General features: G+C 41.4%; 1 protein-coding gene across 1 annotated transcript; it reads left to right on the plus strand.

Annotated features, from left to right (window-relative positions):
- Window positions 1–1441: 1441 nt before the first annotated feature.
- Window positions 1442–118322, plus strand: MYLK4 (myosin light chain kinase family member 4). Its single transcript, XM_082258762.1, has 14 exons — window positions 1442–2249; window positions 61531–61633; window positions 64862–65483; window positions 72033–72382; window positions 89862–89967; window positions 90107–90200; window positions 92835–92944; window positions 99008–99149; window positions 99707–99777; window positions 104474–104602; window positions 107840–107992; window positions 109993–110083; window positions 111395–111466; window positions 117315–118322. Exons 1-13 carry the CDS (start codon window positions 1566–1568, stop codon window positions 111440–111442), a joined length of 2703 nt encoding a protein of 900 aa, XP_082114888.1. The 5' UTR covers window positions 1442–1565; the 3' UTR covers window positions 111443–111466; window positions 117315–118322.
- The last annotated feature ends 25857 nt before the right edge of the window (window positions 118323–144179 follow it).

The following is a 144179-nucleotide window of genomic DNA, read 5'->3' on the forward strand; positions in this document are numbered from 1 at the left end:
ATAAACAAAAAAAGAGCGTCAATTTTGCAAAAATAGCAATATTTTTCACATTTTTTTATATGAAATTCCCCCCCAAAAAAATGTAAAAATCAAAATTTTTAAAAATTTTCGGCCAATTTGTTTTATGCTACCTATGTTTGGTAAAAAAAATCGCAAAAAGCGTATTTTGATTGGTTTGCGCAAAAGTTATCGCGTTTACTAACAAAGGGAGAGATTTTTGTCATTTTTGTTGTTTTTTTTTTTAACGCGTAATGGCGGCGATCTGCGATTTTTTTGCGGTACTGCGACATTGCGGCGGACAGATCGGACCCTTGACTGACATTTTTGACACTTTTGGGGTTACCAGTGACATTTCTACAGTAATCAGTGCTATACATATGCACTGTTACTGTAAAAATACACTGGTAGTGAAGGGGTTAACTTTATTTGGAAGGGAGGGGCTGTGTGTGTCCCTAGGGGCGTGGTTTCTACTGTGATTGGCTGTGGCTCTAGCTGTAAGGACACTGATCAACGGATCTACATACCAGATCCGTTTTATCAGTGTCTTTGCAGCGAGGAGAATGACAGGCAGTTTGTTTACACAAGCTGCCTGACATTCTTCCTCTCCCCCGCCGATCGCCGAGTGGCCGGCGGACATCGGGTCCGCTGGTCACACGCGCGGGGGGGTCCGTGACCACGCGGGAGCGGGAGCGCGCCTCCGGGGGCGCGCGCTCGCTCCCTAGACCCTCACAAGCAAGCAACGTAGCCCTACGTTAGTTTGCCTGTGAGGGGCTGACCGCCGACGTAGATAGTCGTGCGGCGGTCGGCAAGTGGTTAAAAATGATGGACAATCACCAGGCACTCATTAAAAATGATGGACAGTCTTGAGGCACCCCATTCTAAAATGTAAAACCTATTCCAATAGTTTTACATAATGCAGCAACATCCACACGCAGGATATCCAACGTGATTTATTCTTAGCTTTTAAGCACAAATTTGTTCTGCATATAAAAAAAAAAAACAGGAGCAACCTTTCACTGTCATTAACAGAGTTAATTTATTTGATATATTGGCTCATTATTTTATTATAACCCATTAATCCACATCAATTTTTGAGAGTCTTTAAGGGGCTTTATTCTTTGAGCACTACTATCAAGTTGCGTGAAACAAGCACAAATCTGACATGCAAGAACAGAGCTAGACAGAGCCCGTGTAAAAGGAGACCTCTCAAATGTCTTGCAGGCCTCTAGCTGTCAAGTTACATTGAAGTTAGAATAGACCTGTTCCCTGTACTCAACGTGACGTCACGGAGCGGAGTGGATTTAGGACCTACAGTTGTCAGTCCCCTCACTATTTAAACCTAAACTGTTTATAAAGGGGACCAGTTGTTTTTTTTTATCCGAAACAGTTTTGTCCCTTCTTGTTCATTTTTTTAACAGCCACAATGATGAACAAGAAAAAAACATGCGAGGAAGCTCTGCTTCAAGTTTAGACTGGTCTGTAAACAGCTGTGATTTACACAGAGAGAAAACAGACAGCTTCGTCTTCTCAGCAGAATATAGATTTCCACTGACTAAGCATTGAGTATGAGTGCAGCCGCTAAGATTCCCAAATCATCACTGGTGAACTCTCTGGCCAAAAGGTATGATCCGAAAGCTCTACAGAACCAGGGGCCCTCCAATGCACAAAAGGCATTACAGACTCCCGTAGCCACAAAGCCACCAACAAGCAAAAACATCATGGACACAAAGCTGGACTTCCTGCACAGCAAAATCGACACGCTTCTGGTGGAAAACAATCACGTTTCTGAGAAGATTGAAGATATTTCGCGGGATGTTGCGGACATTGCCAATGAACTTCAAGAGCTTAAAACAGAGGGTGTTAAAACTGAAAATAGCAGCAGTCGTACAGAAGTTAAAGATGTTTTCTTAGACATGAAAGGGCATTTTATGGATATGATAAGCTACCTCTCCCTAATAAGTAAATATTCAGAGCAACAAGCAAAAAGGTTGGAAGGAGTGGAATGCATATTGCTTGGTATGCAAAGTGTGTTTCATTTTGTAATGAAGCAAACCAATATTGCTGCATTGTTTGAGATTCATCAACAGAAACAAAATTCGACAAAGCCAGCGCCAATTATTAAAAAAATGACCAAAGCTGAAGAAATGGATAAAGCTCATCTAAAAAGTAAAGAGAAAAGGAAAAAATGTATAAGTGTGCAGGAGACCAAAAGAAAAAAGCTAGCTTTTCTGATCAAAAAAAAGCACAAGGTGAGATTATCATTATATCATTTTACAGAATTGACTTCTTAGATCACACAATTTTATTTGTCTCATTTATTGATAGAAATACGCCATTTAAAGTCATCGCTACTGGTCAATAATCTGTTTTTTTATTATCAGACTATGCAAATATATCTTAACTGTTAAACTAACATTACAACATTGTTTAGTCTACAATTAGATCTTATGTACATCTTTTTTTAAACACATTTTGTTGAGCCAGGCTGATTGTGTAAAAAAATTGTAAAACCATTGAATACAGAATTTTTTTGGTTGAAAAGCTAATATCATAGGAAACAAAAAGCGTTCAGTATCCCAGAACAGTCACTGAGCAAACATGATGAAAAGTGATTTCTGATTGGTTGCAGTATGTTACACCCATCATGTGTCTTTGCATTATTGGGTTTTAACACACATTGGGGGCACACTAGCATTTTTTTTTTTTTTTAGGCTACCAGAGACTGTTATTAGCATTTTTTTTTAGGATACTAGAGACGGTTATTAGCATTTTTTTAGGATCTTAGAGACTATTATTAGCATTTTTTTTAGGATGCTAGAGACTGTTATTAGCATTTTTTAGGCTACTGTTATTAGCATTTTTTTTAGGCTACTAGAGACTGTTATTAGCATTTTTTTAGGATACTAGAGACTGTTATTAGCATTTTTTAGGCTACTAGAGACTGTTATTAGCATTTTTTGTAGGCTACTAGAGACTGTAATTAGCATTTTTTAGGCTACTAGAGACTGTTATTAGCATTTTTTGTAGGCTACTAGAGAATGTTATTAGCATTTTTTTAGTCTACTAGAGACTGTTATTAGCATTTTTTGTAGGCTACTAGAGACTGTTATTAGCATTTATTTCTGCACCTAGAAGCTATAGTGATATCCAATGTGTTCATGCATACTACTTTAGACAATTAGCATTTTTTCTTTGTCAAATTTGTTTATTGTATTAAACAAAGCAGAGATGAACAAACTTGAGAATACATATATAGTGGTAAATATTGAAAGGGTAAGGGCTCTTTCACACGGGCGTTCCTTTTTTTTTGCCCGATCAGGTCCTTTTTTTTTTTTTGTAACGGACACGGATGACACTTGTGTCATCCGATCCGTATGTCCGTTTTTCATCCCATCCGTTTGCGGATGAAAAACTGACATAATGCATGTCTATGTAAATACGGATGTCTGCGGATGACACCACTGACATCCGTTTTTGCTTCCGTTCCGTTTTTTGAAAGGAAGAAAAAATAGGGTTCTCCTCCGTTCAAAAAAACTGAACTGAACTGAACTGACAAAAAACGGATGTCAGAGGATGATTTCCGATGACATCCGTATTTACATAGAGATACATATGTCTGTTTTTCATCCTCAAACGGATGGGATGAAAAACGGACATACGGAACGCCCGTGTGAAAGAGCCCTTACATAACATGCAAAAGGACACATATAACTCAGATGTAATATTACGAGATATAAAACCAACAAGTAGACCAATTCAATCTGATGATGAAAGTGTCAGGCAGGTTAAAACCAAAAACAAAAATCAGAGGTATAATATAATACTTTTATAAAATGATGGCATTTTAGCATTTTTTGAGCTTCAGCTTCTAGGAGCAGAAAAAAAAATGTTTTTGTAGAGTTTTTTGGAGTGTTTTTCGAGAAGGAAAAAATGTTGAATGCTTCTAAACTCTTCTAACTGATTCTAAATACTACTAAAATTCTTCTAACAGCTTTTTTTTAGCTATTTTTTTGTTTTTGTGTTTCCATATACTACAAAAACACTAATAAAAAGCTACTAAAAGTTGGCACAAAAATGCTATTACTAGCATTTTTCATCCAGCGTTTCTTCCTAGCTATTTTTGAGCTTATGAAAAATGCTAGTGGGCATGGAGCGTGTCAAATCTGGTGCAGCTCTGCATAGAAACCAATCAGCTTCCAGGTTTTATAGTCAAAGCTTAATTGAACAAGCTGAAGTTTGAAGCTGATTGGCTACCTTGCACAGCTGCACCAGATTCTGAGTGCTTCAGTTTTAGTAAATCTCCCTGTTATGCTCAGTATCACAGATGTTTACTTAATATGCAATGAAAAGTAGGTGATGGCCTATATTACGGCCTATTTAACGTTTTGGCCGACCAGCTGCTGCAATTATACGGTGGCAGGTTCCCGCGAATGGCCGTTCCTGTACTGAGGTTCGCATGAGCTATCCTGGTGGCCAGTGGCAAAGCCGCGATTGCCCCTGGGCACCCGCAATCTCTCCATGTGAAGAGAGAACAACGGTCTGCTGTTGTAAACACAGCAGATTGTTTTTCTCTCTGGTATCAATGCAGAGCTCCTGTGTTCCTCCTATTTAGGATCACAGGTCTCTGTATTGATTCCATAAGCCCACCCCCCACAGTTAGAAAACACCCCCTGGGCTCACAAGTAACCCTTTGATCGCCCCTGGATTAACCCCTTCCCTGTCATTATTAAAGTAACAGTGTAAAATCTTCCAGTCCAGAAGTGGTTAAATATGTGCTAAAAGTGAGAATGTGCAATAACGAAATAAGCAAGATTTTTGTGGTTAGATCATGTAAGAAGTGAAAACTGTTTGCTATCAGTTACTGCAGGTTCAGCATATTTAGTGCACATTTGATGTGATTAGCAATTGTACCTAGCTGTATTATACAGTATATGAAATTTGCCTAGAGTGGACAGAGATTTATGGTCCTCTGTAGTGTCCCTAGCTATAAACACTGCAAAGACTTCTGTTCCTGGTTCTCTAAACTACTTTATTTTGGCCGATTGGCCATCGCACATTGCAAGGAATTTTCCGCAAAACTTAGTAAATGCAGTGAAATTTCATTTTGCAAAGAACACCCAATTACATGACATGAGTATGATAGCTCTGGACCGATAGAAGAAAAAAATAGGTTCTGACAGATAAACCATGAGGTGTGTTTTAAGCAGATCCTTAACCACTTGACCTCTGGAAGATTTACCCCCCCCCTCCCCTTCATGACCAGGCCATTTTTTTGCGATATGGCACTGCATTACTTTAACTGACAATTGTGCAGTCATGCAACACTGTACTCAAATGAAATGTATGTCCTTTTTTCCTACAAATAGAGCTTTCTTTTGGTGGTATTTGATCACATCTGCATTTTTCATTTTTTTGTGCTATAAACAAAAAAAGACTGGCGATTTTGAAAAAAGGAAAAACAATTTTTTTTACTTTCGGCTGTAAAACATATCCAATAAAAAATTTAAACAATCAAATTTCTTTATAAATGTAGGCCAATATGTATTCTGCTACATATTTTTGGTAAAAAAAAATCCCAATAAGCATATATTGATTGGTTTGCACAGTTATACCTTCTACGAACTATGGAATATTTTTTATTTATTTATTTGTTTTACTAGTAATGGCAGCGATTAGTGACTTATAGCGGGACTGTGATATTGTGGCGAACATTCTGATACTGACACTTTTTGGGGACCAGTGACACTAATACAGTGATCAGTGCTAAAAATATGCACTGTCACTGTACTAATGACACTGGCTGGAAATGGGTAACATCAGGGGCGATCAAATCCTAGCCAGTGCCTAGCCAGGGTTTTACTATACCGTGTGAGGAATTTATTTTGCAGGTACACAAATTCCATCCTTTCCCTCCTGTCAGAATGGTGATCTACCTTGTTTACATAAGCAGATTGCAGTTCTGTCTCTCTGCCTAACAATCTGCATTTGGTACCCTGCACCCGCCGATCGGCTTCCGTTGGGTGTAATCACAGCGAAAGCGAGCCGCCAGCAGCCATATCTTGGACATTTTTTTCATCACCTTTTGCACTTTAGCACCATTTATTGTATTATAATTGGAATAAGCACCTTTGCACTTTATGCACTTATTCTTTAAGATTTGGTTCTAGCACATGTGCACTTTATGATTACCATTTTATTAATTGATGCTATTATCTCCTAACATTCAGTTTTAGCACGCTTGCACCTTATAGAGATTATTTCTCATTAATTGGTGTTGTTTACACGTATTTCATTTAATTTGGATATTCACACATTGCAAGCGCTGTTTTTGGCATATTTTATATAGACTCAAATGTTTCCTCTTTTTTAGCACGGAATATATTTATTGTTCTTAGCGCTGCACTTTTTTTTCTTATCTTGTGCAGTTCTGCAGACTTCTACTTTTCTTTTCTCCCTCCAGCTGTGCTGCAGGGGGATCGGTTCTAGTATGTGCTCTCCCTGCAGTCTGGGACCCCTTGTGTATCTCTTTCCCCACATGCTGCCAGGTTCGCACAGGTGGGTTATTTTCGGATGGTGAGCGGGGGGCTTACCATCTTGAATGAACACACCATCCTGCATGAACACAGTGAGTGATCAGTACCAATCGCTCCCTGGGGGGATGCAGATGTTGCCCCTGTGCCACTATTCACTTAAATGGGTCTTGTTTGACTTGTTCAGGGCAAAATGTATTCAATTGCTGAAAAGCAAGACATCATGGCCATTGCATTTTAGCAAAAATATCATTTGAAATTTTCAGAGGAGGGGGGCCCTGTCAGGTAGGCTGTACGGGGCCCCGTGATTTCTATCAGCAGCTCTGGGAGGCCCGTTTGCAGGGTTTGAGCTACATTGTAGAGGGGAGATTTAACAATGTTTAAAAAAATGTTTTCAGTGACAGAGAGCACATAGGTAAGTGTAACATACAGATTAAACTTACCTTCTAAAACATTGCTGTTAAGCCCTTTGTGGAGTTCTTCTTTAATTGCAACTCAGTGGTCTAAACTTGCAGAAGAACTACCAATAACCTGGTTTTTGAGTTCTCACTTTTTATGTAGTTATTTTGTGACTGTTCAGTCCATTCTCTGCTTTCGCTTCATGGCAGTTCTGAGTCATCCCCAGTTTGTTTTATTTAAATCTCCTAAGGACAGATGCTTTTTGAATAAAGGAAAAAGGCAGCACATGTTTCTGTGTAGGACATGCCACCTGTTACTGACAGATATGATTCCTCATGGCTGTGTAAACATACTGTGCTGACCTCCCCCCAAAAAGTGTACCAGAATGATCTTTTGTCTTTTTTAAAGTCTTGGGGGTCCATTTTGAGGTTTTGAGAGGTGTCAGAGATACATACATATTAAATACTACATTGTACAGTGGAAAACAACTTCTGTATCCTTCTCTAGGGGGATGTATGTGTGGTTACAAAAATAAAAGATATGTGCTCAAAATAAATTGTAAGGTCTAATTCTAAGGTCAAGGGTAAAGAGGTTAATCTCCTAAAATACTTTCTTTGTTTTCTATATTTTGTCTATATGAAAATCATTAGTAACAGTAATATGTTTATTAGCATAACATTAGAAAATGTTATGATCCATGAATATTAAAGAGGAGTTCCATCCTGGAGAAAAATAAATTAAAAGTCAGCAGCTACAAATACTGTAGCTGCTGACTTTTAACAGAAGGACACTTACCTGTCCGGGGAGTCTGCAAAGTCAGCACCCCAAGCCGATCCGTCCATCGGCTTCGGGTGCAGGCGCCGACATCTTCACTAAGGGAAACAGGCCCATGCGCAGCCTGTTTCCTATTGCCCATGCGCAAGTCGTGCTGCACTCTCTGAATGGTCCCGCTGTCTTCTGAGACCTGTGTGTCTCCCAGAAGGCAGCAGGGGCAAGGAGGAGGGATCGGAAATTACGTAGATCGCTGTACAACCATTGCAGCGATCTTACCCAGAAGTAAGAGCAGGTACCTGGTTTTGACAGGTATCCGCTCTCCCCTCTACCCTGAAAGGTGCCAAATGTGGCAGCGGAGGGGGGGAGGAAGCATACAAGCGGAGCTTTCCCTTTTGGGTGGAGCTTTGCTTTAGCTGCAATGTTGTATATTACAATATACAATCGTTTGGAGCCTGTTTATAACATAAAGATTCAACTTTTGCTCTGATATACTTTACACTGCCCTTTGCATTTTACATCTTATTTATAAAATGTAGAATACAATGTGGAACCTAAAATACAGTGTGTGATATATTCCTTGCATTATGCTGGAGAGAACATTTACAGGTAGAAGGTCTGTTCATGTGACAGGTTTCCACCTAATTTCTGACACTTTTTTTTTTTCTCATTCATTTTCTCCGTTCATTATTTGCTTCAAAGTAATGAATAAACCACATTTATAAAACACACAGCAGTGCTGTATAAATGTGCTGGAGTCTATTTTAATAGAAAAACATTGCTTCTTTATTGGCCCCAGACTTGGCTTCCTGGGAAGTCCTTACAGCCTTTAAATTACTAATATTTTTTTCATCTCCATAATCTGTATCATCGATCATATGAATTCTGAGGACTACGCAAACTGCAAGGATTACAGTTATTAGATAACCATGATGTTAATTAGCTTCAAACTAGGCAAAAGACATGTTCTTTTATTAGGGGAACACACGTTCAGACCAAACGTTGGCTGTTTAGGTGTTCAAACAAACGCCCGAACATTTACCTGTTCGGTGGGAGCCAAATGTTACTTTTGCTATTATACATGACAGCTCTTAATGGTTGTTAAGGACTCCATTGGGACACCATTGAGCCCCTAACAACCAGTGACATCACTGGCCCTATTCACGTACATGGCTGGAAATCCCCGGCCAGGTAAGCAAAGGGGTGAGCATAGTTGAAAAAATAAAAAAAGGTTCCCCCCTATTCCTACGGGGCTCAAAAGATGAAGTAGGAATTTTAAGTGGGACCCTGTGCAAAAAAAAAGAAAAAATAACAAAAAAATGGCATGAGCCCCCCTCCCACAATCTACACCAGACCCTTAGGGTCTGGTACAGATTGTAAGGGGGGGTCCAAGCATACAAGAAAGGGGGGAGATGTGGTTCACACCTCTTGAACCATGCTAGACCACATTTCTTCAACATGGGGAGGGTAACATTGTCCACCTATGTAGAGCCACATTAAGCACGATGTCTAACAACAGAAAAAAAAAAAAAAACACACACAGGCGTTGAGCCTGTCTGGTTTGTTCTCTTGCCTCCCACCAAATGACAGGTCCTGTAAATGACTGGCATTTTTAAGCATTTAAAAAAAATCAATGCTGAATTAGATTTGTAAAAAATGACATGTTTCCTAGGGCCTCCTCCATGCTTTTTTTTGAAAACCCTTTGCCTGTTAGCCCAGAAAATGGGCATTTTTAGGTTGACAGATTAGGCAACTGTTGATTTCAGGTGCAGGTTATTTGAAGTTTGACGAACCTTGCTCTAACTGAACTCAGAGCGGCTCATCCCTATTATTTACCAAAACACCAAAGAGTCTCAGTCTGCATAGGCAAGTAAAGAATAGTGATACATCAAACCCGGAGAATTTGAAATTGACACATTATCACCTGAATATTTGTATGCACGTGTGTCTGATCAGCAGATAGTTATACAATTCAGAAAGCCAAATAGTCATGTTCTATGAATTGTAGATTTCTTTGACGACTAAGCAAATCTGCAAACGTGTTAAGAGAAAGTCATAAAATTTCAGTTTGCTGACTTGTCTTATGTGTGAAATGTCACCACCAGTAAAGAACCTGCCAAAAATGTAGGATTGCATTCATTGTTAAATAATTAGTACCACCCAAACAGCAGATGTTCTATAATGAGCAGTATGGTTAAAATCCTGGCTAGGCTAGGGTAGTCCTTTTTCATGTTACAAGCCACAAGCAGGTTGGAATAGAGAAGAAAGCCATTCTACATGTGCAACAATATGCTAGCAGGGTTTAGTAGTGGCATTCCGTGCTCTTGACCAGTTTAACGTAACATACCTAAAGGCCTTTAATGCTGCACTGTATATATTTATTTTTAAATACTAAGTCTACTTAAAACGAATATTTTAATATTAGGTGAATGCTGCTGTGCTACTAAACAAGCTCCCTAAAGTGAGGGTGATTCAAAGGAATTCATAGAAGTTTGTCCACTTGAACACTTGTTTTTGTGACAACTTTAAATTTAAGATTTCTCCTTAGTGAACCAGGACAAATAGAGAGGTTAAGGAGGTTGTAAACCTCAGAAAAAAAAAAAAAAACCTGTAAGACAAAGGCATAATGAGCTAGTATGCATCGCATACTAGCTCATTATGAAATACTTACTTTAGGACGAAGCCCCTGCAGTGCCGCCCGCTCACTGGTGACACAGCCGACATGTTCAATCGTCTTCACTTACAGCACAGGGCTCTAAAGGAATGGCACGGGCGGCCGTTCCTTCAGAGCGCATGCGCCAGTGATGTCACTGGCTGCATGCAAAGCAAATATCTCCTAAATGGTGCATGTTTAGGAGATTTTTACAGCACCTATAGGTAAGCCTATGATAAGGCTTACCTATAGGTACAAGTTACAAAGGAAGATTTATTTCCTCTTTAATCTCCAGGGCAAAGACACAGACAGCAATAAAAACTTGGAAGACTATTTAAACCTTCCTTGCTCTATCCAAAACTGAAAAAAGTTTACATACACTTTAATGTGAACAAGCAACTTGTGCCTTTCTTGTTGTAGCCTGCTTAGGCATAAACAGATAATTTAGAAGAGGTAGTCTGCTTACTTAATTGAAATTTACAGCTACATAAAATTAAAATAAATTAATGGGACTAAAATAATAACACCTGGAGAGGTTTGAGGTTGCATAGTGCAGCTGCCAGTGTTCTACCAACATCTTCTAAGTGCTAAAGAAATAATTGCTTATCTATTTTAGAACTTTCTGTTAGATGAAGAAAGGAAAATAACACAATTAGTGGCTGTTCTATGGCATAAAATACCTTAAATACTTGCCGTCCGCCCACTGTCAAATGACGGCAGATCGGTGCGGCTCTTGTTCTGGGAGGACATCATATAAGGGTGCCCCAGAACGACCGATCTTGTGTGCCTGGACACGGCTAGGACATGGGGCGTCCCCGATCTTGGTAAAGAGCCAATGGCATGGCTCTTTACCCATGTGATCGGCTGTGTCCAATCACAGTCAGTCAGATGTAAATGCGGAAGTGGCGATTATCGGCGCTCCTCGCCTCACACTGTCAGAGTGTGTGACAAGGAGAGCCGATCAGTGGCTCCTCCATAAAGGGGAGTCCAGGACAAGTAATCAGGGCACTGATTATCATTGCCCTGATTACAGTAAAGCAAACACAGTGCACATTAATGACACCAATCAATGCCCATCAGTGACACCAATCAATACCCATCAGCGACACCAATCAGTGCCCACCAGTGACCTCAATCAGTGCCCATTAGTGATGCCAGTCAGTGCCCATCAGTGCCTGCTCATCTGTGCTGCCCATCAGTGCCGCCCATCAATTCCCATCAGTGCAGCTGTCAGTGCCCATCAGTGCTGCCCATTAGTGCCCATCAGTGTGGCATATTCGTGCCTCCTCATCAGTGCCACCTAATCAGTGTCCTTCAGTGCCACCTCAGCAGTGCCCATTAGTGCCACCTCATCAGCACCCATCAGTGCAGCCTATCAGTGCCCATTAGTGCCGCCTCGTCAGTAACTGCTTGGATTATAGCTGCTTCAGTGCTGCAAAAAAAAAAAAAAAAACAATTACAAATGAATGAAGAGGAATTTCACCCATTTAAAAATAAATAAATAAATCCTGTAGCTGCTGAGTTTTAACCACTTCAATACCGGGCACTTTCACCCCCTTCCTGCCAGGCCAATTTTCCCCTTTTAGCGCTGTTGCATTTTGAATGAAAATTGCGCGGTCATGCAACACTGTACCTAAACCAAATTTATGTCATTTTCCCCCCACAAATAGAGCTTTCTTTTGGTGGTATTTGATCACCTCTGGTTTTTTTCCTTTTTGTTAAACAAATAAAAAAAGACCGAAAAGTTTGAAAAAAAAAGTTTTTTGTTTATGTTATACAATTTTGTAAATAAATAATTTTTTTCCTGCACTGATGAGACTGCACTGACAGGCACTGATGAGGAGGCACTGATGGGGTGGCACTGATAGGCGACACTGATAGGCACTGATATGTGGCACTGATAGGTAGCACTGATATGCAGCATTGGTGGGCACTGATAGGCAGCACTGCTGGGCACTGATAGGCGGCATTGATGGGCACTGACAGGCGGCACTGATGGGCACTGATAGGCGGCACTGGTGGGCACTGATAGGCGGCACTTATCGGCACTGACGGGCGGCACTGATGGGCACTAATGGGCACTGATAGGCAGCACTGGTGGGCAATAATGGGCACTGGTGGGCGACACTGATAGATGGCAATGATGGGTACTGGTGGGCAGTACTGATAGGGAGGGCACTGGTGGGCAGCACTGATGGGGAGGGCAATGGGGGGCTCCCTGAGCCCTGATTGCCATCCCTGGTGGCCATAGCGGGAATCCCTGGGGTCATGGTGGGCATCCCTGGGGTCATGGGTGGGCATCCCTGGTGGTTCTAGTGGCACCCCCCCTCCCCGAGGGTCTGCACTGGTAATCAATGATCTGATCTGTGCCGCTCCTTTACTCGTGCCTGTCAGGCACGAACTAAGGAAAGGCGATCAACGGCTCTTCCTGTTTACTATGTGACCAGCCGTGATTGGACACGGCTGGTCACATGGTAAAGAGCCTACGTCAGTAGGCTCTTTACCGAGATCGGAAATGCAGGGTGTCAGGCTGACACCTCGCATCACCGATCGCCGCTCATATGACGTCATATGACGTCCGGTCAGGATAATACAACCACATTCCCGCCGTCAATCTGCTATAGGGCGGACGGGAAGTGGTTAAAGATAAGGTACCTACCTGTCCATGGAGTCCAGTATTCCATCTTGGATTTGGAAGATGGATATGACTTCCGGAACAATTGCAGCTGGCACTAAGCAGTTCATTTTTAACAATGAAACAAACAAAGATAAAATTCCCAGTTCAATTTGCCAACCAGTCTGCTTACCAACCAAATTGGCCTGTCTAACAGTTTGCGTCAATACAGGGGTTTAGTTAGCACACATTTGCAAACGCATGTGAAAGCTGCAGGGCCACGTCAAGGCTCCCTGTTACCTGCAGTCCTAACTAATGAATTTTAAAGAGTCTCCACAGTGGGAGCACATGCAAGCTAATGGATAGATAGGGGGCAGGTGAGCCTGGAGGTGGCCCATCCCTCCTGAAAGGTAATTGGGGGCATAATGGAAGCCCAGCTGATAGTATTACAGCAAAGGCACCCAGTATGTCCACTCACCAGTACACATATACAACAAAGAAAATGGCCATTTTCTTTGTCATTTTTAACAATGCCCTTGATTGCAATTTTTTTGGCATATGCAGAACTTGTTTTGAGCCATATAAACCCAAAATTTTGATTTGCATTCTCAAAGATTCAACATATTTTTATTGTAATATTTATGATGTATTAATAGGTGATTAAAGACAATAATTTTTGCGTTTTCTGTTACAATAAGGAAAGATCAATGGCGTGAGTGTTCCTGGAGTCTGTCCTTGTATTGAATGTTAGAAATATTGCATATCAGTCTTAGGCTGCTATGTCTAATGGTAAGTTAAATCGTGAATTTGTGTTAGTTATCCTAAAACTTCTAACTATTTCCCTGGGTAATATTTAATTTCTGTCTTAACCTTGACACAAGTTCAAATATCATTTTGTCAGTGTAGTTAATATAATGGCATGCCAGGGGAAATCCATGCAAATTATATTTTCAGTCTCCTGTGTCTGGTTTCCGTATTTTAAGTCTAATATTATTTTTGTGCTATCAGATGTCCAATTTGCTACAGTTATAGTTACTGAGTGTGGGTAAAGAACATTCATACATTTTATTAAACATCAATTAAAATATGGTATCCCATAATAGTCTACGTCTTCATATAAAGGGGAATTCGAATTCATAACATGTTCTTTTTAACAGTAAAAAGTGACAGAATTATTAAGCAGTGAAAATGATATTAACTAAATGAAGATGTTATCAGGCATAAAATGTACTACACTCTAAGATCCTAACTGATGTCCACAGTCTCGTAGTACCAACCATACTCCTTTATAGTAATTTATAACAGGTTTGTGATAAATCAAATTGCAAGTCTAAGAACCCACAATAACCCAACAGTAGCAATTTTCCAGAAATATCCTACACCTCCCCTCACAATCCACAATCAATGTGTCTCTCTTCTCACAGCCTAATGGAGAATGGCAAATGTTTTTTCTCTTGCAGAGTTTTATGGTATAAAAACGGTTACACTGACCTTCTCCTATTTGCTCCCTTTGATCTTTAGTCTCTGCCTAGGCTTACTGTTATCAGTTTCATCTCTCCCAGCTATCTCTGAGAACTACAGAGCACCTATCTATGTTGAAGAGGAGAGGGGGAGGTGTTTTGTTGTCCTGGCCTAGGGTAACAGCGTACTCCTCCACAGATACTGTATAGTGAATGAGCATTGTATCTCTAGTAAAGGAAGTGTACTACTAGCTGGATCACCAGGGGAGAATAAAGGAAATAAAAAATGAATGAAGAAAAGTAGAGCAGCCACCACATTTAGGGACTTGTAAGCTGAAGTATAAAAAATGTATAAAAACTCCTCAAGAACAGAAATTTTAACTTGAAGATCCCTAACTCACTAACTGCCCAGGAGATCGCCAAGCTCTTCAAACATAGGATTGATACAATTTGTGAGATATACGCTGTACAAATACCTTCTCCACTTAACACTCCATGTCCACAGGTGCAATCATTGCTTACTTTGTTCAACACCACCACTATAGGCGAGGTTGCTAAACTTTTCTCTAACGTCTACCTAACCACCTGTCCTCTGGACCCTGTTCTCTCGCAAATGCTACGGTCAATCTCTTTCTCTGTCCTAACTCACATCTTCAATCTCTCCCTCTCTTCTGGCACCTATCCCAACTCTCTAAAGCATGCACTAGTCACCCCCATACTTAAAAAGCCCTCACTAGACTCCACCAATCTTAACAACCTATGCCCCATCTCCTTGCTCCCTTTTTTGTCCAAACTCCTTGAACATCTGGTCTACAACCAACTGAGCAACCACCTCACCGAGAATAACTTTCTTGATTCCCTTCAATATGGATTCCGTCCTCAACAGTCCACAGAAACTGCTCTCCTAAAACTCACAAATGATCTGCTAACTACTAATTCCAATTGACACTATTGCGTACTCCTAATCCTGGACCTCTTTGCTGCCTTTGACACAGTGGACCACCCTCTCCTCTTCAAAAAGCTTCACGCCTTTGGTCTCTGTGACTGTACTCTTCGCTGGTTCTCATTCTACTTATCAAACCGCACCTTTAGAGTTACTTACAATTCTACTTCCTCCTCTCCTCTTCTTTTCTCTGTCGGGGTCCCCAAGGTTCTGTCCTTCGACCTCTCTTATTCCCCATCTAGACCTCCTCCCTGGGTCAGGTAATAGGCTCCCATGGCTTCCAATACCATCTCTACACTGACGACACCCAAATTTATCTCTTTACCCCTCAGCTCACTCTTTCAGTCCCCTCACGTATCACTAATTTACAACCAGACATATCGACCTGGATGTCACACTACTTCCTCAAACTCAATCTATCCAAAACCCAGCTCATAATTTTTCCTTTCCACGTGCCTCTACCCCTGATTTCTCTGTCAAGATCGATAGCACTACTATCAGCCCATCTCTACATGTCAAGGTTCTAGGTGTAATCCTGAACTATCCTTTCGGCCCCACATCCAATCACTGTCCAAATCTTGTCGCCTCAACCCCCCCCCCCCCCCCCCGCAACATCTCCAAAATACGCCCCTTCCTAACTAATGACACCACAAAGTGTCGGTGATCGGTGTGTCCGGGGATCCTCAGGATTGTTAGATCCAAATGCGTCACCTCTTTCTCTCTTATGTTCCATCAAAGCTGCGAGGCAGATGCAAGGATAGTGCGATACAGGACAACCTGATAATATCCCACAGTGCCCCAGAGGATTGGAAAAGTGTATCCACAGTCCCGCAGAGAGAGGAAAGGATAGCCAAGACAAGATAAGAGTGGAGCAACCACACTGGCAATAATTAGGGTTGAGCGGACACCTAGATGTCCGTGTTCGACGGGTTCGGCCGAACTTTAAAAAAAAGTCCGGGTCCGTGTCCCGGACTTTTACCGAACTTTTCCCGGACACCGAACCCCATTGAAGTCAATGGGGACCCGAACTTTAAGGCACTAAAATGGCTCTAAAACACCAAAGGAAAGGGCTAGAGTGCTGCAAATGGCAGCAAAACGTAATTAAGAGCATGGCAAGTGCTCTGCAAACAAATGTGGATAGGGAAATAACTTAAAACAACAAAAAAAAACAGAAAAATAAAACAATGTTCTTCTTCATCTCTGAAGGACGAGGCCCATATGGAGTAGGAGGGAGGTTGAGGTGGTGGTGGATGTGGCGGTGACATAGGCGTGCGCACAGGGTGTGCTGGGTGTGCCTGGGCACACCCTAATCACCTAGGGCACATAGCATTGCCAGTGAGGAGATGGGAAAGATCTCCCTGGGACCTGCTCTGCTCTATTTCTCCTTGCCTACAGGTACATGGCCCCGATACATTACTCTCCCTGCTGGCAAACACATGCATGTGTATTTCAACTTTGGGGTGCACACCTTAATGCAATAGGCTGCGCACACATATGGGCGGTGTAGGTGGAAGCGGCGGTGGAGGAGGACCAGGGCCGGATTAACAGCATCATGGGCTTGGTGCTGAGGATTTTGAAGGGCCTTAAGGGCCGTGCCTTGCCATGCACCCAGAGGAGGAAGGGTGCAGCCATGCATGCCTAATTCAACATGGGATGCTGTCTCTGAAGCCCATAAACACATCCATGCATCGCCAACTGTCCCTCCTTGTCCGGCCTTCACGCTGTGTGGGGAGGTTCTGAGGGTGCTGCCTGGGGAAGCGAGCATAGAAGCCAGACTTCTGTGTTTACAAGTGACAGAAGAGCGGTAACAGTGAATATGGCCAACCCGGGGCCTATATAAAAGGTAGGGGCCTGGAGCTGCAGCTCCAATAGCCCCTACATTAATCTGGCCCTGAGGAGGAGGACGAGGTAGCCAACACTGCTTCTTTTCAAAAATTTTAAATGAGGGTACACCCCAAAAGAGTGAGAAAGAGCAAAAATGGAACAATGGGTGGGTAAGGTCGGTATCCATTGCTATTCTGCATAAGGTACGGAAAAGTCCCGTGGGATCCATGCCTGGTTCATTTTAATGAACGTGAGCTTGTCCACATTGTCTCTGGACAGGCGGCTGCGCTTGTCTGTTATAACGCCCCCAGCCGTGCTAAATACCCGTTCAGATAATACACTGGCTGCAGGGCACGCCAGCACCTCCAAGGCGTAAAGGGCAAGCTCAGGCCATGTGCCCAATTTGGAGACCCAGAAGTTGAAGGGGGCAGACCCGTCATTCACTACATGTAGGCGTGTGCACACATACTGCTCCACCATGTTGGTAAAATGCTGCCTCCTGCTAAGACGTTCCATCTGAGCTGCTGGTGCTGCTGTTTGTTGTGGCGTGCTGACAAAGCTTTTCCACATTTCGGCCATGCTAACCCTGCCTTCTGAGGTGCTGGCGGTGCCCTGGTTGCGTTGGCGACCTCCTCCTCCTCCTCCTCTGCCTTGTGCTTCCACTGTGGCCCCGCTGTCAGATGGGAATGCCAGCAGCATGGCGTCTACCAGCGTGCGCTTGTACTCGCGCATCTTGCGATCGCGCTCCAGTGAGTGAATTAAGGACGGTACGTTGTCCTTGTAACGGGGATCCAGCAGCGTGGCCACCCAGTAATCAGCACAAGTTAGAATGTGGGCAACTCGGCGGTCGTTGTGGAGACACTGCAGCATGTAATCGCTCATGTGTGCCAGGCTGCCCAGAGGCAACGAAAGGCTGTCCTCTGTGGGAGGTGTATCGTCCGTGTCCTCTGTATCCCCCCAGCCACGCACCAGTGATGGCCATGAGCTGGCCTGGGTGCCACCCTGCTGTGAACATGGTTCCATCTCCTCCTCCAGCTCCTCCTCCTCCTCATCCTCCTCATCCTCCAGAACTGTGCCCCTGCTGGACAATTGCGTCCCTGGCGTTTGCGTGTGCAGGAACCCACCCTCGGAGCCCCTTGCGAATGACTGCCCTGAAAGCCTTGGAAATGTTACCTCTTCATCCTCCTCCTCCTCCTCATCCTGTGCCACATCCTCTTCCATCATCGCCCGAATTGTTTTTTCAAGGAGGCATAGAAGTGGGATAGTTAAGCTGAGAACGGCGTCATTGCCACTGGCCATGTTGGTGGAGTACTCAAAACAGCGCAACAAGGCACACAGGTCTCGCATGGAGGCCCAGTTATTGGTGGTGAAGTGGTGCTGTTCCGCAGAGCGACTCACGCGTGCGTGCTGCAGCTGAAACTCCACTATGGCCTGCTGCTGCTCGCACAGTCTTTCCAGCATGTGCAAGGTGGAGTTCCACCTTGTGGGCACGTCACATATGAGGCGGTGAGCGGGAAGGCCGAAGTTACGCTGCAGCGCTGCCAGGCGAGCAGCAGCAGGGTGAGAACGCCGAAAGTGCGCACAAACGGCCCGCACTTTCTGCAGCAGCTCTGACATATCGGGGTAGTTTTTAAGGAACCTCTGCACCACCAAATTCAGCACATGCGCCAGGCAAGGGATGTGCGTCAAACCGGCTAGGCCCAGAGCTGCTATGAGATTTCGCCCGTTATCGCACACCACCAGGCCGGGCTTGAGGCTCACTGGCAGCAACCACTCATTTGTCTGCTGTTCCATGCTCCTCCACAACTCCTGCGCGGTGTGTGGTTTGTCCCCCAAACAGGCAAGTTGTAAAACTGCCTGCTGTCGTTTACCCCTGGCCGTGCTGAAGTTGGTGGTGAAGGTGTTACGCTGTCCGGATGAGGAGGCGGTAGAGGATGAGGAAGCGGAGTAGGAGGAGTTAGGAACAGGAGGCAAACTGAAGCGCCCTGCAATCCTCGGTGGTGGAAGGACATGCGCCAAATTGCTATCCGCCTCAGGCCCATCCGCCACTGCATTTACCCAGTGTGCCGTTAGGGAGATATAACGCCCCTGACCGTGCTTACTGGTCCACGTATCCGTAGTTAGGTGGACCTTGGCACAGATGGCGTTGCGCAGTGCACACCTGATATTTTCCCCCACTTGGTTGTGCAGGGAAGGGATGGCTTGCCTGGAAAAGTAGTGGCGGCTGGGCACGACGTACTGTGGGACAGCCACCGACATAAGGTTTTTAAAACTGTGCGTCTCCACCAGACGGAATGACAGCATTTCAAAGGCCAATAATTTTGAAATGCTGGCATTCAGGGCCAGGGATCGCGGGTGGGTAGGGGGGTACTTCCTCTTCCTCTCAAGTGTTTGGGAGATGGAAAGCTGAACGCTTCCACGGGACATTGTGGAGATGGTTGTTGGTGACCCAGGTGGTGGTGTTGCTGACAGATCGTCTGTTTGCGGGGTGGCAGGTGCCGGTATCACTACAGATGTGGCTGGAGCGGCCGAGACTGCAGCAGAAGAGGAAGCAGGATGAGCCAGAGACGTTTCTTGGTTTTGAAGGTGTGTACTCCACTGCAGCTCGTGCTTTGCACTTAGATGCCTGATCATGCAGGTTGTGCTCAGGTTGAGAAGGTTTATGCCTCGCTTCAAGCTCTGATTGCACAGGGTGCAAACCACTCGTGTCCTGTCATCAGCACATTTTCTAAAGAACTTCCACGCTAGAGAACTCCTTTGAGCTGACTTTGGTGCGCTCGTTCCCTTGCTGCGTTGGGCAGTAGCGGGCGTAGTGTCTAGGGCACGGCCGCTCCGCTTCTGCACCCTGCTCCCTCTTCTGCTGTGCTGGTGGCTCTGTGCGACCACCGCCTCTTCCTCCAAACTACTCAGGTCACCTGCATGACGTTCATTCCATGTGGGGTCGAGGACCTCATCGTCCTCCACATCATCTTCCACCCAGTCTTCACCCCTGCCCTCCTTGTCGGTCTCCACAATGCTGAACGCCGCAGCAGTTGGCACCTGCGTTTCGTCATCATCGGAGACGTGCTGCGATGATCCTTGCATGTACTCATCTTGAGAAATAAGTGGTTGGGCATCGCTGCACTCAATCTCTTCCACTTCTGGGGCAGGGCTAGGTGGATGGCCCTGGGAAACCCTGCTGACAGAGTCCTCAAAAAGAATAAGAGACTGCTGTATGGCTTGGGGCTCAGACTGCTGGCCTGATTTGCAAGGGGGTGAGGTGAAAGACGGTTGGACATTGGCTGCAGGTGCCAACTCTGACCTTTCTGCAGTAGACTGGGTGGGAGACAATGTGAAGGAACTGGAGGCACTGTCAGCAGCAAACCAATCTACTATCGCCTCAACTTGTTCTGGCCTCATCACTTCTAGGGGCGTTTGATGCCCTACCAAATACTGATGCAGGTTCTGTCGCCTACTCACACTTGAGGAAGGTGTTTCACTTGTGCGTGTAGCTGGCACAGATCGACCACGTCCTCTCCTTGCAACAGGAGCTCTACCAGCAGCACCACGACCCAGGCCACGGCCCTTATTTGACGGTCTCCTCATATTTCTGTAATTTAAGATCTTGCCCTAGAAAGGTTTTTATTGAATAGCGGAATAGGAAATATGATCCAAAAAAGTGTATGTATCTCGCACGTACAAAACCACACTAGGCCCCAATTACTATTGTTTCTACCCCTAAAAGGATGGATGAGGAGTAGGAGGAGTATGGAACAGACAGCACCCTCAAATCTTCAGAAGTATGAGATGAACCCCAAAAACTTGGAAAGGTGGATCTCACACGTACCGACACAGACTATCCCGCAATTCAATTGATCCTCAAAGGTTTTTATTGAATAGCGGAATAGGAAATATGATCAAAAAAAGTGTATGTATCTCGCACGTACACAACCACACTAGGCCCCAATTACTATTGTTTGTACCCCTAAAAGGATGGATGAGGAGTAGGAGGAAGAGTATGGAACAGGCAGCACCCTCAAATCTTCAGAAGTATGAGATGAACCCCAAAAACTTGGAAAGGTGGATCTCACACGTACCGACACAGACTATCCCGCAATTCAATTGATCCTCAAAGGTTTTTATTGAATAGCGGAATAGGAAATATGATCAAAAAAAGTGTATGTATCTCGCACGTACACAACCACACTAGGCCCCAATTACTATTGTTTGTACCCCTAAAAGGATGGATGAGGAGTAGGAGGAGGAGTATGGAACAGGCAGCACCCTCAAATCTTCAGAAGTATGAGATGAACCCCAAAAACTTGGAAAGGTGGATCTCACACGTACCGACACAGACTATCCCGCAATTCAATTGATCCTCAAAGGTTTTTATTGAATAGCGGAATAGGAAATATGATCAAAAAAAGTGTATGTATCTCGCACGTACACAACCACACTAGGCCCCAATTACTATTGTTTGTACCCCTAAAAGGATGGTTGAGCAGTAGGAGCAGGAGTATGGAACAGGCAGCACCCTCAAATCTTCAGAAGTATGAGATGAACCCCAACAACTTGGAAAGGTGGATCTCACACGTACCGACACAGACTATCTCGCAATTGAATTGATCCCCAAAGGTTTTAATTGAATAGCGGAATAGAAAATATGATCAAAAAGAAAGTGTATGTATCTCGCACGTACACCACCACACTAGGCCCCAACTACTATTGTTTGTACCCCTAAAAGGATGGTTGAGCAGTAGGAGGAGGAGTATGGAACAGGCAGCACCCTCAAATCTTCAGTAGTATGAGATGAACCCCAAAAACTTGGAAAGGTGGATCTCTCTCACACGTACCAACACAGACTATCCCCCAATTTAACTGATCCCCAAAGGTTTTTGATTAAATAGCGGAATAGAAAATATGATCCAAAAAAAGTGTATGTATATCACACGTACACAACCACACTAGGCCCCAATTACTATTGTTTGTACCCCTAAAAGGCTAGATGAGGAGTAGGGGGAGTATGGAACAGGCAGCACCCTCAAACCTTCAGAAGTATGAGATGAACCCCAACAACTTGGAAAGGTGGATCTCTCTCACACGTACCAACACAGACTATCCCCCAATTTAACTGATCCCCCAAGGTTTTTGATTAAATAGCGGAATAGAAAATATGATCCAAAAAAAGTGTATGTATATCACACGTACACAACCACACTAGGCCCCAATTACTATTGTTTGTACCCCTAAAAGGCTAGATGAGGAGTAGGGGGGGTATGGAACAGGCAGCACCCTCAAACCTTCAGAAGTATGAGATGAACCCCAACAACTTGGAAAGGTGGATCTCTCTCACACGTACCAACACAGACTATCCCCCAATTTAACTGATCCCCAAAGGTTTTTGATTAAATAGCGGAATAGAAAATATGATCCAAAAAAAGTGTATGTATATCACACGTACACAACCACACTAGGCCCCAATTACTATTGTTTGTACCCCTAAAAGGCTAGGAGTAGGGGGAGTATGGAACAGGCAGCACCCTCAAACCTTCAGAAGTATGAGATGAACCCCAACAACTTGGAAAGGTGGATCTCTCTCACACGTACCAACACAGACTATCCCCCAATTTAACTGATCCCCAAAGGTTTTTGATTAAATAGCGGAATAGAAAATATGATCCAAAAAAAGTGTATGTATATCACACGTACACAACCACACTAGGCCCCAATTACTATTGTTTGTACCCCTAAAAGGCTAGGAGTAGGGGGAGTATGGAACAGGCAGCACCCTCAAACCTTCAGAAGTATGAGATGAACCCCAACAACTTGGAAAGGTGGATCTCTCTCACACGTACCAACACAGACTATCCCCCAATTTAACTGATCCCCAAAGGTTTTTGATTAAATAGCGGAATAGAAAATATGATCCAAAAAAAGTGTATGTATATCACACGTACACAACCACACTAGGCCCCAATTACTATTGTTTGTACCCCTAAAAGGCTAGGAGTAGGGGGAGTATGGAACAGGCAGCACCCTCAAACCTTCAGAAGTATGAGATGAACCCCAACAACTTGGAAAGGTGGATCTCTCTCACACGTACCAACACAGACTATCCCCCAATTTAACTGATCCCCAAAGGTTTTTGATTAAATAGCGGAATAGAAAATATGATCCAAAAAAAGTGTATGTATATCACACGTACACAACCACACTAGGCCCCAATTACTATTGTTTGTACCCCTAAAAGGCTAGATGAGGAGTAGGGGGAGTATGGAACAGGCAGCACCCTCAAACCTTCAGAAGTATGAGATGAACCCCAACAACTTGGAAAGGTGGATCTCTCTCACACGTACCAACACAGACTATCCCCCAATTTAACTGATCCCCAAAGGTTTTTGATTAAATAGCGGAATAGAAAATATGATCCAAAAAAAGTGTATGTATATCACACGTACACAACCACACTAGGCCCCAATTACTATTGTTTGTACCCCTAAAAGGCTAGGAGTAGGGGGAGTATGGAACAGGCAGCACCCTCAAACCTTCAGAAGTATGAGATGAACCCCAACAACTTGGAAAGGTGGATCTCTCTCACACGTACCAACACAGACTATCCCCCAATTTAACTGATCCCCAAAGGTTTTTGATTAAATAGTGGAATAGAAAATATGATCCAAAAAAAGTGTATGTATATCACACGTACACAACCACACTAGGCCCCAATTACTATTGTTTGTACCCCTAAAAGGCTAGATGAGGAGTAGGGGGAGTATGGAACAGGCAGCACCCTCAAACCTTCAGAAGTATGAGATGAACCCCAACAACTTGGAAAGGTGGATCTCTCTCACACGTACCAACACAGACTATCCCCCAATTTAACTGATCCCCAAAGGTTTTTGATTAAATAGCGGAATAGAAAATATGATCCAAAAAAAGTGTATGTATATCACACGTACACAACCACACTAGGCCCCAATTACTATTGTTTGTACCCCTAAAAGGCTAGATGAGGAGTAGGGGGGGTATGGAACAGGCAGCACCCTCAAACCTTCAAAAGTATGAGATGAACCCCAACAACTTGGAAAGGTGGATCTCTCTCACACGTACCAACACAGACTATCCCCCAATTTAACTGATCCCCAAAGGTTTTTGATTAAATAGCGGAATAGAAAATATGATCCAAAAAAAGTGTATGTATATCACACGTACACAACCACACTGGGCCCCAATTACTATTGTTTGTACCCCTAAAAGGCTAGATGAGGAGTAAGGGGAGTATGGAACAGGCAGCACCCTCAAACCTTCAGAAGTATGAGATGAACCCCAACAACTTGGAAAGGTGGATCTCTCTCACACGTACCAACACAGACTATCCCCCAATTTAACTGATCCCCAAAGGTTTTTGATTAAATAGCGGAATAGAAAATATGATCCAAAAAAAGTGTATGTATATCACACGTACACAACCACACTAGGCCCCAATTACTATTGTTTGTACCCCTAAAAGGCTAGATGAGGAGTAGGGGGGGTATGGAACAGGCAGCACCCTCAAACCTTCAGAAGTATGAGATGAACCCCAACAACTTGGAAAGGTGGATCTCTCTCACACGTACCAACACAGACTATCCCCCAATTTAACTGATCCCCAAAGGTTTTTGATTAAATAGCGGAATAGAAAATATGATCCAAAAAAAGTGTATGTATATCACACGTACACAACCACACTAGGCCCCAATTACTATTGTTTGTACCCCTAAAAGGCTAGGAGTAGGGGGAGTATGGAACAGGCAGCACCCTCAAACCTTCAGAAGTATGAGATGAACCCCAACAACTTGGAAAGGTGGATCTCTCTCACACGTACCAACACAGACTATCCCCCAATTTAACTGATCCCCAAAGGTTTTTGATTAAATAGCGGAATAGAAAATATGATCCAAATAAAGTGTATGTATATCACACGTACACAACCACACTAGGCCCCAATTACTATTGTTTGTACCCCTAAAAGGCTAGATGAGGAGTAGGGGGGGTATGGAACAGGCAGCACCCTCAAACCTTCAGAAGTATGAGATGAACCCCAACAACTTGGAAAGGTGGATCTCTCTCACACGTACCAACACAGACTATCCCCCAATTTAACTGATCCCCAAAGGTTTTTGATTAAATAGCGGAATAGAAAATATGATCCAAAAAAGTGTATGTATATCACACGTACACAACCACACTAGGCCCCAATTACTATTGTTTGTACCCCTAAAAGGCTAGATGAGGAGTAGGGGGAGTATGGAACAGGCAGCACCCTCAAACCTTCAGAAGTATGAGATGAACCCCAACAACTTGGAAAGGTGGATCTCTCTCACACGTACCAACACAGACTATCCCCCAATTTAACTGATCCCCAAAGGTTTTTGATTAAATAGCGGAATAGAAAATATGATCCAAAAAAAGTGTATGTATATCACACGTACACAACCACACTAGGCCCCAATTACTATTGTTTGTACCCCTAAAAGGCTAGGAGTAGGGGGAGTATGGAACAGGCAGCACCCTCAAACCTTCAGAAGTATGAGATGAACCCCAACAACTTGGAAAGGTGGATCTCTCTCACACGTACCAACACAGACTATCCCCCAATTTAACTGATCCCCAAAGGTTTTTGATTAAATAGCGGAATAGAAAATATGATCCAAAAAAAGTGTATGTATATCACACGTACACAACCACACTAGGCCCCAATTACTATTGTTTGTACCCCTAAAAGGCTAGATGAGGAGTAGGGGGAGTATGGAACAGGCAGCACCCTCAAACCTTCAGAAGTATGAGATGAACCCCAACAACTTGGAAAGGTGGATCTCTCTCACACGTACCAACACAGACTATCCCCCAATTTAACTGATCCCCAAAGGTTTTTGATTAAATAGCGGAATAGAAAATATGATCCAAAAAAAGTGTATGTATATCACACGTACACAACCACACTAGGCCCCAATTACTATTGTTTGTACCCCTAAAAGGCTAGATGAGGAGTAGGGGGGGTATGGAACAGGCAGCACCCTCAAACCTTCAAAAGTATGAGATGAACCCCAACAACTTGGAAAGGTGGATCTCTCTCACACGTACCAACACAGACTATCCCCCAATTTAACTGATCCCCAAAGGTTTTTGATTAAATAGCGGAATAGAAAATATGATCCAAAAAAAGTGTATGTATATCACACGTACACAACCACACTGGGCCCCAATTACTATTGTTTGTACCCCTAAAAGGCTAGATGAGGAGTAGGGGGAGTATGGAACAGGCAGCACCCTCAAACCTTCAGAAGTATGAGATGAACCCCAACAACTTGGAAAGGTGGATCTCTCTCACACGTACCAACACAGACTATCCCCCAATTTAACTGATCCCCAAAGGTTTTTGATTAAATAGCGGAATAGAAAATATGATCCAAAAAAAGTGTATGTATATCACACGTACACAACCACACTAGGCCCCAATTACTATTGTTTGTACCCCTAAAAGGCTAGATGAGGAGTAGGGGGGGTATGGAACAGGCAGCACCCTCAAACCTTCAAAAGTATGAGATGAACCCCAACAACTTGGAAAGGTGGATCTCTCTCACACGTACCAACACAGACTATCCCCCAATTTAACTGATCCCCAAAGGTTTTTGATTAAATAGCGGAATAGAAAATATGATCCAAAAAAAGTGTATGTATATCACACGTACACAACCACACTAGGCCCCAATTACTATTGTTTGTACCCCTAAAAGGCTAGGAGTAGGGGGAGTATGGAACAGGCAGCACCCTCAAACCTTCAGAAGTATGAGATGAACCCCAACAACTTGGAAAGGTGGATCTCTCTCACACGTACCAACACAGACTATCCCCCAATTTAACTGATCCCCAAAGGTTTTTGATTAAATAGCGGAATAGAAAATATGATCCAAAAAAAGTGTATGTATATCACACGTACACAACCACACTAGGCCCCAATTACTATTGTTTGTACCCCTAAAAGGCTAGGAGTAGGGGGAGTATGGAACAGGCAGCACCCTCAAACCTTCAAAAGTATGAGATGAACCCCAACAACTTGGAAAGGTGGATCTCTCTCACACGTACCAACACAGACTATCCCCCAATTTAACTGATCCCCAAAGGTTTTTGATTAAATAGCGGAATAGAAAATATGATCCAAAAAAAGTGTATGTATATCACACGTACACAACCACACTAGGCCCCAATTACTATTGTTTGTACCCCTAAAAGGCTAGATGAGGAGTAGGGGGAGTATGGAACAGGCAGCACCCTCAAACCTTCAGAAGTATGAGATGAACCCCAACAACTTGGAAAGGTGGATCTCTCTCACACGTACCAACACAGACTATCCCCCAATTTAACTGATCCCCAAAGGTTTTTGATTAAATAGCGGAATAGAAAATATGATCCAAAAAAAGTGTATGTATATCACACGTACACAACCACACTAGGCCCCAATTACTATTGTTTGTACCCCTAAAAGGCTAGATGAGGAGTAGGGGGGGTATGGAACAGGCAGCACCCTCAAACCTTCAGAAGTATGAGATGAACCCCAACAACTTGGAAAGGTGGATCTCTCTCACACGTACCAACACAGACTATCCCCCAATTTAACTGATCCCCAAAGGTTTTTGATTAAATAGCGGAATAGAAAATATGATCCAAAAAAAGTGTATGTATATCACACGTACACAACCACACTAGGCCCCAATTACTATTGTTTGTACCCCTAAAAGGCTAGGAGTAGGGGGAGTATGGAACAGGCAGCACCCTCAAACCTTCAGAAGTATGAGATGAACCCCAACAACTTGGAAAGGTGGATCTCTCTCACACGTACCAACACAGACTATCCCCCAATTTAACTGATCCCCAAAGGTTTTTGATTAAATAGCGGAATAGAAAATATGATCCAAAAAAAGTGTATGTATATCACACGTACACAACCACACTGGGCCCCAATTACTATTGTTTGTACCCCTAAAAGGCTAGATGAGGAGTAGGGGGAGTATGGAACAGGCAGCACCCTCAAACCTTCAGAAGTATGAGATGAACCCCAACAACTTGGAAAGGTGGATCTCTCTCACACGTACCAACACAGACTATCCCCCAATTTAACTGATCCCCAAAGGTTTTTGATTAAATAGCGGAATAGAAAATATGATCCAAAAAAAGTGTATGTATATCACACGTACACAACCACACTAGGCCCCAATTACTATTGTTTGTACCCCTAAAAGGCTAGATGAGGAGTAGGGGGGGTATGGAACAGGCAGCACCCTCAAACCTTCAGAAGTATGAGATGAACCCCAACAACTTGGAAAGGTGGATCTCTCTCACACGTACCAACACAGACTATCCCCCAATTTAACTGATCCCCAAAGGTTTTTGATTAAATAGCGGAATAGAAAATATGATCCAAAAAAAGTGTATGTATATCACACGTACACAACCACACTAGGCCCCAATTACTATTGTTTGTACCCCTAAAAGGCTAGATGAGGAGTAGGGGGGGTATGGAACAGGCAGCACCCTCAAACCTTCAGAAGTATGAGATGAACCCCAACAACTTGGAAAGGTGGATCTCTCTCACACGTACCAACACAGACTATCCCCCAATTTAACTGATCCCCAAAGGTTTTTGATTAAATAGCGGAATAGAAAATATGATCCAAAAAAAGTGTATGTATATCACACGTACACAACCACACTAGGCCCCAATTACTATTGTTTGTACCCCTAAAAGGCTAGGAGTAGGGGGAGTATGGAACAGGCAGCACCCTCAAACCTTCAGAAGTATGAGATGAACCCCAACAACTTGGAAAGGTGGATCTCTCTCACACGTACCAACACAGACTATCCCCCAATTTAACTGATCCCCAAAGGTTTTTGATTAAATAGCGGAATAGAAAATATGATCCAAAAAAAGTGTATGTATATCACACGTACACAACCACACTAGGCCCCAATTACTATTGTTTGTACCCCTAAAAGGCTAGGAGTAGGGGGAGTATGGAACAGGCAGCACCCTCAAACCTTCAGAAGTATGAGATGAACCCCAACAACTTGGAAAGGTGGATCTCTCTCACACGTACCAACACAGACTATCCCCCAATTTAACTGATCCCCAAAGGTTTTTGATTAAATAGCGGAATAGAAAATATGATCCAAAAAAAGTGTATGTATATCACACGTACACAACCACACTAGGCCCCAATTACTATTGTTTGTACCCCTAAAAGGCTAGGAGTAGGGGGAGTATGGAACAGGCAGCACCCTCAAACCTTCAGAAGTATGAGATGAACCCCAACAACTTGGAAAGGTGGATCTCTCTCACACGTACCAACACAGACTATCCCCCAATTTAACTGATCCCCAAAGGTTTTTGATTAAATAGCGGAATAGAAAATATGATCCAAAAAAAGTGTATGTATATCACACGTACACAACCACACTGGGCCCCAATTACTATTGTTTGTACCCCTAAAAGGCTAGATGAGGAGTAGGGGGAGTATGGAACAGGCAGCACCCTCAAACCTTCAGAAGTATGAGATGAACCCCAACAACTTGGAAAGGTGGATCTCTCTCACACGTACCAACACAGACTATCCCCCAATTTAACTGATCCCCAAAGGTTTTTGATTAAATAGCGGAATAGAAAATATGATCCAAAAAAAGTGTATGTATATCACACGTACACAACCACACTAGGCCCCAATTACTATTGTTTGTACCCCTAAAAGGCTAGATGAGGAGTAGGGGGGGTATGGAACAGGCAGCACCCTCAAACCTTCAGAAGTATGAGATGAACCCCAACAACTTGGAAAGGTGGATCTCTCTCACACGTACCAACACAGACTATCCCCCAATTTAACTGATCCCCAAAGGTTTTTGATTAAATAGCGGAATAGAAAATATGATCCAAAAAAAGTGTATGTATATCACACGTACACAACCACACTAGGCCCCAATTACTATTGTTTGTACCCCTAAAAGGCTAGATGAGGAGTAGGGGGGGTATGGAACAGGCAGCACCCTCAAACCTTCAGAAGTATGAGATGAACCCCAACAACTTGGAAAGGTGGATCTCTCTCACACGTACCAACACAGACTATCCCCCAATTTAACTGATCCCCAAAGGTTTTTGATTAAATAGCGGAATAGAAAATATGATCCAAAAAAAGTGTATGTATATCACACGTACACAACCACACTAGGCCCCAATTACTATTGTTTGTACCCCTAAAAGGCTAGGAGTAGGGGGAGTATGGAACAGGCAGCACCCTCAAACCTTCAGAAGTATGAGATGAACCCCAACAACTTGGAAAGGTGGATCTCTCTCACACGTACCAACACAGACTATCCCCCAATTTAACTGATCCCCAAAGGTTTTTGATTAAATAGCGGAATAGAAAATATGATCCAAAAAAAGTGTATGTATATCACACGTACACAACCACACTAGGCCCCAATTACTATTGTTTGTACCCCTAAAAGGCTAGGAGTAGGGGGAGTATGGAACAGGCAGCACCCTCAAACCTTCAGAAGTATGAGATGAACCCCAACAACTTGGAAAGGTGGATCTCTCTCACACGTACCAACACAGACTATCCCCCAATTTAACTGATCCCCAAAGGTTTTTGATTAAATAGCGGAATAGAAAATATGATCCAAAAAAAGTGTATGTATATCACACGTACACAACCACACTAGGCCCCAATTACTATTGTTTGTACCCCTAAAAGGCTAGGAGTAGGGGGAGTATGGAACAGGCAGCACCCTCAAACCTTCAGAAGTATGAGATGAACCCCAACAACTTGGAAAGGTGGATCTCTCTCACACGTACCAACACAGACTATCCCCCAATTTAACTGATCCCCAAAGGTTTTTGATTAAATAGCGGAATAGAAAATATGATCCAAAAAAAGTGTATGTATATCACACGTACACAACCACACTAGGCCCCAATTACTATTGTTTGTACCCCTAAAAGGCTAGGAGTAGGGGGAGTATGGAACAGGCAGCACCCTCAAACCTTCAGAAGTATGAGATGAACCCCCAACAACTTGGAAAGGTGGATCTCTCTCACACGTACCAACACAGACTATCCCCGAATTTAACTGATCCCCAAAGGTTTTTGATTAAATAGCGGAATAGAAAATATGATCCAAAAAAAGTGTATGTATATCACACGTACACAACCACACTAGGCCCCAATTACTATTGTTTGTACCCCTAAAAGGCTAGATGAGGAGTAGGGGGAGTATGGAACAGGCAGCACCCTCAAACCTTCAGAAGTATGAGATGAACCCCAACAACTTGGAAAGGTGGATCTCTCTCACACGTACCAACACAGACTATCCCCCAATTTAACTGATCCCCAAAGGTTTTTGATTAAATAGCGGAATAGAAAATATGATCCAAATAAAGTGTATGTATATCACACGTACACAACCACACTAGGCCCCAATTACTATTGTTTGTACCCCTAAAAGGCTAGATGAGGAGTAGGGGGGGTATGGAACAGGCAGCACCCTCAAACCTTCAGAAGTATGAGATGAACCCCAACAACTTGGAAAGGTGGATCTCTCTCACACGTACCAACACAGACTATCCCCCAATTTAACTGATCCCCAAAGGTTTTTGATTAAATAGCGGAATAGAAAATATGATCCAAAAAAAGTGTATGTATATCACACGTACACAACCACACTGGGCCCCAATTACTATTGTTTGTACCCCTAAAAGGCTAGATGAGGAGTAGGGGGAGTATGGAACAGGCAGCACCCTCAAACCTTCAGAAGTATGAGATGAACCCCAACAACTTGGAAAGGTGGATCTCTCTCACACGTACCAACACAGACTATCCCCCAATTTAACTGATCCCCAAAGGTTTTTGATTAAATAGCGGAATAGAAAATATGATCCAAAAAAAGTGTATGTATATCACACGTACACAACCACACTAGGCCCCAATTACTATTGTTTGTACCCCTAAAAGGCTAGATGAGGAGTAGGGGGGGTATGGAACAGGCAGCACCCTCAAACCTTCAGAAGTATGAGATGAACCCCAACAACTTGGAAAGGTGGATCTCTCTCACACGTACCAACACAGACTATCCCCCAATTTAACTGATCCCCAAAGGTTTTTGATTAAATAGCGGAATAGAAAATATGATCCAAAAAAAGTGTATGTATATCACACGTACACAACCACACTAGGCCCCAATTACTATTGTTTGTACCCCTAAAAGGCTAGGAGTAGGGGGAGTATGGAACAGGCAGCACCCTCAAACCTTCAGAAGTATGAGATGAACCCCAACAACTTGGAAAGGTGGATCTCTCTCACACGTACCAACACAGACTATCCCCCAATTTAACTGATCCCCAAAGGTTTTTGATTAAATAGCGGAATAGAAAATATGATCCAAAAAAAGTGTATGTATATCACACGTACACAACCACACTAGGCCCCAATTACTATTGTTTGTACCCCTAAAAGGCTAGGAGTAGGGGGAGTATGGAACAGGCAGCACCCTCAAACCTTCAGAAGTATGAGATGAACCCCAACAACTTGGAAAGGTGGATCTCTCTCACACGTACCAACACAGACTATCCCCCAATTTAACTGATCCCCAAAGGTTTTTGATTAAATAGCGGAATAGAAAATATGATCCAAAAAAAGTGTATGTATATCACACGTACACAACCACACTAGGCCCCAATTACTATTGTTTGTACCCCTAAAAGGCTAGGAGTAGGGGGAGTATGGAACAGGCAGCACCCTCAAACCTTCAGAAGTATGAGATGAACCCCAACAACTTGGAAAGGTGGATCTCTCTCACACGTACCAACACAGACTATCCCCCAATTTAACTGATCCCCAAAGGTTTTTGATTAAATAGCGGAATAGAAAATATGATCCAAAAAAAGTGTATGTATATCACACGTACACAACCACACTAGGCCCCAATTACTATTGTTTGTACCCCTAAAAGGCTAGATGAGGAGTAGGGGGGGTATGGAACAGGCAGCACCCTCAAACCTTCAGAAGTATGAGATGAACCCCAACAACTTGGAAAGGTGGATCTCTCTCACACGTACCAACACAGACTATCCCCCAATTTAACTGATCCCCAAAGGTTTTTGATTAAATAGCGGAATAGAAAATATGATCCAAAAAAAGTGTATGTATATCACACGTACACAACCACACTGGGCCCCAATTACTATTGTTTGTACCCCTAAAAGGCTAGATGAGGAGTAGGGGGAGTATGGAACAGGCAGCACCCTCAAACCTTCAGAAGTATGAGATGAACCCCAACAACTTGGAAAGGTGGATCTCTCTCACACGTACCAACACAGACTATCCCCCAATTTAACTGATCCCCAAAGGTTTTTGATTAAATAGCGGAATAGAAAATATGATCCAAAAAAAGTGTATGTATATCACACGTACACAACCACACTAGGCCCCAATTACTATTGTTTGTACCCCTAAAAGGCTAGGAGTAGGGGGAGTATGGAACAGGCAGCACCCTCAAACCTTCAGAAGTATGAGATGAACCCCAACAACTTGGAAAGGTGGATCTCTCTCACACGTACCAACACAGACTATCCCCCAATTTAACTGATCCCCAAAGGTTTTTGATTAAATAGCGGAATAGAAAATATGATCCAAAAAAAGTGTATGTATATCACACGTACACAACCACACTAGGCCCCAATTACTATTGTTTGTACCCCTAAAAGGCTAGGAGTAGGGGGAGTATGGAACAGGCAGCACCCTCAAACCTTCAGAAGTATGAGATGAACCCCAACAACTTGGAAAGGTGGATCTCTCTCACACGTACCAACACAGACTATCCCCCAATTTAACTGATCCCCAAAGGTTTTTGATTAAATAGCGGAATAGAAAATATGATCCAAAAAAAGTGTATGTATATCACACGTACACAACCACACTAGGCCCCAATTACTATTGTTTGTACCCCTAAAAGGCTAGATGAGGAGTAGGGGGGGTATGGAACAGGCAGCACCCTCAAACCTTCAGAAGTATGAGATGAACCCCAACAACTTGGAAAGGTGGATCTCTCTCACACGTACCAACACAGACTATCCCCCAATTTAACTGATCCCCAAAGGTTTTTGATTAAATAGCGGAATAGAAAATATGATCCAAAAAAAGTGTATGTATATCACACGTACACAACCACACTAGGCCCCAATTACTATTGTTTGTACCCCTAAAAGGCTAGATGAGGAGTAGGGGGGGTATGGAACAGGCAGCACCCTCAAACCTTCAGAAGTATGAGATGAACCCCAACAACTTGGAAAGGTGGATCTCTCTCACACGTACCAACACAGACTATCCCCCAATTTAACTGATCCCCAAAGGTTTTTGATTAAATAGCGGAATAGAAAATATGATCCAAAAAAAGTGTATGTATATCACACGTACACAACCACACTAGGCCCCAATTACTATTGTTTGTACCCCTAAAAGGCTAGGAGTAGGGGGAGTATGGAACAGGCAGCACCCTCAAACCTTCAGAAGTATGAGATGAACCCCAACAACTTGGAAAGGTGGATCTCTCTCACACGTACCAACACAGACTATCCCCCAATTTAACTGATCCCCAAAGGTTTTTGATTAAATAGCGGAATAGAAAATATGATCCAAAAAAAGTGTATGTATATCACACGTACACAACCACACTAGGCCCCAATTACTATTGTTTGTACCCCTAAAAGGCTAGATGAGGAGTAGGGGGAGTATGGAACAGGCAGCACCCTCAAATCTTCAGAAGTATGAGATTGTGTTCACTGTACCCCACAAAGATTGAGTTCACTGCACCCCACAATGATTGTGTTCACTGCACCCCACAAAGATTGTGTTCACTGCACCTCACAAAGATTGTGTTCACTGTACCCCCCAAAGATTGTGTTCACTGCACCCCACAAAGATTCTGTTCACTGTACCCCACAAAGATTGTGTTCACTGCACCCTAAAAGGATGTTGTTCACTGCACCCCACAAAGATTGTGTTCACTGCACCCTAAAAGGATGTTGTTCACTGCACCCCAAAAAGATTGTGTTCACTGTACCCCCCCAAAGATTGTGTTCACTGCACCCCACAAAGATTGTGTTCACTGCACCCCAAAAAGATTGTGTTCACTGTACCCCCCAAAGATTGTGTTCACTGCACCCCAAAAAGATTGTGTTCACTGTACCCCCCAAAGATTGTGTTCACTGCACCCCACAAAGATTCTGTTCACTGTACCCCACAAAGATTGTGTTCACTGCACCCCAAAAAGATTGTGTTCACTGTACCCCCCCAAAGATTGTGTTCACTGCACCCCACAAAGATTCTGTTCACTGCACCCCACAAAGGATTTTGTTCACTGCACCCCAAAAAGATTGTGTTCACTGCACCCCAAAAAGGATTTTGATCACTGCACCCCAAAAAGGGTGTTGTTCACTGCACCCCAAAAATGATTTTGTTCACTCCACCCCAAAAAGATTGTGTTCACTGCACCCCACAAAGATTGTGTTCACTGCACCCCAAAAAGATTGTGTTCACTGTACCCCCCAAAGATTGTGTTCACTGCACCCCACAAAGATTCTGTTCACTGTACCCCACAAAGATTGTGTTCACTGCACCCCAAAAAGATTGTGTTCACTGCACTCCAAAAAGGATGTTGTTCACTGCACCCCAAAAAGGATGTTGTTCACTCCACCCCAAAAAGATTGTGTTCACTGCACCCCACAAAGATTGTGTTCACTGCACCCCAAAAAGATTGTGTTCACTGCACCCCAAAAATGATTTTGTTCACTGCACCCCAAAAAGGATTTTGTTCACTGCACCCCAAAAAGGATGTTGTTCACTCCACCCCAAAAAGATTGTGTTCACTGCACCCCAAAAAGATTGTGTTCACTGCACCCCACAAAGGATTTTGTTCACTGCACCCCAAAAAGATTGTGTTCACTGCACCCCAAAAAGGATGTTGTTCACTGCACCCCAAAAAGGATTTTGTTCACTGCACCCCAAAAAGATTGTGTTCACTGCACCCCACAAAGGATTTTGTTCACTGCACCCCACAAAGATTGTGTTCACTGCACACCAAAAAGGATTGTGTTCACTGCACCCCAAAAAGATTTTGTTCACTGCACCCCAAAAAGATTGTGTTCACTGCAGCCCAAAAAGATTGTGTTCACTGCAGCCCAAAAAGATTGTGTTCACTGCAGCCCAAAAAGATTGTGTTCACTGCAGCCCAAAAAGATTGTGTTCACTGCAGCTCACACACAGAAAAATGGATGTGGATCACTGACACCTGCCTATCTCCAATCCCACACCACACAGCAATATCGATTGTAGTTTGTAGAACACAGTTTCCCTAAAATTCAGCAGACTCTGTCCCTAACAGGATTGAGAAGAGATCGTAGATCAGGATTGAGTGCAGATTCACCCCACCCCCCACACAGCAATATCGATTGTAGTTTGTAGAAGACACTGACCCTATAATTCAGCAGACTCTATCCCTAAAATGCCTACAACTCGCCCTGCCTAAACACTCCGACCTGTCCCTCAATTCTATCCGGACACAAATGGTTTTTTCCTGCCTATCTTTCCCTAATCAGCAGCCAGCACATTGATGTGTGCTCTGTCCCTTAGCTAAGCAGCAGAATGACGCTGCTGCGGCGGCTGCCTCGAACTTATAAAGACTTGGTCACATGCTTCAGACGGCCAATCACAGCTACTAAGACATTTGCAGGCATGGCTGGGATGGCTTAAGGCACACCAGTTAAACGATTGTTGATTGGCTGTTGAAAGCCCGCCATGAAAAGAGCGCCAAAGCATGCAAAACCCGGAAATAAAACGACCGAACACGGATTTTTACCCGAACATACAGTAAAGTGTCCGTGTCCGTGTTCGGGTAAAAAAAATCCAATTATTCGGTACGAACACGAATAATACAGTCCGTGTTCGCTCAACACTAGCAATAATACCAAAGCGCATTTTTTGCAGCAATAAGGTGAGAAGTTTGCACACCTACAAGTGGCTTAAACTGAAGAGCACCAGCACTCACGTACTAGAGAGATGTATTAGAGGATACTGGATTTGACTGGCACTTTGTAAAATCGATTTGTCTTAAATAAGAAGAATATACGGACTATAGTTCACCTTATAATAAATAACACTGTTTAATTTATTTATTGATCAGCACTAGCACTCTAAATAATTTATGCACTATTAATTTATTGATCGGCATTAGTGCACAGCACCATTTATGCACTTTATATTAATTTATTTAAATTCCTTGAAGTTTTGCATTATTGCACAGTACATCATTGATTAATTTAATGCACTACTAATTTATGCACTTTATATTCATTTATTAACCCCTTGGAAGTTTTGCATCATTGCACAGTACCACTATTTATGACTACTACATGCACCTTATATTTAATATCTACTTGTTATTGCACTGAAGTCACAGTACACCTTGTTTGTATATATTGAATTATTAATTTCCGGCATTATTTATTGATTTATGCATATACTGAAGGCTCATTTTTACACAGAGTGGCACTGAAGATTTATTTGATAGAATTAATTTATGTATTTATCTATTTATCTTTTGTCTACACATTCTTAATAGTACATTTATTTAATTATATTGAATATACATAATATCCTTGAAGCGCAGTATTCCCCTCATTATTTAATGACACCGCAAAGCTCCTAGTTCACTCCCTGGTCATCTCTCGCCTTAACTACTGTAACTCTCTCCTCACAGGAATTATTTTACAAAGGCTATTCCCCCTTAAATCCGTCATGCTGCCAGACTCATCCACCTTACCAACTACACAGTGTCTGCTACTCCTCTCTGTCAATCCCTCCACTGGCTTCCACTCACCCAACTAATTAAATTTAAAATACTAACAACAACTTACAAAACCATCCTTAACTCAGCCCCAAGCTACATCCCTAAACTAGTCTCAAAATTTCAATCTAATCGTTTTCTTTGTTCTTTCCAAGAACACCTGTTCTCTAGCTCCCTCATCACCTACTCCCATGCTCGCCTCCAGGACTTTTCCTGAGCCTCTCCTATCCTATGAAACTCCTTACCCCAATCTGTCTGACTATCTCCTACTCTGTTTGCTTTTAGACGATCCCTGAAAACCCTCCTCTTCAGGAAGCCTATTTTGCCCCTAACTAACAACTGTACTTTTATTTTCTCCATCAGATCATCCCTCACAGTTATTACTTTTTATATCACTTTACCCTCCCTCTTAGATTGTAAGCTCTAACAAGCAGAGCCCTCTAGTTCCTTCTGTATTTATTGTATTATAACTGTACTGTCTGCCCTCATGTTGTAAAGAGCTATGCAAACTACTTCTCTACTGCAAAGACTTCCAGTACATACCCTCTGTACTTTACTTCTACATGTACTCCTGCACATACTACATGCTAAAACATTTCTTCCGCATTTTATGTAATATTAGCCAACTTGCCCATTCTGGAATGGGTAGTATTGATAAAATGCTGGAAGATCTTGCCAACACAACCTGCAAGTGAAGATTTTACATTTAAAAAGAAAATTTGCAGTGCATCTGAGGTGCAGTGAATGTGTGGAAACATGAAATAGTGAGCAAGAGTTGCCCTCTACAAGTAGTAAATATACAGAAAAGGGTTTAGTGTGGTGGCTATAGCATTGGGAATATGGAAGATTAGCTTAGTGCTTCTGAGATTTAGGTTTCCTATCGAATAATATGAAATTGTGACTGGCAACAAATGTGGCTTGACTTGTCGATTGTGCTTTATAACTGCATAGAACAATGTCAAAGGACGCGAGGGCTGATTATCCAGTGAATGTGAAGTGTTTTAAATATGGAACGGTGCAGTGTATCATATTCTGCTTTTAATTTTTTAGGTTACCTGCTTGGTTGCTATATATATCTTAGCACACTGTACCATGTTATGACATAAGTTCCAATGAGTCTGCCTTTAATAACCTCTATTGTATTTGTGATCCAGCCAAGAAATGACCACAAAAGCCAAACACAAGAACCACATAATTTTTTCAGTGTGGCTGACTTTCTCATGGATTGTTATTTTTTAGTTTTCAGAAGCCCTGTTACATAACACATGAAAATTGAATCCCTTTGGAACAGAGAGAAACTATCTAAAGCACTCTGAAGGTTTATATTAATGTGTAGGCAGCACATTCCCTTAGCACAGCATGAGAGAACATGATAGGCTACTTAGTAAATTGACGTCGATTCAGGCATGCTTTGTCCTCTGGAAGGCGTGCTGTTGCACTCATCACCTCTTAAAATTGAAGAATCAAACTTGAGAATGATCCAGGAATGTTTCTCAGGTCAGACAAAAAAAGGAACAGACTTCTATTGTTCTTGCTTGATGCATATGAATCTAAATGTGGTCCTGGGTCAGAATTATTCTGGGGCTGCAACTGCATTGTCAAACCCTATTATGTATATAAAACAACTTCTATAACTTAATCGGAGATCAACATGTATAGATACAATGTATTCAATGTGTTTTATTCTACTAAAGCTTTGTGTAAGTAAGATAGAATTACAGTATATGTCTAGATACTTAGACATACAGAGATTGTCCTATTCAGTTCTGCCTATTGCACAGCGCTGGGTCCCAGACATTCAGTGCCGATCACTCTGGCTACAACTATTAAAAGACATTACAGGAGGCTAATTGCCTTTAGTTCAGTTGAAGGAAATGAGTGGCCACACAATGGATGGGGTAAAGCTGGAAACATCTAGGAGCATGTATGAGGAACTATCACAGTTATTGATGGCCACTCAGTTCCAAAGTAAATTCTAGATTGGAGGAGAAGCGGTTTAACCTGCAAAGGGGGTTTTTCACTGTCAGGGTAATAAGAATGTGGAACTCGCTTCCACAATTGGGGGTGTCATCGGGAAGTATTGATAGTTTTAGAAGACTCTTGGATGTACATCTTAGTGAACATAATATACAGGGATATGGGAAATGATTATTGACATGAACACACACACACCCACGCAGGTTGAACTGGATGGACTAGTGTCTTTTTTCAACTTTACCAACTATGTATCTATGTAAAATAATGCATTGGGTCTATGAGCAAGTATTACTATTAATTTATTTGGCAGTACATATACCCGTGATATACACAAGTTGCATCATTTGCTGTATTCCAGCAGAGTTTTACATTCATGGACTTGGTTTTAGGAGACTTGTATTTACCGCTGCACATTTTAAAGCCCAACTCTAGTCAAAAATTGTATTTATTTATTTGTTTTAATTTTGATTGAATGTGGGGAGTTTAGACTCTTTGAGATTTTATTTCAGTCTGTGACACCAGAGAGGGGATCTCCCCTCATTTCCTTTCCCTGTGACACCAAGACATTAAAGTACAACTTCGTTTCATCTCCCAGGTGGCTCTCCCCCCTTGGGTGGCGTCATTATGTTGCATGCGCTGATAAGCTGCCCACAGGCTCTGACTGGCCCTCGAGTCCTGGCAGAGCCCATTAGCACATCTGCGCATGTAAAGAAAAAGAAGAGAAAGCACCTTCTAAGTGCAGCATGTATATAAAATTTATTGGGTTAAAGGTATAAAAACACTTAGAGGAGGTAAGATCAATGCATGCTCATCAAAAGTAAGCCTGTTTAGGTCATCCGGTTAATGTGCAGACCCCATGTGCAGGTGATTTTCCATAGCTCCCAACTGTCCCTGATTTTGAGGGACTGTCCCTGATTTGGAACAAATCCCTCTGTCCCTCTTTTCTCCTCATTTGTCCCTTATTTTGGTCTGATCTATATAGTTGTGTATAAAATGCACTTTTTATCTTTTAGAAGGTGTTTCCTAGTGCTAAACCTTTTATCCTATTTCTAAATTGTTGCATTTGTAAATTTCAAAAGTAGACATAAAGGAATAGTAGTGATCTCCTTTTAACCGGTTGCCGACTGCGCACAGTATATTTACTGCGGCAGTCAGCCCCGGCCAGGCAGAGTGACGTAGATCTACGTCACTCGCCTGGCACTGAGATTGGAGCCAATAGCGTGCGAGCGCGCGCCCGCTGAGGCGCGCGCCCGCTGAGGCTTGTTCAGGGAGGAGTGCGGGCGTGTGACCAGCTGGTCCGCCGGTCACTCGCTGATCGTCGGTACAGCGGGAGGAAGGCATGTAAACAAGCCGCCTGTCATTCTCCCCTGTGTAAAAATGAAGATCAGAGGGTTCTACTATGTAGGACCATTGATCTTTGTTTTTACACCAATAGCCATGTCCCAATACAGTTAGAATCACGCCCCTAGGACACACTTAACCCCTCCCTGTCCAATATAGTTAACCCCTTCCCTGCCAGTGTTATTTTTGCAGTAACAGTGCATATATATAGCACTGATTACTGCAGTAATGTCACTGGTACCCCCAAAAGTGTCAAAAATGTCAGTCAAGGGTCCGATCTGTCCGCCGCAATGTCGCAGTACCGCAAAAAAATCGCAGATCGCTGCCATTTATACGTTAAAAAAAAAGCACCAAAAATGACAAAAATCTTTCCCTTTGTTAGTAAACGCGATAACTTTTGCGCAAACTAATCAAAATACGCTTTTGCGATTTTTTTTACCAGACATATGTAACATAAAACAATTTGGCCGAAAATGTTAAAAAATTTAGATTTTTACATTTTTTGGGGGGGAATTTCATATAAAAAAAAAGTGAAAAATATTGTTATTTTTGCAAAAATTACGCTCTTTTTTTGTTTATAGCGCATGATCAAAAAATCGCACAGGTGATCAAATACCACCAAAAGAAAGCTCTGTTTGTGGGAAAAAAAGGACGTGAAATTAGTTTAGGTACAGCGTCGCACGACCGCGCAATTGTTCGTTAAAGTCACGTTTTAAAAAATCGCAAAAAACCCCCTGGTCAGGAAGGGGGTAAAATCTTCCGGGGCTTAAGTGGTTAAGGGAGCATGGCAGGGGGTGTGTCTGATGCCTACATACTTTTGCTAATTGGTGTCTCTCATTCCCATCTCAAAAAGTTGTGATTTATTTATTTTCTGCGGACCCACAAAGATAGGGAAAGTTTTGGGCTTACCTGCACAGAGTCTTTGCTTGTACATGTGAAATCCTGCATGTGTGCAGATGGCTGGGAAAATCAGCACATGCACAGATGTGCTGCAGAGCTAAAGCGGAGTTCCGGGCACAAAAACGATATTTTTTTTTTGTGCCCGTCCGCTAGTTCAGCCTAACCTGAAAAGGAATTGGATAGTTAGATTTTTTTTTTTTTAAAAACTCACCTTGTAATTGACGATCGTAAATACTCACCTCAGGGTACTTCCTCCCTCGGAGCCGCGGCTCACCCCGTCACTTCCTGCGCTGCGATGATTCCTGGGAGCTAAACGTCATCGCTCCAAGGAATCAATGCGACGGCACGGGCCCCGCTCGTCACTTCCGGGCGACGCCGCATTCCCCTGCTAAACAGCTTCTGGGCATGCCAAGAAGCTGTTTAGGAATGCGGCGCCGCACCGGAAGTGACGAAAGGGGCCGGTGCGGCGCATTCTGGGAGAAGAAGACGCGGAAGAAGACGCAGAAGAGGACCGCGCCGGCTTCAGCTGCCCACAAGAGAGATGGAAACGCTGTGGAAGAAATTTTATAAGTAAGTATTTCTTCTAAAAGGTAAGTGCGAACCGGGACAGATCAGAGGCTAGCTTTGTGGAATGTGCTAGCCCTGACTGTCCCGGGGGTATGTTCATTAAAAAATGACATCTGTGCCCGGAACTCCGCTTTAAGCCCTCCACCACATCTGTGCATGTGCAGAGGCATGGAGAACAAATTGCCTGGATGAGAAATACGGAATTGCTGCTTTGCAGCACAAATAAATTACTTTGCTAGAAAAAAAACTGTCCATTTTGTAGGAGAGGGAAGAGGAAGTTGGCAGGGTGGCAGAACATGGCCTTTAGGGTAAAGGTCGACTTTATTAAAAAGGCACTATTTGCCATGGATGTGGCAACACAGACAGAAATATAAACACTATGATAATAAAAAGAGCACAGCTCAGAGATTCTAACCTTTCTCTGCTGTGCTAAAAGAATGTAAGGAGAAAAAAATGGTTGGAGTTTCACTTTTTTATTATGCTTTCGCAGTTTCATTATGCTTTTTATCTAAATCAGAAAGTTCCCAACTTTGTCACCTCATGAACTGACACAATCCTGTATAATGTGAGCTATACTTGGCAATCAGAATATCTTTTTGAAGCAGATGTTCAATCTAAAAGGGAGAGATCAAATAATTATTCTGAGCAACCTCAAGTGTAGTTCTAGGTCATATATGACTCTTCTCTGGTTTTCCCCAATTTCTTCCTTTTACTAGATTTTTTATTTATTCTTTGAGATTCATTCTTACATTCCTACCATAAAGAGTCTGATTCTGTCTATCTCTTACTATAGTTTGATGTTCATAGCTGTTCAATAATTTTTTTTATTTGTTCATATTTTTCATTTAAACTGCCTTTAAACATTTCATTTGTACTTGTTTTGTCTGTTCACCTCATTTATGTTTTTATTAATACCTGAGCCTCTTATGCATCCTTGCTAGACCCTGCTCATTATTGTCTTTATTTATTTTTGAGTCCAGATAGAAGAATGATTTTTATTTTTTCATACAGTATATAATTTATCAACAGCATATTTGCTTCACATTTTTCTATTTGGGATTTTTTTTTCTTGTCATGATCATGTATTTCATGCCTTATTCACCTTCTCTTTAACTTACCTTGAAGTATTTCACAGATTGTAAAAATATGGTAAATTGTCCCTCTCTCATGAATTCATTCTGGTAACTACCTACTTCATCCTCCTTAAAAGGCTTCAGGCACTTAGGTGCTTATTAAATTAAGAGAGCAGATTATGCTATCCAATCTTCGTTATGCACTACTCACACCATGGCCCATTGCATTCATAAACATAGGACCATGGGGTGAAGCCTGCGAAGCCCCACAAAATTCTCTCTGCTGCATTGAACAAAGAAAGCACCATGATTTAAAATGAGCAGATCTTCTGACTTTTGGAACTCTGAAGCTAGCAGAGCACAAAGAGCATTTGTAAAGCACATAACTGGTTCTTACAAAAGGTCACACATAAATGACAAATTATTGCACAGTTAGATGATAAAATGACAGTGCATCCAAGTAGGCAGGCATGGAAGTAGCTGCCCCTGCTACAGTATAGACAGAGTGCAAGATAGAAAAATATATTGTCACTGTGCCAGTATAACCAAACAATAAGGCTAAAATAAAACCAAATACAAAAACAAAGAACATAAAACAACCTCTATAAGGTACTGGTTGGCTTATTCCTCCACCTCATTTCGTGTAGAGGTCTACCTTGCTCTGTGATATTAACTCAGTACACCGTATCAGTAGTCTGCTTATAATGATAAAAGTTAATTAAGATAAAGTAAAAATACCAGTATACTACTTATTAGCAGCTCACCATACATCTGTGATATGCGAACCATTCATTCCATTATTGCCAAAAGTGCTCCTATTTACCATTTTTCATTGTGAACATATACTCAAATTAGGTTTGCTGTTTTAAAACTCTAGAGAAATATGACTGCAATTTGACGGCAATGAGAGCGTGCATAAGGAATGTCCAGGCTAAAGTTCCATTTCAGGATGGAGCAGGGCTAGTGCTGGATATGGCCTGGGTGCCCAGATTAGTAAGTGATGATATTTGATTAAAGAGCATTCCCTGGAAAGGGGCAATTCTGATGCATGACCATCAAATGTGTAGCAGAGTACCCGTTTGACTGCAGTTTGTCCGGCACAAGTGGAAGGAGTCTGGAAAATACTTTGACAATATTTGTGGGGTGTAGTATGGACAATTAAGTAGGTTAATAGATTATTTCCAGTGTATTAGACACTATGTGATCCAAAAGAGCCAAATTCTAACCTGCTGCCATTGAGTGTCTGTGTACATCCAGGCTAGATCCTGTTCCCAGAGGAGCATGGATCATTTCAGCTTTATCCAATTGTAGAGTGTAGGTCAAGATGGGTTAGAAGAGATCTTCGCTTGTGCAGTTTGGTAATTTGCCAATTGTAGTAGGAGAGAATACTTAGTATGCAAGGTTTGCACAACACTATAGAAGATAACATGTTTCTAAATCAGAGTTGGTTATAACATTCTTTATTAGGGAGATTGTATTTCTGGTAAAGATCGTCAAGTGTCCTCAACAAGTTCTCTACACACAGTTGTCCAACATTTTGGTGACCTAAGGCCATCCAAGTATGAAGGAATAGGTCAGTATTAGGGATGAGGGTTAGTAGTAGGGTGCCCAACATCACACATAGTGGTATGTTTGACAGCTTCCTATCTGTCAATGATTGCTAAAAGAAAAGTGGTTCTAAAGGCTAGACATTTTTTTACCCTACTGCATTCCCTACATTAGGGAAAAAAATTTTCCACTAATTTTATCGCCCCCGCCCTCACCTCCCTGATTCCAATCTTGATCTAACACTGTGCCTGTCTGCAGTAGTGCTGGTTTCTCTCTCTCCTAAAAGGCTCAGAGACAGCAGCGGGAGCCATTGGCTCCTGTTGTTGAAGTCATGTGAAGTGAAAGCGGGGGGTGGGTCTGAGCTGTGTCGCATGTGCCAATGGATATACACAGTTTGGCTGGGGAGTATGGTGGCACACAGAAAAGAGGGGGAGCCAAGAGCACCAGCGGAGGACCCCAGAAGAGGAGGTTCCAGGCTGCTCTGTGCATTACCATTACACAGAGCAGGTAAGTATACCATATTTATTATTTTTATTTAAAAAGAAAATACTTTTTACAACTGCTTTAAAGCTCAATAAGGTCTGCTCAATTTGTGTCTGCAGTGGGGCACCACCAATATTGTAGTAGCTCGGCAATAATAAGTAATGTTCAGAGCTCCCATTTTGGCTGCAGCCTTGGAAAGGAATAAGGTGGTGCTCCAGAACCTGGGATTTGATCTTCGCCAGATATATTGGCTGAATGATGATTATAAATTAGAGAGAAAAGATGTGAGAAGTGACATAGGTAGTGTCAGAACTAGGTATAGAATTGATGGAAGTATGAATGTACTTTGCTCAGCTATGTAGTTCACCAATGTTTCATAGTTGCATCGGCTACTTCTAAGAGTAGAACTATGCACAGCAAGAGCTACCCCCCAAATATTAGAGATTTGGGGGTTATTTACTAATGGCAAATAGACTGTTCACCGTGCAAAGGAATTTTCTCCAGTGCTTAATGAATGGGGTAAAGCTGTGCTGATGTCCATCATTCAATCATATGCAAGCAAAAACGCTGATTTATTAATTTTTCTTGCACGTAATTTGGTAATTGGCAAAGTGAAATTCCACCACATTCACTAAGCTCTGGGAAAAATTCCCTTGCAAAGTCAACAGCCTATTTGTCTTTAGTAAATCAACCCCATGAAGTTAGAGTTGGACTCTAATACCTTTTATACTCTTTTTGCACTCCTTTTCCACAATTTCCATCCTTTCTTACTTCACAGGTGTTTCAATTAGCAACCAAAAAAATCTTTCCACCTTTTATTACTTTGGCCTTTCTCCACACCATCTTTACTTCAATAAATGAACATTTATAGTTAAAATGTCTTCCCTTTTCTCTTATCCCAGCACAGCATATATTTCCTTCCATACTCATCCTTGTTAAAAAACAATATTGGTAACCCAGCTATTACTGGCATTAAATAAGTGCTGCCCTCCAAAGCTTAGGAAAGTGAGTGGGGGGGAGCATAGGCTTAGACGTTTTTTGTGTTCTGCAGATTAAGCAAATCTTATTCCCTTTTTAATTTTTTCCATTTATAAACTTTGTTGACAGTCTCATTAAATTAGTGTTCTGCATTTTAATCTTGTCTATATTTTCCTGTGTGGGCCCTGAAGGCATCTGAGACCTCCAATATTTACACTTAAGGATTAATTTAAATTGGGGACAAATAGTCTCTTGGTTTAAATTACTTCAGTTACTCTGCCGTTTAATGTAACAAATAATGTGTGAAATATGTTGTCATTTCCAGTGACTGACTGGAACCAACAGGTGTGACTGAACCTCTTTAAATGACGCTTCCAAAAGTTATCCATGATATAGGTCAGTACGCTTCCTAAGGTTCTCTATATGCCTGACATCATAAGATGTGTTTGGAAACAAATGCACTATGTATCACATGATCTGCATACTAAATTGCCAATATATAATATCCTTTACAGTGTGGCTTTATCAGTGATTATAATTGTTTTTTCTTAGTCTTTCTTCTCCTTGGGGTTTTTTTTTTCTCCTTGTCCCACTTCTGTACTTTCATACTTTCCTCTCTTGACCCCCTTTTATTTTTTTTTTATTTTGTTCCTTCTATACCATCTACTCTTTCCTCTCTCCCTACTCCCCCCCCTTTTTTTTGTTCCTTCTATACCATCTACTCTTTCCTCTCTCCCTACTCCCCCCCCCTTTTTTTTGTTCCTTCTATACCATCTACTCTTTCCTCTCTCCCTACTCCCCCCCCTTTTTTTTGTTCCTTCTATACCATCTACTCTTTCCTCTCTCCCTACTCCCCCCCTTTTTTTTGTTCCTTCTATACCATCTACTCTTTCCTCTCTCCCTACTCCCCCCCCCCTTTTGTTTTTTCTTTCTTCTCCTTTCCCTCCTCCTCTACTGTTACCTTATGGACGCATTGAAGGTTTTGTCCTTAAATACGAAGGGGATTAATTTGCCTGAAAAACGCAGGCTATTGCTTAATGACCTTAGACATAGGAAGGTGGATGTAGCCTTTATTCAGGAAACTCACTTCAGGGATGACCGACTTCCAGTTCTGAGAAATTGTTACTACCCATTTTCATATGATTCCACTAATTGTTTGGGGGGTTTTTAGGTATATACTACATAGTGGATGTCTGCATCTCCTAGCTTGTGTCTTCAAACTTCAAATACTCATACTTTGGACCTATTCTGTGTAATCAAATAATAAATTAGATAATTACAATGAGAGGTGTAACCTAAAGTGGAACTTTACCCATAACAGCTTGATAAAAAATAATGTTTTTTAGCATGGAACATACATTCCACATTAATAATTATGCTAATAATTATGCTGTGCTTTAAATTGCCTTTCAAATAACAGTTACATTCCTAAAAATGCTGGGATTGCTAACTGTCACATTTGCTTGTGTCCTCAACCCAACTGTCAAACCATTAAATGGTTGGTGTCCTAACTGATAACATGTGGAGTGCCATGACAGTTGCAGATCAAACAGAACCAGCTTCCTTGGCTGTAAAGGATAGGAGAGTTTAATTCTGATTTAAGGCTGTCAGCAGATCGGCCTCTACAAACTCAGCAGTGCCTAAAAATGCCTAAAACGGAGAGCAACTGAGCATGTGCTGAGCACTACTGGATTATAAACACTTATTTTTAATGTTTTACATATACCTGCAAAAGGGGCCAGCCTAAAGTCATCTAGCAGGACTTAATTTTCTGACTAAAGTTCCACTTTAATCTTTCTTCAGGGTTGAAAGGATAACTCATTTTAGTGGGTTATAAACACTTATTTTTAATGTTTTACATATTCCTGCAAAAGGGGCCAGCCTAAAGTCATCTAGCAGGACTTAATTTTCTGACTAAAGTTCCACTTTAATCTTTCTTCAGGGTTGAAAGGATAACTCATTTTAGTGGGGGAAAAAAAGCAAACCAAACAAAAAAAATTAAGATGGAACATACACTTGCTACACAAGTTATTTTGCAATTGAATTTTATTAAAAATTACATTTTGTTTTCAATCTGCAGCACTGTTATTTTCTGTAAAATGCTATGCAATATGGCTACCTGAAGGTGTTGTGTACACAGAAGGTGTAAAGAAAGCCCCCCCCCCCCCCCGGCATGTAATTTCCTGCTTGTGTGATTGGCTTACTGATTTTCCTTGAAGTCTGTACTGAGATACAAGTCAGATTTTTGGCATCCCCTGCAACAAAAATGTCATTTTTGAAACACGTCTAATGGAATGCAGACCCTGCCACTTTCCTCATCAGGGCCCTGCAAGTGCAGCAGCTGAGTAATAATTATACAACCACTCCCAATACATTCAATTTGCACATGGACACAGAAAAACAGCTATTCCTTTAGAATTTAGGAATCTGCAACAAAGTTTGTCAAAGTGATTGTAAAGTCTCTTTTTTTTTTTAAATGTCTTATACTTACATACTTTGCTTTTAAACATGTTCTACTTACCTGCTCTGTGCAGTTGGTTTTGCACAGAGTGGCCTGGATCCTCCTCTTCTCGAATCCCTCTTCTGTGCTCCTGGCCCCTCCCTCCTGTAGAGTGCCCCCACAGCAAGCAGCTTGCTGTGTGGGCATCCGAGCCAAGTCACAACTCCCTGTGTCTATTCAGACATTTTAAAAGCATTGTGACGCCTGCCTTCACACACACATGAACTTTAATGGCATCCCAGTCTCAGTCCACAGGGTTCAATATCGAGTTTGCCCACCGCTTCAACTCTTCTGGGAAGGCTGTCCACAAAGTTTAGGAATGTGTCTATGGGAATGTTTGACCATTCTTCCAGAAGTGCATTTCTGGGGTCAGGCACTGATGTTGAACGAGAAGCCCTGGCTTGCAGTCTCTGCTCTAATTCATCCCAAAGGTGTTCTATTGGGTTGAGGTCAAAGGTGTTCTATTGGGTTGTGCAGGACAGTTCCAGTGAAGGGAACTCTTAAGGCGTCAGCATACAAAAAACGTTTTGCCCAATTTCATGCTCCCAACTTTGTGAGAACAGTTCGGGGATGACCCCTTCCTGTTCCAACATGACTGCACAAAAGTGCACATAGCAAGGTCCATAAAGACATGGATGAGAGAGTTTGGGGTGGAGGAACTTGACTGGCCTGCACAGAGTCCTGACCTCAACCCGATAGAACACCTTTGGGATGACTTTGAGTGGAGACTGGAAGCCAGGCCTTCTCGTCCACATCAGTGCCTGACCTCCCAAATGTACTTCTAGAAGAATGGTCAAACATTCCCGTAAACACACTCCTAAACCTTGTGGACAGTCTTCCCAGAAGAGTTGAAGTTGTTATAGCTGTAAAGGGTGTGCCAACTCAATATTGAACCCTAGGGACTAAGACTGGGATGCCATTAAAGTTCATGTGCTTGTAAAGGCAGGTGTCCCAATACTTTTGGTAATATAATGAATAAAGCTTTTTACTACTTCACATTACATGTCATAGTACATATGTTAAAATAATTGACCTAGTTGTCATTGAGTGCCGGTTCACACTTCTGCGTGTGTGGCAATCGCATGTAATATCGGAGCGCACTGCTCCTTCATTACATGCGATCGGATGTGCAGTTCGAATTCAGCCATACACTTTGTATGGCTAAATTCGCACTGCACCCACACAAAAGTCGCACATGAGGCATTTTTTCAGCCGCATCAGGATCGGATGGCACAGTGGTTCACACTTGTGCGATCCGATCCTGTGCGAACTGTCAAATCGCACTGCGATATGCGATCAAACTGGGGGTGTCGTTAACATTTCATTGACACCCCCAGCGTATCGCATATGGCAGTGTGAACTGCCAGATGTGCGCTTGCGATGCGGAAACAGGCTGCAAATTCACAGCCTTCCCGCATCGCACAAGTGTGACCTGGCACTTACAGTACGTGTGATGCTGCAAACAATGGGGGTTAATAAAATGCTAGAACCTACTGTAGTTCTTTTTAGTGGATCAGTTGCCATTGCACATGTGATGCTGGTAATGATAGGGTTAGTAACCATGTGAGAATTTGATTTTATTTCAGTGTGCGGAGGGTTTTTGAAATATAGTTGTATGTTAGTTTGCGATTGTATTATTTCTGAAGAGGGAGCAGTTTATGCTCTGAAGTGTTTTGAGGTTAAAGAATTGTGAATTATCTAGCTTTGTGTACACTTATTATACAAATCAATATTGCCGTGGATTCACAAACCCGACAATCATTTTAGATGAGCCTGCCCATGTTGGCATCTTACCTTTAATTTTACTGATACGCTTAGAAAGGATATTAGGGTACAACTAAAGGCAAAACTTTATTTTTTTTAGTTTTGGATAGAGTGGAGATGGATTGGATAAACTGTCAGGTTTTTATTGCTGTCTGTGCCCCCGTTAGGGGATTCACCCTCTTTATTTGTCCTGTATATCATTATCATTAAAGTGAAAGTAAAAGAAAATCTGAAGAAAAATAATAGAGGAGAAGTCTTCCATTAGGGATACTAGTTCTAGTGACCTGGGGACTCTCAAGAAATTCTCTTAATTTTCAGGGATTTTTCGTCACTTCCTATTTTGCCTATTGGACTTGAGTTAAGGGAAATCTCCCCAATGAAACACAGATGGAAAAAAAAAAAAAAAAACAATAAAGGGGTTATAGTCCTCCCTTACTCTATCCAAAATGGAAAAAAAAGTTTTCCCTTTGGTTCTACTTTCGGTTCTTCACCAGATATATTGTCAACCTATATTGAAAGACAACTCACAGATCACTCACTAGTATTTCCCCTGCACTAGTGGTGTTGTATATACAGCTGGATTGATGTGGTATACAGTATGTACAGTATGTGTGATACCAGAAATTCCTTAAAGCGGTAGTAAACCATGGCAGTTAAAAAACCAAAAAAAACACCCTTTAAGGCCATTGCATAATGTGCTAGTATACATCGCACATTGTCTTAAAACAAAGCCCTCCAGCGGCGCCCTGTCATCACTGAGAGGACTGACATCTTCCCCGGCCTTTCTTCCAGGTTCGCGAGCTCCAGTCGTGTAAGTGGCTGGAGCCGCGATGACATCAGTCCCGCGCATACGTGTAGGAGCCCTCGCTTCCGGCACGAATGGTATGTCAGACTTTCAGAGTGCATGCACAGGTGACGTCATGGAACTACTGAAACCCTTACAATGTTATTTGTACCTTTTCAGCATTGTGAATTTGTTGGACCATCCCTTAACTGTACTGGTGAATTCCTCAGTTTAAAGTCTATCTATGGTCAAAATTTCAAATCCTATTCCATTTTCACATTGTGTTTCAAATATTTCTAGCAAACTCCTAATAATCTAAGCAATCTTTAAGTTTTTAAACGCCCTCTGTTAAGGACCCCACACATTTACTTCTTTGGTTTCTATAACAAGTATTCACTATGAGTAGGCACTGTTTCGTCACACATTTCACAGAGCCTGCCTTCTGAACTATAGAGGTGCTGAGAGGAGGAGTTTTAGGAGGCGGAGTCAGTACAGAAATCACTGCTTGCACGCAGCAAGGTACCATGGCATATGTAGTCCTTAGAAATTCAAAGTAAACAGCTGAGGAGAAGCTGCAAAGCATGCAGGGAAGTTGTGGAAAGAAATGTCCAGCAGACAGGCAGAATTCACAACATGAAAGAATTATAGCTTATACTGGATTGTCAAAAATACATATTGTTTGTATTGTTATTACAATGCTGATGTTATAAAATGAAACTCTATGCTGTGACCATAGAACTGCTTTAATATTTTAAATTGTTGTGGTTGGTAGTGTGGATTGTTTCCAAAACCCAGGGATGCAGGATTGTGTCGAGTTCAGCAATTGTATCATAACCCTTTTATTTTTTAAGAGGTATATTGTTGTAGTAATAGGGGAAGAGTGCGGAATCTGGTAGAATGCAAATGGATGTACATTTTTTAAATTTTTTAATATTTCCACAAGATTACAGGAGATATCCGGAATATGTGAAAGAGTTATTCTATTGCCGATTTGCATCTTCAACATTTTTCTGGAATAGATAGATTTTGAGAACCCGAAGGGTGCTTGGTGCTCTGTCTGTACCATTGTGTTATGATTTCTAAGGCTAGGTTCACACTATTGTGGCTTTGCCGCAGTATATGTACTTGCCGACCGCCACAAGTACATATACTGCGGCGGTCAGCCCCTCACAGGCAGAGTGACGTATCGGTACGTCACTAGCCTGTGAGGCTCTGGGGAGCGAGCGCGCGCCGCCGGCGTCACGCTCCCGCTTCCGCGCGGTCACGGACCCTCCCGCGCGTGTGACCGGCGGACCCGATGTCCGCCGGTCACTCAGCGATCGTCGGGGGAGAGGGAGAAAGGCAGGCGGCTAGTGTAAACAAGCCGCCTGTCATTATCCCCTGTGTAGAAACAATGATCATACGGTTCTACTATGTAGGACCGTTGATCATTGTTCCTACAGCTCAAGCCACAGCCAATCACAGTTAGAATCATGCCCCTAGGGACACACACAGCCCCTCCCTCTCAAATAAAGTTAACCCCTTCACTGCCAGTGTACGCCATTACGCGTTAAAAAAAAAAACAACAAAAATGACAAAAATCTTTCAAGTAAACGCGATAACTTTTGCGCAAACCAATCAAAATACAGTTTTTGCGATTTTTTTTAACCAAACATATGTAGCATAATACAAATTGGCCGAAAATGTTAAAAAATTTTGATTTTTACATTTTTTTGGGGGAATTTCATATAAAAAAATGTGAAAAATATTGTTATTTTTGCAAAATTGACACTCTTTTTTTTGTTTATAGCGCATGATCAAAAAATCGCACAGGTGATCAAATACCAACAAAAGAAAGCTCTGTTTGTGGGAAAAAAAGGACGTCAAATTAGTTTAGGTACAGCGTCGCATGACCGCACAATTGTCCGTTAAAGTCACGCAGTGCCGAATCGCAAAATACCCCCTGGTCTTTCAGCAGCCAAATCCTCCGAGGCTTAAGTGGTTAAGAGGTATATTGTTGTAGTAATACAGGAAGAGTGCGGAATCTGGTAGAATGCAAATGGATGTACATTTTTTCAATTTTTTAATATTTGCACAAGATTACAGGAGATATCCGGAATATGTGAAAGAGTTATTCTATTGCCGATTTGCATCTTCAACATTTTTCTGGAATAGATAGATTTAGAGAACCCGAAGGGTGGTTGGTGCTCTGTCTGTACCATTGTGTTTCGATTTCTAAGGCTAGGTTCACACTATTGTGGCTTTGCAGGCCATGTTTGCATGGGCATGACAGTCCTGGGCTGCCGTGCCTGTGCAAACACAGCCCGCAAAGCCACAACAATGTGAACCTAGCCATACTGATGGAGGCTTTACAGTGACCCTGTTGTCATAGTCAATATTTTAAATGATATGACAAATTCATCTTTAATGCTAAGAAACCTTTAATGAAGTCCACACCGAAACAAACAATTCTGGTTGTGTCAATCACCTGGATCCCCCACAACTCTCACTGGTCTCGGATGAGCTTTATGCCACCACTGTATCTTTTAATGGGAGGAGGTCCGCAAGGGAAACCAGTAAGAGCTTCTTGGATCCCAAGAGATTCATTGAAGATTCAGTGCAGAGTGTGGTGACATGGGCAGAAGGGAAGGTAAGTAGTTACAGACTTTTTTTTTTTCACAGGTTTATTGTCATATTTTCGTCATATTGACTATAGCAACAGGAGCACTTTAAGGAATAGAAAGATCATTTCAGATTTTGTTCAAATGAAATCTAGATGTTTAAGCCTTTTTCTCATGTTACCACTATGAAGAGTGGTGAATCCATGTCTGCTTAGGATAAAAATAGAGCACATAAGGAATAGCATGTTCTTAGCCCTTCTTTCTACTATGCAGTCAAAAGATGTCATACTGCTCTCAAAAAGATTTTTAGCTAGCTGAAATGTAATAAAGTAAGGTTTCAATTCTGTGTGGCTATTCTTGTGACCTAAGCAACCCTACCAGACAGTACACTGAGATCCTTGACCTTTTTTACATCAGCATACCATGGTAAGGGATATACTCCAATCCCGATGATTGGAAAAGACAGAGCAGAAGCACATTTTTTTTATTATATTATATTATATTATATAATATTATATTATAATATATTATATTATTATAATATTATAATATATAATATTTCAGTATATTCACTTTCAGCACATAAATTCTACAGTAGAGCCTGATTGCCTCACAGTGCTAACCCTCCCTTTCCTTGTCCGAGAGCTACAGTGCAGGAGATTATACTAGGCAGATATCAAGACAATTTCAGGTTCTTACACTATTTACATTTTTTTTATTACGTATTTGAATATACTGCTTAACTAAATGCTTGGAGTTCATACTTAAAGTTTTTTTTTTTTGTTCATAATATTAGTATTAAATATGAGGTATACTCACAGTACTGTGCAAACATTTTAGGCAAGTGTGAAGAAATGTTGAAAAGTAAGGAAAGTATAAAGAAAAAAAAAAAGAAAAAGAAAAAAACACCCATGGCACACAGCCACCACCAAAACTTAAAGCCCTGTGGGTGAGCTGCACTTTTACAGCCCCCAAACACGACCCCGTTTAGCTGCAGAGGCTATAGCCGAGGGTGTACACAATCTTTGCTATACTTTGCTTCATGGCAGGATTTATACCCCCTGTCACTTTCAGCAGGCACTACAGCATGCTGAACACAAGCCATTCAAATAAATGGGCCACTTTGCAACAGCCTTGCAACCGCGTGCAATACATGGGGATGGGGCATGCAGGTGCAGGGTTCAAGGGGTCAAAGCGTTATTAAACCTAAAACCAAAAACCATCTGCCCAGTAACACACCTTCTGTATTAGATTGCCTACACTCTGGATGAAGGCGCACAGGGGTCACATTTGGACAGCAACATTGTCAGTTTGGGGGGAGGGGAGTGTTAGATGTACTAGCAGATTTAGATGCACTAACAGACTGAAGTCAAACTCCAGCTAACACTGCAGTTACACAGGCAGTTACTGAAACAGTTTTTTGTTTCCTTCGGCATAAAGGTTTTACAATAATAAATAAAAGCTGATCATTGTAAGCACCCTTGTCAATGGCAAATGGTTGTCTGAACACTCTTAGGCTCGGTTTCCACTAGTGCGACTTGCGGTGCGACTTGACACATGTCAAGTCGCACAGCAAGTCAAAACCCATTGTTTTCAATGGGGCCCGTTTCCACTGCCGCGGCTTCAGTTGCGCCGACTTCAAAAGTAGATCGTGCACTACTTTTGAGCCGTCTTCAGTGCGACTTCCCTCTATATATGAGGGACAAGTCTCACTGAAGCCGCAGTTTACTTTCGCTACGAAGTCGTGCTAGAAGTAGCACGACTTCGTAGCCGCACTAGTGGAAACCGAGCCTAATGCCCCATACACACGTGCAGATTATCTGCAGACTTTTGTCTGCAGACTTACCTTTTCTATGTAGTGCAAGGGCCTGCCGGATTGCATACAAATTGAAAGTGTTTAGGTTTGACCTCATATTATATGGTTTTGGTAAGTCTGCAGACAAAAGTCTGCAGATAATCTGCACGTGTGTATGGGGCATAACTGCTACATTTGCAATACAGCTTGTTTTGTTGAAAAACAACAGACTTATGCCCCATACACACGTGCAGATTATCTGCAGACTTTTGTCTGCAGACTTACCTTTTCTATGTAGTGCAAGGGCCTGCCGGATTGCATACAAATTGAAAGTGTTTAGGTTTGACCTCATATTATATGGTTTTGGTAAGTCTGCAGACAAAAGTCTGCAGATAATCTGCACGTGTGTATGGGGCATTATGCCCCGTACACACGTGCAGATTATCTGCAGACTTTTGTCTGCAGACTTACCTTTTCTATGTAGTGCAAGGGCCTGCCGGATTGCATACAAATTGAAAGTGTTTAGGTTTGACCTCATATTATATGGTTTTGGTAAGTCTGCAGACAAAAGTCTTCAGATAATCTGCACGTGTGTATGGGGCATTACTGGCTGGATGACCAGATGAAAATAAAGGAAAGAAAGCTTACAAAAGCAAACTAATGCATCTAAGAATTGGTAAGCTGCAAAATATCCTTTTAGGTTCAATATCACTTTAAAACAAGCAGTGAGGAGGTGATACAACACCTCATCACTGCCTGTCAAATGCTCCCTGAAGACTAAACCAAATGCAGATTGCTCAACAGGGAGCAAAGCTAGTGTGAATGAGTCCTTAAAGTGGTTCTAAAGCTTTAAAGTGGTTGTAAAGTCAGAACGTTTTTTTATCTTAATGCATTAAGATAAAAAGCCTTCTGTGTGTAGCAGTTCCCCCTTAGCCCCTCTAATACTTACTTGAGCCCATCTCTATCCAGTGATTTCCATGAATAACTCAGCCGTCCCCGGACTCTCTCTCCTGATTGGCTGAGACACAGCAGCGGTGTCATTGGCTCCTACTGCTGTCAATCAAAGTCAGGTAGCCAATGAGGAGAGAAAGGGGGCGGGGCCAGGGTGGGCCACAGCTCCGTGTCTCAATGGACACAGGGAGCCATGATATGAGTTGGGTGCCCCCATAGCAAGCTGCTTGCTGTGAATAGCACCCACCAGGAGAGAGGGGCTAGGAGAGCAGAAAAGGGACCCGAGAAGAGGACAATCTGGGCTACTCTGTGCAAAACCAACTGCACAGAGCAGGTAATTATACCATGTATATTATTTTTACTTTAAGTTTTTTAAGAAAAATCTTCTGTGCTGCAAAATACCCCCCAGCCCCCCCCCCCTCCTCCTATACTTACGTGAGCCTGATCCGATCCAGCAATGTGCACGAGAGCGGTGGCTCTAGCCGCTGTCTCCCTCCTCCGTGGGAAGATTGATAGAAGTGGGAGCCATTGGCTCCCGCTGCTGTCAATTAGATGCTGTGCCGAGCAAGTGAGGGGCAAGGCCAGGCTGCCCATTCTGTGGCAATAGATGCAGACAGGACAGCTCGGGAGTGAGCACCCATGGGTGTCCTTATGGTAAGTGGCTTTCCATGGGGGCACCTGCCGAAGAGGAGGAACCTGGAGTGCCAGTGAAGGACCCCAGAAGAAGAGGATTGGGGCTGCTCTGTGCAAAACCAATGCACAAAGCAGGCACGTATACCACATTTGTTATTTTAATATTTTATTAAAAAAAAAAAAGCTCTAAATACTGTCAATCTTGTCAACTGATGAGACTTTACAAGCCTTTTTGTTGATATTTCTTGTACTTGGTTTTGATTATTGTCTGTGCTACCACTGGAGAGTTTCACCCTCTCTATTGACCATTGTCACAGTGACTCAAAGTGAAGAAAAAATGTTGAGTTGTCATTTGAACAGGGATATAGCAGAAATCTTCTAATGCGACACCTGTCCCAGTGACAACTGTCTAGGAGAAGGTTTCTCTCAGGTTAGAGAGATCTCCTCTCATTTCCTGTTGTGTCTCTGAAACAGACAGAGAAAGGAAATCTCACCAATGGATTGTAGATAGTACAAAATAACATGACAGGGGTTTAAAACGTAACTTACTATATTCAAACTACAAACAATCTGGCTTTAGATATAGTTTAATGGTTTAAATTTGGTCACTGAAAAAGTATGTTACCAGATGTCTACAACAGATAGCAAACTGGTGAAGAGGCCTCTGCGTCTGTTACATAAAAGTCAGTGAACATATGCAAGAGGGTGACTTGGTAACTAGACACTACAGTTATTCATCTTCCTTACCACTTGTAACCCTTGATACTTTTTATAGCCAGAGCTGATGTCTGACTCTAACATCTGTCTTTCTGTCTGAGAGGATACAAGGTTCTGAGAGAAGGTCACACAACCCAGCAAAATAATCATCTTTTACATGTGAACTTACTTTCACTTGATTATTTTCTTCCATGAAGGAATTTTTAAATGAATTAATAATACATTAAACTCATTAGAGGGTGCTTACTAATGTTCTGTAGTTCTACAAAAATTGATACACACATTCTGAAAAATTGTGAAAATTAGAAAAAGATAGTTTTCTAATTTAAAATTATTGTAAACCTAAACCCTCACCTCCTAAAACTACCCAAAATAGAAATGAAAGGCAACCCATCAGTGTAAAAAAATTGGAAACAAGTCACGCAAAAGTGTCACCATACAAATAATTGTGTCACAATCTAACAAGACAATATACTGTATATATGTGTGATAGCTGCACTCACGGTATATCCACATATGTGCTATATAAACCATAAAAACAAATATTGTGTTGCGCTATCATTAGAAAGTGTATAAGATCATCGTAATAATCATACAATCAAGTTAAAAAGAAATATGCAATTTAAAACGTATGTGTAAGTAATACAAAAAATCCATAAACAAGCCATGAAGTCCAGCAAATTAAGTGCTTCAGTGCAGAAAAGTTCATATAAACATTTAAGTGTTAACAAAATCCAGTGCTCCAAAAGTGAATGAAGAAGGATTCTTCACACCCAGACAGTGCACATCCCACTCACTAGCTGCTTACCAGCCATTAGGACCCCAGGGTGGAGGTCAGGCTGATCCTTATCCCAATATCCCTATGGGATAGATGTCAGGAGCCAGAATTCCAAAATGGACAAAACCAAGCAAACAGGATGATCCACAATCAACCGCTGGGACCCAAGGTGAAGTATAACTGCGCCTAAGCCCAATATTCCTATAGAATAAATGGATGCCAAGAGCAAGGGTTCCAAGATGGATAGACCATGCAGTGAAAACGGTCTAGCAGTGCACTCAGTGGGAAGGGGAAACATCGGAGGAACCCATAGTGTCGTATGTGATTTAAAACATATGTGCAATTAATAAAACAATCCATAAAAAAACCATAAAATCCAGGAAATAAAGTGCTTCAGTGCAAAAAAAAGTTTATATAAACATTTAAATGTTAACAATCTCCAGTTCTCCAAAAGTGAAAGAAAAAGGATTCTTTACACCCAGTGTACACTCCACCAACTAGCCGCTTACCAGCTAATAGGACCCCAGGATGGAGGTCAGGCTGCGCCTTATCCCAATATCCGTATGGGATGGATGGATGCCAGGAGCCAAGATTTCCAAAATGGACAAAACAAAGCAAACAGGATGATCCACAATAAACCGTTGGGCCCTAAGGTGGAAGTATAACTGCGCCTAACCTCAATATTCCTATGGAATGGATGGATGCCAAGAGCAAGGGTTCCAAGATGGATAGACCATGCAGTGAAAACAGACCAGCAGTCCACTTATTGAGAAGAGGAAACAGAGTAGAAACTCATAGTGTAGTATTAAAATGTCAAAGGTTAAAACTACTTATAACAAGCAAGAGTAAATTCACATAAAATGCAGTCTAACACATGCAGTACCCTAGAGCGCATGATAGCATCACTGCTATAGCTCCTCCCGACGAGTTTTGTTCGAAAGAACGTTATCAACATTGATGTTGCCTTAGTGACACTGTGCTGCTCTGGGAAAGGGGGAGTTGATTGTTTCTTTCCTTTTTGCACTCTAAGTGCTTACTGCAGTCCCAAAGACACATCACGCAGTCTTGTTTACATATGTGATAGTTGTGATCGGTCACAGTGATCACATGGTACAGGCCCTGAGCTATGATACACTATGTCTGAGGGTGCACACTAAGCTTGTGAGTGGAAAGATGTACAGATACCTCCACCCGCACTGGGGAAGTTACCATTTAGCCATTTTTATGCAAAGAAGGGGAAAATAAGTTGATTCCATCGTATTTTCTTTAGGTAGCATGTGGAAAATTTACAACTTGTCTATTTTTTCTGTAATTCACAGAAAAATTACCCTTCCCCAACACTTATATTTACTATTCTCCATCCCATGTACTTCTTCAATTGTAGCCACCTCAAAGGACCCTCTGTAAGCTTTGACACCTTCTGACATAGAGCTTTCATTGGGTATTTTGATTATGTTAATGATGTTACCCCCACCATCATGTGACAGCGTTTGGGTCTAGAAATTTGCAGCTGTGATGAAAAAAGGAGCAGTCTCTTTAACTGGCTCAAAACGTTAAATATGCTACAAATGCCCCCCAAAAAATTCATAGTACACAGGACGTGTCTAGTACATCTATTCTCTCTACATGCTGCTGGCATATATTCTGTTTATTTCCCTATGCTATCCAAAATGCTTGGAATTAGCTAAAAATATGTTCAGTTAGGGAAAAATGTGGCTGCCATTCAGCATGCACTTTCTGGAAAATCCCTGATTCTTTCGACCCGCATGCAATTCTACCTGGTGCTGAATTGTTCACATTAATCATATATTTTTTTCTAGACAGATTTTACAATGGAAAGTCGTTTTCTTCTGATATTCATTTGTTTGATTACAGGAAAAAATAAACACTACAGTTAAAGTAATGCAAAATGTTGTGTAAAGAATTATATAACTGTGCTTACTGATACAGCCTAAATGTTTGTATTGTACCGTGTAAGCCCTTGATTTACTCTCTCTCTCTCTATACTTACTGTTATATTTTATATTATATCTCATGACAGGTTGTCAAGGATGACATCACAACTGAAAAAAATAAAAACCTCCCCTTTAGTGTGAAGGGAACAAAGTCTTTGAAGAAAAAGAAGCCGAAGCCACCAGATGAAGGTAGACTTTGCAACAACTAAAAGTAATGAACATCACAATACAAAATGGCGCTGGAGGACTACTTAAAACTAAAAGTCATTGGTAAAAACATTCAAATAAGTCCATCCATGGGACATACAAAAGTAGAAGGCAGGTGACATGGCAGCAGCACCCTTTGGGAGTAAAGCAGACTCTAAAGAAACCAAGGAAAGACGGAAGGGGCACCAGCCTAAGTGCAGAGGTAAAACTCCTGAATTTATTTAAAGCACAGTAAATTGGCAACTCACATTTAGTGAATGAAAACAAGCATCACGATCCCCTGCTGATGTCAGGTCTGGCCCAACGCCATTTGCGTTCCACGTTGGTTACCACCATGGCCGGGCACTTCCTACAGTCTCAGCTCAGATTGCCACGCTATTCCAGGATGAGATACTGACCTACCCGCCGCAGGAAACCTTTTAGCCTAGCTATAGAGTCTACCGACATGCCTGTTTTCATTCACTAATTGTGAGTTACCAATTTGCTGTGCTTCTAATAAATCCAGGTGTTTTAACTACTGCACTAAGTCTGGCACCCCATCTGTCTTTCCTTAAAAGTAATGAACACAAGTCTTTTGATTGGAGATTTCTTGTTTAGGGAATGAATGGGCATGGAATATTGGTAAGATTTAGGGAAACTGACTTTTGTTTGTACCAGAACTTAACCAGAAGTTAATGGAAGTGCAATGCAGCTTAAAGCAGGTTGATACATCGTAGAAGCAAAGAGGGAAATCAAATGCAGGTTAGAATGAGGTCGAGTTTTGTGAATGGGTGGAAGAGATGCTGTCAGTCAACTTCTCCTTCTCCATTCACAGAATTTATTGTGTCATTGAAGTCTAGTAAGACAAGTTCTATAAATGGCAGAGGAGACAGGAGGGACAGATGAGTAGTGCTACTTTCCTGATTGGGAGCTGCTGCTATTACCCTTCACATCGTCGAAAGACAACCACTCAGGATAATATCCAGTGGCTGTGAAAAGAGACAGCACAGAGGATTTTGAGCAGAAGCAGCCTGCAGGTAATGGGATGCACATCTTTACACATACCCCAGTGTCTATGGTGCTGTATCCCAACATTTTTTTTATAAAGCCTCAGCTTTAGTGAAGGTTGCCTGTTATTCTAGGAGAGAGGGTTTAGCAGTTGTCAGTAATTTACAATTTGTACAGCTTGCTTGACCTTTGTTTTACATATCATGCAAACACCTTTTTTTAAACTGGTTTCCCTCCTGTCTGTATGAGATGTAGAGCTGCATGTTTTTCAGCTCCTGTGCAGATTAAACCTTGTCCAGGGGTGCAATTGAAGGGCATTAAAGGTGTTAAAGTGGTTCTAAAGGTAAAAAAAAAATGTTTTACCTTAAAGTGGTTCTAAAGGCAGAAGGTTTTTTTTTTTTTTTTATCCTATGCATTTTTTGCATTAAGAGAAAAAATCTTTCTGTATGCAGCAGCCCCCCTAATACTTACCTGAGCCCCATCTCGGACTCGGACTCTTCCTCCTCATTGCCTGAGACAGCAGCGGGCGCCATTGGCTCCCACTGCTGCCAATCAAAGCCAGTGAGCCAATGAGGAGAGAGAGAGGGGAATGGACACAATGAGCAATGGCTTGACTTGGGTGCCCCTATAGCAAGCTGTTTGCTGTTGGGGCACACGGAAGGAGTTAGGGGCCTGAACCGCTGGCGGGGGACCCAAGAAGAGGAGGGTCTGGGCTGCTCTGTGCAAAATCACTGCACAGAGCAGGTAAGTATGGCATGTTTGTTTTTTTTTTTAAACAAAAAAAAAAACCAAGACTTTATTATCACTTTAATGCATTCTCTGATTGAGGTAAAAAAAATTGTCAAGCAGCTTCCTCAGCTCAGCCTCCTCCCCCCCCCAAACATGTACTATTCTTGATCCAGCACTGTGCTCATCTACTGCAGCTCTCGTCTTCCTGGTCTCACTAGAGGCTTTGACAGCAGTGGAAGCCATTGGCTCCTGCTGCTGTCAGTCAAAACCAATGAGGAGGGAGCAGGGCCGAGGCCAAGCTGCTTACTATGAGGGGCAGAAACAGAAAAAGAGGAGCGGGGAGTGCTGATGGTGGACCGCAAAATTAGAGGTTTGAAACAGTTGCACAGAGCAGGTAAATATAATATCCTTGTTATTTTAACAAAACAATTACCTTTACAAACCCTTTAAATGCAAATTATTTACATCAGGTTCACCAGATGTACAGTACCTCTTTAAATGTGGGTGTTTTTAATTATGTGCATAAATATACAGGTACAAATTGCAAATTATGCACAAGAAGCATTTGATTCATTTCAAGTAGAAACAAAAACTAAGCTTTAATAATCATTATTTGCCATAAAGAATATTATTCTTGCAAGAGCCAATGAGAGCTGAAAATATCAGTGACATAGCTGAAAATAATGATCTTTATGGCAAATAACACACGTTTTTCAGCATATTGAAAATTTGCACTAAGACCTGTCAGTTTTCTCTGCTATATTGATTGACGAAAGTGGTACCTCCAACTCTACCTTGAATTGACCAGTGGAAAGAATTAATTCAAAAAATTAGTAAAACAAATAAACTGGTGTCAACCCCATAGGGTTTGTTTTCATTTCAGCTGAATCTAAATTGATATAATTTATTAAACTATATGTAACCCGCAAGAATAGTAGATACAGTCAACAGAGGCCCGATACATATATTTGTATCTCTGAGAGATTGTTAGATCTGTTAAACAATTATGTGATAAATACTATATACAGTAAAAGGATTAACTAAATGAATGGACTAATCAACTTTTTCTTTCAACTTTATGTGATTCTAAAATGTTTTTGTTTGGTATTATATACATACAAATATCAGTAATTATGAAGATGTCAAGATATTTGACCAGTTCCCAAATGAAACACTATTATTGTTTTATTTAAATTGTCATTTTCAGATATCTGATCTATTTTTATTTACATATTTTCATTCAAATGATTCTATTAATTGCTTGTTCATTTCTAGATTTGGATATAAACCTGTCACAAATATTAGATCATTCTCTTGAGCTTAAATATCCTAAATCTCTCTCCAAGTGCTTAACTATCTAATATAGCTTGATGATGGTGCTTTGTGTGTTTTGTGTGGCTATTGCTACTCACAACATAGTAAACAAGCCTCTGGGCGTAAGCTTTAAACACTAATCAAACCAGCTATGATACGCTTGCTGTCCTGTCCTTTTAGAGCGATGTGTCCAAAGAACCCAGTCCAGGAAATATAAAGAAAAGGTCCAAAAACTCAATAGAGAAAATGCAGAAAAGGCAACTGTTATATTTGTTGAGAACAAATCTTCAAAAATAAAGTATGAAGAGAACAGTCAGGCACAAAGCTTTATATCTATAGACATACCAGTTTCACATATTAAAACTCATGTACAAGATGGAATGCCCATCATTTGCTCTGTTGAAGAGGAGGAACCCATTTCTACAAATGAAGAGCATGTCAAGACAATAACAGAAGTTGAGGAGGAAGAAGAACTGGTCAATGTCCAAGAGGACCAAGCTAAAGAAAAACTCATTGTTATAGAGGCTGAGAGTGCATTAGAAATACAGTGTGAGGACAAACATGAAGAGAATGAGGAAAGGGAAAAAGCTATCACCGAGGAAGATGATGATGATGATGGTGATGATGATAATGACAGCAGCCATACGATTGCAGTGTGTGAAATTCAAGCAGTACCAGAAACTACAAAGTTGGAAGCTTCAGAAGACTCTGAGCAAATGCTTGGGGGCATGGACACTTCCAAACCTCTCTCACCATACCCTGCTTATGATACAGAACAGGAGACAGCCTCTGTAGAAAAAAGGTAAGCTGTTCTAGTAGTACCTATTTTTTGTGTTTTTAAACCTGCCCTTTATGCCATTGGTTTATAGGGAAACAGATATAATATATTTTACAAACTATTCAATCAGATACATACATGTAAATCCTAATTGAAGTCACACACCTTTTTATGCTTTTATAGTCTTGGTATGATTTGTAACTGGTTTGCCTGGAACATATAGATTTCTCGCAATGGGAAATTTGACTTCATTGAAAGAAGACCTATCACCAGAAAAACATTATTTTTTTAACCCCCCTTCCTCCCCCAAGGGGATCCTGTGCACATGTCACTTGTCCCCATCTAAATTCATGATGGCTTGCTGAGCTGTCAGCTATCTAACCACTCTCACCTGCCTAGCTATCTGACAATGCAGATCAACCAAGATGTGTTTCTGAATCACAGTTTAAGAGGAGAGGGGTATAACAGGTAGTGCACACAGAGCACACACAACCCCCGTCTTAGTAGCTCCACTCCTCCTGAAGCCCATATTTTTGGGCTTTAGGAGGGGTGAAGCTACAGCCAGCAATGACACAAGACAAAATGGGACAAGTGCTATGTCCACAGTGTGCCCTGGGGAGCTTAACAAGCTTTTTTTTGCTCTTGATGATAGAAGTATGTCTCAATAGGATTACTAAAGGCAAATAGACTGTGCACTTTGCACAGGACTTATTAAATGAGGAAAGCTTCACTTTGCAAAGAATACCCAGTCACGTGCAAGGAAAATAATAAAACAGCATTTTTCCTTGCAAGTGATTGGATGATGGAACTCAGCAGAGCTTCTGCTCATTTGCTAAGCTCTGGAGCAACTGCTCTTGCAGAGTGCAACTGTACATTTCAAAATGCACAGCCAATTTGCTTTTAGTAAATAAACCTCTAAATCCAAAATCCAAATTTCTAGCCACAAATAAAAGGTATTTTCTTTCCATTTTAGAAAACTTTTTTTTTTTTTTTTAACCACTTGACCCACGGAAGGTTTTACCCTCTTCATGACCAGGGCACTGTGCTAAATTAACTGGCAATTGCACGGTCATGCAACACTGTACGCAAATTTAATTTACAGGAATTTTTTCCTACACAAATAGAGCTTTCTTTTGATGATATTTTATTATTACTGTTTATTTTTTTTTTGTTTTTTTTTTTATATTTATTATTCTTGACTGGTGTGGCAATGATCAGGGATAATGGCTGGTCACAGTATGTAAAAAATAACAAAAAACAATTAAATAGCTTTTAACTCAACTTTTTTATTTGTTAACTTTTTCTTTTTTATTTTTTTTACTATTTTTTTTTCTTACATCCTGTCAGAATAGGTCATTGTCACCATAGTAACACTGTACTACTCTGGGGGGAGATCACTGTAAAATAAATAGCTTTAGCTGTCATTTATGGGTTTCCCATTCACGAACAGCTTGCTTATGGTTGTGATCTGTAATTGGCTACAGCTTATCACGTGGTACAGGTAGCCAGGTACCATGTGATTGCTGTGGGCCAATCACAGATCACAAAAGTAAGCAAGCTGTTTATGAATGGAAAGCCATTCATTACAGGTCGTTTACATTGTTATCATACATTGACCAATCATAGCGATCACATAATATGTTGTTACCGGTAACAGTAATCCACTGTGTCTGGTGGACACAGCGGTCAGAGGCGAAGCACGCTGTGGGTTCTGGACCTAGACTGGACTTGCACCTGATGCCACTCTGCAGTAAATGTACTGTGGCAGGGTGGCAAGTTTTTAATCTGACATGTGGAAACAAATGGTCAACAGGTTGATACTTTTAATGTGCAAGTCCAGTTTCACAAAGATGCACATTTCCAAATTAGACTTCCAAATGTTGAAGGGCCTGTTTATATGTAATAGATTCCTAGTGGAGGATATAAAGAACTGAACTCAGTCTTCTACATGTATCCATTTTAATGAAACAAAAACTCAGAGGGAAATGATCCCGAAGGGATGAATTAATAGGTTGTGTGTTTGATATCAATGCCCTTGGGCATCCATGTCCCTTATAATAGATATATTGATACTATTCCTGTCCTTTGGATGACAATCATGTTAAAAATTCAAAAAAATTGGGCCCAGCCAGCAACAGATGGGTAATTGCTGCTGGGACTGTAGGAGGGAATCTGAAGCAGAAATCCATTTTTAGTTTAAAATGGAAAATCCCTTTTAAGCATAAGGAATATAATCTTGTTGTCTAAGTATTTATGATGCATATATTCTAAACCTCATCATGTTTTCTCCTACTGGAACTGGATTTTCATCTTGATTGTTCAAAGCCAAGCAAAACAATGTGGTTTGTTTATATAGGCATCAGTGTTATTGCTACTGTAAGTGGGAGACTGTAAGGCATCTTTCATACAGTGTTACGTGGATATCTTATGGACTTGCAGTAGACATGAATATCATCTCTCATGCTGTTATAGGCACCAGACTTGTTTAACGAGTGCTCATTACATTAACATTGAGAACATTAGCTACTAACATAAGTACTATTGGCTACAATTCTTATTTTCTGTTAATATAAACATGACATGAAAAAGAGGCCTAATAAATGGATTTTATGTTGATATTCCTAAAACAGAAACTGCCATAATGCAGCATGAGTTAAAGAAAACAATTCATGAAACACAGGATTTACCTTATACTATTTGTATGCAGCTACTATAAAAATACTCCTACTTTCCTGGTTGAATGTATTTAAGTAGTTATACTTGCTTATGAAACTGAGTTCACAATAGCTTAAATAACTGCCAACACTAGGAAATCTTAGTGTGAGAATGTTGGCCGTACTGAATGCTGTAAAATATCATGCTGCCCAAGCAAAACCTGATCATTAATGGTCTGTGAAAGCCCCAACTGTTGTGCCATTTGATTTTTTCTGATAAAAAAGCAATAGTAGAATATGCTATAGAAGGCAGCATGTTGTCTGAATTATTTTTGGTGAATACAGCCTTGACCTTGCCCCCACAGATAACCTGATAGTTTTCTAAATGTACTATAGTTATGGCTATTAGAAGTTAGATCAGAGATTCTCAAACTACGGCCCTCCAGCTGTTGCGGAACTACACATCCCATGAGCCACTGGAAAGCTCTGACATTCACAGATATGACTAGACATGATGGGAATTATAGTTCCTGAACAACTGGAGGGCCATAGTTTGAAGACCCCTTATGTAGATGAACATCATTGAAGACATTGATAAGAATAATATGAGTACTTTAATTTTAATAATATGTTATTAATATAAGTACTTTAAAATTATTGTTATTATTATGCAAGATTTGAACAATTTATAATCTTGGTAGATCATCTCTTTGATTAGCTAACACACTGATATCACTGATATGTTTTTTTTTTTTTTTTCATAACGTAACGTACTGTAGGATTGCTATACATCCTAAAGCACATACTGTATTTCATACACTAAGAGACCTGACCTGACTAAACCCATCTAAATTAAAATAATTATGAACTTCTAGAAACATACATTACAGGCAAAGTCCATATAATTGCCATGTTTGCACTTGATATATCCCAAAAAAATAAAAATATTTATTTAATGTAGCTCCAGTTTGTGTCGGTGTGTTAGTTTGTGTTTCCTAGAAGACAATTTTACCTATTACAAAAACACAGCATATCACCTCTCCCTTTTGTTAAAAGTCAAGCTATCTTTTATTATTAAATGGCTAATATAAATCTGGATTTTGTGTTCCCTGAATTGATGTGATTTAAAAAAAAAAGTTCTGTAACATTACCTGGACCCAGGTTGCATTCACAAAAGCATCTCTTAAATATCGCATGTGATCTTGTAACTGTCAATTCACTATACTGTTTTGCGGTATTTACTGCAAAATGCTGGAAACGCTCAGTAAATACCACATGAACAAGCATTAAACTCAATTCACAGAAGTAAATAAACAATTAAATGCATGTGGTAATTAGGTAGTGGTCCAGGCATGCAGTATTTAAGGAATGTGTATGATTTGAACTGGTTGTTAAGGAGTGGGCAGCCGCTGGCATTCTCAACAACCACTACCGGCATGGTTGTTAAGGAGCGGGTGACCAGGATGCTATGGTCAATGATGTCATGGGGGGGTGTGGGGCCACACGGTGACATCACCAGGTAGCCCCGCCCCTCAATTGTTTTTAGCAGGGGGAGGTAGCAGAGCTGCCATTCGGCGGGAGCCTTTGTCTGGCGTGGACCTCTTTTATTTTTTTTTCTGGGTCGACGGCCAGCATTTATCATGATTGATGCTGGATCTACACCAGGGAACAATTTTTTTCTAATTTTATTTTTTTAAGGACGAAAACTGCCTCCTGTGTTTATTTACCCTTCACTTTTATAGGGAGTGAATGAGTAGGGGTATTGTGTACCGCATACTCATTCACATGGGGGGGGCGGTTCTGGTGGCCCCTTGTTAAAGCGAGCTTCCAGATTCTGATAAGCTCCCCATCCGCAGACCCCCCCACAACCACTGGCCAGGGTTGTGGGAAAGAGGCCCTTGTCCCCATCAACATGGGCAGAGCCCCGCTCGGGCCCCTGTTCCTGACCTGCTGGGCTGCATGCTCAGATAAGAGTCTAATATGAATTGTGGGGGGGACCCCATGCCATTTTTTAATAATTATTTTGTTGTGGGGGTTCCCCCAAAATCCAGACCAGACCTGAGGGGTCTGGTATGGATTGGGGGGACCCCACGCCATTTGTTTCCATGATTTTTTAATGCCGGTAAAGCTTATTCAGCTGTCAGTGAGGAACCCCGCTGACAGCTGATAACTCATTGGTTGTTAAGGACACAGCAGCCACCCGCTGTAAATTTTTTACCAGCAAAAAGATATGCATTTATTATTTTTTCTTAAAAAGTTGAACTTTAAATCTTTATCTTGATCCTTTAAAAAAATGTTGTTCTTGTCAAGTTCTTCCTTATAGAGAAAAGCAGGTTGGAGCCACTGTACTAACTATTCGATGTTAGTTTAGCGATGTCCCCTGCTGTTCTATTGTGTTCTGACGGGGGGAGCACACCCCCCCCCACCATCCCACCACCCCATCACCCCACCAGAACACTCCAGTTTGTGCTCTCAGCCACTGGGAGCCAATCGGCAGACCTTTTGCAGTCTGCAGTACACACGGTCTGAATGTCCGCCGGTTTCTATTGAACCGGCCGATGCTGCCCGACTTTCGGCCCGTGTGTACTGTTCATCTTTTGGAGCTAAATTTGCCTTTTCTACCTGTGAGCTTTTCTGTTGTGAAATTCAAAGGTTGCACCCCAAATGTTGATCTTCCTGTAGTGTCCACTTGACCATCCAGGGAATAGCAGAGCCTTCTTACAATCAAGTGCCTTAGTGAAGCTCCTAGGAGGGCATATTTCCCTCTCTGGCCCATGCCTCCCTCATTACATCACTGTCATTGTTTTTGTTCCACACATTTACTATATTTAGAATGTATTATGCATAGTGGCAATATCCATCTGGATTCATAAATGAAATATCCAGGAGTCAACAGAAATAAATTCAAAGTATGTATTCACATAGTGGTTCACTTTAATGTGCACTGTACATCCTACTCCATGATACCTGTTTTCAACATAAAGGGAACAACACCCACATAAACTCTCCTCAAAGTATTCAATCAAGCTCAAATATTATATGTTTCCTGCTTGGAAACCATGCATTATTGTATTGTTTGTACACTCTTTCTTCACTAGCAAAAGAGGCATGCACAACTGGTGAGAAGAAAGGAGAGACAGAACAAAAGAGCTAGGCAAATCTATCTGCTTTGTCCCGATGGTGCTGTGTCCCAAGATCACAGTATCACCTTTAGTGCTTTAGGTATTACTGAGGGAATTGCATCCGTCAGTGGGCAGTTTACATAAAATCAGAGGCAGGATTACTTGGGAAGTTAAAGGGACTGCTTGGAAAGAGAGCATAATGTGTGTGGGCTGCGGCTGCGGCTGCGTGCCAGTGTCCTGGGGACTAAGCTGCGGGCACATTTTTAATGACTTGAGTTATGAGGATCACCTTGTCCACTAAAGCTGGCCATTCACTAATCAGAATGTGGCTAATCCCGCGGAACCAGAGGGATTTTGATCATTGTATGGCCAGCCCCACTTAACAGAAGTCAATTTTTCAATCAACTTCTGTGGAAGGAGCCTGTTTGAAAGTTCTTGGATGAACAGGGGTTGCATCCAATCAGCTGCAGCTACTGTTTCTGGTATTCTGCTGTCAGAATACAACAGCCTGTTGGGGGGATTCCTCAATCCACGCCGTTAGTGTGGCTGGGGGAAGCTGTTTAATTTTTTTTACGTTAGGCTGCTGGCTGAAAAAAAAAATCTATCAGTGTATGGCCAGCTTATGCTAAGTGAAAATTCACTTTTTAAAATGAACATACTTGGCTTCTTTAGTAAATACTTCCATTGTTTACTTTTTAGTATACTGTGCATGACAGATCACCTTTAGTCAACCATATTAGATCTGTTCTGAAGATTTTCTATATATTAAATTGAAAAAATATATATATATATTTTAGTGAGAAGAATAAAGAGGATGCACAGGCGCTATCCACAGAACAGGACGATGAAGAAGAAGAAGAAGTAGAAGAGGAAGAGGAAGAAGAAGAAGACATTTTGGAGGAATTTTCTCAGAATGGTGAAACCAACCATGAGCTAAGCTGTAACAGTAAGAGGAGGGTAGCTCATGAAGAGGACACTAAAGAAGACAACAAAAAAAGCAAACTAGACACCGAGGATATCACCACTAGCCAGCACACTGAAGAAAAAACACAAAACCTGATCAATAATGAGCAGACACAGAGAAGCCAAAGATCTGGAGATAAAAAACAAACCAAATTAAAGAAAGAAGATTTGTCATTGTTTCTTGGTAAGAAACCATGTTTAGAACAGAACATGTCTATGATGCCCAACATAACCTTTATCCTGGAACCAGCACAAAGCAGAAGCTCAGGGCCTATGCTCGTTATACTTGCAATTGTTGCTAATGCTTAGCTTCTGGTGAATTGCTCTGCTTCCGGTAGTCTTATTGTCCCTATAGCAGGGCTTTAAAACCTATTTAAACTATCAATATTATTTAAATATATATATATATATATATATATATATATATATATATATATTGTAACAAATGAGCAAAACAAAGTATAAAAAAAAAAAAGTTAATGCTAAACTCTTGGCCCTGCTATATTGGAACTGTTACATGAAAAGCTGTTTCCTACACAATATCATTAACATGCTTTATTGATTTATTTGTTGCTAAGTTTTGCTAGTATAGCAAATACATATATAACAGTTGTTTTTATTTCTTTCTGAAAAACTATCTTCTAATAATATAGGCAAAAGGGTGTCTCATTATTAGATGTTAAAAATAAATCCAAAGACATTCTCAATCCTGTCTACAAAACAAGCTTCATACATAGTAGTATAGAGTAACGGTACAGGTGAAGTGCTACATTTGCTTGTATTATCAATAGCAAGTTAAGCCACTTTCAGTAACCAATAGATTATGACAAAGATTATGACGAAGAATACACTTAAGGGTCTATTTATAAAAAAATCACATAGCTAGGGTTCTTTAGAATTGTATTATTATTTATTATTATACAGGATTTATATAGCACAGCGCTTAACAAAATAGAGGCAGACATTGCAATTACAATACAATTTGCTACAAAAGAATTCAGCTAAAACAGTGTTTTTCAACCTTTTTTCAGTTAAGGCACCCTTTACAATTGTGCACAATCTCAGGCACACCAAGAGGTGCGACCGAGCATGTGCCTTTTTTTCGCATTCCCATTGATTGTGTATCTAATGGGCTGCTCTATTTGTGTGAATCACAGAAAAAAGGTGCCAGCATGATTTTAAAAATCATGCTGAACCAATACGCATGGTACTGCAGTACCATGTGCTTTAGCGGGCCCAAACTAGTGCAATCTAGCGCAAAATTTCTATTATTTGCCATTAAGAGTGCAAAAGGCAGCACACTTTTGTGCAGTGCAGGAAAACATGTGGTACCATGCTGTACCATGTGCTTTAGCGGGCATAAACTAGCATAATCTAACGCAACATTTGATATTAATTTGCCATTAAAAGTGCAAAAGGCAGCACACTTTTGCGCAGTACAGGAAAACATGTGATTTTGCACACGTTAACACACCACACCTGGTGTGAACAAACCCTAAAATGTAGTTTGTGAGGCAGAGTTTGTAAAACCCCTTCCCCCAAACCCTCCTCCCATGTCCCCTCTCCCAGCATAAATCCCATCCCCCAAATCCCCTCTCCTAGCACAAATTCACCCCCATACCCTCTCCTAGCACACATTCCGCCATCCCAAATCCCCTGTTCAAGCATATATCCCCCCCCCCCCATATTCATAGCACAAAATATGTTCCTCCTTCCCCCTCCTAACACAAAAGCTCACCCACATTCCTCTCATCACTACAGGAGTAGTAACAGCAGCAGAGAGAAAGAGAGAGCTGTAAGAGGTGTGAGCTGTGTTACCCCCCCCCCCCCCTCCAGCAGTCTGGGGAGGAGACAAGGGTAATCAAACCCTGTACAGTCTGATCTATGTGGGCACAGCGTATTTGCCAACTGCTTTGTTTTGCTGTTTTGTAGATCTGTTCTGGAGTGGATGAGTTTCTTTGATGCCTCTACTCATTTGGATTTATCTTGTTTCTGCTATTAGACAGACAGCATAATAGATGGAGTCCACGGTAGCATTTCTCCCTACCTTATTCAGAGAGCAGGAAGAGAGCACAGCCCACTCCTCCTCCTGGCTCTCTCCTTCTCTGTGCTGCTATCTATACAACTCTCTGCAATCTAGAAAGCTGAGCGAGCTGCTCAATCTCTTCTTAGCTACTCATGATGTCATCAGTTGGCAAGATGGAGACAGTTGGCTCATACAGCATTTTGGATTGCCAACAGGAGTATAGATAGCGGTAAAGAGTTGGAGAGAGTTGGTAGGAGGAGCAGACTGTGCTCTCTTCCTCCCCTCTGTATAGAAGTGTTAACAGAGAATTCTTTTTTTTCCTTCTGCCACGGCACCCCTGAGGGCTCTTTGCGGCACCCCGGTTGAGAAACGCTGAATTATGCCATCAAACTTCCACTGGTCAAAGCAGACTTAGTGCTGCTTATTGCCTCTTTTTAACTCATATGATTCACAAAAAAGTAGATTGGGGTGCTGATAAAATACCTTTGGAAATTATATATATGTATATCTCTGTCCAAACAGAGATACACACACCGCTCAGGCCGACTTAGCACATTACTGTGGGTGCTCGCCCCGGCTCACCACCGTTAATAACAAGTATAAAAGAAAGAAGATAGCCACACAACACAGTTAGGTGAATGCTTGTCAGGGTTCTTTATTGGTTGCCATGTCAGACAGATGTTTTAGGGCAAGGTTGACGCGTTTCCAACAATATGTTCGTGTGAAACGCGTCAACCTTGTCCTGATACATCTGCCTGACATGGCGACCAGTAAAGAACCCTGACAAGCATTCATCTAACTGTGGCATGTGGCGTGTGGCTATCTTTTTTCTCGTTATACCTATGTACAGCTCTGCCCAGCCGGACATGCTCTCTGATGACACACATACACAGGTGTACTAGTACTCACTTCAGAGGACACTTAACCTGGCTTAAAAGGCCTTTTGTATCCTGCTCACAGTTTACTTCAGACCGTAAAAGAGTCAGGGTAACTACAGCTAGTTCTTCTGCGTGTTGAACTACCTCATCCAGAGTTTCAGCCCCATGGTGGGTCCTTAGCAGTAGCTGACTACATATGAATAGCTCTGAGGTGTTTGGCTCCCATGCCCCAACCCAATGGCTCCTCCCATCCTGGCATTTATACATCATTAGAGGAAGGTTTTCTCTAAAAGGGGGCCTAACACGCACCTACCCACCTAGTGGTAGACTAGCTAACTGTACCTGCTAACAAGCAGACTTCTCAGTGAGACTAGTGGTTCGTATTTTATTATACTTATTGATGATTTACTCCTGTCTCAGTTAGTGTTGCACAGTGTAAATTCTATAAACAAGGGTGAATAGCAGAATAGGAAGCAATGCTGGATCAGTGACTTAAGACAATATTTTAGTTGAGATGAAATGCTGTCTGAAAATACAAGTTTTCAGAGTGTTCTTTAAGATTAAAGGATTGAAGAATGCCAAAAAGCTTGTGAGATCAAATCCTAGAATACAGGAGTGACTCATAAGATATCCTGAAGGTAAGAGTATGAAGATGTAAGTAGGAAAGGTGGAGAGCCGTGTACAGGACTTGGGTTACTCTTAGGATATTATCTAGAAATTAGCAATGCTGGAAAGCATTTTGTATCTTTCAGATATACATGCGAACTGTATTTTTTAACTGGCAGACAGTGGAGATGATTGCAGAAAGGAGTGGTGTATGATCACCTAGAAGTGAGATGAACAAGTCAAGCAGCAAAGTTTCAGGAACATTTCTGATTTTGCCTTTGTCAAATTTTTGTCAAAATTAGCCTTAAATTTTAGCATGTGGACTGTTTTAGCAAAGCTTTGCATAAAAATATAATTTTTCCCACATAAAGAAGTATAAAATAAAGATAAAATAAAATAAAGTAAAAAAGAATGTGCCATCACAATAGTATTAAAATAATAATATACACAAAATAAGCAAGGAAAAAAAAAACACAGATATAGTTACAGTATCTCACAAAAGTGAGTACACCCCTCACATTTTTGTAAATTTTTTATTATACAGTCATTTCCATAAATATTGGGACATCGACACAACTCTAATATTTTTGGCTCTATACATCACCACAATGGAAATGAAACAAACAAGATGTGCTTTAACTGCAGACTTTCAGCTTTAATTTGAGGGTATTTACATCCAAATCAGGTGAACGGTGTAGGAATTACAACAATTTAAATATGTGCCTCCCACTTTTTAAGGGACCAAAAGTAATAGGACAGATTAACAATCATAAATCAAACTTTCACTTTGTAATACTAGGTTGCAAATCCTTTGCATTCAATTACAGCCAGAAGTCTGGAATGCATAGACATCACCAGACGCTGGGTTTCATCCCTGGTAATGCTCTGCCAGGCCTCTACTGCAACTGTCTTCGGTTCCTGCTTGTTCTTGGGGTATTTTCCTTTCAGTTTTGTCTTCAGCAAGTGAAATGCATGCTCAATCAGATTCAGGTCTGGTGATTGACTTGGCCATTGCATAACATTCCACTTCTTTCCCCTAAAAAAACTCTTTTGTTGCTTTTGCAGTATGCTTAGGGTCATTGTCCATCTGCACTGTGAAGCGCTGTCCAATGAGTTCTGAAGCATTTGGCTGAATATGAGCAGATAATATTGCCAAAAACACTTCAGAATTCATCCTGCTGCTTTTGTCAGCAGTCACATCATCAATAAATACAAGAGAACCAGTTCCATTGGCAGCCATACATGCCCACGCCATGACACTACCACCACTATGCTTCACTGATGAGGTGGTATGCTTTGGATCATGAGCAGTTCCTTTCCTTCTCCATGCTCTTCTCTTCCCATCACTCTGGAACAAGTCGATCTTGGTCTCATCTGTCCATAGGATGTTGTTCCAGAACTGTGAAGGCTTTTTTAGATGTTGTTTGGCAAACGCTAATCTGGCCTTCCTGTTTTTGAGGCTCACCAATGGTTTACATCTTGTGCTGAACCCTCTGTATTCACTCTGGTGAAGTCTTCTCTTGATTGCTGACATTGACACACATACACCTACCTCCTGGAGAGTGTTCTTGATCTAGCCAACTGTTGTGAAGGGTGTTTTCTTCACTAGGGAAAGAATTCTTCGGTCATCCAACACAGTTTTTTTTCGTGGTCTTCCGGGTCTTTTGGTGTTGCTGAGCTCACCGGTGCGTTCTTTCTTTTTAAGGATGTTCCAAACAGTTGATTCCGCCACACCTAATGTTTTTGCTATCTCTCTGATGGGTTTGTTTTGTTTTTTCAGCCTAATGATGGCTTGCTTCACTGATAGTGACAGCTCTTTGGATCTCACATTGAGAGTTGACAGCAACGGATTCCAAATGCAAATAGCACACTTGAAATGAACTCTGGACCTTTTATCTGCTCCTTGTAAATGGGATAATGAGGGAATAACACACACCTGGCCATGGAACAGCTTGAGCAGCCATTTTTCCCATTACTTTTGGTCCCTTAAAAAGTGTGAGGCACATATACAAATCCATTGTGGTGGTGTATAGAGCCAAAAAGATTAGAATTATGTCAATGTCCCAATATTTATGGACCTGACTGTATCTTTTCATGTGACAACACTGAAGAAATTATACTTGCTACAATGTAAAGTAGTGAGTGTACAGCTTGTATAACAGTGTAAATTTGCTGTCCCCTCAAAATAGCTCAACACACAGCCATTAATGTCTAAACCACTGGCAACAAAAGTGAGTACACCCCTAAGTGAAATTGTGCAAATTGGGCCCAAAGGGGGAGATTTACTAAAACTGGAGCACTCAAAATCTGGTGCAGCTGTGCATGGAAGCCAATCAGCTTCTAACTTCAGATTGTTCAACTAAGCTTTGGCAATAAAACCTGGAAGCTGATTGATTTCTATGCAGAGCTGCACCAGATTTTGCACTCTCCAGTTTTAGTAAATAACCCTCCAATGTGTCAATATTTTGTGGGGCCACAATTATTTTCCAGCACTGTCTTAACCCTCTTGGGCATGGAGTTCACCAGAGGTTCATAGGTTGCCACTGGAGTCCTCTTCCACTCCTCCATGATGACATCACGAAGCTGGTGGATGTTAGAGACCTTGCGCTCCTCCACCTTCTGTTTGAGGATGCCCCACAGATGCTCAATAAGGTTTAGGTTTGGAGACATGCTTGGCCAGTCCATCCCCTTTGCCCTCAGCTTCTTTAGCAAGGCAGTGGTCGTCTTGTAGGTGTGTTTGGGTTATCATGTTGGAATACTGCCCTGAATCCCAGTCTCTGAAGGGAGGGGATCATGCTCTGCTTCAGTATGTCACAGTACATGTTGACATTCATGATTCCCTCAATAAACTGTAACTCCCTAGTGCCGGCAGCACTCATGCAGCCCCAGACCATGATACTCCCACCATCATGCTTGACTGTAGGCACGACACACTTGTCTTTGTACTCCTCACCTGATTGCTGCAACACAGGTCTCATCAGACCATAGGACATGATTCTATTAATCCATGTCCTTGGTCTGCTTGTCTTTAGCAAACTGTTTGTGGGTTTTCTTGTGCATCATCTTTAGAAGAGGCTTCCTTCTGGGATGACAGCCATGCAGACCAATTTGATGCTGTGTGCGGCATATGGTCTGAGCATTGACAGGCTGACCCCCAACCCTTAAACCTCTGCAGCAATTCTGACATCACTCATACGTCTAATTCCCAAAGACAACATCTGGGTATGACGCTGAGCATATGCATTTAATTTCTTTGGTCGACCACGGCGAGACCTGTTCTGAGTGGAACCTCTCCTGTTGGTCTTGGCCACCATGCTGCTTGGTCTTGGCCACTGTGCTGCCACTTAGTTTTAGGGTCTTGGCAATCCTCTTATAGCCTAGGCCATCTTTATGTAGAGCAAGAATTCTTTTTTCAGATCTTCAGAGAGTTCTTTACCATGAGGTGCCATGTTGAACTTCCAGTAACCAGAGAGTGAGAGCGATAACACCAAATTTAACACACCTGCTCCCCATTCACACCTGAGACCTTGTAACACTAACGAGTCACATGACATCAGGGAGGGAAAATGGCTAATTGGGCCCAGTTTGGACAGTTTCACTTAGGGGTGTACTCTTTTTTGTTTCCAGCAGTATAGACATTAATGGCTGTGTGTTGAGTTATTTTGAGGGGACAGCAAATTGACACTGTTATACAAGCTGTACACTCACTACTTCACATTGTAGCAAAGTGTAATTTCTTCAGTGTTGTCACATGAAAAGATATAATAAAATATTTACAAAAATGTGAGGGGTGTACTCACTTTTGTGACATACTGTATGACCTCTACATTGCACCTTCTCCATTCCCCCAATTAGCTTTGATAAAGCTGGGAACATAGACAGCAATAAAAACCTCACAAGTATTCCAATTTAATTATTTTTCTGTAGGAAATAAAATCCTACTCCTACTCCTCAGCCCTTAAATAAAAAGTATTGATTGTGAGGTTTTAAATGTGCTACACAAGAAAAATAAAGAAAACAAAACACATGTTACTGGTTAACTGGTTACAAGAAGTTGAAGCATACAGGTTTTAAGAAAGAACTTTAGCCATTTACGAGTTTTGCAATCTGGGAAATTCTTTTATGTTAGTCAAAATCTTTTTTTGTTTGTTAAAGTCCAAATGTGTATTGGAATATGAAAGTAATATGTCCTCATAATATCCAGTCGTTCATTCCCATGACTCATGGCTAGGTGGATTGGCCACAAATATATCGCGCATCCTCCATCTCTGCCAGCAAGGCCCGAAGCCGCTCCGTCAAGATGGCGTCCGGGCAGGCCGCAGGCAGGGCCTGGCGCGTGGCAGGCTTGCACGGAGATGCCGATTTCTTCCCCTTGGACGGCATATTAGAGCAGGATATCGATACTCAGCAGTTAGAGATGAAACCTAGGTAGGTACAGTCAGCGGATTCCCCAGGATGGCATAGATTGAATCAGGATGGCAGGAGCTCTCAGGGCAGACGTCCGTTCCGCTCTACATCCAAGCCACGCCCCCTCACTAACTGCATTTAACAGCCATTTGACATTTTATTTGAAAAGATTTAGATGAATTTGTAATTCCAACCGTGCATTAAAAGTTTGCAATTTGCGTTATCTAATCCACCAGATACTACACCCCTTTTATTTAAATACACTTTCGCCGTTTCTCTAAATATGTTAAATAGCATAGCAAGGCTGGGACACGCCTACCTCTGCCCCCCCCCCCCCCCCTACTATCTGCACCCCTACTTTCTTTTAGAAAATACAGAACCAAGTATTGTTTTGTATTACTATGTAAGTAATTTTTACGGAATGTTTTTGTTTCCAAAAGAGATTTAGTAAATGCACAAAACATAAAAAGCACTTTATACAGTGCCTTCTGAATAATCTAAGTATCTGCATGACAACCACAAAAGCAGTCATAATTCAACATTTGTAGAGGAGTCAAAACAACATAAAAGAGAATCAGCTCTAATAAATTGTACTGAAATGTTTTTGTTAGATATGCATGCACATCCACACAGCTAAACAACTTGTACTTACAAATATGCATGCACCTATACAAACACTGGCACTTCCACACATAAGCACACGTGCACACATACTGTACACACACTCCTGTGTAATCATTAGCACCCTCATACATGAACACAAGCATGAATGCATGCATCCACATAAGGGTTGCAGGGCAGTATTTTTTACTGACAAAACATGGAAAATTTACATAGCAAATTGTTTACTGACAACCTGAAAATGACATAAAGACAATCAATATTTAACCACTTGCCGTCTGCTCACGTTGAGCCTACTGCGGCAAAGTGGTTCGTTATCGTCTGACGACGTAGACCTACGTCGTCAGACACTCCCCCTTCTCGGCGGCGGAGGCTCGCTCCCGCTGTATTCAGTCACAGCGGGAGTTGGGCCAGGGGAGGAGCAGCGGCAATCGGTCAGATTTCAGGGTTCAGCATAGTTGAACCCTCGATCTGTCCCTGACTCACTCAGTCACCTCCCCCCACACATGTCAGTAAGCACCAGGCATACATTAACCCCTCCCTCTCCAATAAAATTATCCCCTTCCCTGCCAGTGTCATTTTTACAGTAACAGTGCATATATATAGCACTGATTACTGCAGTAATGTCACTGGTAACCCCAAAAGTGTCAAAAATGTCAGTCAAGGGTCTGATCTGTCCGCCGCAATGTCGCAGTCCCGCAAAAAAAATCGCAGATCGCCACCATTACGCGTTAAAAAAAAAACACCAAAAATGACAGAAATCTTTCCCTTAGTTAGTAAACGCAATAACTTTTCAAAATACGCTTATTGTGATTTTTTTTACCAAACATAGGTAGCATAAAACAAATTGGCCAAAAATGTAAAAAAAATTAGATTTTTACAATTTTTGGGGGGAATTTCATATAAAAAAATGTGAAAAATATTGTTATTTTTTCAAAATAAACGCTCTTTTTTTGTTTATAGCGCAAAAAGTAAAAATCGCACAGGTGATCAAATACCACCAAAAGAAAGCTCTGTTTGTGGGAAAAAAAGGACTTAAATTTTGTTTGGGTACAGCGTCGCACGACCGCGCAATTGTCTGTTAAAGTCGCACAGTGCCGAATCGCAAAAAGTGGCCCAGACGTAAGACAGCAAAATCCTCTAGTGTTAAAGTGGTTAAACAGTATAAACACAAAATGGAAACACTGACAATACACGTAACAAGTAATTTGTCTATTTTACACTTACGAAAGTCAACACAGCATGACAAATTATCCGCCCCTGATATTGGCAACGGTTGGCAACCCTGATCCACATGTTCACTCACCCCTGCACTTAGAGCCCAAACACACTTGTACTCATGCTAAATTGGAGCGGTTTAGTGTGTGGGCAGCATTCTCTTTTGGGCTGCAGTGATGTGTAACAGGGGGCAGCGTGATTCATATTTTATCACAGCTCTCTTTTTTGCGAACTATATGTGAAGTGCACAAAGTGACACTTCATTTATGTTACCGCACAACAGCATAGTGTGTTGCGCTTGCTTTGTGATGACAGGTGGTGCTATCCAGTGATTTGCAATATTTTGCAGCTTGTCTGAATATTATTGCACCTCACTGCACCACACCTCAGACTGCTTGGAAGTGAGAACAGATCTCATAGAAAACAATTGTTTTCTATGTACCCTAGCAAATGCCATTCACTGCTCTAATGTGAACATGCCCTTACACACAAGCATGCACCTGCTCAAGCACTAGTAGCCTACACACACACACACACACACACACATAAATAATCATAAAAAAACACCCATGCATCTGTGCACAGCAAATGCCCGACATGTACCTGCACACAGCTCTTGGATGAACTGATAGTATGCCATCTGCATGAAAAAGGACTTTTACAGCTGCAGTGACATTGCAGCAACAGGAGAAGCTAGGACTAATTGCATTGTTCCATTAGAATTAGTGACACAACCCTCATGGAAGTTGGCTGTGTGCTTACTGCTCCTCCCTTTTCTGACCAGCCAGGCCACATGTTTGCATAAGGGCCTGCTATGGAGCTTGGGGACCCATACCAGACCTGCTTTTTTTTTTTTTTGCATGGGTTCCCCCTTAAAAATGAATGCCAGACCTCTATGTAGGATAAGGGGTTGTAATGGATTTTGGGGGAGAACCAACAGCTTTTTTTTTTTTTGCATGGGGTCCCCTTAAAAACCCATACCAGACCCCAGGGCTGGCCCAAGACATTGTGCTTCTTGGGTCCAAGAATGAAATACTGCCCCCCCCACATAAAAAAGCATACTCACCAAAAGGCCCCCACATCCATTATTATATATCATGGTGGTGGGGGGGTTTAGTCAAAGGCAGCAGTGGGGGGGGGGGTTCAGACAGAGGCAGTGGGGGTGGTGGTGGTGAGGGGGTTCAGTCAGAGGAAGCGATGATGGTGGTGGAGGGGTTCAGTCCGAGGCAGTGGTGGTGGTGGTGGGGGGGTTCAGACAGAGGCAGCGTTGCTCGGGATTGGATCAGTGGCACAGCCACTTTCTTGCGCCAAGTGTCAATCATGCCTTCAGTGATGCCTCTCCCAACATGGGGTCCCTGCACACAGCAGAAAGCTCCTCCCTCTTCATGCTGTTTGCCGTCAGCTGCTTAGCTGACTTTCTCCTCCAGTTTCCGCCTTCTGTCCCTACATGGTATCTGTCTGCAGCAATGGGGGGGAGCCCCAGAGAAGATGGGCGGGCGGTCCACTCTGTGGGCATGGCAGCGAGTGCTCTGCCGACTGCCATCATTACCTCTAACAGCAGTGGGATAAGCGGCGCCCCCCCCCCACCACAGTGAAATAGGCAGCAGAGTGAGGCAGGGTGTGCGGGCCCCCCATAGTGGCCAAACTCCAGGACCCAGTTGCAAGTGTGACTGTTGAGACCCTGGTAATTCCACCACCGTCTTGGGCATCAATTTTTCCGACCCTCTCAAAGTTCCGCCTGGGTCCAATGGACCCAGCGGTGCCCATGGTAGTGCTGGCCCTACCAGACACCTATATAGGAGCAAAGAGTTCACATTTCTGCTCAAATACATGCACGTATGCACATGTGCAGCAACGAGCGCCCTCACACATGCACACACGCGCATGCCTGCACACACACAAATATGCATGCACACAAGTGCACTTGCATACATATGCACTTGAGCACAAATAGGAATCCTGAAATAAATCTGAAGACATCTCTTAGGAGCTGATATTATGCCTTCTACATGAGTAAAGGATTTTTTGCAGCAGCGGTGGCATGAAAGCAACAGGATAAATTAGGAAGAATCTAGGATAAACATCTGGTATAGATTTTAGGGGACCCCATAACAGGTTATTTATTTATATTTATTTATTTTTTTATTTTTTCTTTGGCATGTGGCCTAGTTTGTCTAAAGAGGAAGAGGGCTTCCTGCCCTTTCTTTCCTGGTTTCCTGGTTTCCTGGTTCCTGGTACTGCATGGCATGATAAGGGTTTGATATGGATTTTTGGAGGTTAACACACACAAAAGGTGTGGGTCCCCCCAAAATCCAGACCAAACTATTATCCTACATAATGGCCTGGTATACATTTTTTAGGGGCATCCCATGCAAATACAAAAAAATGCGGTTTGGTATGGGTAGACAAAATGCATACCAGACTCTTATCCAGGCATACAGCCTGGTTGGCCAGGTAAGGGAAGAGCAGTGAATGTTCTTCTCCGTCTTGAACTGTACCAAGCCACATGCTCTTCACACTGAGAGGGTACATAGAAAAAGTATTTTATTAACCTTCAAATAAAGCTTCAACCCTCAAAAAAAGATCCACAGTGTAAATCTAATGTCAGTCACATAGTGCAATGATGTACATCTATTTTTAATCACAATTGGCAACTATCTGGTGGCACAAACACTATCACCCACATTCCTCTCCCGCCAGACTCTTGCGGCAAATGACAGTTTATTGGCCGGCAGCTGAATGTCAGCAAACCGATCAGGGTTGCTGGCTGACGCTGTTGATCACATATGGTCATAATCATATGTGACCATTTGCAACTATGGGGTCTCCTGGCTGCTTTGTTTACAAACTGTCATTCCCTGTTCCCCTCCCACACTACATACTTCTAACTAAGGCTGGCCATACAATATACAATTCTCTTGTACAATTTTCCTTTAGATTTACCAAAACCATATAATATGAGGTCAAACCTAAACACCTTTAATTTGTATTCAATTAGGCAGGCCATTGCACTACATAGTTGAAGGCAACTAAAGTAAATTGAATGAGAAAATTGTATAACATATGGCCAGCCTAATACAGGAGCTGCAGAGTTTACAACCTCATTGTAGTCTATGAGAGACAAATCTTGTTTCTTTATGTTTGTCTTTTTTCTGCCCTTTTTTGAAGCCAGTTTACTAGCTTTTGGTAAAGCATAGTAGCTCTTAAAACTATTGCCACTAAGTAACATTTACTTTCCAGTTTGCAATCAAATCGGCTGTTGGATCCCAGGTAACGTCTTTACCCAAATATGGTCATGACCCCATGTGGTTAATGCTGTCAGTCAGCATCCCCAGCCAGTTTGTTGATATTTAGCTGGTTTTCCGACGGGGAGGGAGGAACTGTCATCTGTTGCGAGAGTCTGGCAAGAAAGGATCGTGTTTGTGTGGGTGGGTCATCGGGCATTGTTTATAATGATAGATGAAAGATCTACATCTCTGGATAATGTGATTGATGTTACATCATATGATCTATATTTTTTTATGTGCCTGTGTGCTTATTTACTGTGTGATTTTTTTTTGTAATTGTATAACAAGGGGTACTCATTCATGTGGGGGTAGCAGATATCTGGGAGCCTTTTATCTTAAAGGATGCTTCCAAATTCGGATAAGCATCCCTCCCATGCAGACAAATGCATCTGCCACGCCAAAGCTGTGTGGATGAGGCCCTGTTCGCATCAACATGGAAACAAGGTGCCTTGCTTGGGGTAGAGGCCTGGCAAGGTACTGTACCATACCAATATTGAGGACATGTATCCTCATATGGTTCAGGAGGAGGGATGGACACTTCTACTACTTCTTTTTATTGTCCTTTCCTCATCAGTCAGGATGCATGTTTGGATTAGGGCCTGGTATGGATTTCGGGAGGGACCTTATATCATTTTTCTGGCCCCTCTTAGAAATCTATACCAGACCATTATCCATTCATGCAGTCGGTCATGCAGACTGAGTGCCCCTTCTGAAAAAATCCCAAGCCACATGTCCTGCAAAAAAACAAAATGGCAAAAACAAAAAATGGCATAGACTTGTCCTAGACAAGGGCTTGTATAGATATTTTAGGGGGCCCCAAAGAAAATTTACAGCAAAAAATGTCCCCTTTCGCCCCAAAATGCATCCCTGATTCTTATCTATGCATGCAACCTAGCTGGCCAGGAAAGGACAGGGCAGTGAGCATGCTACCTCTCCATACCAGGCCAAATGGCCATGGCCATGGCCATGAGAAGGGTACTTTGCTGGGGGGCCCCAGGCGATACGCTTTGCCTCCACCTTGTTGATGACAACAGGGGCCTCTTTACCACTTTCCTGGTCTGGTGGATGTGGGGGTCTGCTGAGGAAGGGGGGGGGGACTTATCTTCCCCACCTTTTGAATGAGTACAGGACACATAGCACTCCCTGTTACTCATTCACACTGTATAAAAAGTATTTTACTTAAAAAAGACCCCATAAAGCATGTTCCACAATGTAAATCCATTGTCAATCACAGTATCCAGTGATGTAGGTTAACCATCAATCAAAATGAATGACACCCCAATGATTTAAGCTGGCATTCCTCTCTTCAGACTCTTGTTGCAAAATACATCTGACAGCTTAAATGTAACCAATTGGCTTGGGAAGCTGGCTAACATCAATGACCAAATATGGTCATGACCATATGTGGACAATGTTACCTTAGATCTGCTGGCTGTAAGTATCTCTTATTTAGTGGCAATAGTTTTTAAATGTCCCTTTTGCTGGAACACATCCTACGGGTGTGCCACTTCATGTGCAAGTTTAAGATTTCCCTTATGAGGGATAAGCCAGCAGGCGTACAACTTTCATTTAGTGGTGATAGTGTGATGGGAGTTACTTTGTTTGGGGGGCCCATGGAACCCAGCTTACCTAGAGAGGTTGGGAAATATCTCTCTCCGTTTCCCAGGTCTCTCTTATGTGTAAGTCACCCTGTGTCTATTAGGGGCACAGGGTGACTGAGAAAATGATGGACAACTACCGAATGGACACTGATATGGTTTGGATTATTTCAAATGGGACAGTAATATTTATCCACAATGTCCCTCAGGAAATCTAAGATACATTAATTCCACTGTATCAGAATGATGGAACATTGTATGAGCTTTGCCTCATGGACTATTGTAGGTCAGAGCCGGAAAGTTTTCTACTGGGGTCTCCTGCTATTATCTGTTTAATAAGGTATTCTGTGTTTATACTTAGGATAATGTGTAATGTATTTTATGTTAGCCTTGTTGCTGGCAGTCTGGACATCCAGGCTGGTTTAAGTGCTGAGTTAATTAGCATGTTAATTATAGAATTGTCTGGGAGTTAATTAGCTCAGGTTAATTATGTTTCTGTGTGCAGTTTGTATTGTTAGGGTAATCTGATCAGGAGGTGGATGTCCTCCTGTGTGTGGTATATATTCTTTGTGAGTTTGTTCAATAAAGGGTTCCAGATCTTAAACAAGCTAAAGCTGATATCTATGTTCAAGACTGAAGGAAGCGGTATGCTGACAGAAGCACACAAGCACACTTTGGGTCGGTACTGTCACAAAGAGTAATACCACAACTAAATGAATAATTATTGGCTGCAGCAGCCAAAGGTTTAGGCAGGTAAATGAACTGGCCATTTAGTTTGCCAGCTTAGAAAGCTGCTTGTGTTTGGGTTGAATCTGAAGCTCATCCCTAGTAATTGTTAAAGCAGTAGTAAAGTCCAATTTTCAGCTATACCTATAGGTAAGCCTATAATGAGACTTACCTGTAGATTAATATCTCCTAAATGTGCAACGTGTGCCGTCTATTTAGAGCAAAGGTACGCAACCTGTGGCCTGCAGAGCCCTCTGATGTAGCCCACAACCTCAAACCAGGGAAGCTCATGCCCATGCTCTGGGATGGTGGGTTGGCAAGCACAGATTTTGATTAATGGGTTGTTGTCCCACCATCCCAGAGCATCAGGGTGCATGGAGCGGGCATCGGCAGTGGAGGAAGCAGGCAGCCACAGAGGGATCAGGAGCAGCATAAGCAGATGCTTCCTCTGTAGTGCCAGCATCTGTCCGAGGTGGAGTGATAGTGTATATGAAGTGTACATCCCCTGGGACCATAGGCATGCGCAAGGGGTGTGCTGGGTGTGCCTGGGCACACCCTAATCGCCTTGTGTGCCAGAGCCAATGATAAAGCAGTACAGCCTGCCCTCCTTTACCAGGCCGTGTTCTATTAGTCCAAAAGATGGGCCCGGGCACCTGCCGAGCAGGAGGACTGGCTGTACTGCCTTATTGCAGATACCGATCCTCTTGTTCCTCGCCCTGCAGCAGTGCTGGCTACTCCTTCTCTCCCTCCCTCCGGCTGCACTGCAGGGGAATCAGTTCTAGCATCTGTGCCTCCATCCTGTCCTCGGTCTCTTTTTTAATCTTAAATGGAGGACACCAGGGGTTTGTGTAGAACCACGATATTTTACCAAAGCCCCCAAAAAGTGCAGGTTAAAAATGTAATAAATAAATAAATAAAAATGTAAAAGAAAAATGTGCAAAAATAAAATAAAAAAAAAATAATTGTAAAAATGTAGGAAATGTTCACATGTGCTTTGCACTCTGTAATTTCTGCCATGGCTGCAAAGCATAGAATCATGGCCATAACATGTGTACACCTCTAGCCACAGCCTCCGTTGCTCTGTGTTTGAGCTTTGGTGTGCACACCCTAATGCAATAGGCTGCGCACACCTGTGCCTGGGACCTTTCTAGCAGCCCGGAGAGCGATGCCAGCAGCCTCTTATCATGTGTAAACATTACTTGGAGGTTTGAAATCTAAATGATTGTAAAGTGGAGAAAGTAAGTAGGCAGCGAAAATTCAGGAAGCAGATTCTCTCACTGAGGAGCTCTGTGAATTTAGTTTGCAGAGAATTGCAGAGAATTCCGATCTGATGAATGCACTTTTTAGGTACAGTTTAGTCAATTCTGGATATGGAGCAATGTACAGTTGTTTGTAAGTGGGATGCAGCATGGTTCAGAATCAATAATTCACACACAGTCAGGTGCAATAAACTTGTATTGAAGAAATTCAGCAAAAGTTCACAAAAAAACGTTGCAAAACCACCTAGCCAGGCTTGAAGGACAGCATCTGTTGCAAGGGGACTGAATGTAGCCTGGCCGTTTGGTCCCCAATAGGGAGAATGTCTGGAAGAGATGAGGCCCTACTCTTGCCCTCCTTGTCAGGAACCTTTCCCTAGCACTGTTACTGTTCCTCACAGACAGAGTACCTGTCCCTACTAAACCTTTGAGATTGACATCACCTGGTCTTCCCAGACGATGATTGAGAACAATCCATGACACTGGCAAGTCTCAGCCTTGCAAAGGGGGCAGTACAAGATATTAACTCTGCAGGGTGCCCAAACTTTTGCAGACGCCATTTTTTTTGTTTTCTGTTATCTTGAAAGTGTAAATGATGGAAATAAAATCTAACTTTTGTTGACATATTATAAGAATGTCTAATCTGTAATTTGATGCCTTTTGGAGATTTTTCCATCTTTCCTTGGCTTCTTTATGCACATTAATACAAATTCTTACCTGGGGTGCCCAAACTTTCCATCCCCACTGTACTTGATCATATTAAAGACTATGTGAAGTTATTTATTATTTTAAGGGCCATATTTTGCTGTACAAAGCTAAATCCTATTAGGAATTTCAACTGAAAGAATATGCAATCTGTATCACATTTCAGTGTAGGAGAAAATGTACAAAAGGTTATATGTTACATTATATGGTTATGGTAACGTTTTTATTAGAGAAGTTGTGTTGTATGATTTTGGGATCCTTTAATATCATACTGGAAATGCCTTCTACTGGCTTTTACATCCATAACCTGCTATTTGCTTTTCAATCCCTTGTAGATGTCATACCTCCTCCTCCAGCCCCTTTCGATCACAGAATTGTCTCTGCCAAACATGCTCAGATCAATAGTTTTTATACTGTGGAAACAGCACATTTACTGGGAGGGTAAGTAATAGGATAAGTGATACTCTGTTATTTAAAGTTAGACAAACTATTGTTTAGATCAGCAAATATGTAGAAGTAATGACTGAAATTTTATGTGGGCTTTTTAAATATGAGAAAAATGTTTTACATTTATTTACAGTGGAAGATTTGGACAAGTACACAAATGCACAGAGAAGTCATCAGGACTTGGCTTGGCGGCTAAAGTCATTAGGGTTAGAGGACATAAAGAAAAGGTCAGTGTCAGTGGTGCACAGTTGCACAATGTTAAAGTAGAAGTAAGGGCAAAACTTTTTTTTCCCTGTTTGTGAACGCTATAGTGTGATATACAACATTCTTCCATAGCCACAGCTTTACTGTGGGACCACACAAGTGAAAAAAAGACATGAATATACTACAGTAATGTTTTATATATGTATATGTGTATATATATATATATATATATATATATATATATATATATATATATGGTGCAGGAATCCAACCACGACCCTATGTTTACAAGTGATAGTGATGAGCAGGGAGCAGAGGGCCTGAGCCAAAGGTGGTGGAAATGAGTTCCACCAAGTTCCAGCTGTAAAAAAGCCCTGATATATATATATATATGTATATATATCCATACACATTTGCATGATTCATTTTAGTATTTCACAGATGGAATTCTGTAGAGCTGTGCAAGGGACTGTTACATTATTTTAATCAGTAGTTGGTCTCCCGCTGAAAATGCTAGCTGCCTAGTTGAGTCTAGTTTCGAGTCACTGATCTGGAACACGCATGCAGGAAGTTAGTTTGACTTCCTTATCTCTACACTTGTTGCATTTAACTGTCTTAATAAAGCATTGAAGCCATTCTATAGGCAAAATAGCCAGAAAATTTGCATTTTCTGAAAAATAAATCAGCAAAAGAATTCAACATATTTTTAATTTATTTTTAATTTATTCATCACTGGTGTACTTTAACCAGTTATGGATTTAGAGCATACTTCACATACCCCAAAAGACTCAAAGTGATACTAAAGCCTCAGTTTTTGCATAGAATGCATTAGGATAAAACAACCTTCTGACTTTACAACCAATTTAATCAAAATACTTTTAGCTCCCTTTCACACTTGTGCGACTTGTCCTGAGATTTGGCACTGCAAAGTCGCATGACAAGTCGTACCCCATGATTTCCAATGAGTGCCATTCATATCTTTGCGACTTGAAAATCGTAGTCCCTGCACTACTTTGGTCCAACTTTGATGCGACTTGACGTCCATAGGCATCAAGATTAAATTGTTTCATCGCATCAAAGTCACGTCAAAGTTGCACCACTTTCAGGACGTACAAGTGTGAAAGGGGCCATAGCTGGGAATTTTTCTCTGTCAGAGAAGCAGATTTTCCCGCTCCTGTGTAAACTCACACCTACAGAACAGTGCCTGCAGTGTCAATGAAATTTACAATTTAGCAATTTTATTATTGCTTCATTGTAACTAATCTGGTTAATTCACAGAAATTCAAAGGGGTGACCTTTGATCTGCATATGATATCAATTAAAGCAACAATACAAGGTAAAATGAGTAAATAAATAAATAAATAAATAATGTTCCTATTTTAATGCTTATTAACTGTATCTTAGGATAGAGTTAATATCCCTAATTACCGTATTCACCCCATCTCCATTATTTTGCTGCTGATTTTTTGGTTTTGTTTTATATCTATCTTTTTACCATTAAAGGAGAAGAACAGCCAAAGTTTGTTGGCTGCAGTTCGTTCTGCACTCCTGCGACCCGTTTTTAGCAGACAGCGGGCTGAAGCTGATGTCACAGAGCTGGTCCAGGCCTGGGAAAGATCATGACCATATGGTCGGGATCTGTCCACATGCCTGGACCAAAACCTGGCCCAGCCTCTCAGCCAGCCCCTGAGAGCCGGCCGTTCCGGGCCCCTCCACAGCCCAGTACTCCAGTGAGCGCAGTGGGGGGGAGGGGGGCGGACAGATCAGAGAGCCAGTGACTAACAGTCATCATCTCTCCACTCAGGGAGCTCTGAGAACCGAGCGATCAGTGGTGTTTGAGCACTCGGTTTTCAGTCTTAGAGCCAGCGGGGGACAGATGCAGCATGTTGCATCCACCTAGGTAAGTATGATTAAAAAAAAAAAACAGAGACATTCCTATAACAATTTAGACTTTTTGTTTTATTGTTATATGGCTACATGCATTTTCTATTAGGTGTCCCTCATTCATATTTCGAACACTTTGGAGGTATGCATAGGGACTACATTTCCCGGAAGACCTAGCATCTATGCTGTGGGAGGCAGTAGGCTGTTTTATGTTTGGACATAGTAACATTTATTGTCATTCCTAAACACATCATAAACAAGGGTGAGAGAGATGTCAATCACTCCATGTGGGTGTATCTCTGCAACTAGTAACATTCCCTGGCAGCACCAGCAACGTAATTATGTCTCTCATGTGGTTTGAAGAACTACAGAGGGGTGTAAACTAGACTGTGGCCAGGAAAGGTAAAGGCTGTGCAATGCTGGCTGTTGCACAACCATAAGTGTGAATAATAAATATTATACAGAATTTATATAGCGCCAACAGTTTGCGCAGTGCTTTACAACATGATGGTAGACATTACAGTTACAATACAATTAAATACAGGAGGAATCAGAGGGTTCTGCTCATTAGAGCTTACAATCTAGAAGGTTTGGGTCAAATGATACAAAAGGTAGTAAAAAGTATAGAAATAAAGCCAGAGCCTTTACATGTCACTCATCGATGGAACTTGCAGTTCCCCAACAACTAGAGGATATTTAACTCAACAGGTTGCTCAGCAATGACACACAGTGGGAGCAGAAATGTTGTTAATAAAAAATATGTTTATTTTCAGGAGGAAGTGAAAAACGAGATTCAAGTCATGAACCAGCTGAATCACGTTAATCTCATTCAGTTATATGATGCCTTTGAGTCCCGAAATGACATAGTCCTTGTTATGGAATAGTAAGTGTACTGTATTTATTATATCCTTTTCTTGATGTATATACAGTATCTCACAAAAGTGAGTACACCCCTCACATTTTTGTAAATATTTTATTATGTCTTTTCATGTGACAACACTGAAGAAATTACACTTTGCTACAATGTAAAGTAGTGAGTGTAAAGCTTATATAATAATGTACATTTGCTATCCCCTCAAAATAACTCAACACACACACACTTGCTGACTGGACAGAATGTGGTCCTACAGAATGCAGTGACCCAGCAATTTAGAGGACATATGGCCAATGGAAGGTCGTGCAGTGGGCCCTTCAACAAATGACTGCCACAGACAGCATTGAAGCATATCCAACGCTTTTTTAATGAATTATCATGAGAAAAGGGCTGACTAAGACAGACTTGGTGAATGTTATGGCCCCTTTTCTAATTCTGATTGTGGATCCCTAATAGGCATAGTTTAGCTTGCCCCTGGAATCAGCATGCAACTAAAAACTGTTGAAGGGTGAAATATTGGCCAGGTAGGGGGTACCTCCAACCATGAGAGCAATTCACGTCCATACCTGGAGCTTTGACAAGACTAAACTTGCAAGTGCACAACTTTATTCCCTGATGCGCCTGCTGCAGAACTGGCTGCAACCACAGGTGCTGACCCTCATTATGATTGTGGAATGGGTCACCCTGTGTGTATTTGGGGAGTACAGACCCCCCTAACCACCAGGTTAAGAATGTGGGGAAGCACCCTTGTCCTCATCAGCAAGGAACCCCCCCCCCATGTTGAGGCATTTGGTCTGCTATGGATCAGGAGGGGCTTTGGTACATGTTCCCAAGGGCAGTGCACAGCCCCCCAATCCCCCCATCATTTGTTTAACAATCCCTTACCTATCAACCTAGAACTTGGCTGACTTTTCTCCCCTATCCCCACCTCCCAGCAGCTCTTTAAGGGGGCTTTAACGCCCAACAGGGGTGACTTCTGTATCATTTGATCACTGTGGTTGGCACAGTGGTCACATGATTGGGAGCCCTTTCCACTGTCTTCTGATCAGAATCCTTGACTGAGAGCTGTTGGTGACAGCTTGGTCAGTGTGCTTGGAGCATATAGTGAGCATGCTCTCAGTGCACAACCTCTTGCTGCCATTGACACATACAGTATGTGCTGTATCTTAGTGTTAAATCCCACCTATTTTGCCAACATGTAAATGAATAACACAGTTGACAAGAGATTAACAGTCAGCTCCCATTGTCTTCAGTGGGGTTCGGATTTGGTTCCCGAGTTTTAGTCATGTTTACCAAATCTGCCTCAAAAAATGTAGTTACATTTGGCTCATCTCTAGTCCTAAAGGGTTTGTAAAGTCAGAAGGTTTTTTATCTTAACCACTTCCCGCAAACTGACGTACCTGTACGTCGGCTTGAAGAACTGGTCGTACCAGGGTGATGCCTGCAGCTGCAAGCATCAACCCGGTACCGTTTTTTAGATGGGGTGGTCGGTTTTCTGGTGAAAGCAGCCGCTCTGCTGCTCGGCCGTTTTCCCAACGAGTGGGAGGCGACGTCCCCCAACCTCCCGCGGCCTTCGCCGCTCTGCCCGGGTCTCCCATCCAACCGGGAGATCCGTCGGCTGGTTAGAGTCCTGAACTAAGCTGGATTCGGCTTTGATCGGGTCTCCAATGAAGTAACCCAGGAGTGATGTCATGACCTCACATCCGGTTTACTCGGCTGCTAATGGCACTGATTTAAAAAAACTGACAGTATTCAAAAATGCAGATTTTGGTGTTTTGTATACTTTGAAGTGCATTGGAGGGGTATGGGGTCCACATTCCTTGTGACAGTAATAAAAGTGATCAGATTTTTTTTTTTTTTAAGGAACATTGTTAAAAACATAAAATAAAATAAATAGGAAAAAAAAATGTAAAGCGCCCCCGTCCCTGTGAGCTTGCGCACCAAAGAAAACGCATACAGAAATCGCACTCGCAAAGGTAAACACATGTGAGGTAACACCGCGATTGTCAGAGTGAGAGTAAAAAATCTCCTCTGTAACTCTAAACTGGTAACCATTAAATTTTTTAAAGCTGCGCCTATGGAGTACCATAATTTGTCACCATTCCACGAGTGTGCGCAATTTTAAACCATAACATGTTAGGTATCTATTTATTCCCAAAATATTGTGTTTGAAAGACGGCTGCGCAAATACCGCGTGACAAAAAATAATTTAACGACTACCATTTTATTCTCTAGGGTCTTTGCTAAAAATATATATATATATATATATATATATATATATATATATATATATATATATATAATGTATGGGGTTCTAAGTATTTTTCTAGCAAAAAAATACAGATTTTATCTTGTAAACAACATGTGTCAGAAATAGGCTTGGTCTTTAGGTGGTTAATGCATTCTATGCGTTAAGATAAAAAGCCCTCTGTGTGTAGCAGCTCCCTCAGCCCCCCTAATACTTAGCCTCCTCTCTATCCAGTGATGTCCACGAGTGCTTCAGCCATCCGGGACTCTTTCTCCTGAATGGAGAAAGTGCGATTGGCCCATAAGAGGCCTGCTATTTATAGTACTTGGGCCTCCATCATGCCCCAAATGAAAAAGGTAAAAGCCACCCCCTCACAAAAAAAAAACAGGTGCACTCCTTCTTCAGAATCAAGGAATATTATGGAGATTTATTCCCAACTTTGCTAGCATCGTCCCCCCCAAGACAGATCTCACAAAAATCCATCATGTATTGGAATCCTGATACAGCACCAGCATTCTTTCAATTGGAGCAGGTAGCGGTCCTGATATTCCCAATCTTTCAAAAAAAATTCCTGGTGCAAAAGGATGCTTCAAAACTAGGCCTTGGTTCCGTCCCTGTTACAGCTAGTTGGGAAAGAAGAGCACCCTGTTGTGTACTTGAGACAAAAGCTCACTGCAGCTGAAAAAAAAAAGAAATTCTATTATAGAAATGGAGTGTCTTGTGATAAAGTGGGCATTGAGGACACTCTGATATTACTTATTGGACTGCCCCTTAACGCTGGTGTCAGATCATGCCCTCCTTACCTGGGTGGCACAAAACAAGGGTAAAATCTCACAGATTACCAGGTGTTTTTCTAAACCTCCTGGACTACATTTACTGTAGTGCCTAGATCGAGGAGAGTGAACCACAATGCCAATGCTCTTTCTCGGGTTTACTGCCATTTTTGCAGGCATGTGCAGACACTTGGCCTGGAAACAGGGGGTGGGGAATGTAGAGAGCCAGTCTGGGGCAGGGCAAGAGGGGTTATCTGAAAAAACAGCTACTTCCCCTTTAGACCTGCCTATTAGGAATGAGTTTCAGAGAGAGAAAAAGAGACCTGTGCTGGAAACAGGGCAGTATATTTTTTGCTATTATGCTAAAAATAACCCCTTCCACTTTCTCCTTTTGCTAAAGAAAGTAATTTCAATTTAACTTTGTTAAAAAGAAAGTGGATTTTGATAGCGGAACTGTAGAGGCAGAAACCTTCTGATTCCGGCTGTGGCTCTGAGCCGCTAGGTGCGGCCACGACCCTGTTCACTATAATTACAGGTATTTGCGACTGTCTGTATAGCCAGCAATCACTGCAGGGAATCACTGGCTGTGCAGAAAAGCAGTGAATAGCTGCAGCCGTCAGTGACCTATCATTATAGGGAAGGGGGCCAGAGGCCGCACCTAGCTGCTCAGAGCCGCAGCAGGAATTAGAAGATTCCTGCCGCTACAAATTGTGCCAGCCAAAACCCTTGGTGTGAAAGTAGCCTTAATGTTTCACCTAGGTTTCTCACATGCATATGCATATGGTGAGGGGCTGCATGTTTTACAGCTGGATGTGAGAAAACAAATCTTTTGTTTTCCTATTTTTAGATCATAATACATTCTGGCTGGGTCCTGGAGCATGGAGACTTCGTAGAGCTTTGAGTGGAATAAAGCTTCTTATATTCCTAGGTCAACATTTATTTACCAGGTTACCAAACCAGAAATAATTTGTCTCAGCTGTGCACAGGCCTTTATCCACTTGCTAACCGCCCTATAGCAGTTTTACTGCTACAGGACGGCTGTGCTGTGCAGGATCACCTATATATACGTGATCCTGCACTTCTGAGTATCAGGCATGAGTGCACACTGCCAGCGGCTCCCTTCTGCTGATCATTCAGAACACAGGCAGAATGGCGATCTGTCAGTAAGAAAGGCATTGATCCTGTGTTCCTGCAAAACAGGGACATGGGTCTATGCCTTCCCCTAGTAAAAGCACCTCCCACACTACAGTAAAACACCAGCTAGGGACACAGTTAACCTCTTGATCACCCTGATGTTAACCTCTTCCCAGCCAGTATCATTAGAACAGTGACAGTGCATATTTTATCACTTATCACTGTATTAGTGTCACTGTTCCCCAAAAAAGTCTCAAAAGTGTCAGTTAGTGTCTAATTTGTCCACTGCAATACTGCAGTGGCACCATAAGGTGCTGATCGCTGCCATTACTAATAAAAACAAAAATTCCATAAATCTTATAGTTTGTAGACGCTAAAGCTTTTCTGCAAACCAATCAATATACGCTTATTGGGATTTTTGTAATCTAAAATATGTAGCAGAATATATATTGGCATAATTTATGAAGAAATTCGATTTTTTTTACATTTTTTTAACGAATATGTTTTATAGTAGAAAGTAAAAAAAAAACCCCACCAAAAGAAAGCTCTATCTGTGGGGAAAAAAAGGACAACAATTTTGTGTGGGTACAGTGTCGCACTACCGTGCAATTAAAGTAACACAGTGCAGTATAGCAAGGAATGGCCTGGTCAGGAAGGGGGTAAATCTTCTGGAGCTGAAGTGGTCATATATGTGACCTGACTGATGCTGTGCGAAAAGGTTAACTGCTGACAGAACTCTAAAAAAAAGTACAAGGGCTACCTGTTTGTATTTTGAAACCCATTGGAGTACCATGTTAGTCAGGACCTGACCTGAGTTTAGTTAATGGCTCTGATGAGCAGATGCTTTGTTAATGTATACTATTAATTTGCTATACAAAGCCCTCCTGTACTAAAGTTGTGTTACTGCCATGATGAATAATAGTTCAGAACAAACCTTCTTGGGCTGTTCCTGGGTTCCTATATGAAAGGGGTCTCCATACTTTCTACACAAAGGTCCGGTTTGTTGTCTTTAAACTCTAGGAGGGCCAGACTGTGGCCAGCGGGAGTGGAGATTTTTTCCAGGCATCAGTGAGAGTAAACATCACCACATTTGGTATTAGGTGGAGGAATAGTACCAGTGTTGGGGGTAACTAGTTACAAAGTAACGGATTACAGTAACTACATTACTTTTTTTGGTAACAAAGTAACGTAACTAGTTACAATACTAATATTGGTAACTACACTACTTTACTAGGCTATAGGAGGTAACTACACTACTTTACTAGGACCTCGCTCTCCTGCGTTACCGAAGCCGTGCGATACAATCGTTATTTCGAGGAATAGAGAGGGATGAAGTTTATGACTTTTTGTTGCACTTTATGTTTTATTCTGTTTTTTCAGGTTTTGTTCTCATGTTTCCCAAAGCCTGTGTTTATACAAAAAACTCTATGCAGAAAGAGTGTCATGTATCTTCTTCTACACGGTCAATTAAGAAAGAGGAAAGTAAAGTAATAAGTAGTGAAGTTACTTTTCAAAGGCAGTAACTAGTAAAGTAATCTCGTTACAATTTACAGAAGTAACTAGTAACTAGTAACATTTTTTGAGTAACTACCCCAACACTGAATAGTACCCCATCATTGGTATCATTGGGAGGAATAGTGCCCCATTGCTGGTGTTAATGAGAGAAATGGTGCCCTATTGTAAATGTCAGTTGGCAGAATAGTGTCCCATATCAGTGGGAAAGTAGTTCCCCAAGGGCCGGATAAAGTAAAGCAAAAGGCCACATCCAGCCCCCGGGCCGCAGTTTGGAGGCCACTGATATATGACAATACTGTATGCTTTTTATCAACAGCATACTCTGTTTTATAATAACGATTTTATTCCCTCTACTTCCTTTAAAAAACATTTATATGAAATACTGTTTTCTTTTCTCAACAGTGTGGATGGTGGTGAACTGTTTGACAGGATTATTGATGAAAATTGCAATCTTTCTGAAGTGGATACAATATTATTTATAAAGCAGATCTGTGAAGGAATTCAGTACATGCATCAAATGTACATTATACATTTAGACCTTAAGGTAATGTAGCTTGGGGCAATTGTACTAACAAGCTCATCTTATAACAAAGGGGAACAAAACTATAGCAATATGGCAGAGTACAGTTAATATTGTATTTTATTCTGCATATTTGAAGTGTACCCAGCTGAAATAAAAACAGCTTAACAAAAAATAAAAAAAAAAAAACATTAGTGTGCCACATTTTATCTTTAGTACTTTAGTAATCCTCTTGATGGTGCCACTGGACCCGGCATGCATTCTTCTACAAATATAAATTTTCAAAAAGACAAAAAATGTATAAATAGGCTAGCAATGTACAAAAGCATATTTAAGCACTGAGCACTATCGGGGGTAGTCTATTCTTCCCAATTTTAAATCTTATTAGTTTTAAATCTTAGTATTCATAGTCAAATCTACAATAAAACCTAAATCTGACTGGTTCTACTTTTGTTATCTGGACTCCATTTTGTAAATAAATACTTGCTGCACATGTAAGATGAGCTGATTTACAACATTCCTATGCATGCTGTATTTATGTTTCTAGGATGGATGCTGATTTTATTCTTATTTTTTTTCAGCCAGAGAATATTATGTGTGTGAGCCGAGCAGATTATCAGATCAAAATTATTGATTTTGGCCTGGCTAGAAGGTAAACTTTTATTGCTTGGACAACTGTCTTAGCATAATATTGAAGGTACAGAAAAGAATAATTTAAAATAAAGCTAATGTATTTCTACAGAATGATCTGTAATCATTAAAGGAAAGCTGCTAGATTCACATATCAGCTACAACAAATAATATGTATGTGCAAATGATGTCATTCTGAAATTAAGAGCCCAAGATAGTTGCACTTTATTAATATAATAATTCTAAGAACCCATTAAATTAAACAGAAAACTGTTTGGGTATTATTTGTGTCCATTAAGTTTATTTCATGTTCTCTTATGAATACTTTTATCTAAGGCTTGCTGATGTGATGATGTCCTCTTAACTACAGGGCTATGACATCATTAAATGTTTTAATAAAATTGTCACACCAAAAGCCCTCTACACTCATAGCAAAAAACTATGTAAACCCAACCCACCCCCCACTGGAAGAAACTGTGTGCATACTAATATGCAGTTACTGTCCTGACATTTCTTCAGTGGCAGCCAAATTCTTTACCTTCTTTCCCTGTTGTACTTGCATACTGAGATACTGAATTTTGGCAGTCCAATAAGTAATATCAGAGTGTCCTGCATTGTTGTACCAGATACAACAATGCAGACGAGCTGAAGGCCGTTATCAATGCAAGCTGGGCTTTCATAACTACTCCGCATTGATGCAGTAATTCAGGCAAAAGGAGCCCCAACCAAGTATTGAGTGCATACTATTCTGTACATGGACATACTTTTCAGTAAACCAACATTCCTGTATTCAATTTTTCTTTTTTTTATTGGTCATATGTAATATTCAAATTTTCTGAGATACTGAATTTTGGGTTTTCACTAGCTGTAAGTGGGCAACTCCAGTCTTTTGAGAATGTAATTGGAGTCTAATGAAACGCGTCAATGCAGGGCCACGCACGTGGCCTCATTGCAGTTTGGAACTAGCTTTTGGATGATATTTAACAGTGCTGTGTTTTAACTTAACTAGAATGTCAATTTTAACCACTTCCCACAAATCGACCTAGCTCTACATCGGCTAGGAGAATTGGTTGCACCAGGAAAATGCCTGCCGCTAGAGGCATCATCCCACTACCATTTTTTAGAGCCGGTAGTCGGCTTTCAGGTGATAACAGCCGATGCAGCTCGGTAGCCACTCGGCCATTACCCCGACGAGCAGTAGGGGATGCCACCACCCCCGCCGCCTTCCGCGGCTCTGCCCGGGTCTCCCGGTGGGAAATCCGCCACCTGGTTGGAGTCCCAATCAAAGCCGAATTCGGCTTTGATCAGGTCTCCAATGTAGTAACCTGGAATCGACGTGATGACGTCACGTCTGGGTTACTCGGCGGCTAAAGGTGCCGAATTTAAAAACTGTCACTATTCAAAAATGCCAATTTCAGCATTTTGAATATATTGAAGTGCAGTGGCGGGGTCTTGGATCTTTTAGACCCGCCATAAAGAGTACCTGTCACTGCCTATTACTGTCACAAGGGATGTTTACATTGCTTGGGACAGCAATAAAAGTGATCAGATTTGATTTATTATTTAAAACTGTGCTAAAATTAAAAAATTAAATAAAATAAACAGGAACATTTTTTTTCAAGCGCCCCTGTCGCTGTGAGCTCGCACACGAAAGAAAACGCATACGGAAGTCATGCCTGCAAATTAAAGCGATGTTCAAACTACACATGTGAGGTATCACCGCAATCGCCAGAGCGAGAGCAATAATTAAAAAAAGAGCTACTCTGTAACTCTAAACTGGTAACCGTTAAAATTTTTTAAAGCTTCGCCTATGGAGATTTTTATTGACCGTAGTTTGTCACCATTCTGCGGGTGTGTGCAATTTTAAACCGTAACATGTTAGGTATCTATTTACTCAGCGTGACATCATCTTTCACAATATACAAAAAAAACGGGCTAACTTTACTGTTTCGTTTTTTAAATGCAGTGAAATGTATTTGTTTTTTTAAAAATGACGTTTGAATGACCGATGCGCAAATACCGCGTGACAAATAATATTGCAATGACCGCCATTTTATTCTCCAAGAGTCTTTGCTAAAAAAAAAAATATATATATATATATATATATATATATATATATATATATATATATATATATATAATGTTTGGGGGTTCTAAGTAATTTTCTAGCTAAAAAATACAGATTTTAACTTGTAAATAACATGTGTCAGAAATGGGCTCCGTCCAGAAGTGGTTAAAAATGCAGCTCAATTGGTTGCTATCTGGGTTGTTCCCCTCATAAGGTTTTGCAGTCTATGGATAAGAGACAACAGATAAACAGAGAATCTTCCATCCATTATTAATCGGAAAGTAGGAAAGCACACCAACTTCTACTCCCAAGCAGTTTGCTCTTTGAGGCTAAGGTGCCCGTGAAGCCTCACTATAAGCAGAATGGTGCTGTGTGATAAACAGCGTGTTATATACCAAAATACATCTGTGTTTTTGCTGTTTAGCCATGCAGTGCACTACAGTCTCCCAGCACAACCCCAAACAATGAGACTCACTTATTCATCCTGCAGGTCACTCTGTCATTCACATTTATACAAGACTTAAGTCTCAGTCTTCTGATTTCCTCTTTCCAGCAAACTAATCAGATGGGACCAAGATGTAACTGTGGGTTTCTATTCCTCATTTTAGTAAATTGGGTATATGTTTCAAGTAGTTCCAGTGCTGGTGCTCAAGGCATAAAAAAGGGAAATAATTGTGAGTGCACGCCAATTACTTCTCACAAGTATAAACTGGGTAAAAAAATAAGGTAAACATGAAGAAATCACTGCATATCATGTTATATACACATATCCCAGCACAATTTGTTAAATAATCAACATAGGGAATGGCACAAATTCAGTATATATACATCAGCAGTTGTAAAGTACCATAATCAAACCAAAGAGCTAAATACAGAGGATTTTTTTTTTTTTTGCAAAAAAGTCATTTGATTTAAAAATAACCAACTGTATAGAGTTAGAATAGTTTAGAGCATATTTTGTCAAAGCTGGCCAGAGCGTGATCATGCAACTTCCACATATCTATTATAGCTTGAAACAAATTTCTAGGTGAGTTAATAACATATCATTTTAACCGCTTGCCGATCGCCGCAAGTAGATATACTGCGGCGGTCAGCGCCGGCCAGGCAAAGTGACGTATATATACGTCACTAGCCTTTGACTGGTTTGTGAGCCAATAGCGGGCGAGCGCGCGCCCGCTGAGGCTCGTTCACTGAGGAATCCGCGCGCGTGACCGGCGGACCCGATGTCCGCCGGTCACACTACGATCGCCGGTAGAGCGGGAGAAAGGCGGGCGGCTTATGTAAACAAGCCGCCTGTCATTCTCCCCTGTGTAAAAATGGAGATCAGACGGTTCTACTATGTAGAACCGTTGATCTCTGTTTTTACAATAGGAGACCTGTCCCACTACAGTTAGAAACATGCCCCTAGGACACACTTAACCCCTCCCTGTCCAATACAGTTAACCCCTTCCCTGCCAGTGTCATTTTTACAGTAACAGTGCATATTTTTAGCACTGATTACTGCAGTAATGTCACTGGTAACCCCAAAAGTGTCAAAAATGTCAGTCAAGGTTCCGATCTGTCGGCCGCAATGTCGCAGTCCCGCAAAAAAAAATCGCAGATCGCCGCCATTACTCGTTAAAAAAAAACCACCAAAAATGACAAAAATCTTTCCCTTTGTTAGTAAACGCGATAACTTTTGCGCAAACCAATCAAAATACGCTTTTTGCAATTTTTTTTACCAAACATATGTAGCATAAAACAAATTGGCTGAAAATGTTAAAAAATTTAGATTTTTACATTATATTTTTGGGGAATTTCATATAAAAAAAATGTGAAAAATATTGTTATTTTTGCAAAATTTACGCTCTTTTTTTGTTTATATCGCATGATCAAAAAATCGCACAGGTGATCAAATACCACCAAAAGAAAGCTTTTGTGGGAAAAAAAGGACGTGAAATTTGTTTAGGTACAGCGTCGCACGTCCGCGCAATTGTCCGTTAAAGTCACGCAGTAAAAAATCGCTAAAAACCCCCTGGTCGGAATGGGGGGTAAAATCTTCTGGGGCTTAAGTGGTTAAAGAGGTTGTAAACCCCCCCAAAAAATACATTTTTTAAACTTTTTTTTTTTTGTTTTCATTTTATAGATAGGGTAGTCTTTTTCAAGGGACACTAGAAAGGTGTGCAGACCATTTTTGATATGTGGGGGGCTTCTGGTACCAGGTAAAACCCCCATAAGGTCTGCTCTAAAAACCTACGATAAGTGTTCTATGAGGTTCAAAACACAAAAAGAAAAGGCAGTGAAGAATGGCTTTAAGAAGCTAAGACTATTTGTTGGGTTCTTAATATATAAGCGGTGACAACATTTACAATAAAGCATACAGACTGTCATATTATTTACAGAAACTCCTCAGATTTGATTTATGTGGAAAAACCTCCTAGGCATTTCTTTGTAAGATTACATGCCAGTTTATTCCATTCTAGATATTACTCATTGTATGTATAATGGCTGGTTATGTTCTGTGTCAGACTTTATTCTTCCTGTGGAGTATACTGGAAGGAATGGTGCAGCATGTCACTACGGTATTGCCAGAATCCAGTCTGTGGGGATCTTTTATGCTTTTTCGTCTCTTTGAAATGATACTTTATCTCTCTTTTTATTCATGTCCTAGGTACAAGCCAAGGGAAAAATTGAAAGTGCACTTTGGTACTCCAGAGTTCCTTGCCCCTGAAGTTGTGAACTATGATTTTGTCTCCTTTCCCACAGACATGTGGAGTGTGGGAGTCATTGCCTACATGCTGTGAGTTGGCCAAGAGCATACGTCTGTTTTGTGTGAAATATTCTTTATCAATTTCTTTTTTAGATTTATTCTTGGTTTCCTGTCTATGCGGACTCTTTTGCTGAACTAGCTTTTGTGCTGATATTTGAAAGGGAAAACGCGAGTGCTATAGCTGAAACAGCAAGGGCAAATGAAAAATAAATATTTTTATCTTTTTATACAGCAGGGTAGAGAGACAAAGAGGTAGAACTATTTATCATCCATTAAAAAAAGTGATTGCAATCACATTTAATGTGGCCCTCTGTGCACCCTGTGGGATGCATTCCTCACAAATTCAGTCTGTTAGTTTAAATAAAGTGCACAGTGCAATGTAATTATGGTGAGGATAGACATATTATATTTCTATTATTTTGGGTAAAGTGAAGCTATGAGCAAAATAAAACATTACAGAATACAGAATACTTTATTAACCACTTGCCGAGGAGCCGCCGTAGTTATACTGCGGCAGGTCGGCTGTGTTACGTGAAGCGGCATACATGTATGTCATTTTTTGCAGCAGTTAGTAGGGGCACGTGCGTGCCGACTAGAGGGGGAGCCAATCAGCCGGTCCCCATGGAGCCAGAACTACCTGAGGGAGTGTGGCTCCCTCAGGTAAACCGACGTAGGTCTACGTCGGTCACGAGCAGGGAGCTAGAGGGGCGAGCGCGCGCTGCTGGCCGCACACTCCCGCCCCCAGCCGGCAGCGGGGAAGGCGATGCACGGGTCAGGTGGCTCCGATTGCTGCCTGACACCCGCGAACGTTCCCCGCTGAGAGAGAAGAACGGTTCTTCTATATAGGATCACATGGTCATTTCAGAAGTCACGCCCCCACAGTTAGAATCATTCCCCTAGGCTCACATTTAACTCCTTGATAACCCACAGGGTTAACCCCTTCCCTGCCAATGGCATTATTACAGTAACAGTGCATATTTTTAGCACTGATTACTGTAGTAATGTCACTGGTCCCCCCCCCCCAAAAGTCTAAAAAGTGTCAGTTAGGTGTCTGATCTGTCCATCTCAGTGTCGCAGTCCCGCTAAATATCGCTGATCGCCGCCATTACTAGTAAAAATAAATAAATAAATAAAAATGACATAAATCTTTCCCCTAGTTTGTAGACGCGGTAACCTTTGGTCAAACCTTTAAATATACACCTATTGGGTTTTTTGTACCAAAAATATGTAGCAGAATAGATATTGGCCTAAAATAATGAAAAAAATTGTTTTTTGATTTTTTTAAATTGGGAATGTTTTATAGCAGAAAATAAGAAATATAGCTTTTTTCCAGAATTGTCGCTCTTTTTTTGTTTATAGCACAAAAAATAAAAATCGCACAGGTGATCAAATACCCCCAAAAGAAAGCTCTATTTGTGAGAAAAAAAAGACCTTTATTTTGTTTGGGTACAGCTTTGCATGGCTGCACAATTTTCAGTTAAAATAACGCAGTGCCATATCGCAAGAAAATGGCCTGGTCATTAAGGGGGGTAAAACCTTCCGGTCTTCAGCTCTTATATCTTTATGCAGATTATGGACCGGGTCATTTTTTTTTCATTTCAAATATAGCCCTATTTATTCAGTGATAAGATGACAAAATAATACATACAGTACATTGCTTTTTAGGGACAAACTTGGCTCTCTTTTGTATTCCAAAAATTCTCTTCTACAAAAATTGTTTTCTCTTCTATTTCATTGATAGACAAATTTCTTTTTTTTTTTAAATTTGGCCAGTGTTTATTAAAAAAAGAGAATGTTTTACTGTAAATAAAAGTATACATTTTACTCTATAAGGCTAGGTTCACACTATGAATCACCGATGAATCTCACAGGGATTCGCACTGCATTCCTGTGCAATTTGCATGTGATGCAGTGCTGTCCGATTTGAGCCCATTGATTTTGATTAGACTCAAATTGCACCGCATTGCATGCACTACATTTGTAAATGCACTGCAATTGGAATGCATGGTACTTTTGCAGGCAAACACACTGCATTTGCGACCTGCATTTGAGGTGTCGTTAACATTGCACTAAGACCTGTTGCAGATCGCAAGGGTATTGTGTTTTGAACAGTGTGCAGGAAACGTGCACGAATCATGGGTTTCCTGAACCATGTTCTAATGTAAACCAGGGTTAATTTGTCTCACTTAAATGACACTAAGATGATGTTTCTGGCACAAATCATGGCAAAGCTTTTTGAAAATGACAAAATGCACATTTTTGTTTATTCGACCCTGAGAAAAAAGTAAAACAAAATAAAAAAGATGGTTAAAAAAAAAAAGTCAGCCATCAATTTAGACCTAAGAAAAGAATGGGTAGGAAGGAAGAGAGATGGGAGAGGATTAGAAGAGCTAAAAGTAGGAGAGACACCCCAGAAACTTTGCTGGGTTTTTTTTTTCTGGCATATCCCCTATGTTTAAAGTAGTTGTAAAGGCTCAAGGTTTTTCACCTTAATGCATTCTCTGCAGCCCCCCCCAGATTCCTCCTTCTTCTTACCTGTGCCTGATCTGATCCAGCAATGTGCACAAGTGCAGCGGCTCCAGCTGCTGTCTCTCTCCTCATTGGATAGATTGATAGCAGTTGGAGCCATTGGCTTCCACTGCTGTCAATCAAATTCAGTGACACAGGGACAGGGGGTGGGACTGAGTCCCGCTGTCTGTGTCAATGGACTCTAGAGGGAGCATGCACGGGTGCCCCAAGGTAAAGTAGCTTTCTGTGGGGGTACCCGATGAAGAGGAGTGGCCTGGAGTGGCGGTGGGGCACCCCAGAAGAAGAGGATCGGGGCTGCTCTGTGCAAAACTATTTCACAGAGCAGGTAAGTATAGGCAAGTTTGTTATTTTATTTTTATTTTTTTTTAAACAAGGGTTTACAACCCCTTTAAGGCTCTCAAGTGGTTAAGTAAGTGATAAAAAAGTCTTAAATCCAGTTAAGCAGTTATCTTGCTCTGGTGGCGTGACCCATTCAAGCACACAGGGCTGAGCTAAAACCACAAGTAATGCAGGTGTTGCTTCAGGCTTTTATTGTTAACACAGGCAGGGAGAAGGGGACATATTGCTTCCAAGTCACCTGTCAAATGCCTGAAAAAAGTGATCCACTGCAGATCACTTTTCAAAGGAAAGCCGCATGTGTAACTAAGATCTATTAGCACAGTTTTTGTACATTTTTCTGAATATTTTATTGTTTATAACCAAAAGTTATTTAAAAATATTTTTGTTTTTGAACCATAGGTTGAGTGGGCTTTCACCATTTTTAGGGGAAGATGACAATGAAACTCTGAACAACATTTTGGCTGCACAATTTGATTTTGAAGGTGACGAATTTCAAAATATTTCAGAAATTGCAAAAGATTTCATCAGTAAATTACTCATCAAGGAAAAATGGTAAGGCATATAATCCTCCAAATTGTTTAATGCAAATGAAAAGTGTGTATGTGTATTACATTTTAATATAGCAGATTTCTGAACTTCTACTAGTATTTTGGTTTAGTTGTGTACTATTTTTTAAAGCAGCTTTTAAAATGATGCCCTGGAGCCCTGCAGGTTCTCTGTGTGTGACCTGATGCGTCCTTGCCTGGGCAGCCACTTGTTGGGGCACCTGTGAACTTTGCAAAGTGGCAGTGGGATATTGGGTGCTGAATTGCTGTCTGCATTTCATCACTTGACAGTGGTCACTGCATTGAAGGGGGCACGCACGCTGATCTCTGCATTGGGGGAATGTATGCTGGTCACTGCATTGAAGGGGGCATGTATGCTGGTCTCTGCATTGGGGGAATGTATGCTGGTCACTGCATTGAAGGGGGCACGCATGCTGATCTCTGCATTGAAGGGGGCATGTACGCTGGTCACTGCATTGAAGGGGGCATGTACGCTGGTCACTGCATTGAAGGGGGCATGTACGCTTGTCACTGCATTGAAAGGGGGCACGCTGGTCACTGTGCATTAAAAGGGGCCCGCTGGTCACTGTGCATTAAAAGGGGGCACGCTGGTCACTGTGCATTGAAAGGGGGCACGCTGGTCACTCTGTATTGAAAGGGGGCACTCTGGTCTCTCTTCATTGAAAGGGGGCACGCTGGTCTCTCTGCATTGAAAGGGGGCACACTATACCTTTAATACTGAAGGCCACTTTCACACTTTTGCGACCTCAAAGTCACGCAATTTTTTACAGCGTTTTTTTCCGCAAAGCAATGCCTATTACCTTTTTCTGTTTGCGCCCCCCCCCCCCCCCAAAAAAAAATTTTGAGCACCAGCCGCCACTGCTTGACATTGAAATAAAGACAGTACTGTCAGACAAGGTGATACATACCCAACAGTAGAAAACCGCTTTGCAGATTATTAGTGGGGTGGCAGGTTCTGATGTGCTCCCTGCATTTCAGCACCCAGCACTTAATAGACAATACTGTCAGGATTAGTGATTTCTTCCCAACACTACCTTGCTAGGACGAGAGAGAGTGAAACAGAAGCATTGTAATGGTAAGGTGGAGTAAAATTTCGCTGACACTGAACTGACCCCAAATGCAGGGTGGTGGGGGGATAAATTTCACTGCCACTGCACTGACCACAAAACCACTGTCACTGACAATCAATGGGGGCATTAAATATCATCTCTATTGAGCACAGAGTGTGGTGGACAGCACTGTCATTGGCATCATTCCTGAGAGTTTTTATTGTGGTCAATAATACTAATGCTCGGGGTTATTATTGATTTCATTGACTATGCTGGGGGTGTTTATAACAGCCACCAACTCCAATAATCACTACAAATGTTGAAAAAAATGCAGCACGATCAACATTTTCAGGAGTTGAGGTGTGTCATAGCCATCTTTAAGGGCATGCCTAACTCAACACAAAGCATTATTTATATAAAGTGGAAGGATCAGAATGTCTGTTATTCATAAATAGTGATGAGCTTTTTTTTCTGTGGCCAGAAACAGCAATTCGGTTTCAATGCTTTTCATTATATTTAATTTTCATTACCATTTCATGGTAGATTTTTTGTACTTATTGTGTTGATTAAAATAGCCATATACAATTTGCTGAATAACTTCACTCCAATATTTAATTAGAGTGCAGTTTAATTGACCAACAAGAGATAGATAGATAGATAGATAGATAGATAGATAGATAGATAGATAGATAGATAGATAGATAGATAGATAGATAGATAGATAGATAGATAGATAGATAGATAGATAGATAGATAGATAGATAGATAGATAGATAGATAGATAGATAGATAGATAGATAGATAGATAGATAGATAGATAGATAGATTCATACATACATAGATACAAAGACAAAGAGGAACCATTTTTGTGATATATGTTTTCATTATATTTGATTATGCCCTTTTTCTCTTTCACAAATTGTTGTTTTAACTCTAGCTGGAGAATGAGCGCTACTGAAACATTAAAACATCCATGGTTATCAGATTCCAAATTGCACTTTACCGTCAGCCAGAATTCAACCATGTTGGTAAGTTCTGAATATTTTTTACCAAGTATAACTGATTGAAAACATGACTACATAAAAGGTGCATTAAATTAAAAAAAAATACCATTTAGTAGGTTCATTTTACTAAAGCTATAGAGACTGCTCACTTAGCTAAGTAAATATAAACTGTGCAAAGTGAATGTTCACTTAGTTTAGTAAATACTTTTTTACTTTTTACATAATTTTTATCTTTATTTAAATTTCCCTTGCACATGGAAAATTCAATGTGAACACAGCTTCACCCTATTTTACTAAGCTTGCTAAACAGTCTATACTGATTTTGTAAAACAATATGCAGGAAAAAATTACCAATGCTCAAAAGCAGAGCTTACGTAAGAAAAGGGGCTCCATATAGAAACTCACTGCGGCGTATAGAAATCAAAAGTATTTTATCGAAGAGTTCAATTCGTTATCAAAAAGCAAATTAAAACCTTCACCATACCATGAATAGAAGACAACGTTTTCAGGAAGGTAACATTAAAACAACCCGGGCTCTCAAACATTTTTCTATTCATACCAAGGGACTAGCAGCAATATGAAAAAGTTGTGAGAGGGCACCTCAGCAACTCAATGGTTACAAAAAATGGCTTGTGAATATGCGGGACAATGTCCGCGGTGTAAAATAAAGCCGAAGAAAATCCTCCAGTCCACGAGAGTGCAAACCCCTTGGTAGATATTAGAAAGAAGGTAATGGTGGTTACTAAAAGTTTGAAGATGAGTTGAAGCGCATAAAGACACAGATGAGTAGCAGCTCATGCAGAGCGTAGCAAGCACGCATTCATGCAGCCTGAGCAGTAAGGGGAGAAGGAGCAGCAAATCAATAGGCATATGCAAATTGCAACTTCCGACACTGCAGTACAGAGTTCAATAGGATGGTGTATGGATCCTGGAACCACGTATTTGGTAAAACAACCCCAATGTCTTATTTTTCAATTAAAAAACAATTATCTGTGATATTTTCTTTTATGTTGCATATAACATAATGTTGCAAGAATAATTTTTAGTTTAATAGCTAAATTCATGTACAGTATTCTACCATGCATACCCCATGAAAAAATACAGAAGAAAATGAACAAGCTCAGAATTCATTATCATGTTTTAATTTCAACGTTAATGTCATAATATTGTTATAATGAAACACAAAGTAACCGTAGACCTCTAATACATAGCTGTCATTTGAAGTGCCAACAGTCTTAATTTCTTACCAGTGTGTTTAATGGCTTTATTTCCTTTATATATGTTACTCGCAAGTAGGCAATAAAAGTTACTATTCATTCTTTCTTTCCATTTCAGAGAAAAACGCAAAGCTGCACTGTGTCTGAGACACCTGTTGAGCAGTGACATATTCCAGGCTGTAATAAGCAGGTTTGTTGAAATTGCACAGTCTTGCTGTGTCATATAGAACATGTTTAACAAACGTCTCCTGTGAGTGTTACTGTCTGTATTCTAATACAAACTGGGCTAACTTAAAAATTTAAGAGAGATACATGAGGGTGTCTGAAGCTACTAATCAGATTTCAACCAGTGTGGGAAATAACATGAAAGAAAGCTGCTTTCTCCAGTGTTTATAATCTTAACCTATTGTCATAAATGTTTTGGTCCCATTTTGGTACTTTTTAGAATATCCTAGGAGGTGTTTGATTTAGGCCAGACTAGAAAACTTGTGTTTACAACATAAAATGGGACTTTACTAAAATTATATTTCCACTCCTCTGAGCAAAGGTATCAAAAAACAAAAAAAAAAAAAAAAACTTTTAAACATCCCGAGAAATTAGCCCTTTCACCTTATATTTTTTATTTGAACAGTTAAAAATGATTGATAAAACTAAGTCATGTCTTAGTTTCGCCCAGGGATAAAATAATATACTTGTTGCCAGTGTCATAAATTGAAATATTATTGGTCAGTGACAAATAACTTGAACAACTTTTTTTAACTCAGCTGTTGATTAGTATGTGACACTTAGGGTTTCTAAGGTTTGACCTAAAGAGTCATACGATTTCCATTTTTGTAATCTGTCAGAAGGAATTTTTAATTCCTGAAGAACAGAGTGTGCTCTATGTGGGGAATAAGACATTTCCCAGCTTGTGCCAACAGGTGACATGTGATCCCCACAACAGTAATTGCTGCTCTTAAATTACATTCATTTAGGTCAGCCTACCCGACTGGCTTTCCTAGTTATTTTCCTTGCCAGGTGAGATACCGGTCCAGCACAAGCAGGGGATCATATGGCAAGCTTGATGTGAGTCAAGGTATCTGAAAAATATTGGTTATTTGTCTGGATGTACACAGTTCAAGCCTAGAATGGCATCCCACTGTCCAGAAAGGGGCTGAAAAGATGCTGTTGTATTGAATGATATGGTATAACAATGAGCTGTGGCATTCTGGCAGTGCCTACAGTCCTTCTGAGTAGTTGTAGTTACCCGCATGTCTCAATACCAGAATCACTGCCAAAAATGGATACTCTTTTTGCATCATCCTAGGCAAAAGTAGCTTTTACATCCTTTACAGCTGCCCCGATTGCAACCATGAGGCCAATTGACTGAGTCATACAAAATGTACCTCCCTGGCTATGCCTCCCACCTATTCTGGTCTAGTTCCCACACTCAGGCAAACTTTTGCAAATCAAATTAAAGAAGTTTCATTCTTACTTTCATTTGTTGGAGTGAATATTGATCCTTGTCAAGATAATCACTTGTCTGGCCATAATGTAAATCAGCCACAGATACTAAGAGAAAAGTAATGTACCTGAAAGCCTTATATATTATCAGGAAAGTTAGTATATAAGTAAAACCTGTTATTGGCTAACTTAGTATATTTTATTACAAAGCCTGGGAATACCCAGCTCCCTATGTCAGCATGGTGTCAACTTATAGACACCCTGCCTGACAAGGAGATAAACTGAAATATACTTGGTTAGGATCCATGTACACAATACTTATGTATTAACGCTGGATCTTCTTGGTGTAGCACCCTCTTAGTGTATGATGCAAGATAAGTTTTGTTTTTGGCTTGCCCTGTAATTAGAAGAGCAGTGATCATTGTGCTTTGGGCTTTTGGTTTCACAGGCTGGGAGTTTGATTAGTTCCCCCTGCCTATGGGAGAAACGTCTAGAGTTTAGGATGGGAAATTCAAACGACTGGTCTGAATATATTAACTACGCCCTGGCGAATCTCTGGGGAGGTGTGCCCAGAAGGTGGTCTGGGAGGGTGGTAAATAGGCTGAAGCCGGTAGCAGACTGTCTTTTCTCACTTGCATCTGAGGCACCTTTGGACTGGGTGCGGGATTTCCCTGCCAAGGGATTGAGGCTATAGATCTGCTCTAGGATTTGTGATTAAAGACTTTAACTTCTCTGCAAACAACCTCATGGTTCTGTGCATGAGCCAATAGAGTGTCCTGTTAACTATCTCATAGTCCCCAGCTGTGAGACCTTAACTATTCTGAAAACTACCTCAGGGTCCCCAACCAGGAGCTAATAGACTGTTCTGCAAACTATCTCATGCCAGTTGTGAGAGATGGACTGTGCTACTTGTACTGAGAGAAGAGTGCCCACCTGTTAACTGCAGTTAAAGGATTTGGAGTATCCCGTATCCCTCTCCTGTTAAAATTCTTCAAGCAATTAACTTTAGTCCCCATTCACACTAGCGCGACTTGTCAGGCGACTTGGTCACCTGACAAGTCGCGGTGGGTCGCCTGCCATCGATTAGCACAGGACCCGTTCTAATAGGAGCGACACAAGTCGCTCCGACTTAGAAAAAGGGTCCTGTACTACTTTGGGGCGACCTGGAGGCGACTGCATTGACTTCAATTATATGAAGCGTGCACCGCGACTTCACAGGTCGCCCCAGCAAGTCGGGTCGCCCCTGTGTGAACGGGGTCTTACAAAATACATCCCTTAGACTGTTCAATGGAGCTGCAGTGAAAGAAGGGAGTCTGTGGGAATGGGAGCCTCTTAACGGTTTTGGGAAATAATTAGTTAATCAAGCGGACCCTTTGAGGGTAGTGCTGCATGAGTTCCTTCTAAAAAAACATGAGTATGGTTTATATAGTGCACACATGTATGCTGTGCAAATGCCTGTACATGTGTATGCAGATAAAAATCCCACAATGATTCTACTAGCACCCAGAAATGAAGAATGATTTGCATAAAATGCTTACCAGTAATGCAGACATTTTCTTTCAGAAAAAGAAAAAAAATGGAATTCCCAAAAACATGGCATTTTTGGAGCCATTAGGGGCTGAGTAGGGGAATGGCTGTTCCGTGTCTGCTCTGCTTATGCAGTGCAGACACAGCCTGCTCTCCTCTATGGGCGATCAGATGTAAATGGACCATCTGATCAGCCATGAACAGATCCCCATTTGTCTGTTTTAGCAGACACAGTTGGATCGGATGTCGGCTGGTGTCAACAGACACTCGCTGCTCCATAGAGGAGACTGGAGGGTCCAATCGGGTCCACCTGATAAACGAATTCACATGCGTTTGCATGCATTGCCACTTGTTCTTTTTCATGCCTTTTTTAATGTTGTATGTAAGGAACCATTTAATGAGTTGTGTTCACATGCATTGCATTTACACAGCTTTGTGTCTTTCAAAAAAAAAAGTATTTCCAAAAAATGCAGCCCGCTCTACTTTTTTCAAACGCATTTAACCACAATGCAATGGTGTGAACTACAGTCATTAAGAAACATTGATTTTTATTCTCATCACATCTGGAATGTCTTTTTGAGCACTTTCAAATGCACATGATGTGAACAGGCCCCAAATAAATGCTAGTGGAATAATTTAAAACAGTTGGAGGAAGTTGACAAATCACACTGGCCACTAATCTGCGGGACATCGAAAGGAAATGTCTGCACTCAATTCTAACCCTAACATAGATTTGTAATTGTTACTAGCATCCTTTATTTTATGCACTTTAGGTTTAGATACATTTATTATGCAGCTGATCACATTGCTAAAATTAACTTCTGCTAGCATATTATGTCAGTCCATTAGAACGCTTAATTTTTTTTTTTCTTGGATTTAACGTTCCAAGAATGTAACTGTCACATTGGTTGTGCTCTCAACCAAACTGTCAAACTATCCAATGTTTGGTGTCATAACTGAACACATGTGCAGCATCATGGCAGTTGAAGATTAAAATGGAGGCCAAGATGGCAGCTTCTATGGCTGAAAACGATAGGAAGGTTTACTAACTGAACATGCGTGTTTTGTGGTTTTGTCTTCTAACTTTTCTATTGTTATAGATGAAACCCGTTCTGAGACTTTTCACCAGTTAATAGTGTTAAAATTGGTCTGTCAACATTGACTGAACAAAGTACTTCATTATTATCATGCTGTAATAATATATAATTACGATATATATATATATATATATATATATACACACACACACATACACACACACACACACACACACACACACACACACACACACACACACACACTGCTCAAAATAATTAAAGGAACACTTTGAAAATTCATCAGATCTCAATGGGGAAAAATATCATGCTGGATATCTATACTGATATGGACCCGGTAATGAGTAAGGAATGGAAGGATGCCACGTCATTTGATGGAAATGAAAATGATCAACCTACATAGGGCTGAATTCTAAAACACCCCAAAAATCAAAGTGAAATGATGCAGCAGGCTAGTCCATTTTGCTGAAATTTCATTGCAGCAAGTCAACATGATACTCAGTAGTTTGTATGGCGCCAGCGTGCTTGTATGCATGCCTGACAACGTCGGGGCATGCTCCTAATGAGACGACGGATGGTGTCCTGAGGTATTTCCTCCAAGACTTGGACCAGGGCATCACTGAGCTCCTGAACAGACTGAGGTGCAACCTGGCGGCGGCGGCGGCGGCAGCGGATGGACCGAAACTGTCCTGATACTAATGTCCCATGTCCTGATACCTAATAGCAGTCAGGGTGCCATTGTCTAGCCTGTAGAGGTCTGTGCATCCCTCCATGGATATGCCTCCCCAGACCATCACTGACCCACCTCCAAATTGGTCATGCTGAACGATTTTACAGGCAGCATAACGTTCTCCATTGCTTCTCCAGACCCTTTCACGTCTGTCACATGTGCTTAGGGTGACCCTGCTCTCATCTGTGAAAAGCACAGGTCACCAGTGATGGACTTGCCAAATCTGGTGTTCAATGGCAACTGCCAATCGAGCTCCACGGTGCCAGGCAGTGAGCACAGGGCACACTAGAGGACATCTAGCCCTCAAGCCACCCTCATGAACTCTATTTCTCATTGTTTGGTCAGAGACATTCACACCAGTGTCCTGCTGTAGGTCATTTTGTAGGGCTCTGGCAGTGCTCATCCTGTTCCTCCTTGCACAAAGGATCAGATACCGGTCCTGCTGATTGGTTAAGGACCTTCTACGGCCCTATCTAGCTCTCTTACAGTAACTGTCTGTTTTCTGGAATCTCCTCTATGCTTTTGAGACACAGCAAACCTTCTGGCAATGGCACGTATTGATGTGCCATCCTGGAGGAGTTGGACGGCCTGTGCAATTGCTATAGGGTCCAGGTATCACCTCATGCTACCAGTAGTGACACTGACTCTAGCCAAATGCAAAACTAGTGAACAACAGTCAGAAAAGATGAGTAGGAAAAAAAAATGTCAGTGGCCTCCATCTGTAAAACCATTCCTTTTTTGGGGGTTGTCTCATTGTTGCTCAGCTAGTGCACCTGTTGTAAAGTTCATTAACACCAAAGAAGCTGAAACTGTTTAACAACTCCCTCTGCTACTTAACTGACCAGATCAATATCTCAGGAGCTTTATTGACTTGATGCTATACTTTAATTAAAAAGTGTTCCTTTCATTTTTTGAGCAGTGTATATATATATATATATATATATATATATATATATCCTAAATTATTTTGTAACTAATCGAAAAAATTGTGTTCCCCTGTAAAATATAGCAACCATCCAGCCCTCAGCGTCTTTAAATCTAACTAGCTGCTAGAAGCTGATTTGAGGTTAATTGCAGCACATCATTGGTCTTTGAGCTGCAATATTAAATACGTTTTTTGTGTTTTGGAAGTACCACCATTCTTACTAATCTACCCTCAAGGCAACTAATAATAAGGTTTTCAGAGACCCATAACCCTTAGTAATAAAAATAATGAACTGAAGGAAAGTAGCAGAGTTAACCACTGGACTAAAAAAAATAAAGTATTGCATTTTGTTTTACAGAAACACTGCTGTGTGGCTTCTACTGTGAGACATTGGAGTGATTCTGGTGCTGTGACCTTCCATGACATGACTGGAGCATTTACTAGCTGAATGAGTGCCATTTCACCTCTGGCGCGGGTCTTGGCATTGCTGGCCTAGCTTCAATTCTTTTTTTCATGTGTTATGTTAAACTGATGTCATAAGTTCCCGAGTCTCACTAAGTACTTACTAGGGTCTGCCATGCCGAAGTGTTCTTACCTGTAGAAGGAAAGCAGGAATATGTTCATAGTGCCAGTTTAAATACATTGGTTTAGGGTTGTTATATAGTTCTGTAAAATCTTACAACATTCATACTTGTACTACATGCCCAGTCTTGGCTCTCTTCTATGAAACACACTACTTACACATTTGTGCTTTATAAATGTGTTTGACATTAGATATCATACTGTTACACCCTCTCAGCCTGGACATGTATCAGTGTTTCCATGTCTGGGTGGTCTTTTGTCAATAATACAAGTAGTTTGAGATCTGCCTAATAAAAGGGATGAATCATAGCCATATGCAGTAAGTCACGTGTAGTGCAGATTCCTTAGTAGTCATTGTGCTGGAGAAGCCTATTTTCTCTGGGCTTGATGATACCTTCGACTGGACCAACGTAATCTTTAAGGTGTAAAAGCTTTGGCTTTGTTAGGCTTCAGATCTTCCTACTGAAATGTTTGCTGAATAAAAAAGTGTAATGAGATGCTTCAGGTTTTCAAAATTGTGTATTCATTTTGCTCTGTCCTTTACTCCGGAAGTGCTCAGCTCGGGCCCTCAAGGACCATTAACAGTTTGTTCACTACAATAGTATATAAGAAAAATATACTCCTCCCAACCTATTTTTCCCAAACCACTCTCATTATTACCGTTGCTGGGTTTCCATTAACTAATTTACCTGGGAAAGGTGAAGGGAGAAAATAATCAAAATATACAATTGCCCTGATTAATATCTACTCTGCAGTAAAAAAACATGTTCAGTAATATTAACTGTTCCTGAATCTCGAAGAGATTCCATGCGGCAACTGGATCTCTAGTTCTGTTACTACTTTTGTTAATAATATTATTTATATATATTATCAGTAGGAATTATTGCTGTTACATGTTTTTTTCATTTTGTGGCTGTAAACCCTGAAGTAAAGGGTTTAGAAGCAGAGGGGAAGCATTCTTACCCAAACCTAAACCCTTGGTGGAAGAGAAATTACAATGAATAGGCAAATCACCTCAAACTTGGAGGATTCATTCACCCATCTGAACCCATTATCAGGGCACCGATATGGTTTTTGTTTATACATTTTTTAAAATAAAACAGAGAGAGGTTGATTTACTATAGGCAAATAGACTGTGCACTTTGAAAAGCACAGTTTCTCCCTGCAAGAGCAGTTGCTCCAGAGCTTAGTAAAGGAGCAGAAGCTGTGCTGACCTCCATCATTCAATTGTGTGCAAGCAAAAATGCTGATTTTTTATTTTCCTTGTACATGATTGGGTACTCTTTGCAAAATCAAGCTTTACCTTGTTTACTAAGCTCTGGAGCAACTGCTCTTGCAGAGTAAAACTGCTCTTTGGAAAGTGCACAGTCTATTTGCCTTTAGTAAATCAACCCCTATGTGTCTTTTTTTTTTTACATTTATTTGCATCAGGATGAATAGATAAAGCCTAAAGAACTTCTGTAACAGCATAGCAATTTACAATTTACTATGAACCTGGCAGAACAATTCACTCATCTTCATCTACTACTAGGTGGGGGACAGATGCATTAGTTAGTATCATTGTAAGGGTCCTTTCACGCAAACGATTCAATCAGATCCGCCTGTCAGTTTTTTAGGCGGACCTCATCGGATCCTCAATGCATCCCTATGGGGCAGCGGATGTCAGCGGAGACATCCTATCCGATCTGATCCTGTCCATGATATCTGGATGGATGGAACCCCTATTTTCCATCCGTCCAGCGGATGGGATCGAATGGGATCAGATGAGAACGGACAGGTGGTCCGTTCTCATCAGATTCCCCCATAGAGGACAGCGGGGATTTGACAGCTCTGTCTCCACACGCAGAGCGGAGACATAGCTGCCATCCACCTGCTCAGCGGGGATCCGCATCATGCGAAAGGACCCTAAGAAAACATATAACTATCTGTTAAGGTGGCTTAAGAGCAGAGTTGAGCACTGCTATTTATTTGGTTCCTAGTGCATTTTCAGTTGGTCCATCAAAAATAAATAATATTCTTTTGTCCTTATTATATGAACACAGCAAGGAGAAACATACATGTTGCTTGTTTCTTAAATGTGTTATTCAGTTTCAAGTGATTATGTTTGGCTGCATAACAAATCAGACTTGCTTCTAAAATAGTCACTTTTAAAACAGTAAATGTGTCATTCACTAAACATTCACTGGTGGTGAATCATTCACTGTATATTAAAACACCTTCACATGGAAGGTTTATCTGCAGTGAATGTTTGGACATTCACTGTTTTATAATTATGCTACTGGCATAGGGTATGGATCTTTACATGTGTACACACACTACAGATATCTTCCATAAATTGCCCCTTGCATTGCTAAACATGAAACCCCAGCCAAACTTTCTTTTTTTGTTTTGAGTATACCATGGTTCGAAACTCCATATTTAAAGGAAAAATGCAGTGGGTTTGTATTTATTTATTTCTTTCGGGAGTGAAAAAATGTTTTACAATTCAATTAAAGTGGTTGTTAACCCACTTGAACTACTTTACACAATCCTCTCTGTTCTCTGATTACAAGTTCTCCTGTCTCTGTGTTTTATAAAATAAAATGCCACCTGTATGATATTGCAGAGGGATTCCTGATGATCACGAGACCAGTTCTCTCCTCTCCCCGTCTGACAGATGCAGGGGGCGGGCCGATATTGCCTTGCTGATGTCAGGCGGGGCGAGAGGAGGAGAGGAGAGCTAGAGTCGGCCAGTCAGGTGATTGCCGGGAGCCGCTCTGAGAACGGTAAATAAGGCATTTTTTTCTAAAACACAGAGACAGGGGCACTTGTAATCAGAGAACAGAGAGGATTTTATAGAAAAAACAAAGTTATAATAGCAGCAAGAGGGGAGGGGACGGGCACTGACACAGGAGCAGACAGACGGAGGGAGGGGGGAGAGGAGCACAGAGGAGAACAAAGCAGTGGATGACGAAGGTACGTACACTGACCACGGTGTCAGGGCTCAGCAGTCATGGTATAACGTGGTCAGTTTACAGAGGGGAGGGCAGAAACTGGCAGGATCAGCAAGGTATTTTAGGTGATACAGTGGGCCAAATTACACAGCACAAGCACTGTGTTGTATAACATGCTTTAAGGGAACAGGATCTTTTTTTTTTTTTTTTTTTTTTTTTTAGGGTAACAAGTGCTTTAATGATAAGATCAAACAATGCATATTATTATTTACTGTTTTTTTATGCAGCCAGCAGGTGGAGCTTTCAGCTCCTTTTCAAAAATTTTCCAGGATCTCCCTAACTCCTGTTGTTTACAAAGGTTAATAGCTCAAGCTCAAATGTACACATAGTGGAATGATTCAGAGAAGGGACTCCCTTCTTTCAGACAGATCCCCATGGAGACTGAATCAGAGACAGGAGACAATACTCTCTTTGAATCCCCAGTGATGTGCAAGGGCAACAAAAATCTTCTCCTTATCCACTAAGTGAACAATTGCTTTGCAAAGTGAAAATTCTTTGCTATATTTAGAGAGAGAAAGAAAAAGAGAGAAAGAGGGGAAGAGGGAATGGGTAAAAACAGGTAGCTTAAAGGCTTGTAACCGAAAACTTAAATAAAACGAACCCCAAAATTCCTGGCTGTGCCCCTGTTTGGAAGGTTTTCTTTCATTTCCTGTCCTAGAAGACACAACATGAAGTAAAAAGAAATATATCCAAACTGAAGGTAAATCCCGGCTTTTTGCGGCTGTCACAGAAACAGGTCACTACATTGGTAGATTGCCCCTCACCCTAAGTTCTTGTGGAAACTATCAATGTAGAAATGTTCCTTAAAGTGGGGCTAAAGGCAATTTTTTTTTTCATGTTGGATAGTGGAAGGGAGGTTTATAGCCCCTGTAAGGTTTCTTTTTGCCATCTGTGTCCCATTGGTGAGACTTTGCTTCACTTTCTGTCCCATAGCCAAAAACAGGAAATAAGAGTTAATTCCACCAGGATCACCAGTGCTAGTGCCCTCAGTTGAAGATTTACCCTCTATTCCTGTTCTGGTGACAACCCCAAATTTGGGATTTGCATTCACTGTCTCTCTTTGTGAATGGTAAACAGGACAAATAGGTTGAATTTCCCTAATGGGGGCACAGATAGCAATAAAGCCTGACAGGTGTTCTAATCGATCTCCACTCTATCTAAAACTAAAAAAAAGTTTTGCCTTTTGTTATACTTTATATCTCTGACATTATAACGGTTGGACAGGAAGTGAAGGTGGACATCTTCAACAGGCATCAAAATAATAAAATAATAAAAATAATAAAAGTAATAAAAATCTAAGAGCGGTTCGGACCCTTTTACCCATGCTATCTAAAACTAAAAAACAAAGTTCTGGCTGGAGTTACATATAGATTTTTATGTATGTGGATTGACATGTGGTGAGCTTAGTTCTACATTCAGAAAAGTGTTTAAAAATATGTATGTATTAAAATTTTCTCCAAGTAACTTCTATGCTATATGCTATTTCTAACACAATTCAAATATTTTAGAAACCTTAAAACTTAATATGTAAGTAAGCATGCTCTTTTTCCTGGATTCATATCATGCTCCTTTTATGGGTCACATGATTAGGACTTTGAATGTCTTCCAGTCTCTGTGTTAGTCATATACCTAACTATAATCAGTTATAATGAGTGTGTAAGAGAAATGTACAGTATATGCTCACTAAAACTGAGCCACATATTAAAAACCTGATCAGCATGCAAGCAATTATACATTTTATTTAATACACAGGTTAATTTTAATGATGTGATACTTTGGTACAATATATTTTGTAAAGAGCAATTTGGCTGAACCCTTGCACATAGTACTCTCTCCTCTTTAGTGAAATAAATACCCTCTGTATTCAACTGCATAATGTTTACAATGTATTTGTATGTTGAATATAATGCATTTTCTGTATTTATGAGCAGTCACTGAAGGTGTGGTAAGGATTTTTGAGTGAGTTTTAAAGTATGAATAAGCTGAAAGAGCACAATTTTATATGATATTGCATGTTTTAAAAGTCAGATGACCTGATAGTTTAACCTGGGGTGAATTTATCAATCATGGATTAATAAGCAGGATAGAAAAAAACAGCTAAGATCTTACTAGTTATTATATTTTTGAGACTGTCTTCCTCCAAATTGTATAAATAATCTTCATAATGAAGTGTAGCCATGGTATTTCCTCCCCTCCTCTGTTGTCTCTACATTATTATAATGCACCTGTCACTAGCTATGAGATCATGGTTGCATAGTGGCAACAGTTTGATAAGAAGAAGAGTTCTTAGGGCTCATCGTTATTGCTGCTTTTAAAGGAATGTCCAGTTTATGTGCAAATGGAAAACTGCAGCTTGGGATATGTGTCCAGGAGTGGGGGTCTCCTGTTCTCTGTAATTCTAGCACTATATACAAACGCTCAAATGCGTGGAACGTCCCTACTCTGGGAAGAAGGCTGATCCGGTGTTGTCCTCATAAACCCACCGATTTCCCAAAATTTTGAAATAATAAGTGATGGTTTTCAGGAATTGGTGAAAGCTATCTTTGAAAGCTAACGAAAGTATTTCCTTCCCTCCAATGTAGGTACCCAGACTGCTGCAAATCAGTAATTCACTTTTCTTAGTACTATAATTTCGGTATTATGTTTTTGCATAAAAGTACAAAATATAAAATTTTAGCTGTGTTATCACATTTTAAATACATGTAAAATGAGTGAGTAAGGCTGGGTTAACACTTATGCGCATCCAATTCGCATTACAGGAGAGTGTGACTGGCTCTCAATGGAGACGTTTCACATAGCTTCGGGGCAGCCATGGAGCGCATTGCACAAGGGTCCTGTGCTTCTTTGGCGCCATTTTAGGCCTGAACTCATGGTAAAATTCTGACCTGATTCGTCCCTGAAACAGAGAACAGGGATGCACCGGACCCCTGCTGTTAGCTGCATCCTCACACAGTGTGAACCCAGCCTAAAGGCTTGTAACTAAAACCATAAATCTAATTAACCCCCCTGCATCCAATTCGCACGACAGGAGAGCGTGACATAACTCCAGGGTGGCCGCGGTCCGCATCCTTGGCTCCTTTTCAGGTTCAAATTCAGGCAACAATTTGGACCTTATTTGCAACTGAAATAGAGATCAGGGACACACTGGACCCCCTGCTGCTAGCCGTGGCCGCAGCTAGTGTGAACCCGGCCTAAACCAGTAACTCAAACTTAGATTTTGGAGAGTGCTATGGACCTGACATATTATAATCAAAGCAAAGGCTAAGGGGGGGCAGGATCACACTCTTTATTTTTGATATCCCAGCAAAATTAACTGACCACTGCCATAAAAATTACACAGTTCAAGGTTAATTGTCACAGCAATTTGATGTTGTTTTGATGCAATTATTTTCAAGCAGATTTTCAAACATGCCACCTTGTATAGAGTAAAGAAGGGGGATTTCCCTTGCTAGTACATTTTGGTAGTCTATAGTAGTTGTGCCTTCCATGAAGGCAACTGGTAGAATGGATATTTAGGATTGTTTAAAGCACAATTGAGGTCTCATACATTTTTATCAGTTTATAGTTATTGTAAATGATTTTTGACTAAAATAACTTTTTCTTTCAGTAAAAAGGCTGCTTTCCATTCTTCCACTACAATTCTCAAAGAGACTTGTATTGCAGAAGAAGAGCTGGGGCCTAACAGGTCTGTTAGTGAGTACTGATTCCTGAGTGCACTAGGTGCCTACTGGATTGCAAAGTCATAATAAGATACCTTGCCAAACTGTTGTAACAGAAAAGTTGAGGTAAAACTACAGTATGTACATGTACAGTATGGTTTAGTGCAATGTCTGTCTAATTGCATATCTATTTCTGTGATATCACTTTGGCTTTAAACGTTGGAAACCTGTCATAATCCCAGCAGCACAATGAGCAACCTCAAACCCATGTGTTTTTTACCTTTACTTGGCAGACCAAAGTCTGTCCTCATCAACTATTATATGTGCCTAGAATGTCACCTGGGGATGAGGGATCAGTAACAGTTTTTAAAAACCAGTGCCAACATACGAGTAATCCGGAATCATGACTCAGGCTCCACAGACATGTGAGGTGTTCAGGAGCACTCTTCTTTAAGATATGGGTATAAAGCAGTTGGCCCCATTTAGAAAAAAAAAATCTTGGAAATGTCCATTATGTTTATTTAATAGCCCATTATGTTTTGCTTTTCCAAAAAATGTTATGCACCTAAAAGACATATCAACTGTGTTGCTTATTTATATTCCGCAGCAGTTTGCTTTACATTAGATTGTAATTGTTACTAATTGTTTCTGTACAATGCAATGTACATTTTAATTGTTAGATGTTTTGCTGTAATAGTTGAATTATTGTAGATTAAATAAAATAAATTTTATTTCAATATTTGTGTTTTAGTTGTGATATATATTTATTTACTGTGTGCAGTGTTTGTAATTGTAACGGAACCGCAACCCACACTGTATTTCCGTCAGTATACGGCTTCCTCCCAGTCGGGAACATAGATATCAGATTTTCCAGCCGCCCCATACAAAGCTAGCCGACAACTTAGCTTGTACTGGAATCTTCTCCTTTATTGAACAGTTCCACACTCAATTTATACACACATGAGCACATCCCCCTCCTGATCAAATTACCCCATCAGTTCAGGTACATGATTACATTATCAAATGCAGATGAAATTGTGTACAGAAATAGAAATAACCTGAACTAATATGTGAGTTCATGAACAATTAACAATGGGACAGACGGCTTAACACAATCCACATCACACCTCAATAGACAGACAATAGGGAGAGCCTGTCTCTGACATTGAAGTTCAATACACATTATCATAATCGTAAACACAGGACCTATTTGAAGCAATCCAAACCATTAAGTATCTGTCTTTCACTCCCAGTGATGGTGAGAACCGTCACAGAAATGTTGTTTCTTTTAGGGGCACCGTCCTTTCCTGTGAAAGAGTGGCTAATACATAAAATAAAGTGCAAATGATTTTTAACAACATGCAATTATACACAAAAAAAGATTTATAAAGATATAAAACAAAATTTTCGCTGATGTTAGAGAAGAGAATTTACTATAGTTGTAATACATTGCAAACCCTGGTGAAAATGCAGCAAACACTTTAAATGTTTTGCATAGAGTGGGGAAGGATCAGATCCTCTATCACAGTGATGGCGAACCTTGGCACCCCAGATGTTTTGGAACTACATTTCCCATAATGCTTACCTACACTGCAGAGTGCATCAGCATCATGGGAAATGTAGTTCCAAAACATCTGGAGTTCCAAGGTTCGTCATCACTGCTCTATCAGATTGTTATTGATGGTAATGCTTCTGTTGGAGAGGTCACCTTAACCTCCTGTTTTGACACCAGAATTACAGATAGAAATAAAGGTGTCCGTTTATCAAGCAGCGGAAAATAACCACTGCTAAGTTCTCTGGCATTTTCAGAGGAGATGTCTCTCCTCTGAGTGCCTGTTTATGAAGCGGTGTAGACTGCTTCTCCTTTCTCCGATCTACAAAGATTTTGAACTGGCGAGACATAGCGCGATTGTACCAGAAAATCAGTGAGACAGAGGTGTCCGTTTATTAAACAGCGGATAATTACTACTGCTGAGTACACAGCAATTCTCAGAGGAGACCGCCCACCTCAGTACATCCCACTGCACCTCATATTAATCAAATAATTATAGATAGATAGATAGATAGATAGATAGATAGATAGATAGATAGATAGATAGATAGATAGATAGATAGATAGATAGATAGATAGATAGATAGATAGATAGATAGATAGAATATATACACTGTTCAAAAAAATAAAGAAACACTTTGAAAACACATCAGATCTCAATGTGGAAAAATATCATGTTGAACATCTATACTGATATGGACTGGGTAATGTGTTAGGAATGAAAGGATGCCACGTTGTTTGATGGACATGAAAATTATCAACCTACAGAGAGCTGAATTAAATGAATTTGATGAAAATCAAAGTGAAAAAATGATGCAGCAGGCTAGTCCATTTTGCTGAAATTTTATTGCAGCAACTCAAAATGGTACTCAGTAGTTTGTATGGCCCTCATGTCCTTGTATGCATGCCTGACAACATTGGGGTATGCTCCTAATGAGATGACAGTTGGTGTCCTGGGGTATTTCCTCCCAGATCTGGACCAGGGCATCACTGAGCTACTGAACAGAATGTCCCGGTGGTGTTCTATTAGATTTAGGTCAGGCAAGCGTGGGGCCATTCAATGGTATCAATTCCTTTATCCTCCAGGAACTGGCTGCATACTCTCGCCACATGAGGCCAGGCATTGTTGTGCACCAGGAGGAACCCAGGACCCACTGCACCAGCAAAGGGTCTGACAATGGGTCCAAGGACTTAATTGCGACACCTAATGGAGGTCAGGGTGCCATTGTCTAGCCTGTAGAGGTCTGTGCATCCCTCCATGGATATGCCTTCCCAGACCATCACTGACCCTCCACCAAACCAGTCATGCTGAACGATGTAACAGGCAGCATAATGTTCTGTATAGTTGATAAAAAAAATTAATGTTGAACTGGTACATGATAGTATATACTTATAGATGCATGATTGACACGGGTGTAATAAACAAAATATCTTGGCATCCTAAGACTCTATGTGTTTCGTGTATTACTGTCCACTTCTTCAGGAGTGTGATGCAAGAAGGTATAAGTCAGCCCTAGGAGCGAGACCAGCGTCTAAAAGGGGGATAAGGCTTCTGTCGGACGTGCATGCTGTTGTTCTTAAGATTTAACACTAATTATTTTGTACACAGAGTTTTCACAGCTGCTGTTTGAGGATTGCTAGAAAGCTGAGCCACAAAAGCAGGAGCAATAAACAGCCTACAAAAAAGGATAAGTTCAGGCAAACAACCAATTTTACTGATATTTACCAAAATGTAAATATGTAAATGTAAATGTAAATATGTCAAAGGTATTGACCAGGAACAGCATACCTTAGCAAAATACCCCATAATAAAAGCTAAATGCTATATAGGTACATTTTTCTTTATTTTTCTGGATGAGAGTGCTTTGATTTTTAGCAACTGGTTCAACATATCTTCAGCTTGCATTCATCCATATTTTTGGCATATTTTTCACTTCATGCATATTGCATTATTGTATCTTTTACTTTTTTTAACGACCTGTTGTTTAACTTTCATTGTTTATTTTTCACTCTGGCTAAACTCTTCCTCACTCTTGCTAATGTATGACGGACTGGCCAAACACAACATTTCCCATGGAGCGCTTCCCCGAAATGTGTTCAGCAGGGTGGGTATGTGGGTAAGCCGCACGTCACTACTGCTACAAAAAAAAAATATGGCTAAAATACTGAACTGTTGATTGTCCGTATGTCAAAGTTCATAAGAGTCTGACGCTATTTTACTGAAAAACACAGTCAGAGGTGCCAGTAGAGTTCAGGCCCCAATCTAATTTCTCAGATTTGTGTTTAAAATACAATTACGGTAATCATCAGACATCTTATTTCTGCTATTAATGTCTATTAAACTTAACTTAAACTTAATTGGTCACATATACACAGATTAAAATCTGATATTAAGCAAAGGTACTTTTAAAAAAACAGCTGACATTATTAATTCATATGGAGGAGTGTATAGTTTAGAGTTCTATTTAAAAAACAATATTATTACCATTTTGGTCTGCAAGGTCTTTATGGTTTAGAGCAATAAATAATACGTTTTCTGTTATTGTTTTGATTAATCTTAATTTTTTAAAAGCTAAAATGTTCTATGACTGTGGCACATCGCTTTTAAAAAATATATAAATAACTGAATACAACTAAATTAATTAGAGATTCACACATCATTTAATTGAAAAAAAAATGTGTTATTCCTGGGTCAAATTTGTGTGAATCTTCTGCGAATCTTCTGAGAAAACATTTATAAAAGCGGAGGACTAACATTCATATGGCTAAAAATAACTATACTAATGCCATGCAAAGTGTGCATTATAGTTCATTTATTTGTGTATATATTCATATTATGATTAAAAACAGTTGCAGCGCTCAAATTTAGTTAAGCATAGTAAAAAGGTCCAATCTGAGTCCAAAAAAATATATAAATTAAAGACAAGAAAAGGTGTCCCATTGTGAAGAATAAAAAAAAAAATAAAAATGTATTAACACTCCTGTATGTAGTCCTCCACGGTACAGATAAAGTACCAAAGCTAGTTGCTGTCCAAAAAGGTAGCAATAGCGTGTGTAGCTACTGGTGTCTAGGTCCTTTTCGGTCCTGAAAAGTAAATTAACCAATGCAGATAGCCTCCTCGTGTGGAATCGTAGCGTCAATTAAGCGCATATGGAGATCCAAATAAAAAATATATAGAGATACTCAGTGTAGCAATAAATACTTCTTTAATTCAAATTCCAAAAATACAAAACACTGACAATTCGCAATATAAAACCAATGGAAAGAGGTCCAAATAAATGAAAAAGGCAAAGATGTATCTAGTCACTTACATCAGGAGCCACCACCTCAGATATTAACCACTTGCTGACCGCCTCACGCAGATATACTGCGGCAGGGCGGCGTGATTTTGTGCACGCGGTCTCGGCGGCGGCATGTGATTAGACACAGCGGGAGGCAGCCTGCGGGAGGAGCGGCGGCGATCGCTGCCTGCCTCCCGTGATCATCAGAGAAACTGACAGAAGACCCGCCTGCCTATGTAAACAAAGCAGGCGGGTCTTCTGTCACACAAGCAGAGAGAGATTGTGTGTCTCAGCTTAGCTGAAACCCCGATCTCTCTGTGCCTGTCAAAGAGCCCCCCGTTAGTAAGCACCAACAGGCATACATTAACCCCTTTGAGCATATTTTTAGCACTGATTACTGTATTCATGTCACTGGTTCCCAAAAAGTGTAAAAAATGTCAGTTAGGGGTCCGATCTGGTCGCCGCAATGTCACAGTCCCACTAAAAATTGCTGATACTAATAACAACAAAAATAAAAAGTCCTAAAATCTATCCCATAGTTTGTAAACGCTATCATTTTTGTGCAAACCAATTAAAATACGCTTTTTGGTATTTTTTTTAACCAAAAACATAAAAAAATAGATTTTTAAAAAATCTTTTTTTGGGAATGTTTTATAGCAGAAAGTAAAAAATATTGTGTATTTTTTTCAAAACTGTCGCTCTTTTTTTGTTTATAGAGCAAAATCTAAAAACCCCAGAGGTGATCAAATATCACCAAAAGAAAGCTCTATTTCAGGGTAAAAAAGGACATCAATTGTATTTGGGTACAGCGTCGCACGACTGCACAATTTTTCGTTAAAGTAACGCAGTGCCGAATCTCAAAAAATAGCCTGGTCCTTAAAGGGGTAAAACCTTCCGGAGCTGAAGCGGTTAAAGTGGTGGCTGGACCTCAGGCATGTCTCAATAGCGCTACAGCTGTTTCACATCACGCACGTTATCAGGAGCATTATTACACGATTTGCACATATATTCATATTATGTATATTGAGTATATATTCATTTTATGAAATAAAATCCCCACCTAAGTTGTATTTCTGTTTTCTATCTGAACAATTATAGGAGAAAATTGTAATCAGATAAAAATGGGGAATTTATTCAATATTACTAATCTATGATATGTCAATGCTACATAACCATACCACATTGCACTGCAACAGCACATTTTACTGTATCAAGCCATTACATAAAATTATGAAAATTATCAAAAGAACATATTGCACTGGAATAACAAATTACATCCACCAGAAACTACCCAATATATAATCCAGAAAGAGTATAGACTTCAATAGCAAATCATGTCACTCAGCAGAAACATAGATGGGATAAAATATTATATAGCCCAGGAAAACCATATTATATTGCAAAAAAACAATTGACAATCATGTAAAATACTAAGTATACCTCCTGGAAGTTGTTGACTTTTTTACATATTTGAACAAGCAAACATTATTAGAGTTGAGCGGACACCTGGATGTCCGTGTTCGGCGGGTTCGGCCGAACTTGAAAAAAAAGTCCGGGTCCGTGTCCCGGACTTTTTCCGAACTTTACCCGGACACCGAACCCCATTGAAGTCAATGGGGACCCGAACTTTCAGGCACTAAAATGGCTCTAAAACACCAATGGAAAGGGCTAGAGTGCTGCAAATGGCAGCAAAACATAGTTAAGAGCATGGCAAACAAATGTGGATAGGGAAATAACTTAAAACAACAAAAAAAAACAGAAAAATAAAACAATGTTCTTCATCTGTGAAGGACGAGGCCCATATGGAGTAGGAGGGAGGTTGAGGTGGTGGTGGATGTGGCGGTGGTGTAGGTGGAAGCGGCGGTGGAGGAGGACGAGGTAGCCAACACTGCTTTTTTTCAGTCATTTTAAATGAGGGTACACCCCAAAAGAGTGAGAAAGATCAAAAATAGAACAATGGCCGGGTAAGGTCGGTATCCATCTCTATTCTGCACAAGGTACGGAAAAGTCCTATGGGATCCATGCCTGGTTCATTTTAATGAACGTAAACTTGTCCACATTGTCTCTGGACAGGCGGCTGCGCTTGTCTGTGATAACGCCCCCAGCCGTGCTAAATACCCGTTCAGATAATACACTGGCTGCAGGGCACGCCAGCACCTCCAAGGCGTAAAGGGCAAGCTCAGGCCATGTGCCCAATTTGGAGACCCAGAAGTTGAAGGGGGCAGACCCGTCATTCACTACATGTAGGCGTGTGCACACATACTGCTCCACCATGTTGGTGAAATGCTGCCTCCTGCTAAGACGTTCCATATGAGCTGCTGGTGCTGCTGTTTGTTGTGGCGGGCTGACAAAGCTTTTCCACATTTCGGCCATGCTAACCCTGCCTTCTGAGGTGCTGGCGGTGCCCTGGTTGCGTTGGCGACCTCTTCCTCCTCCTCCTCTGCCTTGGCCTTGTGCTTCCACTGTGGCCCCGCTGTCAGGTGGGATTACTAGGCCCCGATTACAATTTTTTGTAACCTAAAGGCAGGATGAGGATGAGTAAGAGGAGTAGGAGGAGTTCGGAACAGGAGTTCTATTTTTGAGAAAGATCAAAAATAGAACAATGGCCGGGTAAGGTCGGTATCCATCTCTATTCTGCACAAGGTACGGAAAAGTCCTATGGGATCCATGCCTGGTTCATTTTAATGAACGTGAACTTGTCCACATTGTCTCTGAACAGGCGGCTGCGCTTGTCTGTGATAACGCCCCCAGCCGTGCTAAATACCCGTTCAGATAATACACTGGCTGCAGGGCACGCCAGCACCTCCAAGGCGTAAAGAGCAAGCTCAGGCCATGTGCCCAATTTGGAGACCCAGAAGTTGAAGGGGGCAGACCCGTCATTCACTACATGTAGGCGTGTGCACACATACTGCTCCACCATGTTGGTGAAATGCTGCCTCCTGCTAAGACGTTCCATATGAGCTGCTGGTGCTGCTGTTTGTTGTGGCGGGCTGACAAAGCTTTTCCACATTTCGGCCATGCTAACCCTGCCTTCTGAGGTGCTGGCGGTGCCCTGGTTGCGTTGGCGACCTCTTCCTCCTCCTCCTCTGCCTTGGCCTTGTGCTTCCACTGTGGCCCCGCTGTCAGGTGGGATTACTAGGCCCCGATTACAATTTTTTGTAACCTAAAGGCAGGATGAGGATGAGTAAGAGGAGTAGGAGGAGTTCGGAACAGGAGGCAAACTGAAGCGCCCTGCAATCCTCGGCGGTGGAAGGAGATGCGCCAAACAAATTTAAAAAGGTGTATCTCACATGTACCGATGCAGACTATGCCGTAATTTAATTTTTTACACTCCAAAAGGGTGTATATTGAATAGCGGAATGGGAAAAATTTTATAAAATGGTGTATCTCACACGTACAAACACAGACTAGGCCCCGATTACAATTTTTTGTACCCTAAAGGCAGGATGAGGATGAGGAAGAGGAGTAGGAGGAGTTCGGAACAGGAGGCAAACTGAAGCGCCCTGCAATCCTCAGCGGTGGAAGGAGATGCGCCAAACAAATTTAAAAAGGTTTATCTCACATGTACCGATACAGAATATGCCGTAATTTAATTTTTTACACTCAAACAGGGTGTATATTGAATAGCGGAATAGAAAATTTTTTATAAAATGGTGTATCTCACACGTACAAACACAGACTAGGCCCCGATTACAATTTTTTGTACCCTAAAGGCAGGATGAGGAGTAGGAGGAGGTCGGAACAGGAGGCAAACTGAAGCACCCTGCAATCCTCGGCGGTGGAAGATGCGCCCCAAAAGATTGGAAGGTGTATCTCACACGTACCGATACAGACTATGCCGCAATTTAATTCTTTTTATCCCAAAGGGTGTAGATTGAATAGCGGAATAGAAAAAAATTTATAAAATGGTGTATCTCACACGTACAAACACAGACTAGGCCCTGATTACAATTTTTTGTACCCTAAAGGCAGGATGAGGATGAGGAAGAGGAGTAGGAGGAGTTCGGAACAGGAGGCAAACTGAAGCGCCCTGCAATCCTCAGCGGTGTAAGATGAGCCCCAAAAATTGGAAAGGTGTATCTCACACGTACCGATACAGACTATGCCGCAATTTAATTCTTTTTACCCCAAGGGTGTAGATTGAATAGCGGAATAGAAAATATGATATTATAAGGTGTATCTATCTCACACGTACAGACCCAGACTAGGCCCCGATTACAATTTTTTGTACCCTAAAGGCAGGATGAGGATGAGGAGTAGGAGGAGTTCGGAACAGGCAGAAGGCAAACTGAAACACCCTGCAATCCTCGGCGGTGTAAGATGAGCCCCAAAAATTGGAAAGGTGTATCTCACACGTACCGATACAGACTATGCCGCAATTTAATTCTTTTTACACCAAGGGTGTAGATTGAATAGCGGAATAGAAAATATGATATCAAAAGGTGTATCTATCTCACACGTACAGACCCAGACTAGGCCCCGATTACTATTTTTTGTACCCCAAAGGCAGGATGAGGAGTAGGAGGAGTTCGGAACAGGCAGGAGGCAAACTGAAGCACCCTGCAATCCTCGGCGGTATGAGATGCGCCCCAAAAATTGGAAAGGTGTATCTCACACGTACCGATACAGACTATCCCGCAATTTAATTCTTTTTACCCCAAGGGTGTAGATTGAATAGCGGAATAGAAAATATGATATAAAATTGGTGATTTTTCAATAGCACATGTGAACACAGCAGTGTCTTATATCAGTCAGCTCTGCTGCAGGCTATGAAGGAAAAAAAAAAAGAAAATTCTCCTTTAAGTTTGTAATTTTTAAATAGATTAGTACAGACTATGCCACAATTTAATTGTTTTAATCCAAAAGGGTGTATATATTGAATAGTGGAATAGAAAAAAGTGTATTAATTTTAAAATCACTAGCACATGTGAACACAGCAGTGTCTTATATCAGTCAGCTCTGCTGCAGGCTAGGAAGGGAAAAAAAAAAGAAAATTCCCCTTTAAGTTTGTAATTTTTAAATAGATTAGTACAGACTATGCCACAATTTAATTTTTTTAACCCAAAAGGGTGTATATTGAATAGTGGAATAGAAAAAAGTGTATACATTTTAAAATCACTCAATAATAGCACATGTGAACACAGCAGTGTATTATCACAGTCAGCAGCACTGAAGGAAAAATGCTGCACACAACTGACTGATAAAAAAGATTTTTTTCTCCCTCCTCCTCAGCGGGCAAAAGGATTGTGTTCACTGCACCACCCCACACACAGCAAAATCGATGTAGAACACTGACCCTGCCTATTCTCCAGCCTCGCCCTAAAATGATCGATAAGATCGGTCACTGGCACTGCAAACCCCCCACACAGCAAAATCGATGTAGAACACTGACCCTGCCTATTCTCCAGCCTCGCCCTAAAATGCCTGAATAACTCGCCCTGCCTGCACTCTGACCTGACCCTGAATTCTTTTCGGACACAATATAATTTTTGACTGTCTGTCCCTAATCAGCAGCCAGCACGTATGATGTGTGCTCTGTCCCTATACTACAGCAGAATGACGCAGCGGCGCTGGGTCTCGAACTTATAAAGACATGGTCACATGCTTCAGATGGCCAATCACAGCTACTAATACATTAGTAGGCATGGCTGGGATGGCTTAAGGCACACCAGTTAAACGCTTGTTGATTGGCTGTTGAAAGCCCGCCATTACATAGTTACATAGTTACATAGTTAGTGAGGTTGAAAAAAGACATCAGTCCATCCAGTTCAACCTATGATGTGTGTGTGTGTTTGCTGTTAACCGTACATTGTATACCCCTGTATGTTGTGGTCTTTAAGGTGTCCATCTAATAGTTTTTTGAAACTATCAATGCTCCCTGCTGATACGACTGCTTGTGGAAGAGAATTCCACATCCTTACCGCTCTTACAGTGAAGAACCCCTTACGCACTTTAAGGTTAAACCGCCTTTCCTCTAGTTTTAGTGAGTGGCCACGTGTCTTATTGTATCTCCTTTCACTGAATAGTTTGTTCCTTATGTTAGGGTCACCAGTACAGTATTTGTACATTGATATCACATCCCCCCTCAATCGTCTCTTCTCCAGAGAATAAGTTCAGTGCTTGTAGTCTTTCCTCATAGTTGATGTCCTCCATTCCCCTAATTATTTTTGTTGCCCTTCTCTGGACTTTCTCCAGTTCCAGCACATCCTTCCTGAGGACCGGTGCCCAGAACTGGACAGCATACTCCAGATGTGGCCAGACCAGAGTCTTGTAGAGAGGGAGAATAATCTCTTTATTTCTGGAGTGAATCCCCTTTTTTATACATCCCAGTATTCTGTTGGCTTTGCTTGCGGCGGCTTGGCATTGCATGCCACTGCCAAGCTTGTTGTCTACCAGTACCCCCAAATCCTTTTCCATCCTAGACTCACCCAGAGGTTCCCCCCCTATTGAGTAGCTTGCTTTCTGGTTTCTGGCCCCCAAGTGCATTACTTTACATTTTTCAACATTAAACCTCATCTGCCATGTAGTTGCCCATCCCGTTATTTTGTCCACATCCTGCATAGAAGATATTGGCATGCCTAGTTTAGTATCATCTGCAAATACTGAGATTGTACTAGATATCCCCTCCTCTAGATCATTTATGAATAAATTAAACAGGATTGGTCCCAGGACAGAACCCTGGGGGACCCCACTTTCCACACCCGCCCAATCCGAGTACTCCCCAATAATCACCACCCTCTGGACTCTCCCTTGGAGCCAGTTCTCTATCCAGGTACTCACCTTATGGTCCATACCTACCTTCCTTAGTTTGTACAGTAAGCGTTTGTGGGGAACGGTGTCAAAGGCCTTTGCAAAGTCCAGATAAACCACATCCACTGGCTTACCTTTATCTAGATGGCAGCTCACTTCATCGTAGAAGGTTAATAGATTGGTTTGGCACAAACGATTTTTCATGAATCCATGCTGATTACTACTTATAATACCGTTTTCATTACTAAAGTCCTGTATGTGGTCCCTTAACATCCCCTCCAAAATTTTGCAGACTACTGATGTTAGGCTGACCGGCCTATAGTTACCCGGGATATATCTCGGCCCCTTTTTAAATATCGGTACCACGTTGGCTTTTTTCCAATCAGCTGGCACCATACCCGTCTGTAAACTATCCTTAAAGATCAAGAATAATGGTCTGGCAATCACCTGGCTGAGCTCATTGAGAACCCTCGGGTGCAAGCCATCCGGTCCCGGGGATTTATTTATGTTAAGTTTCTCTAGTTTAGCTCTAAGTCTATCTTCTGTTAGCCATGGCGGCACTTCCTGAGGTGTATTATTTAGTTCGGCCTTAAAAGCTGGGTTAGTGTAGCACCCCGATTCTTTTGTGAAGACTGAAGAGAAGAAATTATTTAACACTTCCGCCTTTTCTCTGTCCTCAGTGGCCATTTTTCCTTTATCATCTTTTATGGGGCCAATGTGTTCTGGCCTCGCTTTCCTACTGTTTATATACTTAAAGAACTTCTTGGGGTTCTTTTTATTCTCCTCCGCTATATGTCTCTCGTGTTCTATTTTAGCCACCCTGATTTCATCTTTACATTTCTTATTACACTCTTTGTAATGCTTAAATGCTGCCACTGACCCCTCAGTCTTGTATTTTTTGAAGGCCTTTTTTTTAGCACTAATATACATTTTTATGTTGGAGTTTAGCCACCCAGGGTTAAGTTTTGCTCTTTTAAATTTATTTCCCTTTGGAATGCACTGGCCAATCCCCTTGTTAAGTATGCTCTTGAAGCACTCCCATTTTTCCTCCGTGTTCTTTGTTCCCAGGGTTCTATCCCATTCGATATTTCCTAGCAGCGAGCGCAGTTTTGGGAAATTGGCTCTTTTGAAATTCAGTGTCCTTATATTACCCTTGTGTTTCCTATTACTGTAATTAATACTGAAACCAATTGACCTATGGTCACTGTTCCCTAAGTTGTCCCGTATTTCTATATCCGTGAGCAGGTCTGTATTGTTGGTAATCAGTAGGTCAAGTACCGCATTGTTTCTTGTCGGTGCATTCACCATCTGACCCATGAAATTGTCCTGAACAACATTTAGGAACTGCCTAGCCTTGGCTGAGTGCGTGGTTCCTTCTGCCCAGTCTATATCTGGATAATTAAAGTCCCCAATTATAATGACATTTCCCATCCTTGCTGCCAGTCCTATCTGTAACATGAGGTCCGCCTCACCCTCCTCCCTCTGGTTGGGGGGCCTATAGCATACGCCCAATATTACCTTCCCCACCGTGCCTTCCCTTTGAAGCTCTACCCATAGGGATTCTGCCTCGTCCTTAGCTCCATTATTAATATCATCCCTCATATTTACCTGTACACTGTTCTTAATATACAGACATACCCCTCCCCCTTTTTTACCTTCTCTATCCCTGCGATAAAGGGAATACCCCTGAATGGTCGCCATCCAGTCATGAGAGCTGTCAAACCAAGTCTCAGTTATCCCCACAAAATCTAAGTCCTCCTCAAACATCAGCAGCTCCAGCTCTCCTATCTTGTTGGCCAAGCTTCTGGCATTGGTATACAAAAGCACGCCATTACATACAAACCCGGAAATAAAATGACCGAACACGGATTTTAAACCCGAACATACTGTAAAGTTTTCGGGTCCGTGTTCGGGTAACAAAAATCCAATTATTCGGTATGAACACGAATAATACAGTCCGTGTTCGCTCAACACTAAACATTATATCTTTACACAAAGCCTACAAATTCTATAATTGTTATTTCTATAAGTTATATTAATGAAAATGTAGATTTTTTATGTGGAAAAAAGAAGTAGATCCCCAACAGATTACATGCTATGATCAGAACCTTAGTTGGAAATAGGCAGGTGGAACCTGTCCTATTTAAACTTTAGATATCTAAGTTGTGTTTTTTCTTTCCTACTAACATTGGTGGTGTCACCACACCAACATCAAATGGTTGCGGATGCCAATAAGTCTGGCTATGAATTTTTAAAAGATTTCCAACATACCTGAAATCAATTTTTCTATTGTAGAGAATGTGTTCTACAAGCGGTGAAGATTTAAAATGACTGCTTATTTGTCCAGAACTAGCCAGCCCAAGAGCTGACCATTTGATGCTGAAAGAGGTCTTCAAATCCCTGAAATTTCAAGGTATCTTGTATTCCTATACAATCAAAAAGAGATTGCACCTACTGACCTGCATGGGAATTATTCCAGGAAAAAGCCTTTGCTTTTTAAAAAGAACATTTTTACCATAGGCGTGTGCAAGGGATGTGCCACATGTGCCTGGGCAGACCCTAATCACTCTGTGCCCCCCTACCTCAGTGCTGCTGGCTTCCCTCCTTTTCTCTTCTCTCCCCCTGGCTGCTGCGGGGGATGTTTCAAGATGGAGAGTGGGGGAAGGAGCTAATCAATATTTAATAGTGACATTTCCTTTTCTAAATGAACACAGTGAACACACTCACTCACTGTGTTCAAACATAACTGTGTTTACTATGCTTCAGTTTGTAAATGAACAGGAAGCCGCTCAGCACAGCACTTCCCATTAATTTACTGTAAGTGCAGCTGAGGCCGCAGAGAAAGGCATTCGTGTTTGAGCTTTGGGGTGCACAACCTAATGCAATGGACTTTGCACACCTATGATTTTTACAATGTGCTATCGAACATATAGTCAAAAATGAGACTGGTCAAAGTAACAATAGACATGTTTAGAGCAAAATATGTGATGTAGGTGCTCTGGATTCCAAGTTGACTGGGATTCAATAATATAAAGGATTAAACGATTTAAAAGATTTTCAGTCCCCTCTTCATCAACATATGGCATTGCTGTGTCCCCAGGAGAAGTCTTTAAGGTATACATAAGTCAAGAGTGCCACAACAATAAAATATGTCCAATAGAAGGTTTATGAATTGTGATACAAAAGTAGCCAACACAGTTTAGGCGCACAAAACTCCCCCTTCCCTAGGGCTAAAAAGTAAAATCATACGAGCCAGATGTCTAAGAATGCAAGTAAAGATTGACACAAAGTAGTAAAAATTAGGTGCCCAAAATGTAATCACCATAATATACTATATCCTAAAAAATAGGACTTTTTATATAATGAACTTTACCTATAAGGTAACAAAATAGGAAGTATGTACAGTATCTATATAAATGCAATTATTGCAAAACATACAACATTCTATTCCTGTATATATAAAAAAAGATATGAAAGGTATTATATATAAAACATATGCAATGGGGTATATTTACTTAAAGCTGGTGCACTCAGAATCTGGTGCAGCTGTGCATTGTAGCCAATTCGTTTCTAACTTCAGCTTGTTCAATTAGGCTTTGGCAATAAAACCTGGAAGCTGATTGGTTTCTGTGCAGAACTGCTCCAGTTTTAGTAATTAGCCCCCAATGTATTTATAATATATAAAAAAATGTCATAAGCTAATTTAATATATGCAATAGATAAAATAATATCTATATATACATATACGTTTACATAAAATTATAGCATTATATGAATTGCTCTAAACTCAGAGAGTAGGGGACCAGTATATCCAGTAATGAAATGATGAGATCTGTAAAATCGACCATGAATGTGTATCATTAGTTCATCAATGAATTCTAAAAAGTAGATGCTAGAAAACAGTAGATGCTAGATGCACTGTACATGATCGGTACTAATCACTCAATGTGTTCATTCAGAAAAGGAAGGAATCGATAAATATGACATATTTACCAGCCCCCACTCTCCATCCTGAAACAATCCCCCTATGTGCCCACAGCTGCTGGAGAGAAGGGGGGGAGGGAAGCCAGCAGCCGGCAGGGGAAAGGGGCACACAGGAAGGCCCAGGTAGCAGAGTTAGGGGGATCATGGAAAGGAGGGTGATTAGTGCATTTAAGGGGATTGTGGAAAGGGATGGTGATTGATGCATTTATTTTGACAACGATATACAAAAGGGTGTTAACTACCACTATTCTCATCCTCAGAAATGTGTCTGCTGCCCCTAGAACTTGGGGAACTACATCTGTCTCATGACATGCTCCTGAGCTTTCTGGATCATTTACCTGTGGCATATCAAATGTTTCTCTCAACACCTCCAAGTCCCCCATAGGAGAAACATCAGGGGTTTCCTGGTGCTCTTCAATCCTGGATAGGATCCCTCCAACCTCTCAATTTTATAGTGCAGCATAAAAGAGGCACCCTCCCACAGTTTTTCAAAACATAGGGAACTCTTTTCCAATGATTACTTTATGTAACAAGCTAAGGACCACAGCCACTTCAGGGGACACTTTTCCAAAAAAAATCAGGTTACAGACCAGTAGATACAGTTTTAACACAGAGCTTTAATTCACTATCTACTTGTACATATAAAATAACTACAGAAGCAAAAATAATGTTACACCCCCTTAACCAGTAATGCTAATATTTTTGGATGGTTAAGCAGAAGTTTTGTTGAAGTAAAATCTCTTTAGCTGTAGCTGGAAAACAAAACAAACAAAAAAAAAATAAAGTTTTCAGAGCACTATGATTAATAATATTATAATATACAGTATATACTGGATCGTACAGTCTCTGCAGTTACATCAGGGAGAATGACAGGCGGCTTTGTTTACATCAGCCATCTGCCTTTCTCCCTCTCCAGCGGGATATCGCGAGTGGTCGGCGGACATCGGAGCTGCCGGTCACTCGTGCGGGGATGTCAGGGAACGAGCGGGGGCGGGAGCGCGCCTCTGGCGGTGCGCGCTCACCCCCTAGAGATTAGTGGGCGAGTGACGTACCGATGCGTCACTTTGCCCAGCAGCGGCTGCCTGCCGCAGTATATCTGCGGTGGGCGGTCGTTAAGGGGTTAATATGTGCTGAATATCAGTGCACTGACATGAGAATGGATACCTTACCCCACATGGATGAAAAAGAGAAGTGTAGCTTTTGTGCATTTGAGGTAAGGCTGCCTTTCTCCATGATGATGAATACATTACACCACACACATAAAAATGAAGATATCTTTTTCTTTTTAAATGGCTTTTTTTCTGCTGGAACTTGTCTGAATGGCATTTTGACACCTCTGTCAGCGAGCAGAATCTTTTTTTTTTATAGCTTGCTTTATGCTACTACCGCAGCGGAGTAAGCTGCCAGTCTGCTTAAGCCGACACAGCTCCCATAGTGCCGGCTGCAGCCTTAAGAGAATGGAGGGCGGAGTGATATCAGCTGCACTCCGCCTCTCCCTGTAGCAGAGCCGATGGTCCTGTGAGGAAGAGCTGCCATGTGGTGTCCGGTCCTGAGACTCCTAACTTCTCCCTGCCTGAGGTACATTACATGCCTGCCTGCCTAAAGTAAGTACATTTTTTGGTAATTATTTAAACTGTCATTGTGCTGCTGGATGAATATCGGGGCTACCTGACTGTCTAATATAGCTGCCTGGATAGTGGCCTGTCTCTTGCAGTATATGGGCCTGTCTCTTGCAGTATGGGGGATGTCTCTTACTGTATATGGACCTGTCTTCTGCTGTATATGGGGACTGTATCTTACTGTATATGAGCCTTTCTCTTGCTTTATATGGGCCTGTTACTTACTAATGCTGCTGTTTTGTTGTGATGTGTTTTTGGAAGTGACAGTGATCTATTGATTACTGCACTGGCCTGGGTGGGGTGGGGTGTTGTGGGCTGGGTGGAGGGGCTAAATGCAGGTGCTGGCAGGTGTCATGGCCGATCCTGCTAATGCTGCGTTTTTGGAACCCTAAACTATTGGGGACACTGGTATAGTTCTGATCAGATCAAAGATATTGATCCGTTCAGATACTATACTAGTAATGGAGGTGTATGTGTGTGTGAATGTGTGTGTTACTGGTAATCAAAGGGTTAAATTATATTTCTAATTATATAAAACAGGTGTGACTGATTACAACCAACCAAGCCAATCAGTAACACTAGCAGCGCTAACATGTATTTATAAAATAACTAAATGCTAAAACTCATCAAATAGAAAGCCCATCAGAGTTCAAATGCACACGTTGAAGATAAGGATATCATTGAGCCTGAAGTAGTCCATTACATAGTGCCACTATAGTAGGAAGGTGAAATAAAGGTGCAGCAAAAAGCAAAAACCGTGTGCCTCCACCAGCAAGCCGTGATCACCCATCAAAATGGAGACTCACCAGATCTATGAAAAATACATGCGTATATGCATCACAGAAGCTTCTTCCACCACTAGACCACCGGCACCGACCACCAAAGATCCTTTTCTTAGACTCCCATATGCTCATGAAAGTGTAAGCACAACAGGGGACACATAGCGTAATTCCATAAAGTTTATTTGAAATACACACAAGTCCCCCAAACCCCTCAGAGTGCTACTCACAATTTCAGCATAACATAAAGATATTCACGAATGCATAGGAACAGCGCCCATCCGCCTCTGTTATCCACCCGACCGGCCTTTCGGTGACTTGGATCGAGCCGACTTCCAAATCACTTTATGGAAACTTTATGGAATTACGCTATGTGTCCCCTGTTGTGCTTACACTTTCATGAGCATATGGGAGTCTAAGAAAAGGATCTTTGGTGGTCGGTGCCAGTGGTCCAGTGGTGGAAGAAGCTTCTGTGATGCATATACGCATGTATTTTTCATAGATCTGGTGAGTCTCCATTTTGATGGGTGATCATGGCTTGCTGGTGGAGGCACACAGTTTTTGCTTTTTGCTGCACCTTTATTTCACCTTCCTACTATAGTGGCACAATTTAATGGACTACTTCAGGCTCAATGATATCCTTATCTTCAACGTGTGCATTTGAACTCTGATGCACTTTCTTTTTTTTTTTATATAATCTTTATTTAAGAAAATAAAAGACATGTAACAATAAAGCAATAAAGCAGGATATCCATAGTAAACAAAGAGGGGGAACAACAGAAACCCCCGGTAGTCGACTGTGTTGCATGAGCCGGAGGGGTGATGGAGAGCAACAAGGCACTAATAGACATTACTAACATTTTTAAACACATGAAGTATCCATAATGTGCACAATTGGGCGGGATCGGCATCACACCCACAGGCTTCTCCATCTGCAGCCACCCCCACCACACAACCACAGCTGCAAAGCTTGTCACAAAGTGAAACCGTACTACAGGGCAAAGTGGGTGGGAAGCAGGGTGGCCTCCACCCATCCAACACAAGGCAGGAATAGAGAGGCTAAGGCCAGGGTTCGACTAGGGCAGGGAAGAAAGGGGAGAGGGGGAGGGAGGGTGGGGGAGAAAAACAAAGGGAAATGGGTGGATCGAGAAGCAGAGAAATAAACATCACAATGTGTACAAAGGCAGAAGCAAGTGGATCAGGAGTCTCTATGAGTCAGGAGTAGTATAGTGTATCCATAACGCCCACTTGGTGTAAAACTTATCATATCGGTCTTTACATCTGGCCATCCATTCCTCTGCCGACATGATATCGCTCACCATCTTTACCCAGGACGCGCGGGTTGGCACCGCCGATTGTTTCCAATAAATCGGCACCAATCGGCGCGCCGCGTTCAGGAGGTGTGGCAGGACACTTTTCCTGTAATGGCACAGGGGGATGGATGGAAGGTGAAGCAAGAAATGTTTTGGGTCATCCGGGACCTCCACATCCAGGATCGCAGTTATCTGAGCCCGAATATCCAACCAAAAGGGGCGCAAGATCGGGCACTCCCACCAAATATGTAGGTAGGAGCCCCGGTCCCCACAGCCCCTCCAACAGCGGTCAGACCGGCCCGGGTAGATCTGTGCGAGCCTCGAGGGGACCCGATACCAACGGGTCAGCAGCTTATACCCATTTCCTTGCATTCTAGTGTCCACTGTGCTGGAGTGTGTCAGCTGGTACATGTGGTCCAGCTGTTGGTTCGTAAAGGTGCACTGTAGGTCCCTCTCCCACTCCCGGACAAATATGGGCTTCGGGACAGGGCCGCCCGACTGCAGGAGTTGGTAAAGCAACGCAATAGCGTGAGGGATCGGGTCTTTAGATATGCACAATTTTTCATAAGATGTCATCTGAGTAGGAGAGCGCCCCTCGCCCAAAATAGGGCGCAGGAAGTGAGTGAGTTGGTTATACCTCCAGAAGTCCATGGGGAAACGCCCGTAACGCTCCCTGAGCTCAGGCAGCGACACAATGGACCCCGCCTGGA

This window comes from Pelophylax lessonae, assembly GCF_965119305.1.
Source record: "Pelophylax lessonae genome assembly, chromosome: 5".
In the NCBI taxonomy this organism is placed as follows: Eukaryota; Metazoa; Chordata; class Amphibia; order Anura; family Ranidae; genus Pelophylax; species Pelophylax lessonae.

What these genes read in the sequence shown, in the direction of transcription:
- MYLK4 (XM_082258762.1), top strand. Translation starts at nt 1,566, where the DNA reads ATGAGTGCAGCCGCTAAGATTCCCAAATCATCACTGGTGAACTCTCTG. An exon ending in TGATCAAAAAAAAGCACAAG is followed by an intron (nt 2,250 to 61,530) that starts GTGAGATTATCA and finishes ATCTCATGACAG; the next exon opens with GTTGTCAAGGATGACATCAC. An exon ending in TTACTCATCAAGGAAAAATG is followed by an intron (nt 107,993 to 109,992) that starts GTAAGGCATATA and finishes TTTTAACTCTAG; the next exon opens with CTGGAGAATGAGCGCTACTG.